Source organism: Dipodomys spectabilis, unplaced genomic scaffold (genome assembly GCF_019054845.1).
Source record: "Dipodomys spectabilis isolate Male_0828 unplaced genomic scaffold, ASM1905484v1 ptg000024l, whole genome shotgun sequence".
Lineage (NCBI taxonomy): Eukaryota > Metazoa > Chordata > Mammalia > Rodentia > Heteromyidae > Dipodomys > Dipodomys spectabilis.
The window spans coordinates 33,018,290-33,155,113 of record NW_024870701.1 but is presented as its reverse complement, the minus strand read 5'-3'; the positions used below and the strand labels follow the sequence as shown (position 1 = coordinate 33,155,113).

The following is a 136,824-nucleotide window of genomic DNA, read 5'->3' as shown; positions in this document are numbered from 1 at the left end:
CCATTAAGCCACATTCTCAGCCACTTGCTGTTAATTTTCTAGTGAAAGTTTTCAAGCAGTAGAAAAGGAGAGTTGAGTAATGCTTTCAAGAGAAGACATTGACACACACAGCGCATGCCCAGAGATAGTACCATCTTATCCTGTCTATTTAAGGAAATTTATTTGAGTGTGAGTATTATGACAAGACTAATACCAGGCTTTATGATACAAGTGGCATTATGATAAGAAATGTCTTGAGTCACATGTAATTTATTACTTTGAAAGGAAATTGTGCAGAAACTCACACATAAATTACTTTGGGAGACACATTTCAGCTGCAGGCAGGAGTTACAATTGAGGTTTTCTTTCTCATGGAAATGAGACACTGTTGGGATTTTCAGCAGAGTAACCATCACATTAATTCGTACAACAGGTTTTTGGATTTGTGACAAGAACTTGACAATCGGTGGATTTGATATCTACAATGGGACCTGCACACAATCTCACCAGATGACAATGGATGACTGCATGTTTAGTCACTTTTGTGTTTAACTCTAGTCATAGAATGTCAGCCCTAAAAGAACACCTTAGTCCATCTACCTCAGCATCTGTAGAGGAGTTTTTCTTCCTCTTCTTTAATCTCTACCACAATGGTTTTCAAAGAATGGCCCTAGACCACATGTCAGCATCATGGCAGAGTTTGTTAGAAAGATATTTTCAGACCTGAACTTAGACTGAATGGGAACACCTGGGCAAGGGTCTGATACTAGGTAGTTTTGCCAGACCCACAGTGGATTCGGTCCATGCTATTGAGAGCGGCTCCTCCATGCTTCAGTTTCAAAATATCTTGGGTCACTAACTTCTCTTAGATGGTGCTCAGCCACATAGAGATGACTTCCTGCTTTATGTCTATATTTATCCCCCCAAGGCTTAGAGAGGTGGAGCACACAGTCTTCAGAAGTATAGACACTGCTTAAGCAGCCCTGGGGAGGGGGGGTGTCTCAGGGGAAAGAGCAGCAAGAGAAAGGTATAGACAGAGCTGGTACTGGGCTGGGGAAAGCCAAGGCTCATCTTTGCCTTTCTCCCTTAACTATCATGTGATGTCCAGATGATCCAAGATCCACTGCAAATAGCAGTACAATAGAGCCTGGTACTTGGCTTGGGTTGTTATGACTAATAACCAGACTCATAGGTTTATGGGGTAGGGAAACACTTGGGACTATAGAGTGGACATAATGAAAGTCTTATAGAATAGCCAACATTATTCCCGAAGTAGTATGAATAAAACAGAAAAAATACAGAGCAGGGTGCAAGCCTCCAGGAACATGGGTGGACAAGGAAAAAACATAGGCCCAGACAATTGTGACTTAGAATACAATGTTTATTTCAGGGATTTAGCCAAGTTCATGCTATCCTCTTGTTACTTCCCTTCCTCTCTGTGCTCATTTTTTTTTTCATTTCTGGGGTTTCTCAAGGCCTTATGCTTGCTAGGCAGTCCTGTACCACTTGAGTCACATTTCCAGCCCATTATTTCTTTAGCTATTTTTCAGATAGGGTCTTCAATTTTGCTCCTGTTTATCCCTGTTGAGTAGCTGGGGATGACAGGCACTATCACTTTGCTCAGCTTATCAATTGAAATGGAGTCTCACTGAATTTGGCTTGACTGACCTCTAAGTATGATCCTCCCAAACCTTCCCTCTGAGTAGCAAAGATTACAGGCCTCACCATCATGGACATCACAATGCCTTATTACTTTTATTTATAACTTAGCATTTACTTAAGTTCCTTATTAGCCACAATCTATTACATTTATTTACCTATTTAATTAGCTAACTGATTATTTATTTATTTTTGTGCCAGTCCTTGGGCTTGAACTGAGGATCTGGGCACTGTCCCTGAGCTAGTGCTCTACCACTTGAGCCATTAGCTGTACTTACAGTTTTGGGGTGCTTAATTGGAGATAAAAGTATCACAGATGTTTCTTCCCAGGCTGGCTTCCAACCACCATCCCCAGATCTCAGCCTCCAAGTAGCTAGGATTTCAGGCTGGAGCTACTAGCATCTGGCTCTGTTCTTTTTTTCTCTCTCTTAATGAAAATAGTATTGTATGCTATACAAATCTCTAATGCATGGTCAGTGTGTGTGTGTGTGTGTGTGTGTGTGTGTGTGTGTGTGTTGGTCCTAGGGCTTGAAATCAGGGCTTGAGTATTGTCCCTAAGCTTTTGTTCTCAAGGTTAGCTAGAACTCTAAACTTGAGTCATAGCTTCATTTCCAACTTTTTTTTTTTTTGATGGTTAACTGGAGATAAAAGTCTCACAGACTTTCCTGCCTGGGATGGCTTTGAACCGCAATGCTCCAATCTCAGCTTTCTGAGTAGTTAGGATTATAGGCATGCGCCACCCATACCCAGCTGCACGGTCATCTGTAACATCAGTTTGACAACAGTAAATCAGTTTAATTGTTATCTGTCTCTGAGCTCTATAATGGGTATGTCCTAATGCTGATGACTTAATATTAAGTTTTAAGTGGCTTCTCCTAAATCAAATGCTTCAAAACTGTTTGCTTCAAAAAGACATTTATTTGAAAACAAAACTGTCCTTAGAATAAGGAGCAAAGACCAAAGCATAGAAAGCTTAAGTGCCTTAATCCTGTGATTAGGTATAGATGAGCAGATTTGCACTGTGCTAATCTATACAAAATGCAATAATGTATACTTTGATCTTTGGCTGAAAACTTTTGGTTTCACCCTGTTGTGTTTCCTCCCTTTGTGGTTAGCCGCCTGGGAGGGGATTTCCGGAGGTGCTCACTCTTCAGTTTGTTTCCCAAAATATTTTGCATTGTTTAGGGTAAGAAATGGTATTGCCTACCCTGTGGTACCTAGATCTCATGGTCATTGTCACATGCCCAACTTTAAAAATCAGTTTTACATTGTGGTAAAGTATAAATAACATAAAATTTACCATTTTAAGTGTATAATTCACTGGCATTAAGTTGACAGTGTTCTATAACCATCACATTCCTAATACTTTTTTTTTCTTATCTCAGCAACTGTGTACTACCATTAATCAGTAGCTTTTCATCACTCCTTTGCCCAGTTTTGGCATCCATCATTCTCTTTCCTCTTTCTATGAATTTTATAACAGTAGGTATCTCACATACATGAAGTTGTAGAACATTTAACCTTTTGTGCTTATATTTTTCACTTAGCACAATGCATTAAAGGTTCATCCTTGTTGCAGCCTCCTTTTTAAGGCTGAATAATATCCCATTATATACAGGTATGCACACATACACCACACTGTATATATGTATGCATGTATGTATGTATGTATTGTGCCAGAACCTTGAACTTGGAACCCTGCTCTCTTGCTTGGCTGGCTTCTCACAGCTGGTGCTGCCCCACTTGAACCACACCTCCAGTTTGACTTTTTTCTCATTAATTGGAGATGGAGTCTCAAAGACTTATCTAATTAGTCAGGCTTTGAGCCTTAATCTTCAGGTCCTAGCCTTTTGACTGTTAAGTTTACAGACGTAAGTCACTGGCACCCAGCCAAAATGATCTTTCTGACATTCAGATCTCACCATATCTGCAACAGAAATATATATACATATATATGTATACATATAGGTTAGGATGGCATACACACACACATGTAATCCATATATTTCCATCTCCTGTATTTAATTCTTGCAGTTTTATCATTCAAACATATTTAGATTCATGATCTATTTTGAGTGGATTTTGAGGCCAGGATCCAGGTACAGTCTTTTGTTTCTGTTTGGTTTCTTTTGTATATGGATGTCCAATTATTGAAAAGACAACCCCTTTTCTTGTAAATTACCTTGGTACCTATATAGATGATAGCTCTATATGATAGAGCACCAGTAGTAGACTATGTTAGTTACTATTACTTTGTAATGCCTTTTAAAATAAGGTAGTATAAGTATAACTGTAAGTGTAGTATTAGAACTTTGTTCTTTTTCATAATTATTTGGCTAATTCCACTGCATTTCATCAATACTACCAAAAATCATGATGGATTTTGATAGAGATTGTATTGAATACTAGATCAATTTGAGGAAAACTTACCACCATGAAGATACTCTAATATAGAAACATTTATTTAATCTTTTCAATATTGATAGCTTTTAAGTCAGTCACTGGTGGCTCATACCTGTAATCCTAGCTACTCAGGAAGTTAGATCTGAGGATTGTGGTTTGAAACCAGCCTATGAGACTCTTATTTCCAATGAACCACCAAAAAGCTGAAGTGGAGCTGTAGCTCAAGTGCTAGAGTGCTAACCTTGAGCAAAAGAAGCTCAAGGACAATACCCAGGCCCTGAGTGCCAGCCTCAGAACTCGCACAAAAAAACCCAAAATAAAGCCCCCAATATTTATAGTTTTTAGTACCCAAGTCTTCATTGTTAAATTTATTTCTATTTATTTTTTTATGCTATTGCAAATAAAATTGTTTTCTTAATTATTATTGTGACAGATGCTAGTATATAAAAATATAATTGATTTATATATGTATATTGATTTACATAAGAATCTGACTTTCTGTCCTTATTTATTAGTTCTAATGGCTTGTCTTTCCATTCCTGGGGATTTACTACGTAAAGGGTGATGTTATATGTGAATGAAGACATTTTTGTTTTTCCAATCTGGAAGCTTTAATTTCCCCCCCCCCTCCTGTACAATAGTGAATGAATGTAGCAAGATGGGACATGGTTACTTTGTTCCAGAAACTAGAGAAATAATAATTTGGTCTTTCACTATTGAGTAGAATATTATCTGTGGTTTTGTTGTTGTTGTTTTGTGGTAGAATCTTGTTATGTTTCCCAAGCTGACCTCAAACTTGTGGTCCTCCTACTTCAGCTTCCTGGGTAGCTTGGATGATAGGCATTTAGCACTTTGCCAGATTGTTAAGTGTTTAATCCTGAATGGCTATTGGATTTTACAATGCTTTTTTTGCCTTTACAGAGCTAAGCATGCAATTTTGTGTTTTATTCTAGTAATAATGTATTATGTCAATAAACTTTCAGGTATTAAACCATCCTTGCATTCCTAGAATCAATCCAGTAAACCGGGGGTATAATCTTTCTCATATGTTACTAGATTCAATTTGGTAATGTTTTGTTAAGGATTTTTACATTTATATTTCTGAAACATATTAATCTTTAATATTATTTTCTTACAATTACCTTTGGTTTGAAGAGCAAGTAATATTGAGAAACAGTTTTTACTAATTGTATTTTTTTCTTACTAAGAGTATACTTTCTATTTTGTTGTCAAAAACTTGGCTTTTTAGATAATATATTGTGGTAACTCCAGATTATTCTGTTCTTCCCAAATGTTGTTGCTGTTGAGTTTGTTTGTTTATTAACTTTATTGGGATAAAGCTATGAAATGTTTCTTATTCAAAGTACTTAGATAAGAATATTTGTGCTCAGATTTTGCTTTTGTTTTTTATTTAAAATGACTCTTTTTGTTTGTTTTGTTTTGATGTTTTTTATTTAAAATGACTCTTTTTGTTTGTTTTGTTTTGATGTTTTTTATTTAAAATGACTCTTTTTGTTTGTTTTGTTTTGTTCTGTGAGATGCAACTTCTTTATTGTCTTGAACTACTTGAATCAAATGATACTCTTGACTCAGCTTCCTGAATGCTGTGACTATAGGCATGTACCACTGTACCTGATTCAATTCTTTCTGTTTTTTGTTTTTGTTTTTATTTTTAAGAATGACTTCCTGCCCCTGTGCCTAAATAGTTTAATGGACAAATAATGATGGGACAAAGACTGGCTTACTACTTTAAGCTATGAAAGATTTCTTCTTCTGCCCGTGGATTAGTACATAGAGAGGGGAGTACATCCAGGTTTCTACCATTTTCAAATTTACCCTGAAGTTTTATTTCTGCTGGCCTCTGCCTTGACTCCTTTGTGAAAACTGAGGATACGTACACAGTTGGATCCTCTGTGGTCTGTATTGTGCATGTATATAGCTGTAGCCACTCTGATGTTTGCTGCAATCCCATTCCCATGCTTTAGCAGGTATAGCTGGTGGCCTTTTCTACTTACCTACTGTCAACATCATATCCATCAATAGCACTGGTGACCACAGGCTTTGTCTGCTGTTCCAAACCAGTGAGCTCTTCAACATTAGCAGTGAACATTCCCATGTGCAACATCTTTCCTGGAATTCAGGTAGGAATTCCAGATCTATGCTTCCCTTAGATAATTGACCTTTTATTTCCCCTGATTGTTGTCCTGGATGGTTTGCTTTTCTATTCCTCATCTGGTTTGCTTTGCTCACATATAACACTTTTGTTGGGTTTGATTCCATACAACTTTTATGGTTTTGGCCTATATAAGCTTTGTGCTAGCTACATTTGGGGCTGCTAGTCTTTGAGATAAGAGTCTACCAGCAGTCCTCCAGCTCTCCAATTAAGACACATAATTTGGCCTCTTAAGTGGTGGCTTCTCTTTCTCGTGACTGAGTTTCCTTACAACAGAAGAACCCCTGTGGTACAGAGTGAGGTGGTGAATAGCAAGAGTTCCACAGAGATTCATTGTTTTAACCCCACTTGAGACTGTTTTTTGTTGTTTCTTTTAAACAATAAATTCTTCTCAAATTGTTGGGTATCTTTGGTTGATTTCCACAGCACTATTTGTCTGTCTTTTCTTCTTTGAGACTGAATCATGGTATGTAGTCCAGGGAGGTCTGGAACTCATTACATAGCCTAACCTGGCCTCAAATTCAGGATCCTCTTGCCTTAGCCTTTGGAGTGGTGGTATTAGAGGCATGTGCCCTCATGCATCATGCTGGGTGCTATCTTGTTCTTCTATTAGCTGCTTTTCTCGTGTGTGTGTGTGTGTGTGTGTGTGTGTGTGTGTGTGTGTGTGTGTGTGTGTGTATTGAAGTTTAAACTCAGAGCTTTTTGCTGGCTTAGCTTGCTTGCTTGGCTACCCCTGTACCACTTGAGCTATACTTTGATGATTATTTCAGAGATAGAGTTGCATAGAGTTTACTATATAGGCTGTTCTTAAACTGCGATACTCTAGATCTCAGCTTCTTGAGAAACTAAGATTGAAGGTATGAACCATTAGTGTGCAACTACTGGTGTGTTTTAGGCAGACTCATTATGTTATAACTGAGTCTTAACTCCCATTCAATTTTGTTCTTTATTTTTTTAAACAATAACTGGAGTTTGAACTCAGGGCCTTGTGCTTGTTAGGCAGGCAGTATACCACTGAGCCAGACCTCTAGACTTGTTTTACTCTAGTCCTGGGGCTTGAACTCTGGACCTGGGCACTGTCTCTGAGCCTCTTTTGCTCAAGGTTAGCACTCTTCTACTTGAGCCATAGCACCATGTCTGGCTTTCTCTGTTTATGTGGTACTGAGAATCAAACACAGGACTTCCTGCATGCTAGGCAAGCACTCTACCACGAAGCCACACTCCCAGCCCTGCTCTAGTCATTTTTAAGATAGGTTCTTGTGTTCTGACTAGGAAGCGTGTGCCTGGATCATGATCCACCTGTTTTAGGCTTCCCTTAGTGGCTGAGATGACAAGCACATATCAGCATATCCAGCTTTTTTCCACTGAGATGGAGTCTAACAGTTTTGCCTAGGCTGGCCTTGAACCATGATTTTCTCATTCTTAGCCTCCTAAGTAGCTAAGATTATAGGCATAAGTCATTAGTGTACAGCTTAATTCTACTTGTACTGGGGGAAAATGCAAGGTTATCACAAGTCCTATTATGCCCATGTTAAGCTCTTAGTGACAAAAAGGTCTGTATAATAACAAGGAATATGTCTGTATAATAGCAGGGATATTTGAGAGCCTTACATATCTAGTTTAAGGAGAAAGGCAAAAGTAGATGGAGTATTTTATTTTATTTTTATTTTTTGCTAGTTGTGGGGCTTGAACTCAGGGCCTGAGCACTGTCCTTGAGCTTCTTTTGCTCAAGGCCAGCACTCTACTAATTGAGCCACAATGCCATTTCTGGCCTTTTCTATGTGTGTGGTACTAAGGAGTCAAACCTAGGTTTTCATGCATGCTAGGCAAGTACTCTTATCACTAAGCCACACTTCTCAATTGAGTATTTTAGAACAGACAAAGTACTATGAAAAAGTGGGATATGGGCTTAATGTGGTGCCTCACACCTTTAACCCCAGCTATTCCTGGGTTGAAATTGGGAGGACCAAGCAGCCCAAGCAAAAAGTTCTTGAAACCCTCATCTCAATCAAGAAAGCTGAGTGTAATGTGTAGATTTGTCATCCCAGCTAGGTGGCAAGTATAAATAGGATGGCTGGGGTCCAGGTTGACATAATAAAAAACTCCTATATGAAGAAATACCTAAAGCAAAAAGGGCTGGAGGCATGACAAAACACATTCAAGGACCTGAGTTCATAAACTAGTAAATGGGAGAAAGTTTTGATTTGAGCCTAGCTTTACTGTCTGTACCTCATAGCAAGATGAAATAGTGGAGAAGTTCATAAAGGGACAAGGACTTTATAAACAAAGAAAGAAACTACAAAAAGAGCTCCAGTGTTTATATTATTATATTAAGAACACACACAACATAGAATTTACCATTGTGGCCATTTAAAAATATATGTCCCAGAAGTGTGAAGTGTATTCACATTGTTGTGAAACAGATCTCCAGAAGTTTTTCTTTTGCAAGCTGGATGAAGGTTGTAAACCCATGTATCAGGTCCTGTCCACTGTGGACCCGGTCTGGGTGAATTGTTAAGAGAGGGAGCAGAGCCCCAGGAGAGTTCTAGACAAACATTGTCAGCACTGCTGCAGGAATGACCTGCACATTTCCAGCTTAGCCAGAGGAACCCTGGCAGAAACTGATCTGACATGTGATTGGTACTAAGCTTCAGCCAAGAATGTGCCCAGCTGGGAAGGGAATGACATCACTTGTGCCATTCTACACCAGTATTCGCGGTCTTTCAGTGCCAGGAGGACTAAAATGAGCAGATAAACCCCTCACGTACCCATCCTAACCCAAGTTAGGACAGCAAAGAACAGCCCAAGAATCTAATTAATTGACTTTAAGTCTTTGGAATCGTGGTGGATTGACTAGATCCCTGTCCTGCCTCCACAAGCCCTGGGGTCCATGGCCAGAGGGACAGCCATTCATTCATGAAACCAAGAAAACAACCCATGGAATTTTGGAAAGCCCCAAAGGGCTTTTAGAGAGAGAATTTTAAAAAAGTCTGCCATAAAAATACACTTTTACCTCTAATTCTTAGAAGGAAAATCTTCTCCCCAAATAGAGGATTTTTCCTCCTTCTGTAGCTTTAGAAAAATAGATAATTTAAATTTTTGCTGTTGTTGCAATACTGGAGTTTGAACTCAGGACTTTGGCACTTGCCAGGCAGGCACTCCACCGCTTGAGCCACATCCCCAGCCCTAAACATAGATTCTCACACTCCATAGTACTTTTCTTTGGAATGATAACTATTTTCATCTCTTTGTTTTTAATCGCAAACTCATGTGTTTTAGTTAAACACCACAAAAGTGCATCAGCATGTTCCTTCCTTTTTCTCTTCAGCATATTACCCCTTCCATCCCTCCTTGCAGGAATCACAAAAAATTCAGAGCAAGTGTCCTGGCTTGGATCTAATTCCAAGATTTCTGCTTCAGATTTTCTTCTATTCTTGCTCCCTCAACCTACAATTAAAATAAAATTAACTGCAAGCTAAGGAGATGAATAATAAAACAGCCGAATCTATTATACATGTACGAACATATATGTCTATATATCTGCCATACATATCTCTATCTGTATGTATATGTATCTATCCCATCTGTATATCTATCTGTCTGCCTATCTATCTATCTATCTATCTGTGTATCTCTATATATCTGCTCTTCTGTTTATTAGGAGATGAATACTAGAGATTGAAGAAATCAGTCCTAAGACAAAATTGAGCTTCCTAGAGTGAGTTTTAACTTTTCCCTTTAAGAATGGCTGGGCTGGGAAGGTGGCTCAGTGGTAGAGCGCATGCCTTGCATGCCGAGGCCCTGGGTTCCTCAGCACCACATAAGCAAAAAAGAAAAAAGCCAGAAGTGGCGCTGTGGCTCAAGTGGTAGAGCGCTAGCCTTGAGCTGAAAAGCTGAGGGACAGCGCCCAGGCCTTGAGTTCAATCCCTACAACCAGCACTGAAAAACAACAACAAAACAGCAAAAACCCCAGGCAATTCATCTACTGCTTTGTGGCATTTGCGTACTCTTGGCTTTAACTTCTGCTATGTGTGACAATATTTGTTTATCATCACTCCTTTTCCACCTTCAAGCTATTTCACCATGATCTGAGAAGATTTCAACTTTATGCAAAACAACCAATCCCCACAGTCACAAAGTCATGATCATTTCTGAGTTCTTGTGCATTTCTTAGGTGTGTTGCCAAAGAGGCCATTATTATTTTAAAGCCACTCAGCGTTCAATAGCTTTCTTCTCATTTGAAGATAAAACTGGAAAACAATACCCAATCAACTTTTGATTGAATCATTTTAGATGTTTTTTTTTCTTTTTTGACTTGTGAAAATGTCATTCTGTCAAGGCATGGTGATGCAGACACACAGCTCTGTAAACTATTTTGCTTTTGAGGATTGCAGTGCATGTCGCAGAGTAAAAACCTACCTTATGTCCTTCTCAAAGTCGCCTACTTGGAGCTGCTAATTTTAGTATCTCTGTGTCTTGCTAGCGGTTTCCCTCTAAGCTGTCAATTTCCAGGTATCTCGCATTAAAATAGTTTTGTAGTGAGGCAAAGCAGCCACATAAGGATGCTTCTGGATAACCCATATTCTTTCTTGGACCTGGGAAAAATTCAATTTAAAAAATGCCCACATTATACATTTACCTTGCCAACAGGAACAATTCTTGACAATTTGGAGGATTCTCTGGACTTCTTTTATCTTTGCTCATTCTCTTATTTCTTCTGACTGCAGTCAAAATAAGAAGTGTGTGTGTGTGTGTGTGTGTGTGTGTGTGTGTGTGTGTGTGTGTGTAAGAGAGAGACAGGAGAAAGAGACAGAGAGAGAGGAGGTTAGAGCTCTGGTGTTTTGCCTTGCTTCTACGGCTTCTGCTCAGTGAACTTTAGAGGGCAATTGTAGTGCCATGTGTAAATGAACAACACATGACTCTTCTTTTCACCTCCACTTCACCTTCCCTGAAAGTTTCTAATGTGAACTTCAAATACCTGATCCCTTCAGCCTTTCTGAAAACCGGTCATGTTACTCCAGCCCTTTTACTTTCTTAAGAGGGTAGCAATTAAGCCTGAGATTCTGCATGGACTTTGCAAAGAGCTGTCCAGTCTCCCCAGCTGCAGTCAGTGACAGCTCGTCTGGGTTTCATCAGCTCACTGGGGCTGCCCTTTGCCAGGGCCTCTCTGGCGACATCAACAAGTGTTGCACCTCCTGCAGAAACGGCCCTCAAATTTCATCACAGTGATGCTAAAAAATATTCTCCAGCTTCAGCAAATGACCTAGTATACCCAAGGGCAGAGGGGAAAAAATGCTCTTCTAGAACTTGCCTGGGCCTGGACTTTTCCCTCTTAGGAAGACATGAAACTTGCTGGGAACAGACCCAACTCCGCTTTGACCTGTTGATAGAAACGACCTGTGTTTGAATCCCTGTCCTGGGGACAGAGACACCCAAACAATGCCTCACACACAGCCTGTTGAGCCCACCATCAAACCAACCCTCCACTAATGACTCTTGGACAGACAGTACTGAAAAGTAAGTATTGGAGATTTGTGACTTTTATATAGGAATAGCTATGCTATAGATATGTACCATTTACAGTTTTCTAGAGTAAAGAACAAAGCAGAATGAAGAACAACAGGATCAAGTGGAGGCTGCATGGAATATTGGGGGAGAATCAGGGTTTAACATGGCCAAATGCTCATGGTCTTAAATAGTTTAAGTCCACTTTGACCTTTTCTTGAAAACGATAATGATTTTTAAATGTTTATGTTATCTTGACAATAATGAAAACAGTGTCTTTTACATCATGTCTGCTTTAACAACTAGAAACAAACATAGAGGAAGACTCAAAGCAGTGCTTTGTAAAGCAATTTGCAAACATGAAAATTCAAGACAGGGAATTCAGGTAACTTCAGCCTTAGACATTTCTGCTGAAATACTTGGGTGTTTTCATTAGAAGTTAAGTCCTTTCTCTTGGATTGTCTTCTGACTGAAAGTCTCCCCTGTCTTGCAGACACAACAGATCTTGTCTGATACAGGTAGTGCGAGTTACTGAAAAGTTATCAGGCATATAGTAATTGCTCATACAAAACATTCACTGAATCCATAAATAGAAGGGAAAAAAAGTCAAAAAGTCAGCCAAAACTAAGACACTAAGGATTCTTACATTCTTATATTCTTATATTTTAGTGAGCACATCTAAACTTCAGAACTACAGTTAAAGGTGTCAGTTACAGACATCTGACAACCATTTAAAAATAGATAAAAGCAAGAACAGCATTTAGAGCTACTTCTGCTGGAATAATTTACACAACTTTTCTTTGTGGAAAAGTAACCTTCATTTAAGCAAGACTGGTTAAGATCAATTAACCAAGTATTGGTGAGACAATTGCTCTGAAGTTATTTGTGATTTGACTGTAATAGCATGCCAGCTAAGGGGAAATGCAGCAAACTTGTTTGTTGTAAGCATTCTGAATTGAAACCAAGGATGTTATGAGCTTACCTTCTGAACCAACAACTTGACACAGCCTGAATTAAAAGGTACTGATGGCCAATAATCAAAGGGCCCTACTCTTTTGAAGTTTTTACAAAACATTGTACCATAATTTGGAGATGTTTTTAGGGTAGGTAGAATTCCTGTTTACATCACCTGCGAAAGTTTCTTCACACCCATGAACATTTCTGTAGCTCTCAGCCTAAGCAAGAATTCACTTGTGAGCCTCCTAATCTAGATAGCACTGGGGAAAGGAGGGGTCTTCAAGAAGAAAGCCCAGGCTGTGAAGCGGGATTTGGAATTGCTCTAGACTCCAGCCCAGTTGTTTGAAGGGTCTGAATCCCAGTTTTCTTTTCTGTAAAACAGAGATAACAACATCCTCTATCATTGATAAGAATTGATAAATGTCCTCTTTAAACAGGATCAGATGAGTATAGATATAATATTTTATGTATATAATATATTATATAAATGTAACACATTATGTATAATTATTATATAGATTATGTTATATATATTAAAAGTATCTATTGCATTGTAGTTTTTCAAAGTTATTCACTTTCATTCATTTTAAAGCTTCTCTCTTTTTCTCTCCTCCCACCCCCACTCAGGCTTCAGGATATGATCATGAAATTAACCATATAAAGTAGCAGAAACTAAAACTATACCTTATTGACATTAATGTAATGACTAAAAAAAAAAACCCAGAAAATTAGATTAGGAAAATTCTGTTCTTAGAAACAATAGATTTGAAAGGAAAGCTTAAAAATAGAATTGTATTTTGGAATTTATCATAAATGAATTTTTAAAACTGATAATAGTTGTTAGTATGTTTAGTTTCTTTTAAAAAAGGAGGTAAGCTAGGCATCGGTGGCTCACACCTTTAATCCTAGCTGCTCAGGAGGCTGAGATCTGAGGATCACAGTTCAAAGCCAGCCCAGGTAGGAAAGTCTATGAGACTCTTATCTCCAATAAACTACTAGAAAACTGGAAGTGGTGCTGTGGCTCAAGCGGTAGAGTGCTCGCCTTAAGCTGAAGAGTGCAGGGACAGCACCCAAGCCCAGAGTTCAAGCCCCAGGACCGACCAAAAAAACAACAAAAAAAAAGAAGTAAAGATTTATCAGCATCATCTAAAATACTGTGTGTTTGTGTATGGGTGTGACTATGTGAGTTTGTGTATATGTGTGTGTGTGTGTGTATACCCGTGCTGGGGCTTAAACTCAGGGCCTGGATGCTGTCCCTAAGCTTTTGTACTCAAGTAGTGCTCTACAACTTGAGCCACAGCTCCACTTCTGGCTTTTTCAGTGGTTAATTGGAGATAAGAGTCTCATGTACTTTCCTGCCTGGGCTGGCTTTGTACTGTGATCCTCAGACTTCAGCCTCCTGAGTAGCTAGGATTATAGGTGTGAGCTACTCAGAACTCTTTTAGTACCCATGAGTAGCACATAAATATGAGCATTTGGGAACCCATTGGCATGGAAGTGTTACAAGTTGTTCTCAAACTTACAAGTATACCAGAATCTAGAGAGCTTGGGCTTGTAAAAACACCAGTTACTGAGCTCCATCCCTAGGGATGCTGATTCTGAGGGTTCTGGTAATTTGCATTTCTTCTGTGCTTCCAAGCCATGCTGATGGTATGAGGTAGGGAGCTATCATCACTAAAGAAAACTCATTTGCATTTGTTTTCAGTCACTGATCTTACCTTCTCAGAGATAGCCAGGCCAGGGCCACAGTGGGAGAGTACTGAGTATAGCCAGGCCAGGGCCACAGTGGGAGAGTACTGAGTATAACCAGGCCAGGGCCACAGTGGGAGAGTACTGAGTATAGCCAGGCCAGGGCCACAGTGGGAGAGTACTGAGTATAGCCAGGCCAGGGCCACAGTGGGAGAGTACTGAGTATAGCCAGGCCAGGGCCACAGTGGGAGAGTACTGAGTATAGCCAGGCCAGGGCCACAGTGGGAGAGTACTGAGTATAGCCAGGCCAGGGCCACAGTGGGAGAGTACTGAGTATAGCCAGGCCAGGGCCACAGTGGGAGAGTACTGAGTATTGAGGAGGACACAGAAGATAAACTACTCAGCCGTGCCCACATGCAGGCAGGCAGTTCAATCTGGGGGATCCTGCGCTTGGGGAGCACATAGTGAGTAAAGCTGTCCATCACTTGGGGTAGCTCTTTGTGTGTGTGTGTGTGTGTGAGTGTGTGATGTTATAGCTGAGAATATCAGGTGAGCCTTCAAAGGAAGCAAGTATTTGAGCTTAGGCATTCGAAAACTGGTGGGATTTGAATGTTCTCTGTATATAGGAAGCAAGAAAATCTAAACAGGTGCAGAAAGAGATGGAATAACATGGAAATCAGAAATAGTTTGGTTGAGCTAGGCTTTCCACAGTTCTCCTCAGAACTGTCTTGGGGAAGCAATCTGTAATTAAGCCATGTAATTTTAAATCCATTACTCCTGTCAGTAACATGGCCCTAACATGGCCCTACAGGTCTCTATGTTCAACATAGAGACCTGTAGTGCAGAGCCAATGGTAGAAATTTCATGGGGTCGGAGGCGTGGCTCAGTCAGTAGAGTGCTAGCCAATAAGCCAAAGCATCAGGTAGTAAAGTTGCATCCTGGTCTCACACCTGACAAAAAAAAGAGAACAGAAATGTCAGGAACCATGCGCAGAAGGGTGTCATCTAGAAGTAACTGAAAATTCAACTCAAACTAAATTAACATGGGAATTTATTGCTCACACAGTGGAAAAGTCCAAGAGGTTGGTTAGGACCTGGCTCTGTATCTCTGCATTTCTGGAGACTCAGCTTCTCTGTGTTTTTGGTTTCAACCTCAAGTCAGTTTTCACATAGTTTCATGACAGCTCTCTCTCTCTCTCTCTCTCTCTCTCTCTCTCTCTCTCTCTCTCTCTCTCTCTCTCTCTCTCTTTCTCGCTTTCTTGTATCCTGTGCACTTTATTTTTCCTGTTGAGATTAAGTGAAAGACCTGAGCTTTGCACTGATTGGCTCATCTCCTGAACTGCTTTATGGACAGTGCCATAGACCTTGGCTTAGACTTTGGTTATAGAATACCCTGATAACTCAAGCCACAGAAGGCAGCTGAGTGACAGAAGACATGGAAGACTTAGGAGGACACGTGAACAGCCACTTTAGGAATTTTTAAATATTTTGGAGAAAGGTCTCTAAAGTCATAATGAGGTAAACCATGGACAGCATTCATTTTTTTAAAGCTTTAGAATGGCTTAAATTTCAGCCCAGAAAACAGTGTTTTCCCAGTGAATAACTCTACCTCTTTTACTTTTTATTTTTTGCCAGTCTTGGGGCTTTAACTCTGGGTACAGTCTCTGACCTTCTTTTGCTTAAGGCTAGTGCTCTACCACTAGAGCCTCAGCACCATTTCCAGCCTTTTCTTAGTAGTTTATTGAAGATAAGAATCTCCCAGACTTTCCTGCCTGGGTTGGCTTTGAATTGTGATTCTCAGATCTCAGCCTCCTGAGTAGCTAGGATTAAAGACTTGAGCCATGGGTACTCGGCTCTTCTTTTTTAAAATTGAGTGTCATCTCCTAATCCCTAGGGCACATTTAAATTATGAAAACAATAAAAAATGGTTATTAAAAAACATTCAAAAAACAAGGCAAGTGGAATAGTTTTCTCCCTAATACTCTAACAGGGGGCTGAAGGAGTGTATTAGAAGAGGTATACCAATGTGTTACGCTATTGTTTCCCGTTCCTTCTTCCCTTCATTCATAGCAGATGATGCATGCTAGGCAAGTGCTCTACCACTAAGCTACATTCCCAGCCCCAGATGATGTACTTTGAATCCAGCTACTGAGAGATGGTTAGTTCTGCATAATAGATCTGGGCTGAGTGCATCACCCCTGGAGTCTAGATGATTCTTGTGCACAGGACAGGGAGTGAGAAAAGACATAAGATTTCCCTCCTAAATTTCTCTCCTAAATTGTCTGATGGCTGAGATTCCACAGTATTTCACTTCTTGGTCCCAATAAAATAAACTTTCTCCAAAGAAGAGAAACCCTGAGTTGCCTTGGGTGTCTGTTGTAGCAGGATTGGGCTAAAGGACACAGGGAAGCTGACAGTGTGGAGGACCGGGGGCAGCATTTCTCTACTGTACAGTTCTTTTTATGGTATGTTCCCAGATGTTCACAACTGGCAGCCCATGGCGTTCAGCTTCAAAGTCAAACAACACTAACCAGGAAAGTTGGTTTCATTGCAGTATTGCTGTGCAACACCTCTATAGCATCTTACACTGTCCACACTTCCATGTTTTCACTCTGAGGAAGAAATATGTAGGTATGTATATTGTTTGAATACAAAATCTGAATCAAGAAACCTGAACTCCCACTAACAAGCTGTGTGAGCATGGAAAAGTCACCAAACTTGTCTGTGTTTCAGGTGCAGTTTTCAATTTTAAAATTAGGGACAGTACTAAGCTCCCACACAGGTTTCACTTAACCTTGAGCTTTTTCTTCTTTCTTTCTTTCTTTCTTTCTTTCTTTCTTTCTTTCTTTCTTTCTTTCTTTCTTTCTTTCTTTTTATCTTTTTTTCCTTCTTTCCTTCCTTCCTTCCTTCCTTCTTTCTTTCTTTCTTTCTTTTGCTTTTTCCTTAAGAATTGGAAGTTGGTTGGTACCAGTTTTAAATAGCAGAGGACAGGAGAATAAAGGAAAACTCTATTCCATGAGATAGATAGATAGATAGATAGATCATGTGTGTGTGTGTGTGTGTGTGTGTGTGTGTGTGTGTGCATGTGCATGTGTGCATGTGTGCACATACTCATGTGCCAGTCCTGGGGCTTGAACTCAGGTGCTTCCTGAGGTTTGTTTGTTTTTTTTTTGTTCAAGGCTAGTGCTCTATCACTTGAGCCACAGGTCTATTTCTGGCCGTTTCAGTGGTTAATTAGAGATAAAATTGTCATAGACTTCTTTGCCCCAGTTGACTTTGAACTGTGAACCTCAGCACCTGGCTCTTGATTTTTTTTTAATTTAAAGAAACTTCCAAACAAATCCAGAGCAAGCAGTAATTACAGCTCTGCGTTCACCCTGACTATGTGACACATGTGCCCCCAGACAGCTGGGTACCTGGAAGAGCTCACTATTAATATTTAAAAATTAAATTTTGTTTACCAGGTAAGATGCAAATAATCTGTCCTTAAGTGATATTCTCATTTCCCTGCAGACATTCAGGCCCCCTCCTAAGGGTAACCAGGCTACCACTTTCTTGTGCAATTCTAATCATTATATTCTCATACTTTTTTTCTTACACAGATGATAGCATTGTCTGTACTTCTGTATTTTTATTTCAGTTAATAACATACCTCTGGGATTGTTCTGTATCTGTGCATACAGTACCACCTTATTCTTTCTTAATGCCCATTGCTCTTAAAAGCACTCCATTATTTAGATATTTAGATATGCTGTAGTCACTTTGTCACTAGTGGGCATCCAGTTGCTTATAATCTTTTACTACAGCAAGCAGGGCTGTAATGAATATAGTAGTGCTCATTAAGTGTTTGTCTCCTTGTCATTTAAAAAATTTTTGACTTATTTGAACATATTTTGCATCTCACACAATACATTCAAGTGTTCAGTGCAGTGATTTTTTAAAGTAAACTTACCAGTGTACAGCCATCATCATTGATCAGATTGAAAAACATTTTTGTCCCTAGCAAAAGACTCCTCCAGCACATTTATTGTTACTGTGTCTCCAGTATTTCTTTTGGACAGTTCATATGAATGGACTCTTAGAGGTCAATCACTTGCATCTGGCTTCTTTCATTGAGTATACTGAGAATGAGTATACTGAGAATTTATCCGGGTCATACGACATATATATCCTTTGCATATTATTGCTCAGTTGTATGACTAGGCCTCAGTTTGTCTGTTCACTAGTTGAAAATTTAGTCTGTCAATTCCCTAGTTGAAAATTTTGGTTATTTCCAGTGGATACTCAGATTGTTTCTAAACGGTGACTGTTCTGAATAATCCTGCAAAGAATATGTGAAGTCTTTGGTAAAGTAAATGTTTTCATGGTTTTTTCCATCTAGGAGTGGGAGTGCCAGGTCAGTTGGTAAAGTTACATTGAACTTTTTTAGGAAACTTCTAAACTGTTTTGCAAAATGTCTATACTATTTGTATATCTCCACCAGGGATATATGGGGTTGCTGTTCTTTTCCACATCCTTACTTGTTTATCTACTTTTTGTAGCCATTGTAGTGAGTATGTAGTAGGATCCACTGTGGTTTGAGTTTGCATTTCCATAATGACTGATGATGTTGAGCATCTTTTCATGAATTTATTGTCTTGTGCCTGTTTCTTATATACAACCTTAACATCATATCCAAGGAAAAGGACACTTGAGCTGGGGGCCAGTATCTCATGCCTGTAATCATAGCTATACAGCAGGCTGAGATGTCCAGGCTTTTAGTTTGAAGCCTGCTGGGGCAGAAAGTTCTATTAGACTCCATCTCTAAAATAAACTAGCAAAAAGCAGATTTGGAGGTATGGCTCCAGTGGTAGAGCACTAACAGGATAAGCAAACCATTCAAGCATGAGGCCCTGAGTTCAAACCCTACTACCACTTCCTCACCCAAAAAAGGAAAGAAAAGGCATATTTGAGTTCCAACAAGCCTAAGTTCATACCTCTGCCACTTGTGGACCATGAGAAATTAGACTTGTTACAGCAAGCCTTTGAAGTTACTTATGCCAGCTATTGTGGCACACATCTGTAATTCTAGCACTTGGGTGGCTGAGACAGAAGGATTGAGAGTTTGAAGAGAGTCTGGACCACATCAGGAGACCCTGTTCTTAAAAATAATTAGAAAAATGATAGTTATATAAACTCGCAAGTCCTTACCTGTGATGTAGGATAAAACAACTTGAAAGGTCTGTGAGCATTAAATGTGGTCATGTTTGTGAAGTGCTCATTCCCTGTGTGGCCTCTCTCAACCCTCTCCACCCACTTTGGGGAGGGTACTTACCCTAACTTAACATGGAACTGAGTATTAAGTGACAGTGAGCATGGTGTCAAAATGTACAGCAACTCAGAAGGCGAACTCAGGAACACAGTTGCTATCGGATCAGACTGGATAATCAGAATTAAACCTGCCTGTCCCGCAAGAGAAGGCACTGTGATGGCTGGCTCTCAGGCCAGCTGTGGAGGGCTGGTTCTACATGCTCTGCCTGTAGGTGAGCCCTCTTCCCATATCCCCTCCTGACAACAGCCATACTATGCTACTATCCGTATGGGGACAGAGTAGCCAAAATCAAAACTTGGCATACTTGAGTGTTTGAAGTGTTCCAAGAACTCACCGACCACCTCTTACTTGCTCTCCACCAATCTGAAAGGCATTGTTTTTGTAACTTTGCTGATACGAAACCTAAAGCCACTGATAACAGCCCACACTGACGTAATGCTCACTAGATTATCCAGAAGACCTCGACACAGACAGACCCACTTAATTTTCACAGCAGCCAAATCAGTAGATACTAGTGTTATCTTCTTTTCATAGATGAAACCGAGGCAATGGAAAATAGGCTAGAATGGCAGAGCTAAGATTTGAAGCCAAGCAGCATGGCACAAGCATCTGTGCCCTCTGTCACGACATCACTCTAGTCCACTAAGGTTGCCTCTAAAGGTAGCATAGGAAAACACTTCCTTCTAACAGTGCTGTTTCTAGGTATGTAGTAAAGAGAACCATGTACATGGTACAAGGAAATTAGGATGCTCATTGAGATACATCTACACGCATATATCTGAAAAACTACAGCCAAACCCAACATCATTATTAACAAGAATAGATGGATGATGAACATGAGGTTGCCATATTGGAGATATGTATATCACTTGGCGGCTTTTAAAAGGATGGAGCCTGGGCTAGGAATGTGTCTTACTGGTAGAGTGCTTGGCTAGCATGCATGAAGCCCTACATTTGATTCCTTGGTCCAATATAAACAAAAAATAAATAAGACTAATTTTTTAAAAAGTAGATTCAAAACTACTAGAATAAAAAAAAAAAATAAGTGGCCAGGTGCCGGTGTCTCACGCCTGTAATCCTAGCTATTCAGGAGGCTGAGATCTGAGAATTGCAGTTCAAAGCCAGCCAGGGCAGGAAAGTCTTTGAGACTTTTTTTTTTTTTTGGTCGGCAGTGGGGCTTGAACTCTGGGCGTGGGCTCTGTCCCTGTGCTCTTCAGCTCAGTGTGAGTGTTCTACCACTTGGGCCATAGCACCACTTTTGGTTTTCTAGTATTTATTGGAGATAAGAGTCTCACAGATTTTCCTGCCCGGGCTGGCTTTGAACCGTGATCCTCAGATCTCAGCCTCCTGAGTAGCTAGGATTACAGGCATGAGCCACCAGCGCCTGGCTTCTTTGAGACTCTTATCTCCAATTAATCACTAGGAAACGGGGAAGTGGCACTGTGGCTCAAGTGGTAGAACACTAGCCTTGAGCTGAAGAGCTGAGGGACAGAGCCCAGGCTTAAAGTTCAAGCCCCATGACTGACAAAAACATTAAAAAAAAAAGTAAAAAAATACCCTTTAGGGATTGTATTGATATCGAAAAACTCCCATACTTTATTATAAAGTAAAACAAGCCAAGGTGAGCATATACAACTTATTATAAACTATTAAAATTATAAAATATGAATTTATTAGATAAAATTTATGTATATATGCATATATGGCTACCTATGTAATGAATAGAAAAATGCCTGAAAGAGTATCAAATCCTTTCCTGTTAAGAGTTCACTGAGATGGGGCTGGGAATGTGGCTCAGTGGTAGAGTGCTTGCCCCGCATGCATGAGGCCCTGGGTTTGATTCCTCAGCACCACATAAGCAGAAAAAAGCCAGAAGTGGCGTTGTGGCTCAAGTGGTAGGGTGCTAGCATTGAGCTAAAGAGCTGAGGGACAGAGCCCAGGCCCAGAGTTCAGTCCCCACAACTGACTAAAAAAAATAAATAAAGAGTTCACTAAGATATAAGGATGGTACTCTGGGGGAGGAGAAACATTCTATTTATTTACTTATTATTACTTTGTCTTTTGCTTTGTTTTTGTGCTGGGACTAAGCACTTGAACTTATGGTCGTCTTGTGCTTTTACTTTTTACTTTACTTTTGCTCATATTCTACCATGTGAGCCATGCATCCAGTCTGGCATTTTGCTGGTTCACTGAAGGTTTCTGCCCAGGCTGACTCTGAACTGTGATCCTCAGCTATCAGCTGCCTGAACACCTAGGATATAGGCAAGAACTACTGGCAGCTGGCAAAAATTTAAGAACACAAATGTAAATGATCTGTACAATTAAAGGTATATACACTTTTTTTTTTAAAAGAAAGCAACTTACCCTAAAAATAGCCCACCCCCCCCAAAAAAAAAAAAAAACAGAAAAAAAAGACAGATCTTGTGTGCTTTCCAGTTCACACATCATTTCTCTGAAGTTGTCTGTGGAGCTCTCCCTGGGCCCCTCTGCTAATACCAATAATTCAGTATTGATTTGTCATCTCTAGCCCAGAATGATAAATTTGCCATCAAGCAGTCTCACCTTCAGAGAAGCCATGAAATATGAACCACAGCCTGTCTTAACTGTTCTTTCCTTTCCAGAGAACAGACAGTGCCCTAAAGTGGGGACACGTGGGGACTACACTGACGGTGAGTCAAACGGTGTGTGTGTGTGTGTGTGTGTGTGTGTGTGTCAGTGTTTTCACACGTGGGACACCCAGGAGGAAGTGCTCACCCGGGCAGGCATCGCACGCGAGCAGACACCCAGGGTCCTCACCACCTGCCAGCCCCATGACAGCTCGGTGTGCCTTTTCTTTCCTGTCCATCCAGAGCAGTGGTCCCAGGAGGCACTCCCTGGAAAAGAAGGCTCTCAGGAAGGAGCATGACTCCAGGAGACATGTTTACCTCTTAATTGTACCTCATTTTTGAAAAAGAAATCACTGCGGTAACCCACAGCAGAAAGGAAACTCATACAACAAGCAAAATCTTTCCTTAAAGTCTCCTGATTACTAGTATGCAAACTGATTATGTAACAGATTCTTAAAAGGCAATTGACATACATTCTTCTAATGTTTGGAGTATTATCATTACAGATGAGGAAGTAGGCTCAACAAGTTGCCCAGGTTAGTGGCAGAGCTAGATGTAGAGTTGTCCCTACTCTTGGTCCACAGTTATGCACTGCCTCAGCTCAGGAGAGTGTTTTCCTTCCATGCTGGTACTCCCCCCCCTCCCCCCCCCCCCCCCCCCCACACACACACAATTGTTGGGTAAGTCTCTAGAAATGTGGAGAGTTCGCCTTCTGCCCAGAAGTTGCTCCCAGGAAGAACTGTGGGATGGTCAAAAAGGAGATTGAAATACATCAGTACACTTGATCTCAAAGGAAAAAAAAAATCATATTTATTTTCTCTACATACACACCCGTTTTCCTCACAGGGAAACATGCTTCTTTTTTTCCAGGGCAGTATGGGGAATATACTTTGGAGTGTGTGTGTGTGTGTGTGTGTGTGTGTGTGTACGCATGCACCCATCCTGGGGTTTGAACTCAGGGTCTGGGCACTGTCCCTGAGCCTCTTCTGCCTGGGCTGGCTTCCAATTGCAATCCTCAGATCTCAGCCTCCTGAGTAGCTAGGATTACGGAAATGAGTCACTGTCATCCAGCTGCTGAGCTTTTTTTTTTTTTTTTGGTTTAAGATTAACATTCTACCATGTAAGCCACAGCTCTGACTTTTCTGGGATTAATTTCCTGCCTGGGCTGGCTTTGAACTTTAATTCAGACCTCGACCTCCTGAGTTAATAGGATTAAAGGCATAAACCACCAGTGCATTTTGAAGACAATTGACCTTTTTCCCCACTGACTCTGTTTTTGGTGAAGGGCACTGCTACTGTCCTAGGTTCCAAATAGGAGTTGTCTGTTCCCTCTCTCACCCCTTCTCCCTGCTAATCACTGGAAGGAAGTCTGTACCTTCCCCTCCTCCATACACTACCCAGGGTGGCACTAAGGGCAGCTATAAGGTTCATGGATGACCCTTAACAGCATTATGCCAAGTAAAAGAGACTTTTTATATGAAATGTCCAGAAGAGACAAATCTACAGACACAAAAACAGACTAGTGGTGACCTAGGGATGTGTATGTGTTGGGATAGGGTATGGAAATGGGGAACTAGGGAGATACAGGGCTGCTTTTTTAAAAAAGTAATGAGAAGCCAGACCTCAGTGGCTCACATCTGTAATCCTACTACTCAGAAGACGGAGACCTGAGAATCATTTTTTGAAGCCAGCATGGGCAGGAAAGTCCCTGAGACTCTTATCTCTAATTAAGCAACAAGTCAGAAGTGGAGTTGAGGCTCTAGTGGTAGAGCAGTAGCTCTGAGCAAAAAAGCTCAAGGTCGGCACCCAGACCCTGAGTTCAAACCCCAGGGTTAGCACACAAAAATAGTGAGAAATTCTAAAATTTACTACAGTGATGGTTGCAGACCCCAATTACAATGGAAGCCATTGTGCTGTAGACTTTCCTAAGCAGACGAATTGTATGGCATGTGAATTGTCTCTGTGGAGGTGTTTTTTATTTTTATTTATTTATTATTATTATTTTTTTGGGGGAGGGTCTGGTTGTGGGGCCTGAACTCTGGGCCTGGGCGCTGTCCCTCAGCTCTTCAGCTCAAGGCTAGCACTCTACCACTTGAGCCACAGTACCACTTCCGCCTTTTTTCTTTTTGCTTATGTGGTGCTGAGGAATCGAACCCAGGGCCTCAGGCACGCAAGGCAAGCGCTCTATCACTGAGCCACCTTCCCAGCCCCAAGAGCTGTTTTTTAAAAAGAGACACGTGAAAGATACCAGCAGAGTCAACAAACCACAGGAGTTGACATTTCCCACAAGTATCGCAATGAGCCTCATGCACTTCACTCAGAGAATTGTCTAACAACTGTTTACATTACTTTGCATTCTGCCAAATGTTATTTAAAAAGGTAATCTAGAAATGATTTAAAGCATGACAGAGGATGTGCATAGGTTAGAGCCAAGTATGATGTTATTTCGTGTGAATGACTGGAGCAGCATACCCTTTTGATACAGAGGAACACTTGTTATAGTTAGTTACTAAATCCAGGCTTTTATATCAATTGAAACAAATTCCTCAGCTACCAAACATGTTTGTAAGATAATCTGGAATGGAGGCACCTATCCTTGATGTCATAGAAGAATTTGCTTCCAATTCTGTGTAACTAATTTGCCATCTACATTACAAAGAGCTCAGCCAACTCCTTTTGTTGTTGCTGTTGTGGGACTTGAACTCTGGGCCTGGGTACTGTCCTTCAGCTCTTTAGCTCAAGGCAAGCGCTCTACCACTTGAGCCACAGCACCACTTTTGGTTTTCTGGTGGCTTTATTGGAGATAAGAGTCTCATGGACTTCCCTGCCTGGGGCTAGCTTTGAACAATGATCCTCAGAATCTCAGCCTCCAGAGTAGCTAGGATTACAGTCATGAGCCACTGCGCCTGGCTCAGCCAACTCTTAAATAGAATGGGTATGCTTCAATCAGAGGCCCCATGTGATCCAGGCTCTATAGAAATTCTAGAACAATAAATAATTGGAAATCCAATTCAAGCCTTTCTTAATGAATATCAAAAGGCCCCAGTTCACAACTATAAAACAAAATTCCGTGAAACCTTCTTCTCTCTGTCTTTCTCTCTCTTTCCTTCTCTCCCTCTCTCTCTCTCTCTCTCTCTCTCTCTCTCTCTCCCCCCCCTCCTCCCCCTCCTCCCCTCCTTAGGCTTGTCAATCTTGTCTTCAAACTTCTCTCATCTAATTTCTCTTCCAGCCCAAGAGTCCATGCATACCCCAGCACTTTTCTTGCTTTTTCATGCTAACCTGTAAATTCTTGAACTTTGCAGTCCTGGTTACCCATCAGGTGAGTCAGTTAAGCCTCGGGTCTAAGCACAGGGTTCTTTTTGCGCATGCCCTGAGGAGGGAAGGTAGTGAGTTCTCTTAAATTTAGTACAACCTTATCAGAGAGGGTGGGGATGCCACAACAAGGGAGGTGATTTGGGAATGCATTTTGTTTCCAAGAACTTGCCTTGTTCTAAACCTGATGGTAGGAGGAAGGAATCATTGTGAACTTTAGCAGCAATAGAGGAGGCCTTCAAGGGGCACCGTCAGGCTTTTGTTATTGGCAGAATGCTCCAAGTGTAGTGTTCACTAGTAAGAGCTGGCCCAGGACTCCGGGTCTCTGCGCCCGGTCTGGAAGGACCTGACCCTGCTCTTTTGTTGTCACCATCATAAAACCCCTCACCCCACTTGAACAAGGAATAATTCCTTCTCCTCTTGAAGTAGGCCCGGTAAATCAGGTGGCTGAAGCCAGCTGCTAAGGTGAAGGGCCTTAAACATCGTCCACCCCTCTACCACTACGCATATTGATCATCACAGTTGTTTGTTTGTGTTTAGAACCAGGATTTGAAGTCAGCACTTTATATGTTTGCTAGGCAGGTACTCTACTGTTAAAACTCTACTGTTTTGCTGGGCAGGTACTCTACGGGTGAAATGATTGTTCTGGTTGTGTTTGAGATGGGGTCTTGTGTTCTGTCTGGGCCAGGCGGGACCATTATCTTCCTATCTGTGCTTTCCATTGTAAATGGGATGACAGGAAAGTGCCACATGCCGGCTGTTGATTGAGATGGAATTTACACACCTTTCTTCCTCAGCAGGCTTTGGACTTCAGGCCTCCCACTCTCCACCCCCTGAGTAGCTGGGATTGAACGCATGAGCCACCAGCATCCTCAACAGAGGACGTTTAGGTGTTGGTGAAACTTAACTGCCCTTGGCTACAGTCTCTCTGAGTATCAGACAACCTGGAGAAGTAAGCAGAAAGAGGTAGGGAAGGGTGTAAACGTTAAGCAGGTGTTGCCAAAGCCACATGGAATGGGCCTTCCCCTCCTGCAGCACACTTGTGTCCTTTAGATCAGCTTTTCCTGCAATTAGCTTAGTTCAAGCTTCTCTTGGGGGCCCCCTAGCATCCCCACATTCATTTATAGTTTCTACCCGCCTCTTCTCTATTCTTGGTGACCACAGTGTGGTTCTTTCTTCTCTCTGAGGGCTGCAAAGGGAAGTGGGGTGATCCATTCTGGAGTCAGCCAGATGTGATGCTCCAGCTCAGGGTGGCATAGAGTATAAACGTGGCTAATCTGTATCAGTAGGTAGAATGAGTGGGAAGGGAGCCTGTGTTCTCAGACCTGCGTTAGATCTGCTGTCCCTGCGCACCTCTGCCAGCCCCTATGTGCTAAGGGAATCCCATCGCACGGTTGTGAAGGCAGCTTCAGGGTGGCAGCCATTTTGGGCTGTGTGATCTTCAGGCAGCTGATGAACCTCTCTGAGTCTTAGTGTAGTCATACCATGTGGTTTCTGGAATTCCTGGGGAAGCCAGATCAATCACAGAAGACATGGTGATGTTGAACACTTTTCTGTTTCAGATCACGTGGCATGAAAGGATGACAGACTCGGACAGGCCCCAGAGGCATAAGCTGTGTTTTTTATCCACGTTGCTTTCCCAAAAGGTCCTGGAGAGGTCTGACGCTGTCCTTCGCTGCATCATAGCTGGTAACCATTTCTAGAGGAGCTATCCTCCCCTCCCCAAACCCCCTCCCCTACTCCCCAGCACCTTTCTACAGACCAGGTTTCTTGGCTCATAAAGACGTAATGAAATAATGACTTCTTGGACACTGATCATCCTCATTTCATGCTGTAGTTCTTGGTTAGGTAACTCCCACGCTGGTTAATTTCTCACACAATCCACTCTCTACTTCCTGTGGCCCCCAAGGAATAGTGTGAGTCACTTTACTTCAGAAAGTCTACTGTGAGCTCTTCTGTTACCCTTTAACTGATGTGCCCAGTTAGCTAAGTTCACTTCCTATTGCTTGCTAGTAAGTGAACAGGTTAAAACTGAGGCAAAGGGTGTTTAGTTCGGGAAAAGCCAAGGACAGGAACTTCTCCTAGATTGGAGAATTAGTCAGATTTGATTGGTATCGCCAGCGGCAAACACAATTACTTGCTTGCCCATTCAAAGAAAATTAGAGGCAGCAATTCAACAAAGAACTGGTATCCTGTTTCTGGTAGGTGGTTCTTTTTTGTTTCTTAAATTCTGTATCTATCCTTAGGAACATAAGGGAAATAGAAATCTTTTTTCTCCTTGATTCTCCTTTCCTAAATCTAGAGAGAGAAGTGTCCACCTTGGAAATGGCTGCCTTTTCCTAACAGAAGTTGTAAGAAAACCATGTCTTCAGTCTGGATGAGGGAGTCGCCAACCGTGTGCTCAGCAAAGTTTGCTTCCTTTGTGCTCACAATATCATTTAGATAGGTGGAGAGACACAGGTTGACCTGCATCTTTCAAGAGTCTCCATGAGTTCAGACAGGACCCAAACTTGGCTTCAGGTCACTGCACACATTTGTCAGATTGTTCTGAAATGTTCAAGTGGCTGTCAATATGTGACTCACAGAGGGTGGAGAAACATGAAGAGGAGCGGGTGTAACTCCGTGGTAGAGGGCTTGCCTAACATGCTCAAAGCCCTGTGTTTCCATCCCCAGCATCTTTAGATAAAATGAATAAGTTAAAAGAAAGCTTAAAGAGAGGATTTAGACTGGGGTATCATTCAAGTGGTAGAGCAGTTGCCCAGCAAGCTCAAGGCCCCTGAGTTCCATCCCCACTACCACGAAAACAACTTAAAGGGTAAGGAAGGGAGGATTTTCAGTTGAGATTTCCAGCACAAAAGGGAGAAAAGAGAACCACCCACAAGGTACAAGATACCACTTCTCATTTCTCACTGATGATTTAGGCCTAAAGGGAAATACCCACGAAGCCATTAGGAAACTGGAGGAAATCATTCAGTCCTGATCAGTGTGAATAAACAGAGGGCTGTGGGGGGAGCTTTCCCTGGACCACCTCCCATACACAGGGTTTTGTGTTTTTTTTCCTACCATTCTTGAGGCCTGAACTCAGAGGTTGAGCATTGTTCCTGAGCTGTGTTGCTCAAGGCTAGAACTCTACCACTTAAGACACCAACTCTACTTCTGACCCTGTTGGTGCTTAACTGGAGTGTCACAGATTTTCCTAGCCAGGCAGGATTTGCAATCCTCAGATTTTAGCCTCCTGAGTAGCTAAGGAGCTAGATTACAGACATGAGCCACCTGCGTCCAGCTCATACACAGTATATATACTTCAAAAGTATGCATGCACTCAAAAGGAACAATTAGATAGATCCTAAACAAGAGCCTAACAAAACTGGGAGATACAGGGCAAAAATGAATTCTATTCAGTAAGCTTTATGATAATTCAAGGAAGCTCATTTTGGGAGGTTTCATCATTTGCCTGTCAGAGACCCAGGCAAGCCCCTGCTTGTCTTGCATCTAGGCCTCTGGGCTCCTAGCATTCAGGGCAGCTGTTCAGGCACCCACTTGAAGGAGGAGGCAAGGAGGAACAACCCACAGCTGCCAGAAAGCACAGTAATGGCACTGCTCAGAGGGGAAGGGAGGCTCTCAGTATCCTCAGATCCCACACACGGCACAGGCTTCTCTCACTTCTGTTACCTTCCTGGCCTCTTTACGCTTGCCCCTTGCTATGGTCTTAGAAGAATAAAGTGTTCATGGCTATTGTGTTGTGATACCTGTTTGCAATCTCAGCACCTAGGAGATAGCGGGAGAAAGATCATGTGTTTGAAGTCAGCTTAGACTGTAAAGTGAGACCCTGCCTCAAAAGCAGAACAGAAAAAAGAGGAGAAGGAGGAAGAAGAGGAGGAAGAGAGAGAGAAAATAAAAGAAAGAAAGAGAAAGTGAGAAAGGAAGGAAGACAGAAAGAAAGACAGAAAAAGGAAAAAGAATGGAAGGAAGGAAGGAAGAAAGAAAGAAAGAAAATAGGGTATTCTTACTCATCTGTATGATCTCTGGGGAATATAATAAATAAGACAACAGTACCCAGGCCCTGAGTTCAAACCCCATGACTGACCAAAATAAATAACTAACTAAATAAGACAAAACAGATGAATATGCAGAGTAGTGGATTGTTTTCAAATACTGGACTTTCCTTCATGGCTATGTGGTACATTCTCAGTGACATGGATATCCTTGGGATATCCTGAAGACAAGAGAGGGAAAAGTCCCAGGAGGGTGACATTCCTGGTTTATTTTTTAAAGCACACTTAGCCTAACATCAGACTTGATCACCAGGAAGTATGAAACCCTCTGAGGAAAGCACAGGCCAATTTCTGTGACAACATCATTCATGTATGCATTATCCCCACCTGCAAAGAATCCATGCCCAACTCCTTCCTCTTCAGGAAAAAAAATAGCAGTTTTATTCTTCTCATCCACTTTGTTCTTCTCTTCTTGTACTATAATGCACAGTGGACTTTGAGCACTGTTAAAGTATAATTTTTCAAAAAAGTAAAGTGATTTCTAAGCAAATATGAAATTAATGTTTCAAAGGCTTCATTCAACTCTGGAAGCAAGGTATTTATAGGTGAGTTAATAATGTTAGGATAAAATGAAGTTGTGTGTTTAATGTCCTTAGGACATTATCATTTCTGCTGAATGGAAATTTACATCTGTGGTTAGATTAAAAAGCTACAAGTTAATATCTGCCTCCACTGAATCTAGCAGTGTTAGTCAGTAATAACCACTGAGTGAAACAATGTATGTCCCCTAAGAGCTTTACTGGATGGGACTTTGTCCTCATATGACATTGAGGAAAGACACCATTCATATCTTTGCCTATTGAGCAATTTTTTCTTAACAGCTCTTATGATTGGGGATAGTACTTCCCATTTTGCACCCTCCTTCCCTTACTTCCAGCACAGTGCCAACTGAGGCATATAACATGTCTGTAGCCTTACTCAATCACTTGTACCAAGGAGAGGAAGCTTTCCATCCTCTGTGCTCACTCCTATTACTCATTGTCCATTCTTGTTCATAGCATTATGACTTTTTCTTCTAAAACTACTTACAGTAATGAGAATAATTTTCCCCCTTGTCATCAGGCCAGCCCAAGCCGGAGGTAACTTGGTATAAGAATGGTCAAGCCATAGAGGAATGTGGTATCATTTCCAGCTATGAGTTTTTTGAGGATCAATATATTCATTTGCTACAACTCTCTTGGTAAGTGACTTTGCCTGTGTGGATTGTTTAGTAACATCCTGTATTCTGTCATGGTCTGGTTACTGTGCTGGCTCATGTTTGCTTCTGAAGGCCTAGTTTTAAATGAGCTATTGGTAGCCATTAGTCAAAGTATCAACCAGGGGCCACGTTTGTTCCTTGGGTTCATGCTATAGATTCAACTAACTGTGAATGGAAAATATTCAAACAAATAAATTACATCTGTACTAAACATGTATAGGCTTTTTTCCTTGCTTTTATCCCCCAAACAATTCCATGTAACAACTATTTGCATAGCATTCACACTGTATTTGGAGTTGAAGATAACCTAGAAATGATCCAAAGTATAAAGAAGGATGAGTGTAGGTTATATATACACACTATTTTATGTAAGAGACTAGCATCTGTGGGAATGAGATAATGTCCTGGAACAATCTCCCTTGGATATTGAGGAACAATTCCATTTGCTAAATTCAGCGACTAATTACATTTCTGTAACTTGCTGCCGTTAGTGGAGTTAAGCTTAATCTAGAGTTTTATTCAAGCAGTCTAGCCATTTTCCTACATTAAATGAGCCTTTCACTTAATGCTATTTTCTCTGGAGAATTAAGAAAGCATTGTAAGGGGCTGGGAAGGCGGCTCAGTGGTAGAGTGATTGCCTTGCATGCATGAGGCCCTGGGTTCTATTCCTCAGCACCACATAAGCTGAAAGGCCGGGAGTGGTGCTGTGGTTCAAGTGGTAGAGCACTAGCCTTGAGCTGAAGAGTTGAGGGACAGTGCCCAGACCCAGTGCCCAGAGTTCAGGCCCCATGACCAAAAAAAAAAAAAAGAAAAAGAAGAAAGCATGGTAGGATCTCAGCCCAGTCATTTAGCCTTCCATGCATAAGGAGGAAGGAGAAATGACTGGCCTGATCTCACTGAAAACTGGTGATGGAATTAAGACTAGAAACCATTCGTAGGGCTTCATTTTAGGAAGCAGTTGTAGTCCAGAATAATGGGATTTTTTTTTTCATTCTTCCAGGAACTGTTTGTTTCGATGAAGTCAGGGTATTAATATGTAGAGAAAATGAAAACTTTTCTGGTTGAAGCTGTGTAGGGAGTCTGTGCCCTTGGTCCCCAATAGTACTGCATTGGCCACAGTGCCTTTGTGTGAGTCTGAGGAGCTAGTAGCCCTGCAGAACATGGTATAAAGGTGACTGGCAGATGTAAACATGTCCCCATAGCCCTGGGTCCGAGAATAATAAGACTTGGATTTGAATTCCAGCTGTGCCATTTTCTTACTATGTGACTTTGACCAAATATCTAACCATGTTGTTTATCTGTCCAACAAAAGAGCCCCTTGGCGAAAGGCTCACACCTATAATCTTAGCAACAGAGTTCAAGAGGATCAATGACAGCCAGGCAAAAAGTCCTCAAAACCTCATTTCAGTCAGTAGCTGGACACAGTGTCCAGAGCTTGTCATCTGACTAGGAACGTGTTATGCAAATGCCTTTCAAAGACACCAAGCTAAGGTGTTAGTTATAACGTTAGTCTCACATTGTCCCCCCACTATCAACACACTGTCAACCAGTGGATTTGCTCATGGCTCTAAGAAAAGCACTTTTATCTGACTGGGACTTTGGGTCATTAACTCTGAGCTCTTTGATTTCTGGAGGCTTCTGATTCTCTGTTTCTGGAGGGCATTTGGGATCTAACAAATGTGATCTGCCGTTCTTCTTCGAGGTGAAGAGCCTGCTGCTGTATTTACCACTTTTTCTTTCCCCTCCTTCCTGTATCCAGTGGCACTCTTCCCCATCCTCCTTGTGTCCTCCTCCTCAGACCACTCTTAGCTGAGCCACACGATGCTGCTGTGATCCACATGTGTCCATTGGACAAGGGACTCAGGAGGAAGGAGAGAGGGAAAGCCTAGAAAGTTCTAGAAGGGAGGGAAACATCAATCATATAACATTGGGGTCTGTCGTGTGGCTTGAAAAAGAATTTTAAAAAAAATTCAAAAGATGTAGGAGTTGGGAGGAGGGGAGGAAAATGCAGAGATGTTTCCTACATCGTGATGCAATCATGTAGTACTGACGTGTGTGTGACAATAGGTAGGCTCTTATGGACACAATTTAAAGAAAGACAGAAAAGCAACAGATAAAAATCTGTCCTGGAACCCATACCTAGAGAAGCAGACCCTACTCGGCAGCCAGGTGGCCTTTTTGAAGATCACAGTTACTTCCGTTGTGCTGAGAGAAAGCACAGATTACAAGTGTTGTGTATGAAGAAGGGCCCCCCTCGTCTGTGAGCATCTGGTCAGAGAGAAGCAAAGTAGATCCCCTGGTGTGCACAAGACCCTCAGAGTCTGAGTGAGGACAATGGCCAGGAGAACTGCAGTGTCACTATACACTAGTGTGCTCATGGAGCGCGTATACAGGAGTAGTAGCCCCTCAAGTCCACATCCACCTGGAACCTCAGAGTGTGATCTTGTATGAAAATAGGATCCTTAGAGGAAGAATTAGTTGAGTTTGCACTGGGCCTGGGCCTTAATCCCAGGACACAGAGAAGCAAGAGACGTACATGGAGGGTATATCTGCCTATATCTCCCCGCAGCCAGCAAAGATGGAGGTAGAAGTTAAAGTAAAGCAGCTGTAAACCAAGAAATGCCAATGACTGCTGGCAATGACCAGGAAGGACAAGGAAAGTTTCTTCACTAGAGCTTTCCAAGAGAACATGGACTTATAGCCTCCAGGTACATAAAGGACCAGATTTCTATTGTTGTTTTTTTTTTGCCATTCAGTTTGTGGGAGTTTATTTCAGCTGTCTTAGGTCACTTACACCTGGTGTATTTGAGCAGTCCAGTAAGAAAAGTACTGTCCTTTGCCTACCTTCACACAGGCTGGCTGCATGATTTCATAGCATAGAGCTGGCTCCATGGGTCACCTGGGAGGAATCGACAGGTCAAGGGGCAAAGAATATCTCCTAACTGTCCCAGACTGGGTACTGTGCTAGCCACCTTCCCATCAGTATAACAAATACCTGAGCCAACCAATTTACAATGAGAGAAGGTTTTCTGGACTCACAGTTTTGGAAGTTGTAGCCCATGAGTGCCCAGTCCTCTTTACTTATGGCTGTAAGGTGAGCAGCCCATCCTGGCGGGAGCACATGCTGGATCAGAACTATTTGCCCCATCGCCAAAGAGAGGTTCTGGGTTCCCACAACCCACTTTAAGGGCATGATCCCTAATAACCTAAAGACTTCTCATCAGACCTCACCTCTGGAAGGCTCCACCACCTCCCGGTAGTTCACTCATGCTCATTCAGTGCCATTTGTATCAAGTGGCACTGGAGGATTGGTTGGGCTGGTAGCTCCAAAATGGCTTCACCAGTGGCAGCTGAGGTTGCGGTTGGCTGGGCCACCCCAGCTCCTCTTCCACTGGGCTGTTCTCCTCCGGGGAGGGGGGCTGGCAGTCTTGCGTGGTATTCCATGGTAAGGAAGCTGCAGGGCCTCTGGAGGCCACCTCAGGACCAAGGCTGCCACTTCCCTTGGTCAAAACAAGCCACAGGCAGGAAAGTAGACTCCACCTCTTAAAGAAGGGAGGAGCAAAACACAGCAGCAAGGGGGCACATAGATGGGAGAATTAAGGGTCCACATTTTTTAATAATCTCCATTCCATCTATTGGACATCTATTGGATCTTTTAGATCACATATATCTAAATGTCTTTGTCCTGCTTAAAAACAACCCTCCCTACTACCATGTGTGTGCCTGTGGAATGATTTTATTCATTCTTAGTCCACTCATTTTTTTTAGCAAGCAATAAGAGCACTTAATATCCTTTAAATGATCTCACAGTATATTAGGGAAAGCAGACAGATAAATAGAAGTGGTTATTTTTTAGGCGTGTATAGCCTAGTCACAAGGCTTAAGCTGCTTTTGTCTCACAGGTTTATACTAGCAACTATAAATGGTGTTTATGACAGTTGAAATGTCTCAATCTGCTGGATTATTCCATACATCCGGGTGGCCAGGAGACTAGGAGTTTTGGGGCACAGTGTCACTTTCCTTAAGCTATTCTGGTGTAAGAGTTGGTTATTTTCTATGCCTGAGGCTTTATCTAGCCTTCTCTACTGGATCATTCTGTTATATGACCCTTCTGCCAGGCATCTGAAAATCCTGAGTTGGTAACTGTGGCCAAGGTTGGGTAGATGATGATCTGTGGCTCCAGTCAAGATATCCTCATTCCTGGGGAAAAAAATAGCTCAAAGCACAGATCTTGCTAATGGCACAATTGTCATCATCAACTTCACTGACGGTGTTCTTTTCCACATTGGGAGAAGAATCTGAAGCCAGGGTTGATCTGGATTTAAATCCTAGACCATAAACTCTGTCATCCTAGGCAAGTTATTTGATCTCTCTGTACCTGAGTTTCCTCATCTGTAAGGGGGGATAGCTATAGTATCTGCTTTCTAGGGTTGTTGAAGAATTTCAGTCAACACATCCAAAGAATTTAGAAGAACTCTGTAATAATAATAGGAAGACCCTGGGCTGGGAAGGTGGTCAGTGGTAGAGCACTTGCCTTGCATACATGAGGCCCTGGGTTCCTCAGCACCACATAAGCAAAAAGAAAAGCCGGAAGTGGCGCTGTGGCTCAAGTGGTAGAATGCTAGCCTTGAGTTGAAGAGCTGAGGGATAGCGCCCAGGCCCAGAGTTTAGGCCCCAGGACCGGACCCAAAAACAAAAACAAAAACAATAATAATAGAAAGAATAACAATAGTAATTTTGAAACTAGCCCCCAAATGAGCCCGAACTTCTGGACTTCTACATGTTAAGTACACCCAGTTGCACCCATGTGCCAAATAAAGAGATATGGGGAAGGTCAGCGTATGACTTATTACATGGCACACATGCCATGGGAAGACAGGGAACTTCAGCCCAGATTCAGCCATGTTTGGGATCTAGACATGAGCTACAGGTTTAAACAAAGAACTAGGAATAGAAGGAGAGAGGCATGCATAAGGTTAAACATTTCCAGACCCAGGTTGGCCTGATGGATCATTACTTTAATCTTCGTCTTTGGAGGGGCTTCTGGAGAAGTTGTTAGCGTTTTATCACTTGAGCTGAGAAGGAACAAGGTGTGTCACTGTTGTTTGGCAGGTGGTCGTGTTGAACTGTTCACTTTTCTTTTGGGGGCCAGGTTGTGCCTTTTGTCACACAATGATTAAAAAGGCTTTGCCTCACTTTCCTCTCTTTCCTGGAACCCAAGGTGACTGCAGAAGGGAATAGCTCAGACATGGATACAAATAAAGGGTGGGGTGCCTGGCTTGTATCCTGCTTTTAACTGATTCATGGGTCCAAGGAAGGAGTGTGTTTCCCCACAGATGCAGCTGTTAAGTTACCTGTTTCAATTTCATTGAATACGTGCTTTAAATATGTGTGACGCATCAAACTATAATTCTGGAGTTGTCAAGTGGGTGGTACATACCTATGATCTTAGCACTTAGGAGGTCAAGGCAGGAAGATCATGAGTTTGAGGCCAGTCTAGGCTACATAGTGAGTTTGAGGCCAGCCTGGAACTTGAGCTTATTTAAAATAATAATAATAATTGGGACTTGATTAAAATAAGACAGTTTGGAGGTAAGCAAGATTCTGAGAGTGGCAACATTTTTCCCTCTCTGCTCTCCTTCCTGAGAAGTTAAATGTAATTAACGTATTTGCTTAAGGACTCATTGGGTGAAAATAAAGATGACTGACTGAATCTTGCTATGTCTTGGCTAAGCAGCGATGCTCTTCATCCAAGTCTGGAAAGCATTCTGTGGAGTTCATGTTCTGTGAGCTTAAGTAGGTGTAACAAGTCTTAAGGATGACTAGGCGAACTTTCCGGCACCTGGAAGGTCTCTGTGTTCCCAGCACAGAGCTGTGGCGGGCTTTTATGCCATTCTTCATGAATGTACTCAACAGGCATGCATGGTGGCAATTACTCACATGACCCCAGAGCCCTTATTGAACGGGTTCTGAGAGTCTGACGAGAAATGCCCATTTAGTCCCTTCCAGAACCTATTGCCCATCATCACAGTCCAGTTGTGACCTCGTTAATGCGTGTCTCAGAGAAGTGTGGTGGGAGGACAGGCATGGGACACTTACCTTTTCTTTCGGACAGGGGTTTGGTGGCTGCTTCCACAGTGGTACTCACCGTTCAGGGCAAACCCTGCTCAGAGCAGGTAATGGACCAACTGTTTTAAGAGCTCCTTCCTGTGACCTTGGGGCATCCAAGGAGCAGTGTACCCAACACTGAGATTAGACACATATTGACTATCTCTCAAAATATCCCTTTCATGGACATCTTCTGGAGCCTGAGAGCAGCCCAGGAGCACTGGGGAAGTTGCTGGTCCTCTGGAATCTCAGGCACAATCAGATGCTTTTGAGAACTGAAAAGATGGGGCATCTCCCTGACACAGAGGCCACAGCATTCTAGCACTCAAGAGTCTTTGGCTGACACCTGTCCAGGCACTTGACAGGGTGGATGACACTGGACCAAATCAGGCCTGTGAGTTGACAGGAAGGGCTTTGCCACAGTTCTAGTTCCCTTGTCTCCACATCTTACAACACTGGTCAGTCCTATACCAGTCAGTCCTGTACCTCCTGTACCACAGCTCTTAAAATAGCAGTCAGACACAGTGCCTCAGCTAGACTCTCATTCACATGGAAGCAAAGGCCCGCACTGAACCCTCTCCAGATCTCATCCTACTCGGAGCTAATAACGGTGTGGCCTGTGAGAGGGGTTAGGATTTGGGTGCCCTGATTCCATCTGTCTCAGTTAGCTTGGGCTGCCCTTACAAAGCCCCTTAGACTGAATGTTCTGAACAGCAAAGCTGTATTCCTTACCATTCTGGATGGTGGGAAGTCCTAGATCAAGCCAGGGTGCAATATGGTCAGATTCTGGTGAGGGTCTCTATCCTGGTTTGCAGAAGCCACCTTACTGGGGAAGAGAGGGGGTTGGGAGAAATGAGAGCTGTTTGTAAGGGCACTGGCCTGTCATGAGGCTACTACCATTTGAACCCAATCGCTTCCCCCAAATCTCATCCCCAGATACCATTGCATTGGGGGTTACAGCTTCAGCATATGAATTTCCCAAACATGGAAGGCACAGGAATTGGACGGGGGCCCATTGGTTCAGAATTAGAGATTTGCAGTGCTCTGTGGAGTCAGATGTGGATGCTTCCAGGGTTCAGTTCTGAATCAGACTGCCTAGGTTTTCAGGTCTTGGCACTATGTCTTACTAGGGCAGGCTACTTAACCTCTGCCTGCCTCCATTTTCCTACATATCAGCTGAAAACACTATTAGTATCTACCTTGCAGGCTGGGTGAAGATTGACTGAGGTATCACAGTTAAGGAAGGCTTTTTACACAGTGCCCAGTGTTTTATCAAGGGCTAATAAATAACTCTTTATCCTGAGTTCCACTGTGTATTGGTGGATACATTCAGTCATTCTTGGACATGACAGTATGAAACTGGAATCAGGATACTTGGTGGAAGTGTTTTAGAGAAGATGGAGTCAAAATACATCTCTGTATTCTTGATGGGAATCTTAGGACTGACTCTAGAGAAGGTGAGGTATGACTTCCTTCTGCAGGTGTAAAGAAGGCAGGTATAGGCCAGGGATATGGATGTGGCAGGACAGATTCAAAGATAGATGACATATAGGTCTTCAGACAATCATGTCATTCAAAACTTGAGGCATGAACTCAGTTCTGAACCAATACAAATTCAGAGATGCAAATCAGGTCTAATAACATGATTTCCATGGATGCACTCTCCCCAGGGCTGGCTCTCTCACATGCTTCAGGCTTCTGTACAATATCACTAGTCTCTGGCTAGCCATCTAAAGTAGGGTTGCCTGTCCCCAGCATCCCCTACCTTCCCTGGATTGCTTGCTATTTTACTTAACACATAGCATGATGTTAAGTGAGATATACATGTTGTGTACACTATAGATATGCATGGGTATGTTACGATGTAATAGACCACATTATATTTAACGTATTCAGCTTGATAATCATCAACACATGTTTATATCCAATGGAATCCTCACAGCAAATAAGATTACAAATACATCTAGTATCCTCAAAAGATTTCTCATAGACTGTAGTGGTGCTCATCTATAATCCCAGCTGCTCAAGAGCCTGAGATAATAGAATTGTGGTTTGAAGTTAGCCCAGACCTTATCTGAAAAACAAAAGAAAAAGTTCTTGCAAGGGGCTTAGTGGTAGATAGAGCCCTAACAAATGTGAGATCCCAAGTTTATACCCTAGAAGGAAAAATACAATCTCATATCCCTTAATAATCCCATCTTTCGGGCTGGGAAGTTGGCTCAGTGGTAGAGCGCTTGCCTTGCATGCCTGAGGCCCTGGGTTCAATTCCTCAGCACCACATAAGCAAAAAGAAAAAAGCTGGAAGTGGCGCTGTGGCTCAAATGGTAGAGTGCTAGCCTTGAGCTGAAGAGCTGAGGGACAGCGCCCAGGCCCAGAGTTCAGGCCCATGACCAAACCCCCCCCCCCAAAAAAAATCCCATCTTTCCTGTCCTCCTCAGGTGGCATCTAAATATAGATCTACTTTCAGTGCCAATAGCCTTATATTTGCTAGAATTTTCTATCAGTGAGACCATAGACTGTGTTTCTTCTTCTCTATATAATTAAAGGAATATCATCTATGTTGTTTGGTACATTGATAAATCATTCCTTTTACAGTTCAGTTGTGTTTTGGTATTTCAGTACTTGGATCTACTAAACTTGGTTATTCTTTTCACCTGTTGATAGACACAGGTAATGTTCCTAGTCATGCTGTGCATTAATCTCTACCTTTGTTTATTGTGAGTCTTTGCCAATTGGCATGGAACGCATATGGAATGGGAGAGGAGGGGCTGGGTCTGAGTCTTAGACCTGTGGCACTAAGATCAGTATCTGTCTCTTAGCTAGCATTCTGGAAAGATTTGTGGAGTGCGTTACAGAGGAATCCAGTGCTGTTGTTCCATTCTTCAGAGCCGTGCCTGAGGGGAGGGAAAGAACCATTCCGTGGGCAGCCACCTGAGCGCTGCTGTTCAAGGGCATTTCAAAGGCATTTAAAGGCTTCCCGCTGTTGATGTGGGAGGAGGGCACCATGTTGGCTGCTCATGTCATCATTTGAGCTGCAGAGTGTCTGAGCTTCTGGTCATTTGTGGTAATACCTTTTGTCCTTGTCAACCTCTATTTGCTGGGCTGCTGTCCCAGCAGGAAGAGGTTTTTCCTGTAGTTAGAGTTGGTGGCTAGGGGATCCCTAATTAGCTTCCCGACAAAGAGCTTCCCTCTTGCCGCATCACACCCTCCTGCCCTTCCCTTGGCTGGCCAATTTCTGCTTGCCCAGTGGACATTAAGGATGACAGTGTGGCAGAGGCACAATGAGGTGTCTCTTAGGAAGACAAAGACGGTCACCACAGGCCTATGGACAGAGCAGCAGGGAGGGAGAGGAAATTAAATTGTGACAGTTTTTTTTTCCTGACAGCAGATCTCAGGGCCAGCAATTTATTTATTGGCAGCCCTGGGGATAGAATTTGGGATCTCCTGCATCTGGTGAGCCAGATTTTGAGACAGTTCTTCCCTCTGATTTAGCTCCTTCCCTCCCCGGCCTATTTTTGTTTCTAAAAGTGAAAAGGAACCCAACAGCCAGTTGCCTGAGAGGTAACTTGCAGATACCGCCTGGGAACTCAGCCTACACTGGGCAGCAAGTCAAGTGACAGCTGAGTCTTTAATAAGAGGACTCTCGCCTTTCCTCGGCTCATTGGTGTCACAGGGTTGGAAGGGCCTCTGCCTTTTCTGCTTAATTTGTGGCTATCTGCATCAGCTTCCCCTGGGAGCTTGTTACAGTGGCAGAACCCCGGACAATCCAAGCACTTTAACGAGATCCCAGGTGACTCATGTTCATGGTTAAGTACAAGAAGCTCAGATCTAAGATTTAGCTCACTCTAGGCCCAGGAGCTCAAATACATACTGATGCTCAGATATCCCCCCCTCCCCAAAGAAATAGTTTTTGTTGGTCAAATCCAATTGGTCTTGTCTAGTAGCTGCACTTACAGGTTGGACACTCAAGGTCCACAGAGATCAAGAAAATAACAGAGATCATTCAAAGTAACATACCTGATCAGGGGCTAAGCAAGCTAGAGTTGTAACACAAGCACTAAGCTTTCCAGAACCCCCAGGGTTATTACATGGCTCTCTGCTGCTCATCTATCAACCAAGTCTCCTAATTCAAAAGGAGTAGTCACAGGTCTTTGTTCAGAAGTGAGGGTCTAGTGGCTCACAGCTGGAATTCAAGGTACGTGGGAGGCTGAAAACAGGAGGATCACAGTTTGTGGCCAATCAGGCAGAAAAGTTCACAAGACTGTTTCTCAACCCATAGCTAGGCAAAGCGGTACATTATCGTCATCCCAAGCTACATGGGAGGTTGAGAATGGGAAGATCATGGTGCCAGGTCAGCCGAGGCAGAAATGTCCATGAGACTCCATCTCAACCAAGAGAAGCCACATACTGTAGTGCATGCCTGGCCTCCCAATGACAAGAAGTGGATCTAGTCCAAATGCATGCTCATCAGAAAGCAAGACTGTAGCAAAAATTAACAGCGAAAAACAGGGAGGATCTGAAATGGTTGCCTAGCAAAACAGAAGACCCCCCCCCCCCTCCCCCGCCCAGTACCATCAAGAAAAAAGGTGAGGATTGAGGATTACTTGGTAAGGGAAGAAGTCTGGAAGTGGCTGAGTTCAAGGGGTGAGAAGAAGGAGAGATGTTGTCAGTCAGGAAACTGGATCAGGACTTGGAGGTTGCTTTGAATGAGAGGGGGACACACTAGGCAGAGTCATGATATCTTCTGGCTTCATATTGAGTGTGAGACTCTTGCCATATCTACAGAGAAACGAGCAGACCCTCAAGCAGTGACACAGGAATCTAGATGAAATGTTGGTAGCTCTGGCCAGGAGGGTCCTGGACAAGGTGGCCAGAAGCAATCAAGTGTTGGCTGTGTGTGACAGGGGTTGCTGTCCCACTGGATGTGGAAGGGGATAGAAGTCAGGCTCCAGGGTTAGGAGCAGACTGGCTGGGAAGGGAAGCAGAGTAGGAGTACTGCAGTCTGGTTAGAGGCTTGCTGAGATCTTGATGAACCAGCAGTCTGTCCTTCAGAAAGATGCTACCTGGCTTTCTAAAGCAGGCTGGGCCCTTGGCTAGGGACAGTCATGTTACCGCACATTGGGACCACCTGCTGTGACATAGCCTTCCCAATCCAGTTCTCCGCTTCTGGGTCTTTTCTAGCCTGGAATCACAGACCAGAGGTTTTGTGTCTTCACAATGCTCCTTGAGACCAACCTAAGTTGATTGTCTATTAGGTGCTGATGGTGAGATTGTTTCTAAATACTTTGAGGGTTTTTTGGTTGTTTTGTTTTGGTTTGGTTTTGCTAAGCGGGGTTAGACTCTAGTCACCCTGGCTGCTTATCTGTCCCTTAACCATGATGCCACATTGAACTCACAAGCTGTGCAGAAGATTACACACAGGTGAAGAAGCAAAGTAAGCCAGCCTGTCAGCTCACTTCCGTGTGATGTTCTGAGCCTTTCTTGGTGCCTTCTGCTCAGAAGCTCCTGCCAACCCACCTCTCTTGTCCACAGGTCCTCTCCCTCCACCCTAGCTCTACCTTCTGAACTCCTATACCAGCCCATTGCTTTACTGACCCCACCCCCCACCTGACCTGCTTATTCCAGCTCCATTACATCCGCCTGGAATGCCCTCCTCCCCCTTAGCCAAAGTTTAATCCTTCCCTGCTGGGTTCAAGTTTCCTGCTGGCCTGGTTCTCTGGAGATCCAGGCCACCCTGACCTCTTCCCTCCTAACCACCACGAGCACTCACTGCCTCAGTTTGCCTTTTAGGGTTTGATGACACTCAAGTTTGCAAACCACACACAGTACCCTAGTTAACACCTGAAAGCCTGTCTCAGCAATGTTAACAGATCTCCAGGGCAGGATGTTAGTCCAAACTAACGTCTTGCTAACCTTCATAAGTCCTATGCCAGGTGCCAGGAATCTATAGTTGTTAATGTGGCATAATGGAGTCTTCCTGCTCAATCAAAGCCACAGAAATGAAGACCAATAGCCTTCCCTCCTCACCCTTGGCCCACAGTGTAAATGGTAGGGAACGCCTTCCAAATCATCTTCCATTCTACTTTGCAGTGAACTAGAGCCTCACTTCTTCTAACCCCCTCAGTATGGGTTGAGAAACATTTCCCTGCCTGGGTTCTGCCACCTCCCAGCCCATGACCATACCTCCTGGTTCACCTGGCTCAGCCTCAGTTTCCCTGTCTGTTGTCTTGGAGTATGAAGAATGTCACTTTTCATTGCCAAGTATCCTGGTTAAACAGTAAATCATGGAGTTGTGCTGTCTCTCCCTCACATTCCAAATTAAAGGGCCTGGAGTTTGCCTAGCTCCTCCTACTTTTTTTTTTTTTTGGCTCTTCCTTCTGCCCAGGGCCTCCCCTACCCCAGGTGCAGATCACTTTTCTTGCTCAAATCATTCCATGTATGTCCTACACATGCTTCAGGTGCTAAGTTCCCCAAGAAACTTCCCTCCCTGTCTTGCCCTCCATCCACAGTCTCTATAATTGCCATGGTTTTTAATGGTACTTGGCAGATAGGGTCCTATATTGTAGCAATTTTACTACCATTGTTGTATTGGAAGCTCTTGATGAAAAGGCCTCTGAAAGAAACATCTTCATCTTCTATAGAATGGCCAACACAATCCTGATCATTTCTTAACATATTTTTAGCTGGGTAACAAGTCACATTTTTCTCTGCTTCAGACCCAACATCAGTTTAAAAAAATACATCATGTCTGTATCCATTAGGAAGACAAAGACTCTTTTCAAGGATGTAGTACAGAATTACACAAATGATTGAGCCAAGCAGTTAACAGGGAGATCACCCAGAGATTATCATCAGAAGGTAGGCTTAATCTCCTGGGATATAGAGACAAAGAGAGAAGAATGACTAGCATTCTCCGGTTGCAGGTCAGAGGCTAAGGGCTGAGCCCTGATGATTGTTCTATGCAAATTTGGGCTGCCAAAGGTGTATTCTTATTCCCTGGGAAAGCCACCTGGGCCTGGCTTTTCCATTCTTCCCACCTTCAAATCTCCTCGATTTCTTTGGTCAAACTCAACCGGAAGTTGGAGGCCATGGAAACCAAGGAGTTGCAGCTTTCAGCAGCCAGCCTTGGCAATATAAAAGAGAACAGTGGCAGGATCAAAGTACAAGACAGGCAAATAGGCCTAGGCATATTCTGAGGTTCCTGTCATTTTCAAATGTATGGGTCAACCATCATTGAATAAATTACTGGATAAACTGGTAAATATATAAGGGACCTACTTGTCTTGAAATGTATCTAGTGCTTGTAGGAAATATGATCGAGAAATTTTGTTCTTTTGTTTTCTTTTTAAAAATTCTTTCATTTAAATGGTAAACAGACCTATTGGGGTTTGCAAAAAAACCAAAAAACTCAGAGTCTTGATACAGCCTTGTGGTGCATGGTGCTTAGCATGCCTGATGCCCTGGGTTGGACTGCCAGCACAAAAACAAAAATCACCAAAGCTTCTCCTATTTCTTCAATTTTTCTAAATAATGCCATTAAGGTCAGGCAGGCAGGTGATAAAAATAGACACTAAGCCCAGGAGAGTGTTATGATCTTAACCTGGTGCTATGAAGCAGAAAAGGACACAAATGTGAGCATGTAGTTATTTCTGGCATCCTCTTCCCCTCCCTGCCGCATGGAAAGGCAAGCTGGGACAGTTCACAGCCATTGGAGGCTTCAGTAGCCTCCTCACATTGGCATTCCTGGCTGCAGGGATGAAGACCCTGGGGGAGGGATCCTTGACATACACTTCTTTTCCCTTTGAAAACTGTAGATTAAGTCATCTGCCTCAGAGGGTGCAAGAATGGTCGAGTGGTGCTATATAGCCCCTCCTTCAGATGAAGGTCCCTCCAAGGCCCAACAGCCTGTGCTGGGCTGTGGGAAGTGCTATTGTTCCAGCTTTTCTTGGCTAGTAGCTTCAGTCAGAGGTTCTCTGTGTTCCATGGACCTCTGGTGGTTCCTATAGGCCTTTTGGGAAGATGTATTAGGTCAAAAGCATTGTCATAAAAAGTACTCAGATATAACTGGGTGCTGGTGGCTCATACCTAAAATTCTAACAGTTCAAGAGGCTGAGATTTGAGACTCTTGGTTTGAAGCCAGCCTAGGCAGAGAAATCTGTCAGACTCTTATCTCCAATTGACCAGCAAAAAGCTGGAAGTAGAAGTGGGGCTCATTTGGTAGAGTGCTAGCCAGCCAGAAGCAGAAAAGCCAAGGGGGCACTTGAGGACCTGGGTTAAGCCTCAGTATTAGAACACACACACACACACACACACACACACACACTCTCTCTCTCTCTCTCTCTCTCACACACACACACACACACACACACACCACCTCCAAATATGATTTTCTTTATTTACTGTGTTGACAGATGTACTGGTGGCAATTAGCAGTGGGGGGTGGGGGAGATTGAGTCCTTATGTGAATCAAAACAGCAGTCTCTCACTGTATTAACAGAATTCTTCACTGCCATACAGCTAAAAACAATGAGTTTTACTTAAAAATGCCAATGACACACCAGTAAAAGTGGCTCATTTACTAAACCTTGGTAACTCAATAGAGGTCCCTTTTATACCTGTGACTGAACAGGGGAGCTATGCAAGGCATACTCTAGACTGGAATTCCTTGAGGTGAGGAATTATTATTCTTGCAAGCAGAACTGGCTGCTTTTCTCACAGAGTCGGTTTTACTTGAAAGACCAATGGGCAAATGATGGTTATCCAGTCTTGGGTATTTGGGAGATATTTTCCCCAAGGTGAGCAAAGTAAGCCTGGCACTTCAAGGAGAACTAAAAGTATCAGTTGCTGGTGATGAAATCTAAAATTTCCAACTATTATTTAGTCCCTTTTCTTAACTAAGGCCTTTCTCTCTCTCTCTCTCTCTCCTCTCTCTTTCTTTTTTCCTTTCTTTCTTTCTTGTTGGTCGTGGGACTTGAACTCTAGGCCTGGGCACTGTCTCTCAGCTCTTCAGCTCAAAGCTAGCGCTCTACCACTTGAGCCATAGCACTATTTCCAGCCTTTTCTGCTTATGTAGCAAGCACTCTACCACTGAGCCATCTTCCTAGCCCTGCATTTTCTTTTCTTTTTTGGGGGGAGGGGGGCCCGGTTGTGGGCCTGAACTCTGAGCCTGGGCGCTGCCCCTCAGCTCTTCAGCTCAAGGCTAGCGCTCTACCACTTGAGCCACAGTGCCACTTCCGTCTTTTTTTTTTTGCTTATGGGTGCTGAGGAATCGAACCCAGAGCCTCAAGCATGCAAGGCAAGCGCTCTTCCACTGAGCCACCTTCCCAGCCCCCCTGCATTTTCTTTCTATATTTCTGTGTGAGGCCAGATTTGCTTTAACTAAAATGTCAAGTGCAGAAATAGATATAAACCCACCATTCTTCTATTAAGCTTCATACAAAAGATAATCTGAAAAACTATCAAGCAATACCACTCACGACATTTTGCTATACTATAGTTATTTTTCATAAATATGCTATTTGTGCTAGTGCATAATGAATTTACTTTTAAATTGTTATTATAAAGGAGATGTACAGAGGGCATGAATTTATTTTTAATGTTATGAATTAATATGTTTTTAATTTTTTCTTTTAATTTTAATATGGTAAGTATATCTTAGTTTTTAGGTTTTTTTTTTTTTTTTTTTTTTTGCCAGTCCTGGGGCTTGAACTCTGGGCCTGGGCACTGTCCCTAAGCTTCTTTTGCTCAAGGCTATTACTCTACCACTTGAGCCATAGCGCCAATTGTAGCCTTTCTGTGTATGTGGTACTAAGGAATCGAACCCAGAGCTTCATGCATGCGAGGCAAGCACTCTACTACTAACCCACCTTGCTAGCCCTTTATCTTAAATTTAAGCCACATAAATGTCCCTTGGAATGTTTCAACTGCTTAGATAGTTTAATTAGTTGGATGGTTCTAGGACTTCATCTCAGGGCCTTACTTGCTCATCTTTCTTGCTCACTGATGGTGTTCTACCATTTTAGCCACATTTCTAGCCCAGCATTTGCTAGTTAATTAGAGATGAGTCTCTCAGACTTCTGCCCAGGTTGACTTTAAACTTTGATCATCCAGGTGAGAATTATAAGCATGATCCATCAGAACCCAGGTTTTTGTTTTTGATTTTGTTTTTTTCTGCGGGGGCGGGGGGGCGCGTGGTGGCTGGTTGCAATATTAGGATCAAATATTTTTCTTAGTATAAAACAGTGCTGATGCCAAAATGCTCTCAGAACCTTTAGGTTAGACTGACTGTGGAGATTTCGAATCAGAAGATGCTCTGCCAATTACAATAACACGAACCTCGATTACTTTAATAAGGAAAATGATAAATTAAGAAAGAACCTGGAGAATTCAATCAAGACTTTCCAGGCAGGGTGGAGGAATGTGTCTGCTTCCCCCTGCCAAAAGATATGCAAGGAGGGAACTCAATGAATGGTTCAGGGAATTTCTTCTGGATGTTTTTGCATTCCTGTGAAATCACTATGGGGCACACAGGTCTCTCTGCCAGCATCTTGGGAAGATTCTACACCTCTACTGGCTTCACATCATTTTAGCTGTGGTGGTTGGAAGTCCCTTCTGTGAGCTGCCTTTCTCCTGCCAGTGTGCACAGTACAGCTTAGCCAAGAGCTGATCTATGGTTGCCCTCTTGAGAAGTTTGTGCCACCCATCATCCTCTGCTTTTACCATAATGCTAGTCACCAGCATATACCCTCCGCATGCTTGCCAACTGACTCATCAAGAGGAAGACAGAAACACTTGATTTGCACAATGGTGTCTGTATCCTGTTTCTCTTCTCGGCATGTCGTTTTTCGAACAGCATGCACTAAGCTAGGCTTCAGTGTTCCAAACTCTTTTCATTCATCTCAGCTCTGCCGCTTCCTAGCTTTGACATTTTAGGGAGATTACTGACCAACTTTGAGCCTGAGTTTTTGTAATTGTTGATGGTGTGAGTGTGTGTGTGTGTGTGTGTGTGTGTGTGTGTGTGTGTGTGTGTGTGTTGAGAGGGCACTGCCAGGCCTTAAACTCAGTGCCTTGGACTCTCACTTGACTACTCAGCTTGATTGCTGGGTGATCTACCACTTTGGTCCATGCATCCAGTCCATAATTTTGTTGGTTAGTTGGAGATAGGGCCTTGTAGACTTTTCTGCTAGGGCTGAATTCAAACCAAGATCCTTAGATGTCAGCCTCTTGAGTAGCTACGATTGCAAGCATGAGCCGCCAGCACCCAGCTGAACTCAGTTTTGTACATGGAGAACAGCTAGATATTTAACCTAGAAAGCATTCAACAGATGCTGGGTTCTTTGCCTAATTTTCTCCCCTTCCTCTGTACGATGCTTAGAGATAATTATGTGCCAACCACTAACGATAACTCACAGACACTCATTAACCAGCGAGAAGTTAATTGGACCTAATCCAGCCCCTTTACACTTTACTTAGTGTACTTAGAATGGATTGTAAATCTTCTATCAACTAAAATGCATGTGCTGTGAGATTACACATCATTAAATCATGACAATCTCCCATCTGTGTAGTCATTAAACATATTTGACCCAATTATTTTCTCTGTATTTTCCGGAAGTTCTTTTTGTCTTCTCCTTGAACCTTGAGAATCATCTGTAACCGTCATTGGGTATCTGGCCAGGAAACTCAGGAAAATCTGAAGTACTACGGATTTTTTCCAGACTCCATAGTGTTCTTTTATGTCCTTTAGAAAACTCTTAAATGAATCTAAATCTCCCAAAGAGGTTCACGAGGGGAGTGATGTGTCATGTGGAACTGCAGACAATGCCTCTTCAGTTGCAGATTCGTTTCTTAAGGAGACCACAGCCTAACTAACGAGAATGAGAACAGGTTGTCCCCAGGTGTTGTGAGTGGGCAGCTGGTGTTGGAGTGGGGCAGGATCTTTAGAAACATTCTCAGTTCAGACCTTTGCACGTGATGGAATGTGCTCTGCTGCTTGAATCACACCTCTGGCTCTCTCTGCTTTGGCTTATTTTGCTTTGGGTTATTTTGTCCAAGCAAGTCTGGATCATGATTCCCTATTTCTGCTTTCTGCACAGTGGGATGACAGGCCTATGCTCCCACATCCATTTTTCTGTTGACATAAGGTCTCAACAGAAGGCCTCTAACTATGATTCTCCTCATCTCTAGCTCTGAAATAACTAGGATTACAGGCATGAACCATGGGATTCTGACAGGTGTGTGTGTGTGTGTGTGCGCGCGCGCACGTGCACACACACACACACGTGCATGGTAGTGCTAGGACTTGAACTCAAGATGCAGGAACTATCCCTTAGCTTTTTCATTCATGGAAGATGCTCTACCACAACTTTTTAAAACTAGTTAATTGAAGGTAAGAGTCATGGAATTTTCTGCCTGGACTAGCTTTGAACTGTGATCCTCAGATCTCATCCTCCTGAGTAGCTAGGATTATTGGTGTGAGCATTTGGTACCTGGCTGACCTTGAATTTTAAGTGGAGATCTCTAATGGTTCTTCTGCTTGCATCTTGAGACCAGAGGTTACTTGGTCTTGGCACTTTCACGACCTTGGAGAAAACATATGGCATAGATTTTATGCTTTTATGAAACCCCTTCACACTTGTTTTCTCACTGGAATCAGAATAGGTTTGTGAAATGGAGAGGGATGGCTACTGTTTTCACCAGAAAGTTGCCTTAAATGTCAGTTTCCTGGTGTCAGTGGCTGGAGACAGAGCCTGATCACAGCTGTGGATCATAGCTAAGCTTGAGCCACAGTGGCTTCTAAGGAGGCAGGTCACCAATGAAACAAGACATTATAAAAACTGGAATGAGTCTCTGACATCTGAAAACGAGGCCTGTATGTGCAAGTACCAATGGCCGAAGGCTTGTGAGCACATATGGACTTGAAGAAGCAAAGGGTTTCTTCAATGAGGAGAGAGAAGACAAGGAGGACAGTAGCTGTCTAATACGCACCCCTCCCCAGTTCAGTAGCTGGGTGTATTTTACACAAGGGACAGTCAAAGATAGCAAACACCTGAGCATTGCTTCTAAGTCCGAGCCAGACCCATGCATGGCTCCTGCCTGTTGACCTCTGGCAGATCATCAGTATCACAAAGAGGTCAAATGGGATAAATAACTTACACAAAGGTAACAAGCTTTTATTGGGAGTGAGGAAAGGTCTTTACAGGAAATGAGTCAGTGAAGCAGGGCAGGGGCCAGGCTTCATGTGGCTCCAGTTAGAAAAGGGAGGAACCAAGGAGTGTTATCCCTCCTAGAACAGGGAATGCAGGCTCAGTCTGATCCAGAATTCTGTTCCTTCCAAGCCAAACACCTGGCTTGATCTATGTTAGTCAGGATGACATGTGGATGTGGGTTTCCAGCTAATAGGGTTCATGGCTGTGATTTAGATCTTTTTGTGACATTAAATCAAGAAGAAAGTGACACTGGCCTTCAACCACATAATCCTATTATGGTTTTTATAGTCTCTTGGCAAGAAACACATTTCTTCACACTGTCTTAAAAAGAGCTGCTGCTGACACATCCACCATGCAACAGAACGCTTTAGTTATTTGTGTTCAATGTCTCACTCCAGAAAGATAATGCTCTTTCAAATTCCCACAACATAAAAATGACTTTGAAAGACAAGAAGATATTAGAATCTCCAATATCTCCTCCATTCATCTAAGAAATCCATAGCATTTCCACTTCAGGGTCAGATTGTGGAAAGCTGCTGGGGAAAATTCTGAGAGTCTCAGGGTTTCAGCACTGGGGGTGCAGCTAGAGTCCGGGGACAGCTGCTTCTGACTACAGCAGTCCATTTCCAGAGACCGCCCCAGAGCTTCCCAAGCATGTCAGATGGTCGCCATTCCTTACAGGCTATCACGTGAGCAATGCTGCTATTCAGGTGCAGACTTACCTGTACGTTCTCTTTATCCTAGCTGTGCCCAGAGCGATGCTGCTGTGTATCAAGTGTCAGCCAGAAACGACCTGGGAATGGTCTGCTGCTCTGCTTCCCTGGAGGTGGAATCTGCACCAGAAATCCCACACGTTTCTCCTGCCCTGGGAGGTGGGGGGGCCGTGGGACAGACACGTGAGGGAGACACCGATGAGGAAGAACACACAAGGCAAACCCATGAGAAAGAACAGCCTTGTAAGGAAGGAGAGAGTGTCTCCCCGGAGACTCTCACGTCACCTGATTCCTCCCCTGTCAAATTCAACCTCTTCCACTCACCCCAGGTATTGGCCAATTATGACATTTGCTCCCCCGGCTCTGAAAATCTCCACCACATTAAAGGAATGAGGCTAGCTGCAGAGGTTTATGATCCAAGTAACACAGAAGAAACTTCCCTGCCTTCAAATAATACTCCCGAACATTGTGACGTATATCACCACCGGACGGTGCATTCCACAGAAGATGGCCTGAGCGATGACAGCCCTAATGGGGAGGCCTTCACCCCTAGTCATCAAAACCCCAAAGCACAGAAATACATCAGCTTCAGCCTCCCACTGTCAGAGGCAACTGCAGGCATTTACCCAGATACCAACTGCACCTCGGGCAACAGGGAGTTCCACCCCCAAGTCTCCAGCGAAGACTCGGACAGCAGCGACTATGAACTTTGCCCAGAGATAACCTTAACCTGCACAGAGGAGTTTTCAGACGATGACCTGGAGTATCTGGAATGTTCCGATGTTATGACGGATTACTCTAATGCAGTTTGGCAAGGGAGCCTGCAAAGGACTGGGCATGCTTTTTTATTAGAAAGCGATGACGAAGAGATGGAATTCAGCGAGTGTGGCCTGGGTGGGCGTGAGCATTTCCTCAGTGAAATGGGTTGTGGGCCTCAGGTGTCGGGTGACAAGGAGCCTATGGATGCTACCACTGGCTTCTGTGCTTCTCACTCGCAGTCCTCAGAAGTGGGGATCAGGAGCAGCACAGCCTCCAAGCACAGTCCCTCCTCCCCACCAGGAGGGACGAGACTCACTCTGGGCCCTCACCAGGATGGAACAGTGACTGCTTTCCCCACTGCTTCTGGGATTGCTGAAAATGATTGTCCAGGAATTCAAGGAGAAGCCAGAGACTGCCACCAAGCAGGAGAGGAATTCACCAGTGACAACCTGCTAACCATGGATGAGGCAGCGACAGAGGCAGAGATGAAGCCCTTGTCTCGGGGGACAGACAAGTCAGAGATGAAGCAGGGTTCAGAGAGCGGTGCTGAGGACAGATGGGAGAAGCATGCAGGCAGCAGGACGGGCACCCAGAGACCCACCAAAGGAGGGTGCCCCAGAGTGAAGGGAAATGCCAAGAAGCTAATCTGGAAGGAAATCTCCCCAGAGGGAACCTTAAACCCCCCTTCCCAGGAACCCACTAGTCACCCTCTGACCCAGAACGATCCAAGACAGACTCTGCACACCAAAGCTAGACCTCCTCGCCGGAATTCCCACTTCCACATCCGACCATGTGCTACGTCACCTCCAACAGAGCAAGGCTCACTCAACAAGGAAGGGTACCCAAGTTTCAAGGGAGAAGGGGTGCAGGTTTATGACTTATTTGAGACACACTGGGTTCCAGACCACAGTGATCATCTTCAGGTAAGTCTCCTTTTGCAAAATTATGAGAGAAGGCGGTGTGGTGTGGTGGTAGTGGTGGTGGTAGGGTGCATGCATGCATGCATGCATATGTGTGTATGTGTGTCTTCATAATCATGATTTCTGTATCATAATGTACATCAAAATAAGTCTCCCAGGACCATCAAGGTACTTGCAAGTGACAGCTGCTATAGCTCCTGCTAGGAAGGAAATCTGGTTTTGAAAAAGGCCCAGATAAACCCTGAGTCCTCCTAATTATAGCAAAAGACCGATAGAAGTGAGAGGCACTCATGGGACTCTGGACAGCTGGAAAAAGAAACCTGATATTTCATCTACTGCATGTGTTTTACTAGGCAATGTTTGCTATTCAGAAAGTTTCTCGAGCAAATGTTTTGGGCATAGCCTTTAAAGGAGAAAAACATTTGTTGGGGTCATTCTTCAGATACACTTTGAAAGCAGTAGGTTGTGGCTTTATCAGAACTGATAACTCAAAGGAAAAGGGGTGTCAGTGAGTCTAATTGACTTGCAGGGTTCACTTTGTGATTCTGGAAGAAGCAGATAAAGCTGGCTGCTGGGCTGGTAATGTGTTTTTGATTAGTGTTTGCTTTATTTTCCTTTCTGAGATCACAAAGTCTCAAAGAGGGCAGGAAAATACTGCCAGGCAGAAACTATATTCTTTCTTCACTGACTTGGGGTGTTTTTAATACTCATTTTAAAGAGATGAAATTACATTTATCAGAATAATTAATGCACAAAAATGCTTTGACACACTGTTTTTATTTATCTTTTATATTCAAGTATTCCAAATGAGCTTTGGACCAATGCTATACTATGGCCCAGATTTGCTTTTTTCAGAAATACATGATCTAAATGTTATTTATGAATCTTTTTTTTTTTTTTTTTTTACCATTCTTCATGTTCCCTTTCCTCCAGTTTTGTAGTTGTAATCCAATATTACTTTTAGAGAAGATTTTCTGGGAAATGTTCCCCAGTGCAAAATTATTGATCACTCTCTGTGAAAACAGAAGAAACTGAAGCACTGATTTCTAAAGACTGTCATAAGACAGCGAAGCTACAAATCTCCAGGGCCAAGGTAGCTCTTGACAGAGTAAGTTATTCTCTTCTGTTGTTCAAATTAATCAGATAAATACTTTGTTGTTGTTGTTTTTTTCCTAGGGAGGCCAGTTTTACCCCTATTTAGTTCTTTAAACATATCACTTAGTGCACACACAGGTAACCTCAGATATGTTCTGAAAGTATGTTTAGTAGGTGGTTTGGCCAAATACTGACATAAAATAAAGTGGCAGTTTTAATTTTTTTCCTATTGATAAATATAGTATTTCCTCTTTTATTCTTTTCCTTGGAAAATGAAGTGCCTTTTCACAGTTATTTTATCCACTTGGAAAGGGTTTCATTGGAAGAATTATTTTTATTATTAGAGACTGGAGGATGAGGTAAAGTAAGCAGTCTCATCATTTATTGGTAATGGAGTTAATAAAATGAGCAGTCCTTAGACCACGCTCAACTACTCTGTGTAAATCTGAGATCCTGTGGAACTCTTTTGCTTATGTTCTCACATCTCATTCTTGAATACAAACCTGCCCCACCTTGACCTCAGGCTTTGTGTCATGACTAGAACGATTCTTGCAGAACTATGAACATTCCTGTCCAGAAAGCCAAGCAGAGAGCTGGCATTTTCTGTAGGGAGCAGGACTATGTCTCACCTTGCAGGTCAGAAATGACCTCTCACTCAAGGGACAGCCAGAAACTTCAACGGAAGCATGGCTTTCAAGAGCAGTTCTCTGCAGCCTATAACTGGAAATGGGATCTTTATATATATATCTGTACTATTTACTTCCTTGGGACTAGAGCAGAAAAAAATTGCCACAGGGATTGGCAGAGTTGAAAATGCAGTTTTTCTTTAATCTGTGCAAAAAGTTACTCTATGATTGTTGGAGATGTCTGTATTATACACTATAAAATGTGATTAAAGAAATAGCAAATGACTAATGGTTGTTGCAAATTTGATATAGAAATGGGAAGAGGGTAGCATTGGGAATTAAAGGAAACTTTTTGTGATTTGGGGGAGGAAGGAAGGAGGGACGAGAAGGAGGGGGAGGGATAAAAGAAGGGGGAGGAAGAGACAAAGAGAGAAAAGGACAGAGGGAGGAAGGGAGGAAGGAAAGAAAGGAGGAAGGAAGGCGCATCTTATCATCACTAAGTCCAACAAAAAGCATTTATTCTCAGATCTAAAGATTTATCATGGTTAAAGATCTTAATTATGGGTAATGTTAAAAAAAATTATCCACTCTTGAGTCTTGCCTGACTCACTTACCTTGGGCTGTCTTTTTGTAGAAAATGGCCAGCAGTTTATCTTTTAATAGTTTGTCTTCAATCTGCATATTGCTTTTAGCTTTCTGAGAAGAAAATCCATATTCTAATTTTCTGCTTCTCAACAAAGACTGTCTTATTGAATATCTATGTCTCTAGGTATACCTATCCCCTGCCTTCCCCAGTCTCTTTTACAATGCAAAGCCATCTTGTTACAATTTGTCCTGAAATAGTACTTACCCAACCTACTGTTGGAAAGCCCCCAGTTTCTCTACATTTATGGAAGATTCCAAAGCTAATTCCAGTTTGGGAGTGGAAAACAGAAAGGGTACCCCAGGCTAACTTGAATCCTCTTCAAGAGTCACACCGCCAACTCTTCACCTTAGTTTTGAGCTCACTTTCTTGATCCAACTCAGAGGCAAGGCCTGACAATCCACCCATCTTAAATTTCTTTCCCTTAGCCACACTGGGGTAAGATCATCTTTACTCTTAAGTCAGAAGTGCTGTCTCTGTCTTTTTGCATAGCTGCTCAGCTTCATCCCAAAGAAATTTGCATTTCTGTTTGGGATCATAGATGGTAAGTGTACAGTATGGGGATGTGTTCTCAGGTTCTGGGAGTTAAGGATCTTCCTGGCCAAGCATTATCACTAATCATAGAGAATGAATTTATTACATGGCTATGACACTGATGAAATCCTAATAACTGGAAGAATGCCTGCTGCACAATAGACATTGGGTTATTGAATAAGTGGTTGTAAAATAGTGACAATATGCCTACTTCAGTATGTTTCTAATGATCATTGATCATAGCCACTTTGTAGTCTTCATTTTCCTGGTTTTCTTTACATATAAGATGCTGTTGCCAACTCTCCACAGATACAACGTGCTTCCTTTGACTCTTTTGGCACTTTTGGCCCTTATTCTAAACCACGGATACTTGTGAATGTTTGCAATTCACATACAACCTTGGTTTTATTGATGCCTTATTCTAATCTTACAAAATGCTGCTGAGATCCAAGAAGGTCTTATCACATCTATCCACTCACAACCTTCCACCATTTTGCCTTTTATCTACCTCTGAGAAGCAAAACAGGTATACATGTTAGTTTCCTCATCTGAAAAGTGAACCATCTCAGGTGCATGGTAGACAATGGCCATGTTCTTGTCTATTACTAGCTCTCCAGGTGCATCAAGGCCAAGGTACTACAGGGAGCTTCAGACTGCTTTTCTCATCCCTAACTGCGATTTCTACATGCAGAGAAACCCATTGCCTTCTTGTCTGCATTCTTCATTCCATTATCCCTTCCATCTTATCTGCAGTTTTGCTTTCTATCGTTTTGGAAATAAACAATTTGTAAGTTTTAAAATTTGCTCAGTAGTGTGATGAAATCTCATGCCATTTGATTTCATCTCAGGTGGCAAACAAAATCTATCTCCTCCAAAATGACAACTGTTAAAAAACAATCACTCCAGAGGGCTGAGAAGCCAGCCCTCTGCAATGATCATAATGCTGGCAGGTAGGGCCCAGGCTTACTGGCTCATCTCTCTTAGCACGTGGCAGTCCAGCCTCCTGTCAGCACCACTCCATGGCTGACCCAGAGGTAACACAAACATTTGTTTTGTGTTTAATCACAAAGCCTACTGTGTCACTTCTGTCAAATGCCATTAACCACCCTAGGTAGGCAAGGTTGGTTAATGTCTAGGCTCACTGTGGTCATGTTACTTGGTTGGCATTAAATAATTGAGTAAAAAAATCATTAGATGTTAAATAACCAAGTAAAAGTCATTAGAGTCTCAAGCCATGTAACCTGCTGTGAAATCTACAGACCAACTAGTTAAAAGAGTGAGCTCTCCAGCCCTGTACCAGCTGTACTGGGTCAGAATCTGCATTCGGACCATTTTCTTAGGTGATTTCAATGTTCACTGAACTTTCAGCCCTATTCTACAGAATGCAAGATCTTCCTCGGATTAGAACAGGTCCTAAGAGGGATGGCATGTAGCTCATTGGCAAAACATGTGCTGAGCATGTGTGAGGCCCTGGACTGGACCTCAGCTCTGTAAAATAAACAACAAGCACAATAAAACAACGCAAGCTTAGGCATTGGTCTGATTCCTCACTACAACTGGGACCACCTGGAAGCTGCTTGATTCCAGATGCCTCCATGATCAAATCTGTGTGGCTTGAGCCCTGAGCATTTCACAAGCTCCCAAGTTATTCTCTCTACCTCCTAGGCTGATGGTCTTGAGTGTGCTTCAGAACCAAGTGTGGTGCCTTCTAAATATACACACGACCATTGCCTGCCCTGATGTCAGCGTGGTAGTTCTAGAGCAGGCCACAGGATGTATGCCTTAGTGAAAGTTTTGTTCTGTCCCAGCAGATCTGAAGTACAGCTTGGTAAGAGTTTGGAGTTCGTATAGAGTGGAGTCATCCTGAGGACTCTAAATTCCACCATATGACCCAGCCTGCAGAGACCTAAAGGCTTCACACATCTTGAGGGGCTTTCTGAGGGATCCTGTATCCCTTCTCCCACAATTTTAGCCAAGGGACAAAACATCCGATGATTCAATACTACTTCCCTAACAATGGCAATGGGTATTCTTTGCATTTAAAAAGAAATTCCTATCCTAGTGAGGTACATATTCCTGAAACTCCTCGCATGCTGGAAATTCATACACTCAACATACAAGGGGCTTTAAGGAAAAATCTCACTCCTTGCAGGCCCTTTAGGAAATACATCATTTTAAAACTAGAGAAGAATAAAAGCAACGAATGTGCTGAGGAACATCCTTGAGCAGCTCAGGTTGGCAGGAAGCTGCCTGGGAGGATTTAAAAATATACCATGAGTGTAAATGCCAGCAAGAGCAAGGCAAAGAGTGCTGAGACTGTGAAAACCAAAGTGAATCTCTGATCCGTTGTTGGGATGGGCCTGGAAAGCCACGCACCTGTCCTTAGACACTTGGTCCTGCTGCTTAGAAGCCATCTTTACGTAGTATCCTGGGTGCTGGGAATGAGGTGGGAGAATGACTCTATTTTGAAGTGTTTGGAGTTTACATCTTGAAAGGATCCCAACTGCCAAAACAAAATTGAGTTAAAAGATTTTTTTTAATCTTCCAACTTGAGATTCTATAATTTATTTCAGCTATTCAGGATCCCTTTCTAGGAAAACACTGCATAGGAACCAATATAGCAACCAACAACACAGTTTCAGTGTTAGTGCCTAGAAGAAACGCTTTATTTCCTTATAGATGAATTTCACTGTATCCGTTCCCTTTTGATATTCTCCAGCCCCCAATTCATTACAGTAGTGTGCATTCCAGCAAAGACACTGCTCTGAGGGCCCAAGGCCATCTTCTGTTCCGTGAATCAGAAGGTCCTATTATGCTTTGAGTCTTCACAGCAGTTTAAAGTGAATGCCTGGATTCGTTCTATCCAGATCTCCAGATGAGATAGACCTCTAAGTTTTATTCCAGACTTGCTGAACCTGTATCAAGATGATGATGATGATGATGATGATATTGGTGATGATGGTGATGATGGACTTGAGCTCAGGACCTTACTCTTGCTAGGTAGACAGTTACCACATGAACCATGCCCCTAGCCCTTTCTGCTTCTGTTATTTTTCCATTTGTGTCTCTCTTTTTGCCAAGGCTGGCGTGGACTTCAGTCCTCCTATTTACACTTCCTGCATAGCTAAGTTGATAGGCACATACTACTGCACCAAGATTTCTTTTTTTTTTTAACATTTTCTTTTTTTTTAATATTTTATTTTATTTGTGAACATACTGTACAGAGGGGTTACAATTACATGGGCAGGATAATGCTGCACCAAGATTTCTATTGGTTGGGATGGGGTCTTTCAAACTTTTTTGCCCTGACTGGCATCCAACCTTGATCCTTCCACTTGGCCTCATGAATACCTAGGATTATGTGTGTGAAACACCTTGCCCAGCTTGGACCTGCAGTTTCAGTAAGCTCTCTCAGTGACTTTCTGGGTAATAAAGTTTAGAAACCATGTGCTTAAGTACTTACACCTGAAGTGAGTACTCCAACTCAAGATGGATCTGTAAAGAATTGGATGAGTTTGGACCCAACAGGATGTTTAGAGCAGTATAAATGGCATCTTTAACCCTAAGAGGGAAAATACCCTGCCCTAATCTGTACATTTCTCTGCTTTCTGGTTGGCTTGCCATAAATGCAGCCTGTTCTTCACCTGTCCATGCAACTGAAATAAACATGGGCCTGATTTATTGTAACTAATCCAGAACAGGTGTGCCATTTGCAGCTGAGTTTTATTTTGAGGACTAGTGCAGTGACAGGAATTTGGGTGGCAGAAGGGGAGGCTGGGGAGAGGAGGGTCAGTTGGCTGTGAGAGTGGGCTGTGACCCTATTACAAATCTCTCATCACTACCTTCAGCTGGCACGAGGTGACACAGACATGCTTTGTTGGCCTTTCTTTTTCTATGCAGCAAGATGAATTTGCATGTTTAATATAGGAGGGGAAAAAAACATCAAATGAAGCAACTTCTGTTGAGACAAAGGATAACAGAACAGTCATCAAAACAGTGTGGTTGTAGTCTCCATCAGATAAACAGATAAACCAAACTGAATGGAGACTGCAGAATCAAAGGGATGACATTGATCAAGATGCATTATACTCACAAATGGACAAGTTGAATTGAAACTCCTTTGTACAATGGCTTAAAGATAATGAAAAAAAAATAAGTCCACTACTGGAACTAGGATAATGGTAAAACTGGACTTCCAACATTTAGGAAAGGCTACCATCTTCAATACTGATACAATCGGCTGCTATGGAGAAAATACTGTCCTTTGATTTCTGAGGCAATAGCTCGTCCATGAAAGAGATACTATGCTGAGTTTCTAGGGATCTAAAATGTAAATAGCATTGTAAAACATGGAGCCAATGGATATGGATAAAAATATACTTATTGCTACTTTTTTAGAGCAACATGCAATTAGACTGAAGTGTATGAGATGCCTTGGGCTCTCACCTCACTAGAGTGAAAGTTGACTACTAAGAATGGTGTTTGGACTGAATGTATGTGCCAGCTAAGATTTCCTCTGTTGAAACCCTAACAATGAGTGTGGTAGGAAGACGAGGAGGGATTTTTGGAGGGTGATTATGGTTCAATGAGGTTATGAAGGTGGGGCCCTGTGGGGAGATTAGTGCCCTTATTATAAGAGACCCTGGACAGCTTGTTCCTCTCAGCTGGGCATCTAAAGCCAGGGAAGAGGCCATTCTGGGAGTAATTCAGCTAATACCTTGATGTTGGACTTCTTGGCTTCCAGAATGATGAGAAATAAATGTGTTTTTTAAGCCCCCAACTGACGGCATTTAGTGATAGCAGCTTGAGTTGACCAAAAAAGTAAAATTACATTCAGAACTGCAAGAAATTTGGCAACCATTTGGTGCAAGAATGTAGTAAACTGTGAGTGGATCTCCCTGTAGTCTCAGTTACCTTATGAATCTAGTTTATAGTGGAGGTTAATATGTTCTCTAGGAGACTCTTACGTTTTTATGAAATACAATGTTGATGTTTTTTTTTTGTGCTCATGGAATAATACTGTTGATGAGGCATTTTTCTGACTAAGCAATAAGTCACAAATCCTATTGGTCCGCTGCATAGTTCAAAGCCCAATGATGATACAGTCTTGGAGGTACATTTTCAGATTGCATTTCAACTTTAGTACTTGGTCATAATTTGCACCGATAGTGGAAGAAAGAGGTGTTATTATCATTCACAATATTCATTGACTGTTGTATGATCCTTGTCCTGTACCAAGGCCCAGCATTTGATATTGCTTGTAATTCATAAAACTGTGAGCTGCCAACAAGGATTAAGTAGGTTAATGATCATGCCCAAGGCCCATCTGTTTTAACTAAGGAGCAAAACATAAAATATAAGTGCCAAAAATTTATATTCCATAAGGAAATCAGATTGTCACAGCACAAATGAAAGCTGGTCAAGATTATGACAGCACTGAATTTTGGCTGAGAGTAAAGTCAGAATCACTCATGTAAAAGAACCCTTGACTGGTCCCAACCTTCAGCCCATTTATGAAGTTACCTGATTGCTTCTGAGGTGGTAGCATGCCTCATATTTCCTAGGTTCACCTATGAGTTTTCAGCACCTGACAGCTCCTGCTGTCCGAGAACTCTCCTCATGTCCTTCTCCAGCTGTGTGCCACCCTCAGCCAGGCATCTAAAAGCTAAGAATACTCTTAACCAATGTGAGTAGAAGTTGGTAGACAAATCTCATCCTGCTGTAATTCTCATGGAATGATTCTAAGGCATGTGTCATAAAGTTCTTTAGAGAGTCCCTGTGATCAGGTCACATTCATTTACGCATGTACCAGGAACTGGCTGTTGACTTGCTCTGTCTTGCATTTCCCATCTCTTCCCATGTTTCCTGGAACTACTTCCCAAACAAACTTAACTGCATCCAAGTTCTTGTCTCAGGGTTTGTTGGGGAGATGCGAACTAAGACAACTTCCTTCAGTATCCAGTGAAGGTTAGATTGTGCATGCCCAAGAACATCAAGGATATTTCTTGTGTAAGTCTGAAGGCCCACACTTCAAATGTTTTTATTTCATAGCATTTTGGGGGATTAAAAAAATCTCCCAAATGACCATACAGTCCTGATTCATGCCCTCCTTCCTAGGTCTATAGCTCTTTATTTTACTGATGTCTGAACCTTCCCTGTAAATCTCCCTGGATGCGACTGACAGTACTGGTTTGTCTCCTCGCTAGACTGTAAATTCCTTATGGGTCAACACTTGGCTTTATTGAGCACAGCCAGTACCTGACAATGATAAGAGCTCAATAAATGTTGAGTTGAAGACCAGCATGCAGTGCGCTGGGTCCACCTGGTAGAAGAGATTTAGACTCAGCAGGTGTGACAGAAACATAGTAAACAATCATCACTACCAAAATAAGTATCTGAATCATATTGTTTTCAGTTACAAAGGTATAAATATGGGGTAGTTGTTTTTATAAACCCTTTAGTGACTGTCCTAGACCCACTGAGAATTAGCATCTAGAAAGACAGATTGAGAAAATCCTCCAACACTAGAATGAGAAAAAAAAGCTCCGTTGTTTTTCTCCTGTAATGAAGGTGGAAGAGTGTGGCTATAGGACCCCTCCTCCACCGTTGCCATGCTCCCAACTGTATGATAGACAGAACAATACCCCCATCAAAGACATCTATATCCAGCCCTCAGAATGTCACTACACTAAATATGAGGAATGAGATCAAGCTTATCAACCTTGAGAAAAGAAGACTATTTGGGGTTATTTTGAATTATGTGGGTATAATTATGTGATCACATAACAAAACTTGTGATTTACATGATTACAAGAGAAGATAAAGGAAGAAGAGAGTTAAAGTCAGAGAGACTTGAAGATGCTTCTGTGCTAGATTTGAAGGAATGTTGGCTTTCTCTGAAGGCTGGAGAGAAGATGGGGGGGATTATTTTTCCCAAGAGCCTCTAGAAGGAACACAGCCCTACTGCTACCTGGATGTAAGCTCAGAGAGATTTGTGTTGGTTTTCTGACCTCTAGGATGATCAGATAATAAGCTGATGTACTTTTAAGACACTAGATTTATAGTAATTTGTTATAGTAGCCATCAGAAACTAATATAGACAATTTGAAAACAACATAGTTCCAAGATAATCAAGCTATCCTTCTTTGGGTTTTAGTTCAGACATCAGAGAAAGATCTTGTTTATGAAACAGTTTTTGAAAATTCCAATTGTCTTTGGCCTAGAAACTCTGATGTAAAAGCGAAAACAAGAAAAATGACAATCTGGGATAGGGCCAACTTAACGTAAGCTTAATATTGGAGGGTTTCAGGAAGTCCAGATAATAAGGCCAAAATCAATGTTTCCTCAGCTAATTATTCTTACAACTCCTGGCCCTTGACATGACACTAATTAGACTGTCCCTACATCTAGAGAGTTGCTCTTGTCCTGGGAAGCCCCAAACATCAGGATGCCTGTATATAATTCTTGGGTTCCAAGAGACTGACTTAGCCAGGAAGTGGTACTATGGCTCAAGCGGTAGAGCACTTACCTTGAGCTGAAGAGCACAGGGACAGTGCCCAGGCCAAGTTCAAGCCCCACCACTGACCAGAAAGAAGTGACCAGGAGACTGACTTAGCCAAAGGCCATGCCTATAATCTGAGCCCAGGGAAGAAAATGGAGATGGTGGAAAGGAGGGAAAGGATGGGACAGGAACTTCTGAGCCGCCTTCCACCAACCGTTCTCAACCTCCACACCACTGATAACAATAGTTGGATAGCTCTTTGTTCTGGGCAGCTGTGCTGTGCACTGTAGGAAGCTTGCTAGCACCCACCCTTGGTCGGTAACAATCTACCCTGACCCAGTGACAACTATCAAAAATGTCTCCAAACATTGCCAAATGTCCCCTGGGGCACAGGAGGTAGAAATCAACCTTAGTGGTGTAGCTTGGCTAAATTCTGTAAAGCCTTATCAATAACTAGGAAGTAAAACAGCTTTTCCACTCTAATCAGCTCTGCCCAATCAAAATGAATGCAAGTCGCATACTTAATTTTGTGGCAAGTTATGTAACCATGACCACTACTGAGTTCCAGAACAGTTTCATCAAAGAACTCCTTGCTCATGGGTATGAGTTAGAATCATCTCCAGTCCCTTTTCTCCTTTCTGTCTCTGCAGATTCTCCTATTTTGGACATTTTTGTGTGTGTGTGGCTTTTGGGTGTGTGTGGTTTCTAAGGGTCCTCTATGTGGCAGTGTCCATCAGTACTCCTTTTCATGGCTGAATAATATGTGTGTGAATCCACCATGTTTGTTTTTGGTCATGTGTCTATCCGTGAATATTTGGGTTTTTCTACTCTGTGGCCATGATGAATAATGATGCTGTTGAATATTCACATACTAGCTTTTATGGACATGTATTTTTCAGTAGTCTTGGGCAATTACTTCAAAATGGAATTGCTGAGTGACTATGTAACCTTTTTCAAAGTTGCTGTACACTTACATTTCCACCAGCAGTAACCAAAGGCAAAATACATATGTAGCTCGATGGGCTTTGGAAGTTGTTTTTGTAAAGTTCAAACACAACAGTTGAAATAACTTTTAATCCTCTCTAACAAAAATATTATTTCAACATGGCACCTCAGATTGGCTAAAATGTGGTGAATCTGCACATTATCTATTAGTGGAGAAGAGTGAAATTACATCATTTGCTGGAAAACACGTGGAGCTGGAACTAATCATAAGCCATGCTGGACACCAGTGGCTCATGCCTATAATCCTAGTTACTTACGAGGCTGACATCTGAGGATCACAGATCAAAGCTAACTTAGGCAGGAAAGTCTCTGAGACTTTTATCTCCAATTAACAACCATGTCCTGAATTCAAGCTCCAGAACCAGCAAAAATCACCCCCCCAAAAAAATCCCTAACTTAAATCAAGTTCAGAAAGGCAAACATTACATGTTTTTACTAATGTGTGAGTATAAATCTAAAAAGTATCAAAACATGATATGATTGTAAAAAGGGTACTGTTTGTGATACAAGATAGGAGAGGGGAAAAGGCAACTTTTTTGTCACTAAAGAAACTCTGGTGTTTGTTTTATACTTACAGCATATCTCATTTTGATCTCTAGCTATTTATTGGAAATACTTAAATGGTATTGAATACTCATGCAATTACCATTTGATGGTGTAGATTCATTTGTGTGTGTGTTTGTGTCGGTACTGGAATCTTGAACTCAGGGTCTCAAGCTCTCAGATTTTTCTGTTCATGCTGACACATGACCGCTTGAGCCACACTTCCTGCTCCAACAGATTCATATGCCAAATTATCACAAACTTGAAAATGTCCCAAACAGAATTATACATAGTAGTGTTCTATATTTATATGTTAATTGAAATTAAATAAAATTTAAAATTTAGTTACATAAGAACATTTTAAGTACTTGTTAAGTGCTTGTTGATTACATCTGGCTAGTGGAGCTGGGTCATGAAGCTCAGATGTACTTCATTTCTATTGTCATTGTAGTTTTTAAAAAGCATACTTCCCAGGCTAGGATGGTGGCTCCGTGGTAGAGTACATGCCTTGCATGCATGAGGCCCTGGGTTCAATTCCTCAGCAACACATAAGCAGAAAAAGCTGGAAGTGGTGCTGTGGCTCAAATGGGAGAACGTTAGCCTTGGGCTAAAGAGCTGAGGGACAGTGCCCAGGCCCAGAGGTCAGGCCCCACGACCAACAAAAAACGAACAAACAAACAAACCCAAAAACATACTGTCGCAGCAGGCCAAAACTTTGATTTTCTTTTTTCTTTTCCAGTGGACTAGTACAATTCTCCTATTCTCTCTCTCTCTCTCTCTCTCTCTCTCTCTGGCTCTGTCTCTCTCTGTCTCTGTCTCTCTGTCTCTGTCTCTTTCTCTCTCTGTCTCTGTCTCTGTTTCTCTCTCTCTCTCTCTCTCTCTCTCTCTCTCTCCCTCTCTCCCTCTCTCCCTGTCCCCCACCCCCCCTCTCTCTTTTGCTGGTCATGAGGCTTGAACTCTGAGCCTGGGCACAGTCTCTGAGTTATTTTTGCTCAAGGCTAACGCTCTTCCATTTTGAGCCACAGCACCACTTCTGGTTTTCTGGTGGTTAATTGGAGACAACAGTGTCCTGGACTTTCCTGCCCAGGCTGGCTTTGAACTGTGATCCTCAGATCTCAGCTTCCTGAGTAACTAGGCATGAGCTACCAGCATCCGTTGTTCTTTTTGTTTTGTTTTGTTTGTTGTTGTTTGTTTTAAATAAACTTTCCTTAGGGCAGGAGCTGTGGCGAATTGATAGAGCACCTGACTAGCGATTATGAGGCCTTGAATTCAAACCTCAGTACTGGCAAAAGAAGTAAAAGTAGACTTTATTTTTTTCAGAGCGGAACTGAGCAGAAAGGACAGGAAGTTCCCTTATTTCACTGGGCTCAGGCCCAGACTCCCTCATGGCTATAGCCACTCAAGGCTCACTCTTTGGTGTTATGCCTTCTGTGGGTTTGGACAAGCGTGCGATACCATGCATCTGCTGTATTCAACAGTATGTAATTCTGTTCTAAAGAAAAGGGCATGCCAGTGGCTCATACCTGTCATCCTAGCTACTCAGGAAGCTGAGATCTAAGGATCAGGGTTCAACACTAGCCTGGGCAGAAAAACTCCAAGAAACTTTTCTCTGTAACTAACCAGCAAAGCACTTTCTATCTACCAAATATTCCTTGCCTTACTCTCAGGCCTCTCAGCGCTCAACGCTCACAGACCTAATTTCTCATGACCAGGTCTGGCGCAGGTAGTCACTGCTGCCAGGGTTTAGGCATCCCAGTTGGCATTCTGGCAGCCCTGTGGCTTGTTGGGCAGGCTCCACGGTGTCTCACATATCACTTTAAAAACAACATGCCATACTGCCCCAGGTCTATCAGATTACCTGCAAGCTACAGGACAAAAGAGGACACATTCTATCCCTCCTGGAGGTCACAGGTTATTGGGCTTGGGAAATCAAACATGGCTGAGCAGGGCAGACTTGGGTGAGGATAGCTTTTTGTCATGGGCTTTCATCATGCCAAGGCCCAGGGCTCCTGTTCACAGGTAGAGAAAGCAGCACAGGTGCCCCAGGGGCTGGAATCACTCAGGCTGATCCTCCTGGGGTTTGTCATCACATGGCTTCTGACTCAGCAGACACAGGAGGCCTGGGATCCCTCGTTTCTAACCAACTCCCAGGGATTTCCAGGGCCTACACTTGGAGTAGCGAGGGATTAGGGTTTCCCCAGAGAGTATTGAACGTGTACCTCATTCCGGCCCAGCTTCCTCCACCATGCTCAGTTGCCTAATCACTAACCAGAGCTGACACGTACTGAGTGCAAATATGTGCCCGGGACTGTGCTAAGCTCTCTGCTTGGGTTAGCTCATTTCATTATCTCAGTCACCCCATGAGCTAAACCCTGCTTTTATCCAGGCTCTGGGATGGGAAGTGGTGACGCCTTGGAGCAGAGTCTGCCTGACTCCAGGCCCTTAACTGTACCCTCCACATGCAGGGGCTCCATTTTAGGTAAGGTTTCCTTGATTCTCTTTGGAACTAAAATAAACTTGTCAATACCTGTGAAAGAGACAGAAACAGAGTTCAGGGGTAGGAAGGACACACGTCTTTGTCCCTATTTACCGTTTCCCTGGGTACTTTGTGAGGTTTGTACTCTGTACTCTGTGTGTATTACTCATTTGAAAAAAAATTATATTTAGTTGAGGACTTGAACTCAGGGCAGTCTACCACTTGAGCTACTATCCAGCCTTTATTTGAATAAATTAGTGAAAGATCTAAAAAACCTTCATAGTTACAACCATAAACCAATTAACTGGATTGTTTTCAGGGTAGGTGTGTAGGACATCACCTTCCATGTTGGTAATTCAGCATCACTGCAAAGGTTAAAGGAGGTTCTCAGGACCCTGGCCTCATAGCTCACATACTTTGGAAATGTACAGATAAGGCTGATCTGCAACTTCCTGCCAGATGGTAGTGACACATTTACCCCCCTGATAATAGACTTTTCCAGACTAGGTAGACTATAAAGTTACAGTATGATGAGTGGATGATATTGGTTAAAAAAAAATGGTGCCATTCAAAATCAGATGTGAGAATTCCTTCTTTTTAGGGAGCTTGACATTGGTCTAATTGCAGTGTTCTTTTAAAAGCTTATCTTTAAGTAGTTATACAAAGGAGTTGCTCTTTAACAAAGCAATTTATGAAGATAATGCATCTTGATCAATGTCATCCCTTTCAACATTCTTACCCATCCCTCCCAATCCAACCTTTCCCCTACTTTTCTTAATTTTGTAGGATATACATTGAATTCTTTCTTTCTTTCTTTCTTTCTTTTTTATTATTGGTCATGGGGCTTGAACTCTGGGCCTGGGCACTGTACCTCAGCTCTTCAGCTCAAGGCCAGCACTCTACCACTTGAGCCACAGAGCCATTTTCATTTTCAGCCCGGGCCTTTCCTGCCCGGGCTGGCTTTGAACCATGATCCTCAGATCTCAGCTTCCTGAGTAGCTAGGATTACAGGCAAGAGCCACCGGTGCCTGGCTTACATTGAATTCTTGATGGCATTTCCCTCTCATCTTTATTCATCTACCCCTCCCCCCTTTTAAAGTGCCTGTTTGAATCGCAATATTCTAATCTTTTATGATATCACATAAGAGGAGAAAATACTGCAACTAAAAAAATGTTTGGACGTAACCATTGTGGGTACCCCAATACGATTCTACCATCAATACCATTTGTAAACCTAAGCTAACTTCTGTGGTTATAAATGTCTGAATCAGAACAAATATCCCAAAGGGATGCAGGGATGTTTATTAGATAGCAAGTGAATCTAACTGCTAAGAAGAATTTTTTTTAATGATGTTCCGGTCTATCCAGTTTTCACTGTACAGATGGGTTTCCAGTGTAAGGGTATTCAGGTTAGAGTATTGTCTTAGGGGAAAGCAAGGGTCAGTGTGTTTTGAAAATTGTACATGCAGATGATAACGTTATGAAGGTTGGCACCAGAAGCTTGTAGGGCCTGGTCATCAGCCTAAGGAGTAGGAAACAACCCTGCCAAATGCCACACCAATAACATGTACTTGCTCTCTTCAAAATACTTCTTGACAACGCCCATCCAACCCTTGAGGAAACATGTTTAGAAGTCTTCGCTTGCTTCACACATTTATAACCGTGTGGTCTTTCCCTTGTCTCTTTGATCACTCTTATTTCAATGGAGGGAATAAAAGCTAGTATACATAACCACCAGATAGAAGTTACTAGAATAAAGCTCAGCCCAACACTGAAGGGAAAAAACCATTACTGTCACTCTACTGGAAGGATTATTTTGAGCCACACATTTCACAGAACACAGGAATAGTGTTTCTGAGTTTTTAGAAATCCTTGTCCCCTATTCCACAGGGTGTTCCAAGATGCTCAGAGGTGCTGTTGGTTCGTGGAGGTCGCTGCTGAGCTAGGACTGTCACCCTGATCTATGTGACCTCGGGCCTTCTTGCTCTTCTACACTTTCTGTGGTGCACCAGAACTCCGCTATCTGTACTGCACTTTGCTATGCAGTATGTCCTTTCTGGCTCTTGTTGCCTCCCAAGGGGAAGCCTCTGTAGGCAGCTATGTCCCAGCTCCTCTTCCTTCTCATGTGTCCCCAGGCTAACGACTTCTCTCTTCTAGTGAAAGTCAGACTTACTTCAAATCACTGGACAAAATGCTCCTTCCTGTTCTTTGTTCATCCAGCAAATGTTTACTGAACACTCCCTGAGTGTCAGAACTTTTTCTGCATTCCAGGGTTGGAACAATGAGCAAAGCCAAGTTTCAGCCTTCAGGCTTGCGTACTTAGTGGGAAGACCAGCCTAAGTAAGCATGTAGACATTCATGTAGCACACATCAGTGATGAGCTACACAGGCAGGAGAGGAAGTGGTCCTGGATGCTCTTTAGGAAAGCCAGCTTCTCTAAATATTCTCACTGTGCCAAATACCCTGTAAATTGCCCCTAAGTTTGTCTGAGAGCCTCAGAATCTGGACTGTAGGTTGGTTTTTCTGCCAATCTGTCCCCTGGCAATGAAGAATAATCTTTGCCTCTTCTTGAATGGAGACAACCAGAAGGAAAGCCAAGGAGAAGGATAAATATCCTTCAACAACAAGGTGATAGGAAGGAGACTGTGATGTATCACACAGGGTCTCCTGAGATTCCTCTAGCTCTAATTTCTGGGTGGTAGTTCCACGGGAGCCATCTTGCACTCAAGAGGACTCATGGGAGCATAGAACAAACGAAGACTGATAGGAAGCCAGGAGGTCTAGGGCTGCTGAGTATACTCATCTGTTACATTACATCTTTTGGAAACCCCAGAAACTCAGATGATTGTCTCAAAGAGATGTAGAATGGACTTGAATTTAGAGAGTCCACGTTTGGGGCAGCAAAAGAAACTCCATGTCCAAGAAACAGAGGCCTATCCCTGGTGCCCCAGTGTCTCTTCTCAATTACTGTCATCAAGAAGGTCAGAGGCCAGAGGAGGATGAGGAGAAACATGGAGGAAGGGTGCAAATAGTTGCTCTGGCAGCCATCCTTCTGCCTAGATTCAGATAGTCTTGACTCTCCTCCTGTTTTCTGTGGTACTTCAAAGTTCATGTTCTTTACGTATGTCATGTGCTAAGATGGCATTGTCAACCCTGGCTCATGCATGCTGAGCTGGTTAAACTAGTTAAACTCCAGGCAACATTCCTAGCATCTCTGAGCCTCTAAGAAGACAGAGCACAGAAGCCTCTTGACCTATGACTTATCCAAAGGACTGAGGTCAAAGAGACACTTGATCCTTGTGACCCCAGGTAGGATCCAAGAAAAGCAAAGGCTGAGGACATTTGTTCCACTACTAGGGTGGAACATCCTACATCTCTGGTAGCCAGCACCAACTTGGAGAAGTCACCATCTAATGATCAGGGCTGGAGGAACAGAGTTCAGGATGTGGCTTGTGGTGACAGAGAGTAGAATGAATTCTGAACATCATCACATTCCACAGTGATGGGGTACCTAGCAGGCTTCCCTAAAATCTGTCAAGCAGTCTCAGAAGAGTATATTTTCTACCTACTTGCCTTCTCCTTCCCTAGATTCCTCCAATGGAACTTTGGTACAACTTGCTAAGTTGTCTAGTAGTGGTTCCTTCCTTCTTCAAAGATGACCTTGATCTAACATGTTATTATGCACTTATTCAATGTATCAAGTACTATAGCAGGCAGGATCAGTCCTGGTTATACATCTTATGTCTAACCAGCCCCCAGCACCCTCATTCTAATTCTACCATGTTGGAATCTTCCTTTTTATAGTTGTTTCCAGGAGCTACTGTAACAAATCCCCACATGTGGAATATAGTCATAGTTCTGAGGGTTAGAAATGTAGAATCAAGGTGTTGGCAGGGTAGAAACTTGGTTCTAGGAAGCTTTGTTCCACTGCTAGGGTGGGACATTCTACATCTCTGGAAGCCAGCATCCACTCAGAAAGCTTGAGGAGAAGCCATTCTGTGTCTCTCTCCTGGCTTCTTGTGGTTGGAAGTAGCCCTTCGTGTATCTTGGCTCATAGCTAAATCATTCCAATCTCTGCTACCATCATTACATGCCCTTCTTCCTCTCTGTGTGTTCAGATTGTCTTCTTATAAAGATTCTAGTTGCCAGCATTGGTGGTTCATGCCTGTAATATTAGCTACTCAGAAGTAGCTGAGATCTGAGCATCATGGTTCAAAGCTAACCTGGGCAGGAAAGTCCATGAGACTCTTATCTCCAGTGAACTACTAAAAAGCCAGAGATAGAGCTGTAGCTCAAAGTGGTAGAGCACTAGCCTTGAGCACAAAAGTTCAGGGATAATGCCCAGGACCTGAGTTCAAGCCCAAGGACTGGCATTAAAAAATACAATAAAATAAAAAGGTATCAGACATTGAATTAGGACTCACTTTGTTCCAGTGAAATGTCATCTTGATTACATCTGCAAAACCCTGATTCCAAATAATGAGTCATATTCACAAGGATTAGAAGTTGCGACCTGATCAAATCTTTTGAGAGGGGCACAACTCGATCTACTTCGTTCTTTCATCTGGATCGTTGTGATAGCTCTTTCTATCTCACTAATGATCTTCTCTGTGGGTAGAACATGTGCTGGCTCTAAGTGCTGGCTACAGTAACCAGAATGTAAGTTCCAAGAATACAGAGACTGTGCCTGGAAGTCAAACTTTCTCCACCGCGTAGGACAAGGCCAAGAACATAGATATTTGAGAAATAAAGCAATGAAATAATTAACTACCTAGGTAGCAAATGAATCCATTCCAGAAACCAAATGGCCTTCTCCCCTTCTGTGCTATTTCCATCTCAATGTATGGTACAATCACCTTATGCCTGGCCAGGATATTATTCTATGAACTCTGAGGAGGCAGACCTTGGGGCTCATTCATCTTTGAAGATCCAGCACAAACACAGCCTCTGTTTGTGGAGCTGAAGTAAATCCAGTTAAAAAGACAAGGCAGAAACATGCCTGGCTGCTGCCATTGCTTTTGCAGAGCCGGAGTGGGGGTGGGAGGTGGGGAAGGAGGTAAAATTGCAAATTCTGTAAGTTCCCCTTTCTGCTGATGCTTGAAAAACAATCTTTCTGAGTCAGCACAGGTATTTTGATACTATCTTAAGATTTGGGGTGTGTTTTTTTTTTCTAAAGTGATGGTTTAAAAAGAAGTGCTTTCACATTTCATATTAACCTAAATTGGGGTTGGTGGGGAAATTATCATTGTGAGAACCACTTACCTCTAAGTCTTCCAGATTTCTAGTTCAGGGTTGAAATCTAACAAGCGTAAGGGAATCCAGCTCATTGCCTGTGCATGTGCAGATGGAGACCCATCTAGACCAAGCCAGCTCAGAAATAGGTTGGTCTCCATTAGGATACCTCAAAGTAGCCAGTGCTGATTACAAGGCTGCCATAGTGTCAAGGATGATGTAGACTCTTTATGGAGTGAGTTCTGAGAAGAGTCAGCCTCCCTTTAATTGACTTGCTGCTAGAATACCATTCTAGATCTTTCTATTCTCAAGTCTACACCACTCAGTCAAGTTATAAAGTTTCAATATGGAGGGAAGATGGCAAAATGGGTGGAGATTTGGAGGTTGGCAAGCTGTGGAAGGAATGGCAATGGGTTGAATAGTGTCCACCCAAAATGTATGTCCACCTGGGACTTAAAATGTGACCTTATTTAATAATAAGGTTTTTGCAGTTATAATTAGTTAAGATGATGTCATACTGGATTAAAGTGGGCCCTAATCCAGGGACTGATGTCCTTATAAGCAATTGAGAGGACACAGAGAGGAAGACAGCCATGTGAAGGCAGAGGCAGAGTTTGGTATGATGCAACTACAGTTCAGGGAACTGCAAGGGTTTCTGGGAGCTACCAGAAGCTGAAAGGGACCAAGAAAAGTTCATCTCTGGCACCTTCAGAGGAAGCATGGGCCTGGGGATGCTTTCATGTAGGCTGTTGGCCTCCAAGACTGAGAGAATAAGTGTATGGTGTCCTAAGTTATGCAGGTCATGGACATTTGTTACTGCAGCCTGAGAGAAATATACAATTGCTAACCATATTTGGAAGGAAATATTAGAAGAAAAAATTCCATTTCTCCCTCTAGGACCATCTTCCAAAGAAAGATTTTTTGCTTTTGGTTTTGTTCAGTAGGACAATAATCTTTTAAAGATTATTTAGGCTTTGTTGACAGAGTGGTTTTCTAATTCCCTTCTTTTTCAGAGCTGTGAGAGTCCTAGTACTGCACAATCAGGGAATGAGAGGAGGGTCTAGCACTTGCCTGCCCAGCAAGTGCAAGGCCCTGAGTTCAAACTCCAGTACCACCCCTCAAAAGAGTGAGAACGGGAGAGGCTCTGGACAGGTGGACGGGAATGTCTCACCTCCACCTCTAGAGAGGAAGAACTGCCTGGGACAGTCAGAGCCAGATGGGCTTTTGATATGTTAGAACAAGCTAGGAGAAAACACAAGTCCAGGAGAGTTTTCCTTACTCTGCTAGACAGCTCTCCACCTACCAAACACGTGAGGCAGCCCAGACACCCGCTTCTAGAATATCAGGGGCAAGGGAAGTGGAACTGAGGGAGTGTAAGCATCCAAGCTGTAGGATAAGAAACAGACTCACTTGGAGAGAAAACGTTGTTAGTCTTACACGTTCCCCCGTGCCCTGTGTGTGATGAGGACCCTCACCCTGAGAATACAAGGTCAGTTCCAGAAGAAAAATAAAGGATTGCATTTACTCACACCTCTGAGATATATTGTATGCCATCACATAGAAATATCATCTCAGTTTGTGTCAATGCTTTCGTAGCTCAAGCCACACCACTAAATCTCAAACATTTCTTTCCTCCTTGGCTCAAAGTGCTTCTCAACCTACTTCACCTTTAGCTTCTTTACAAATCATTATTTTTGTTTTCATCAACAAGAAGAAAGCTTAGCTAAGGGGGCGGTTCAAGCTATAGAGCACTTGCCTAGCATTTGCAAGGTAAGTGATTCAGTCCCTAGCATCAATCAATCAAGGCTAAATGCAATTTCCTTTTTAAAAAAATGGAAGGAGGTTTATTTGGATGGATCCATTAAAAGGAACTTCCCTTCATTTTTTAGTGTAATCTCTCTATGGTCCTCTCCCCTTTGTATCCTTCATCTTTAAAGAAGTGTTTGTTAAATGGTTTCACCTTAACACTTCCATGGCTCACTGCAAGTTGACAGCTCTATGCCCATAGAACACAAAGCATGGCCAACCTCAGTCCTGGTGCCAAGAGTTGGTATGGCTATGCCCGTGTCTTCTTGGTGCTGTATGTTTGAAACTTTAGCTGTTCATGGTCCTACAAAGGATGAAGAGAATACACATTTTCCTATCTTTCTACCCAAAAGAGAATATAGGCTTTGGTTTAAAGCAAACAAACAAAAAGATCAGTGAACCAGACACCAAATTATTAGTGATAAAGTGTTTTAGCTACATACTAACCCAAAGCACAAAACCCTGGACTGCCTGGTAATTTTCCAGGCAGGAATGCAGTGTCTCAGTAGGAGTAAGAAAAAGGGAGAGAGAGAAGGAGAGAGAAGAGAGAGAAAAAGGAAAGGAAGAAAAACCAACTCTGAGGACACATAGCTCTCTTGTCAATCTCCTAGAGGAGATATGTACTTTATCCACACAAACTTGTATGTTCTCTTCATCCTTTAGTAATGATCATCCACAGTATGAAATCTGCCTAATATTTATCTTTATACTAAGATTTTTCCAAGCACCAAGCATCATCATTATTGTACATGTTGAAGCCCACGCTGAGTAGGCAAAACACAAGCATAGTAACCGTGTCAAATATTTCCTGTTTCTAAACTTCACAAAAACTTGCTTTGTACAAGGTATTATTGTCAGTGCAGTACCGTAATTGCTACTACCTTGGTTTTGATTTTGCTCACAGATTCTAGAAACTGTACAGAGAAGTATTGATTTGGAAACACTCCCCTAGAACCTGATTAAGACTTAAGTTTTTCCACTTACCATCCAGTCTGAAATGTACAGTGAAGTTTCAGTCTGTGGGAAGTAAACAGTCATTCCCATCACCCCAGGCTTAGTCTACAGCATTCTGAACTCTGTGAGCTGTTAGGAAAGGATCATGGATTCAATGGAGTCTGGAGCCCCCTGAAATTAGACACTATTGTGTAGGCCAAATGAGAGTCACTGAAAAGAATCCATAACTTTCCTAAATCTCTTCAAAGCAGACTGCATCTCACCAAGGCTTAACTAAGTTAGAGGCACATGTCCACTGATCTTCTGTTATATGGAAGCGATGGTTTTCATTGTCCTGGACCAGGTCTTTGAGCCTCTGGAATGCTAAGGGTCAGTACTAGGTCCCAGATGCCAACACAGTGTAGACTACCAAAACAACAAACTCATGTACAGGGCAGGAAGATGTGGCAGGCGGAAGAGCTAGCTACAAATCCAGACACTCCTCGCCTCGTGGTCACCTCTAATCCAGCCTATCCCTCCTTAGAACTCCTCCTGGCTCATTCCCAGATTGTCTGTGTCTGGTAATGTGTTGTGTCCTTTCCCCTATCTGTTCTCACAGTTGTCAGAGGAGAGTAGGTCTAGAAGCTTTTGGGCCTAGGAAGGAAAATGCACTTCTAGACGAAGGAGGAGGCTTCAACCCCATTTTAGTGTTTGTATAGTTTGCATAGAAGTGGTCACAGAACACCAAGCTGTTGGGACCAAGAGATCTTTTTCCAATACTCTTGCTTTACAGTGGAGAAACTGACTCAGGAAGATCTAGTGACTTTCAAAGCCACTTTCAAAGTAGCAGCAGATATGAGACCAGTCCTTTTTCCATTGCCCTGGTGTACTTCCCTTTCACCTCCTCATCCAAGTTCTAGTCTCTTCAAAACAGATGAAAAACAAAACCAAAAACAACTCCTTCTCTCCTCCTTCCTGCCCTTGCCTGTCACCCCTTACGATAGACTACTTCGAAACACGGGTAGAATTCCTAGCCCTGTTATTCCTTGTGTGTGCATAGCTCTCATTACATTTTTCTGGGGAAAAAAGGGACTCTCCCCTTCTCACTTTAAGCCAATTTTCAATTTTTTTGGTATTACACTGGGGCTTGAACTTAGAGCCTTGTGTTCTTGCTTGGCTTTTTCACTCAACGCAGGATCTCTACCACTCAAACTACACATCCCACAGGTTTTGCTGGTTAATTGGATCTAAGAGTCTCCTGAATTTGGCTTTTCCAGGATGGCTTTGAACTGAGCCTCAGATTTCAGTCTCCCTAGTAGTTAGGAGTGTGAGCCACTGATGCCCAGCCCCAGCCAATTCCTAGATGCAGGATAACCGAGATCCATACAGTCAGGAAAGGAAAATGGCTATTTTCTAGATACATTGTACTGGAGAATTTGCAAGGGAAGGGTCATCTCCTGTGCTGGAATGGGAAGTGTTTGTCTCCTAAAACCCCACAACCCAAAGACCTCAAGTAATCCTATCTTTCTGTGCCATTTTATGAGCATTCACTATACAAAAGCACTTAACACAGGGGCCCACCATGTGACAAGGACTTAGTGATTGGACTACCCAGCATACATCACATAACATGCACCATCGACACAGAAGCTGATGGCTCCCACCTGGTGTTCTTCTACAAGTTAAGGATACCTCCCAACACCCAACCCACCACAGAGCCCCAGGGCCCTGGGAAAGGAACGAGTCATGGAAACCTTGTTCTCTCTCAACAAGAGGTCAAATGTATTTCACAAAGCAGGACTTTCCCAAGAAATCCAGACAGGATGTGACAGCAGTGGGCTGAAGGTTTCTTGTCTCCCAAGAGGGAATGGAATGAAGTAGAGCTGGTCAGGTGTCAACCATGTTCCGGGATTGGGGATTTTCCACCTGTGTCATGTAAGGCACCACCTACAGCTTACGTTATTTTAACTTTCAACATCTTTAGTGAAGGTTCTTTCTGGACAACCAGGCAACTCCTAAAAATAAACTCAAGTTCCTGAGATATTCCAGTTTGCCTTTAAGCGTTCTTTGGCAGGAGATGAGGCTATCTGTTTTCAGTTTTGCTGCCCCAGGTGGTATGGATTTGATCTATCGAGTGACCAGATGACGCTGTGCCTGCCATGAGGGCTCAGCAGATACTTAGGAAAGGTTATCTGTGGGCAAGGCCACGGGGAGGGGGGGGGGTGGCCCAGGGTGGGGGACAGGATGGTTGAGACCTGGAACCATCTCATTTAAACATTCCTGGAACAACAGGGGGAAATTGATGATGTGTAGACATGAAGGATAAAGTGAACCAGTCCTGAGAAGGAGGAAAAAAAATATTAAAAGAACCCCAGGCAGAAACTGGGAGGATTGAAGTTCAAAGCCAGACCAAGTAAAACAGTAAGACCTTCATCTCAATAAACCAGATGTGGTAGTCTATGTCTTTAATCCCAGGCATATGAGAGACATAGGAAGGAGCATCATGGTCGAAGGCTAGCCTTGCACAAAAATGAGAGACCCTATCTAAAAAAAAGAGCTGGGGACATGGTTTAAGTGGTAGAGCACCTTACCAAATAAGTGGAAGGCCCTGAGTTCAAACGATAGTATTGTCAAGAATTAACTAATTAAACTAATAAAATGAAGGGAGTTGAGAAGAGGCCATCGTCCTGGGTAGGACATTTGGTCTCTGGAAATATTGCCCAGCCGACACAGAGGTCCAAGTGCCTTGATTCTACTGGCCCTGGGTGGTATATTTGGCCTTTTGAGCCATGGCTTCTGTCCTTTGGTGATCTATCTTCTCATGTTTCTCATGTTTCCCCCACCCTGTCTCTACTTCAAGTTCACCTTGCTCCAGGCCCTTTTGATCCCTTGGCATTTTCACCAGGCCTACGAGCTCCCTTCTCAGGAGCCACACCTCTTGCCCTTTGTGACACTGTTCCTCTCACTAATCCCTATCAAGAACTGCCCAGCACCTCCAGAAGGCTCCAGAGTGAACCTCACAACGCGCTGTCTTCATCCCTCAGCAACAGGCCTTTCTCATCTCTGTTGGAGATTTTGATGCTGCTAACAGAATGATCAGTTCTCAGTGGCTAAAACATAAGGACCTTTGTTTATCACAAGAAGTGTGAGGTAGAAGGTTTCCTTGTCTAACATCTCAGTGAGGCCCACAAGTCCTCAGCTTATTTCACTCCAGCCACAGTCAGCTGAGGTGGCTTTTTTCTTCTTGTCTGGGTTCAGGACTGGAAGATGAAAGGAGAAGAGGCATCTGTTTCTGGTATGGTCTGAACGAGTCTTCCAAAAGTTCATGCATTAGCAATTCCCCAAATTCACCTGTTAATGGTATTTGGAAGTACATAGGGTTAGATGGCATCATAAGGATGCCGCCCACCCCAGGACATTCATAGCTCTATAAGAGGAGGACAAGAGACCTGGGTTCCCACGCTTACTCTTTCTTACCATGTGATGCCTTCTGCCATGTTCTGTCTGCTACAGCGGGAAGGCTCTCCCCAGTGCCAAGCAGAGGTCAGCACTGTGCTTTCAGACCTTCCAGACTCCAAAAATGTGGCCAGATAAGCTTATGTTCCTGATCTTAGGTGTTTTGTTATAGCAACAAAAGATGGATTAAAACAGATGTGCTTCCGCAGAAAGTTTTTCTGTATATCTGATTAACCCTGTGTATCTGATTTAGTAACACAGGCTGCTGGATGGGGGTGTAGCTGTCTCATCTTCTTATTTGGCCCTAGCAGGCAAGGGATTGGGATGCTGTGGAATTAGTCAACCAGTGGTGTGACCATACCTGCCTACTCTACTTAGTACAGAATGTTTCTAGATGCCCTGACATGTCCAGGGCATCTTATGAGTAACATAAGAGCACCCTCGTTTTGGCACTGCAGGAATATTGTCATTAGAAGAATAAAACAACCCAGAGGTGACCTGCACTCTGTCCCAGAACCATGCTGTTTGCAAGGTATCATCCATTTTATCCTTAGCAACTTGTCAAAGAACGTTATTTTTCATGCACACTTGTGTGTTCAACTGGACTTGCAAGCTATTTGAAAAGAGGGTTCTTATCCCTTCCCACCTTCTATCATTGGTGATTCAAATGAGCACTGTGATCTTAGCTGGCCCCAGTGGTCATGATGAGGAACATAATCCTGAACATTAAGGTGTGGACACACCCTCCGTGGCAGACTTACTTAAGGGGCAGAATATGGAGCGAAGGCAACAAGCAAAAACAAGGTGTTTGTGGGCAGAGTCAGAGGTGGGTTGGATAGGATTTTAGTTAGAAAATGCACTCAGGAAGGGCATAAGTTTTCAAGTTTCATGCTACCTTCAAAAAACAGGTTTGGAAGTGTTTCTCAATTTTATTTAACATTTCCTCTCCTTGTATGCATTTGTCTGTTTATTTATTCAGCAAAGCTTTTCAAGGCCCTTTTATGTGCTAGGTTTTAGGGACTCGGAAATAAGTAGGGAAAGTCTCTACCCTCAGGATCCAGGGGGAAGGAGACAGATGGGCAGATGGTCATGTTATGTGGATGAAGGATCATGGTCTCTTACACCAAAATATCCCAGTTCACAAGGTCTAGGTTTGCACTATGGGAGAGTTCATGGCCCCTCGGTAGGATGAGATTTATTCTAACATCTCTGTTTAGAAAAGTTGGGTTCAGAGGTCAGGGGATGGCTCAGTAATAGTGAACTTACCTAGCAAAGAAAAATGAAAAAAAAATGAAGCTGGGTTGAAAGGGTATTGTAGACAGATAAACGTGGCTTTAAATCCTGCCATAATGTTTACTCAGGGACCCTGGGAAATTTCTAACTCCTGAACATCACTGACTTCATGTATCAGGGCTCAGCTCTGAATCCATCTTTCAACACATATTCATGGTAACATAATTCCATCAATCCCCTTTAAAAAGAGGTTTCTGGAGCTAGGAAGGCAGCTCTGTGGTAGAGTGCTTGCCTTGCATGCATGAGGCCCTGGGTTCGATTCCTCAGCACCATATAAACAGAAAAAGCCAGAAGTGGCACTGTGGCTCAAGTGGTAGAGCGCTAGCCTTGAGCTGAAGAGCTGAGGGACAGCGCCCAGGCCCTGAACTCAAGCCGCATGACCCATAGAAATAAATAAATAAGGGGCTGGGAAGGTGGCTCAGTGGTAGAGTGCTTGCCTTGCATGCATGAGTCCCTGGGTTTGATTCCTCAGCACCACATAAGCAAAAAGAAAAAAGCTGGAAGTGGCGCTGTGGCTCAAGTGGTAGAGTGCTAGCCTTGAGCTGAAGAGCTGAGGGACAGCACCCAGGCCCAGAGTTCAAGCCCCATGACCAGACCTCCCCCCGCAAAAAAAGAAAAAGAAATAAATAAATAAAATAAAATTTAAGAAAAAAAGAAGTTTCCGGTCACCGACAGTCTGCCCAGCCCTGCATCTAGAACACAGTCCATAGGTGACCTTGCAGACCTAGCTTAGTGCTAACTTTTTTCTAGTCCACTGTATTTGGAGCATTGCCTGACATGGCTCTCCCACCCCTAAAAGCCTCCCACCTGTAGCAATACCTGGATTCCTTCCATGAGTTCCGTGTGGTCCATACATGGCTAAGGCCAGCCACACACAGAGCAGTTGCTCCCTCTGCCAGCCCCACCCCACCACACATGACTCACATAGTCTAAGGCCGTAGTCTCTGCCCCTGTCAGACTAGACTGTATGCCTATGTCCCCGGATGAGACCACCGGGTCCCTGTCTGTACATAATCACCCAGCAATTGCAGACCAGCTCTGGTCTGGCTACACCAGTGACTTGTGCAGCTACTTGGTGGTCTCATCACACCTTCTCCAAGTAGGACTGAACCCCTTCAGAGTCTATCCTCCCTTTCCTGTTACTTTCCATCAAGCAAGGTGATGGGTTTCCTTCTGTCTTGTATTACTCTTCCACCGCAGTTCCTATTCTTTACGTTAAACTTTCCCTAAGTAACCAACTGTGTGGTTTCTGTCTCCTAATAGGAGCCAGGATATTTAGTTCCTTAGTAAAGAAGAGTGGTAGCATCTTTATGTCAAATTTACTTCTTGGGTCAAATGAAGCTCTGCTCACTGGGGCTGTTCTAGTTCCTCCTTGCCTTAGCTACTATTTTCTTTTTACAGAGAACACGAGAAACTAGTGCCACTGGGTACCAGGCAATATGTCATCCACTTAACAGGAGGATGATGATGACATACACGTGGTTAGCCTTAGAGGAGAAGATAGAGACATTAGTGAAGTTACCTGGGATCATGTGTGCCACAGGAGATTCGGCTGGGCCACAGACTCAGGTTGACAGCCATAGTCTACATACTACACACAACGGTGGGCTTTCTCCTGGAGTCCCAAGTGCCCCTTCTGTTTATCTGAATGAGAACAAATTTCCTATGTAACAAACCCTTCTCTCCATTCACTCAGATGAGAGCAGCCAAGTAAGCAACAACCCAGTCTCTCAATGGCGCTCTTCCATCATGACTCAACTGAGATCTACTCTCCAAAGAAAGTTCTGACTCACTGGACAGGTGTGTCTGTGGTTACCCACTCTTAAGAGCTGACCTCTAAGTGACACATGTAGTCTCTTAGAACTAATGCTGTTAGCCTTGATGAATAGAGACTGAGCTGTTAAGGTTCCCCGTTGGTTATAATCAAATTGATGGGATTTCATACCAGCAGTGAACCAATTATACAGTTTGTTGCTTGACTCTAAAAGTCAGTCATCTTTGTGTGCTCGCTGATGCTTTCTAGGTGCTGAGAACCGCATGTGGTAGGTGCTCCCTACATGTTTGCCAAATGGCAAACAAGTTTACCTGGTCAAGGAGTTGCCGTATGTTGTTGGGACTTTACTGTGGGATTTTAATATAAGAATTTCTTTCCTTTTCTTTTTTTTAAATAAGTTTTTTTTTATTGTGAAAATACCATACAGAGGGGTTACAATTACATGGGCAAGGTAATGAGTACATTTCTTATCAAGCATTGTTGCCTCCTCTTTGTTTCTCCTTCCCATCCCTTCCCATCTCCCCCCCACCCCTCCCAACCCCCCCCCCCCCTACCCCAGCCAAAGTTGTAAAGTTCGTTTTTTCAACATAACAACTTGTACATCACATTGTTGCAATGGGTCCACCTGTATCCCTATTTAAACAATTTGTTTTTTCCCTTCCCCTCCCCAAATTATACCAACATCAAATACAGTGAAAGCAGGGGTTATACCATGGGGGACGGACATACAAAGCAACAAAGAAATACCTTATAAATATGTTAGAAACAATCGCAAGAAAAAAAAAAAAACACTTGAGTCCTTATCCTGGGCTTCATTTCGCCTAGCATCAACTTATCTGACTGTTTCTGCTTGTCTCCAGACTAGTTATTGCAAATAAGGGAAACCATGGGACCTATGTTTCTTTGGGCCTGGCTTATTTTACTTAATGTAATTTTTTCCAAGTTTTTCCATTTCCTAACAAATGGGGCAATGTCATTCTTTCTGATGGAGGCATAGAATTCCATTGTGTATATATACCACATTTTCTTGATCCATTCATCTACTGAGGGGCATCTGGGTTGGTTCCATATCTTAGCTATGGTAAATAATGCTGCAGACATTGTCGGTTGGTAGCTTTAGTATGGTCTTGTTTGTGATCATTTGGGTAAATGCCCCAAAGTGGGATTGCTGGGTCATAGGGAACCTCCATACTACTTTCCAAAGTGGTTGAACAAGTTTACACTTCCACCAACAGTGCAGTAGGGTTCCCTTCTGGCCACATCCCCTCCAGCATCTGTTGTTATTAGAGTTCTTGATTTTAGCCATTCCAACTGGAGTGAGGTGGTATCTCAATGTTGTTTTGATTTGCATTTCTTTTATGGCTAGAGAGGTTGAGCGTTTCTTCATGTGTCTATTGGCCATCCTTCTTTCCTCTTCAGAGAAGTTTCTAAGTCTCTAGCCCACTTATTTATTGGGCAGTTGTTTCTTTGAGGATTTGTTGCTGGGAGATTTAATTTTTTGAGTTCCAGGTATATTTTAGATATGAGACCCTTGTATGGCTAGTGAAGATCTTCTCCCAACCCGTGGGCTTTCTGTTGATAAGAATTTATTTTAAAAACAAGAAATGGGAGGAGTGGATATACCTCAACAGGTACGTGACTGTTTTATAGATCATGGTATGTTCTGATGCTAGTCTCATCTCAGTAGCATCGGATTACTGTTGATAGGCTAATCATCAATAATGATTATAAGAACAAAGGATCCATCTTGTTAAGTGTCATTGTAGTTTTTTAAAACAGAGCTCTTTGGAGAAAAAAATTGCCAAATACCTGGCAGAGAATTCTCCATGTGGCAGCTTTTCCATTGACACTGATGACACTGGGATGATAATGAGACCTTTAAAGGGTGTGTGTCGGGCACCAGTGGTTCACGCCTGTAATCCTAGCTACTCAGGAGGCTAAGATCTGAGGATCTCGGTTCAAAGCCAGCCCAGAAAGTCCATGAGACTCTTATCTCCAATCAACCACTAGAAAACTGGAAGTAGCACTGTGGCTCAAGTGGTAGAGCCCTTGCCTTGAGCTGAAGAGCTGAAGGACAGTGCCCAGGCCCATAGTTCAAGCTCCATGACTGACAAAAAAAAAAAAAGGGTGTGTGTGTGTGGGGGGGGGGGTGGCCAGGATACAGAGGCCTAAGAGAATGTGTGGTGTTTGGGGTGTTCTTTTTTTTTTTTTTTTGAAAAGCTCTTAACGCTCACTATAAAACACAACTAAACACCCTTCCAAGATCTTGTTTGAAGAAAATATTACCAAAAAAACCCTTATTTGTAAAATGACTCTTCATAAATGGGGTATTCTTTCTACCCATCTCAACTATGGCCAGGAAGTCACCCACACTTTGCTTAATAATTAGGCATTTTTATGCCACAGCACATTATATTAATTTTTTAAAAATCTGGCCAGATGCCAATGACTCACACCTGTAATCTTAGCAACTCAGCAGGCTGAGATCTAAGAATCAAGATTCAAAGCCAGTCTGGCCAGAAAATCCAAGACTCCTATCTCCAATGAACCAGCAACAAGCTGGAAGTGGAGATAGGGCTCAAGTGGTAGAGTACCAGCCTTGAATGAAAAAGCTAAAGCATAGCTTGAGGCCTTGAGTTCAAGCCCCAATACCAGCACACACACACACACAAAATCTAAACTGAAGTTGCAAATTAGAAGAATATTCTCTGTGTATTATGGTATTCAAGTACAGGAGGGAAATTATTTTGGGGGACAAAGATTGCCCATGACTACTTTGCAAATTCTTCATATTTCATTTGTCATCGAAGTCTTTGACACTTTAAAGGAGTCTCATTTCTTGCTTGCTAGAAATTTATCTTTCTTGTTTTCCCATTTCCATCTGAATATGCTGAGGAAGATAAAAGGATTTAGAAAAAAGAAAATACCTTTCTTTTCTTAAAATACCATGCTTTTGGCTAAAAGTCTCTCTCTCTTGAAATAAAGGCCTCATGCTTTTACTTGGATTTTTATGCTCATGGCTGGTGCTGTACCAATTGAGCTACATCTCTACGTCCTGATTTTTGCTCGTTAAATAGAGATGAGAGTCTCACAGATTTGTCTGTCCAGGCTGACTTTGAACTGCAATCCTCATATCTCAGCCTCCTGAGTAACTAGGATTACAGGTGTGAGCCATCAGTGCCTGGCATATAAGTTTGTTTGTTTTTTTTTAATAGGGCTGTCCAAGCTCAGAGAGAGACAAACAGCACATGTTTTCTCTCATATTTGGAAGCTAGATCTAAAATACATTTGTACATGATGACTTATACAAAACTCTAGGCATTCACACACAAAGATAGTCAGATTAAAGAAGGGTACTATTAAGAGAGGAACCCAACGGCATAACTCCTCTGAACATTTAAAATACCATTTACTGAAATGAATTACAGGAAATGAAAACATTTTTGTTGTTATTATTATTGTTGTTGGTGGTGGTGATGGTAGCAGTGGCATTTGATTTTGCTTTTGAGGTTTTTTAAAAAAATCTTTTTATGGGGAACAACAAGAGTAGGTACAGCTGGGCTCCGGTAGCTCATGCCTGTAATCCTATCTACTTAGGAGGCTGAGATCTGAGGATCGTAGTTCAAAGCCAGCCCAGGCAGGAAAGGCTATGAGACTCTTATCTCTATAAACCACTCAGAAAACCGGAAGTGGTGCTATGGCTCAAGTGGTAGAGCACTAGCCTTGAGCTGAAGCGCCCAGGCCCAGAGTTCAAGCCCCATGACTGACAAAAAAAAAAAACCCCAAAACAAAAAAGAGTGGGTGCAGAAATGGAGAGAGGAAGAGTGAACAGATGTAGTCATGTATTGAATATGCACTATGTAGAAAAGGAGCAGAGCAACTTGTGGGCAGGGATGGGAGGGGGGAGCTGGGGGGAAGCAAAGGAAGGGGTGACAAATGTGCTCATTGCCTGACCTATGAAATGGTAGCCCCTCTGTATAACACCTGAATAATAACAACAAAATTATATTGAGATAAAATAGGGCTTTCCCCAAATTCGGAGCAGATGAGACTCCAAACTCTTCCAGATACAGAGGCTCCACAGAATGACTTTGGGAAGGAACAATCTCTGTTACTATGCATTTCATTCATTTATTCTTTCAACAAATACTCAGCACCTGCTGTGTGCTCATCACTGTAACAAACCTTGGATACAGCAAATGCCTGTTGCATTTCTCTGTTACGCTATGTTCCCCTAGAACACATAGGTGGCATTCAGTGTTGATTGAATCAATAAATGATCCTAAGCCTTTGGGGCTTCATACTAAATTTCGTATTGTTTAGTTAGTATTCTTATGTTGGTAAAATCTGAGTTAAATAGATTTCAGGGTAGCCTCAAAGGATAAAGTGAGAGGTGAACCACTGGCAGGCAGCAAGTAGCCTAGGGAGAGTGGAGAGAGCTGTGGGCACATTATTGTATTGCTTCCTACTGAGATGAGGTTCAGGGGTTGACCGTGAGGTGAAGTACAAGAATCCATTCTCACATGGGCTCTATGGAAATTAGCCTCAGGACTTGGGAACTGCCTGTGCTGGTGAATCTTTCAGCTCTGCCTTGTTACAGGGTGGGAGAGGGGCTGTAGTCTTCCCCTCTCTAAGGCCAGTCCTCTGCCGCTGGACATCAGAATCAGTCTCTCCAAATAGGAGTCCTGGAGACAGCGACAGAGTGGCTGCTTCCTTTACCACGGAAGGGCATAATTTTGTTTTGAAATAATCAACAGGCAAAGGTTTCAAGACAAGAATGTAGTGGAAAAGATGAGGGCTTCCTTGATAATACAACATTTAGTACCTTGGGGAGTTCAGTCTTCAGACTGAGAGTTCTTTCTCCTCCTTGTCTTGCTTTCCTTTCTCCTTCCCTTCCTTCTTCCTTTACATCTCCCCTACTCACTTCATTCTTTTCTGCTTGCTTGCTTGCTTCCTTCCTTCCTTCCTTCCTTTCTTTCTTTCTTTCTTTCTTTCTTTCTTTCTTTCTTTCTTTCTTTCTTTCTTTCTTTCTTCCTTCCTTCCTCTCTTTCTTTCTTTCTTTCTTTCTTTCTTTCTTGTTTTTCTCTTCCATCCTTTCAACAACCTAAGCAATCCTGACTCCTTTACTTTTAATGAGCATGGGTGCCTATTTAAAGGCTGAAAGGGTTTCAGGATGTTTCTGGGGAAGATAAAATGAATGAAATAATGGTTGCTTCATTATTTCATTAGAGGCAGGCTCAAAGGACAAGCCTCTCTGTTATAATAACATCATTAACTGACAAGTCATCATATTTGGGGGACAAGGTTTGTTTATTGCTACCTTGTTAAATATCACATATTTCACTTGTAAATGTCATGTGAAAGTCATTTCTCTAGGAAGATGCATGCAGCTCTTACGGTGAATTATTTGATTGACATTCCCATTAATTTTTGTCTACCATTCAACAAAATCATTAAATTAATGATGAGAGTAAGGGTCTCCTGGAACGTGGATGACTGGATTTATAGTCACTAGGATATCCCTAACAACTTGAGAATGTTCAGGGATTCATGTTCCTATTTTGGTCATTTCTGCTCCTGTTCTTGTCCATTATTATGATAGTCGTGGAGAATTAGCACTTCTGAGGCTGTCCTATTGTGGCTCTCCAGGAACAACTCTATTAATACCTCTTTTTACCTTTCTAGGTGCAAATTCAGGAGAGAGATTCTTTCAGCCAGATGCCCCCTTCCTCAGATCCTCCTGAGGAAGAGTCTCCATCCACCAGGACCACAATGAATTTCTTGTCCATCTCAGAAGGGACTCACGGGGAAGAGCCACCATTGGCCCAATCCTTGCAGTTGGAAAACTGTTCTCAAGACCCACAACAGACAGAAAAACAAGACAGAAAAGGCAGTGCATCTAGCAGGTCCTGGGAAGACCTAGGACATGAGCCCAGCATCCCAGAAACCAATGATGAAAATATGTACCCAGCTGCCTCCTCACCTCCTCTCCCCCAGGAGGGCAGCAATGCCTGCAGTGAGCCTGAGGCTCTCTTTATTGCTTCCGGTGAGCCTCTAGATGCTGCCCTCCTCCTGGCAAATCCATGCAGTGAGCCAAGGGGCGGAGAAGCAGTGAACGTGGTGGAGTGTTTTGAAGATGGTGACCAAGGAACATGGTCTGATACCATGGATCCTCCTGTGGAAGCACCAGTTGATAAATATTTGCCTCAAGAGATTTGCTCCATGGACTTTGAGCGGACAGAAGGTCACAGCAAAGTATGTGATTTATGTTCTCCTAATGACAAGCCCCTGGCGGTTCTTCCTCAGGCACCAGCTTCTGAGTCGCCTCAGTCCACATGTGAGAATGCCAAGGATAGACGCTTGGCCATCAGTACCTTCACCTGGAACATGTCACAGGAGGCCAGCAGGGGTGTCACAGGGGCAAATGAGCCTGAGGTGGAGGATCGCCCCTGCATCTCAGCTTCCACAATCCAGGCCATCCAGGAGAGTTCAAATCCCTGTTTCTCAGAAGGGCTTGGGGAGCTTCATCCCCTTTCTTCTGAGAACAAGTCCTTCGTGCACCTTAACGAAGGAGGCAGTGAGACCCCCAGGACCAGTACCCCCACTACCAGGGACATACCAGCCAGGCACAGTTCAGTGATGAAGGTCCCACAAGAGAAGCCAACAGCAACAATGGCTAATTCTAAGTGTCTTCAGGTGGCCAGGGAGACTGAGGACACATCACCTGTTGTCGTTGAACCCAAGGTCCACCCAGCCAAGTATCACACTGTTTCAATTTCTGAAGACAGCCCAATAGAGGGCACTGAGGAGAGTTCACCCGAGGCGCCAGATGTAAACCACTACCAATGTCCTGCCAGTGTAGAGTCAGGCCATACTTTAACCGGATCCACAGACGAGCTCCTTTGCCTGACCTCCAGTGTTCCAGAAGTCTCTGGCCCAGAGGGAGAGGAATTTTGTAGCAATTCTCCTCTTCAGCTTGATGATCAGTCTCTGGATGAAAGCCAAATGGGGTTCAGAACAGACAACAGGAGCTTTGACAAGGATTTCCGAGAAAAAGGAAGTGAAAGGAGGCAGAGAATCCAACCAGACAGCCTGCCCTACCACGGTTCCCTTTTTGCACCTGATTTCCAAGAAAGTTTGTCCCAGTCATCGGTTACACAGGAAGACATCTTGGTGCCCTCAGAGCTCTCCCCAGAAAATTCTAGGGAAGACACAGTGTGCAGCTCAGGTGTGGAGCCCACTGTCTCCGTGGTAGCAGAAGGAACCAGGGAAGAACACATCCAGACACTGAGCAATGTTCCATCTCTCTCTGAAATCCTCCTGGGGGAGTCCCAGGCCCTGGGACTAGGCAACTGGGAAGCAGGTAACAAGGTGAAGATTATAACCCTAGAGATTCCTGATTCTGAAATTTGGCCATCAAGGCAAGTGACGGATCCTGAGTGCAAAGGGGCAGAAGCTGGATCCACGGTCTTTGGCAGGGCCTGGTCTCTGTCTGATGTTCTGAACGCAGATTCTGCTGTGGCAGAACCCGCCCCCTGGGGGATAGCAGCAGGGGCCCAAAGTCCTTGGGCTGAGATGACTCCAGTCCCCGCTAACAACAGGAAAACAGGCGAAAGTGTCACACCAGCCAGCATCATGTATTGGAGTAGTCTTTCTTCCCAGGGTATGAGCCAACCCAGGTTCCTGGAGTCATCCGTGGACCCCATGGAGAAAGAGGAATTATGTATGATAGATTCTCTATCCCAGGCTTTGCAAATGGAAAGGACAGGACTTGCTAGCAATGTGAGTCAAGAGCAGGAGGAAAATCAGCTCAAGATGGATAATTCTGCCTTATTGAACCAGTGTTTGACCTTCCCTAACATCTGGGAATCCTCTGTAGATCCTGTTGATGAGATAGGTGAGAGAGAGTGTCATAGGACTGAGAAAGTAGAACCTTCAGAACCCATACTGGGGGCCCTTGGAGAGGGGAGTGAATCCACTGATGGAAATCTGGGCCAGGAAGTGGAAGTCCAACCCGCCCTTCTGCAAGTTCCATGTTCCCAAAACAATGAGGAAACCATTCCAAATGAAAACATGATCAGCCAAGAACAAGTAGTCTGGGAGAGAGAAGAGGCCAAACCAAGTCAAAATGAAGCCAGAGGAAAACTACAGCCGGCCATTTGGCAAGCCCCCTGTTCTGAGGAGGGTTTGCAAAGAACTCCATGTGCAGGCAGCATGGACCGAGCACAAGAGGGCAATGATAGAAGTTTAGGGGAGGCAGAGCAAAGCAAAGAGGACAAGGCTGAATTTCTTTCCCCCTCGTCACCTCTTTCTAGTTGTCTTGCAGTAATGACTGATGCACCTGTTGAAGATGAGACTCACTACTCCACAGGCCAAATTTATAGTCAATTTGCAGATGAACCCAGAAACCATCAGTATGTATTTTGCAATGCGGAGGGAAGGGAAACTACTGAGACCGAGCAGGGGAAACATGTGCCCTCTTGTAGTGATCTTACGCCATGGCCTTGCAGTTCATCTCCCCAAGGAAACGCCACACACTTTTCAACAAGTCATAGCACGGAGGAACTGAAAACAGAGGAGTTTCAGATTGGGGAAACCAAAGCCCCAAGTTCATCTGACTCCCAAGCAATGACCCTGGCTTTCATTTCAGGAGAACGTGAGTCAGAGAAAGCCCCTGAGGTCCTACAGGACCTATGTCAAAAGGGCTCTATCCTGGGAAGTGGGAATAAGTTCAAGGAGAAAGAGAAGTCTAGCCACATGGCTGCCCAGACTGGCAAAGTACCAGGGGCTCGATCATCAGTGGCTAGGTCAGAGGAGATCAAGAAGAAGCAAGAAACTCCAGGAAGTGGACATCTAGCTGAGGGAGTAAAGAAGAAAATTCTGTCCAGGGTGGCAGCCCTGAGATTGAGATTGGAAGAAAAGGAAAATGTCAGAAAGAACTCAGGTCTTCCTAAAAAAATACCTAAGCTCGAAAAATCATTATTACGCACCACTGAGAAAAAAGAACCCAGAAAAGCACCTTGCAAAAGAGAAGGAAAAGGTGAGGCCCTGTTGCTTTCTATGGCTGACGCTTGGGTTTCTAAGACTAGGTGTGAAGTTCTTTTGTCCTGTTGAATCCTTTGCAATTCCCCGAGTATCCACCAGGTGGGAATGGTGCCTAACTATGGCCAAATAGGCCCACATTCCTCAAATGTGTGGAGGCTTTGGCCTTCCTGGAAGGCCTGTTAAAACTGGAATTGGAGGCCAAACATGGCAGCTCATGCCTATAGTCCTACCTGCATAGGTGACAAAGGAATGACATTTCAGTCCAAGACCACATAGGCAAAAAGTTTGAGAACTTATTGGGGGAAAACAACAACAACAACAAAACCAACTAAAGTGAAAAAAAGAAAAGGCTGCTAGGCACGGGTGGTCACGCCTGTAATCTTAGCTACTCAGGAGGCTGAGATCTAAGGATTGCGGTTCAAAGCCAGCCCAGGCAGGAAAGTCTGTGAGACACTTATCTCCTGTTAACCACCAGAAAACCAGAAGTGGTGCTGTGGCTCCTGTGGTAGAGCACTCACCTTGAGCTGAAGAGCTCAGGGATAACACCAAGGCCCAGACTTCAAGCTTCACGACTGACAGAAAAAAAGAAAGGGCTGGTGGCATGGCTCAAATAGAAGAGTACCTGCCTAGCAAGTGTGAGGCCCTCATTCAGACTCAGTACAGCCAAAATAACAGGTTACAGGGACCCACTCTTGAGCTTCTGGTGGGGGAAGGGCACCCAAGAATCTGTACTTCTACCAAGTTCCCAGGTGATCTGACAGGAGATGGGTAGCTAGAAGCAACTGATCATGGCTGCCTGTAGATAAATTTGATTGAGTGTGATGACAATACCTTTCTGTTTAATTATCTTTTAGAAAAGATAAGCAGAAACATACATCTATATAGCCAATTTGTACCACACAGGATTTATAGAAAAAAAATCTTCAGCACAGTTTAAGTTTCTCTTTTATTCCCCCCCCCCCTTTTGTTGTCAGTTGTAGGGCCTGAACCCAGGGCCTAGGTGCTGTCCCTGAGCCTCTTTGTGCTCAAGGCTAGTGCTCTACCACTTGAGCCACAGCACCATTTCCAGTGGTTAATTGGTGACAAGAGTCACCTGGACTGGCTTCAAACCACAATCCTCAGATTTCAAGCTCCTGTAGCATTACAGGCATAAGCCACCAGGGCCTAGCTTATCCCAATTTTGGTTTTTGTTTGTTTTGTTTTTGGTCAGTTGTGGGGCTTGAACTCTGGACTTGGGCGCCGTCCCTGCGCTCTTCAGCTCAAGGCGAGCGCTCTACCACTTGAGCCACAGCGCCACTTCTGGTTTTCTAGTGGTTTGTTGGAGGTAAGAGTCTCACAGACTTTCCTGCCCGGGCTGGCTTTGAACCTCAATCCTCAGATCTTAGCCTCCTGAATAGCTAGGATTACAGGCTTGAGCCACTGGCACCCACTTCCCAATTTTTTTTATTAGCATACATTTAGTTATACACAGGGAAGTCACTATGATTTCTCCCTCTTTCTACTTTCAACAAGTCTCATTGTTCTATTTTCATATCAGTGTACAAAATACTTGGACTGTATTCAACCACCCATACATTCTCCTTTCATCCTCCCCTGCCCACTGGTATCCATGATCAAACGGAACCTGTTTTCCCTTCCTCTGCATCATTGTTTTAGAGCTGCATTTGACAGCTGAGAGAGAATATACAATATTTGACTTTCTTTTTTTTATTGTGAAAATACTGTACAGAGGGGTTACAATTACATGGGCAAGATAATGAGTACATTTCTTATCAAGCATTGTAGCCTCCAATATTTGACCTTTTTAATCTGACATTTTTGCCTAACATGATGAGCTCCAGTTCTTTTAATTTTCCTGAAAATGATATAATTTCATTCTTTTTTTTTCCCCGGTCATGGGGCCTGAACTCTGGCCTGGGCGCTGTCCCTCAGCTCTTCAGCTCAAGGCTAGTGCTCTATCAGTTGAGCCACAGCGCCACTTCCGGATATTTCTGCTTATGTGGTGCTGAGGAATTGAACCCAGGGTCCCGTGCATGCAAGGCAAGCACTCTACCACTGGGCCACCTTCCCAGCCCCTATAATTTCGTTCTTTATGGCTGAATAATACTTCAACAAATGCTGACAAAGAAGTGGAGTTTAAGGACCCTTTTACACTGTTGCTGGAATGTAAACTAGTGCAACCACTAGGGAAATCAGTATGGTGTTTTCTTTGAAAACTAAAGCTCAGACTACCATATGATCTGTCTATACAATTCTTAGATGTATCTGAAGGAATGTAAGTCAGCATACAGTTGAGATACACACACATTTAGCACTATTCAAAGTAGCCAAAACATAATCAAACTAGCTACCCATCAAGAATGAATGCATAAAAAATAGAGCATAGATATATACAACAAATAAGAGTATTATTCTTTCATAAAAAAGGATTCTCTCCTTTTTCACCATTGATTTTTCAAACCTTGGTGTTTCTTCCAAATATGAGTATGAACTTTCTTTTGAACCCCCCACCTCTTCCTACTCTTAGACTTTTCTTTCTGAGGGGTTTCTGGACCAGGTTTGAGGCCCTTCAGCCTTAATGGTCCTCATGATTGTAGTTACTTCTACTTAACCTTAGGAATCCCTCCATTTCCATGCCATAGCACGAGTCTAGCCTGTCTCATTTCAGATCTCACTTTCCCTTCCCACACATCCGGGCAAAAGTCAGAGAGAGAATAACAAAGCAATCTCCAGAAACCCTGGTGTGTTGCAGAAGGCATGATGCCTGTTTGATCTGAAGGGGGGGATTTCCTCATATCTTCATCTGCATCCTCACACTAAGAGGCTGGTGTTTGTTATTCCCAGCCCACATCAAACAAGCTCTTAGTCCCTGATGCAGAAAGGATTAAAGATGAAACTGCTGCACAAAATGCCTAGAGCTGTTTAACACGTTCTTAGTCTATATGTACAAGAGTACCTAGAAACAGTAAAACAAGCTTGCTTGCTGCCATCCTTCCTTCCTTTCTTCTTTCCTTCTTTTTTTCTTTCTTTCCTTCCTTCTTTTTTTTTTTACTGAAGTTTGAACCCAGGGCCCTTGGCTTGCTGACAGGTGCATTCCCACTTAAGCCAAACTTCAGCCTTTTCTTTTTTAATTTTGTTATTTTTCAAATAAGGCCTAGAGGAGTTTTTGCTTGGATCAAGAGATCCTTGTATTTATTCTTCCAGCAAAGCTGGGAAGACAGGCCCATATCTACATGCTAGCCTGAAGCAAATTTTTTTTTCTTTTTTTAAAAAAAATATAATTTTATTGTTATTGAAGTGTTGTGCAGAGGGTTAACATTTCATTAGTCATGTAGTGGCATTCTCTTTGGCCAATGTCACCCCTTCCTTTGCTTTCCCCAAGTTTCTCCCTCCTGTCCCTGCCCATAACCTGAAGCACTTAAAAAAAAAAATCTCAAAAATGTCAATGGTTCCAGCTTAGAGGGAAACAATTTATCTGGAACTTTTCCCCACGATCATTGACGGTTACAAAAAGGTGGTCCAGAGAGCTGCTGCTGTGGAAGAGTTGGATCTAAGCTCAGTGAAACCTCCTTAAGTAGTGAATGAGTTTTCTGCTTCGCTTTGGTCTCAGCAGACACTTAGATACCAGGATGTACATTTACAGGCTAACTCTGCTCAGGAAGAGGCAGAGGGTTGGATGAGTAACAACCAGTCCCTCAGCCAGAGAGTAGCTGAGATTATCCACTTTTATAGGCTCCCAGTGCATCAAATAGGCTCTTACTCCCTGGTGCAGAACAGATTAAAGATGAAACTTGTACATATAGTCTCTGCCATGGCAGAGAGCAGAGCCTTCTGAGAAGGCCTGGTGCTTCAGCATGAAGCTAGTACCAAGGGCCCGGGACCACATCCTGAAAAGATGCCTCAGGCCGGAGACAACCAAAGAGTTTGCCAGGCCAGACCAGTCCAATGTGACAGGGAAGGACTTCCCCCATGCTCCTTGGTCTGTAGAGAGCACTCAGAGGCACAGGTGCATTGCTGAGACTTTTGTAGGCGTTTGTCTGTTTCCCCTGCATAAGGAAGTCTTAGGAACATCCTTGATGACTGACGCCACAAGGTATTGGAAAGGCCTTTAGGGAAATGGCCTGGGGGAGGGCGGGGGTGGTAGGCCTTGGTCAAAGCCTTAGACCCAGCAGTCACCTGGAGCACTGGGACCAAATGAATGGAAATGAGGTTTGCCTTCAAGCCTTTGTTGGTCTTGGTGAATTGAATGGCCCTCCATGATGCACTGAGCTCTTATAAAACTGGATAATCTTAGCTACTCTCTGGCTGAAGGACTGGTTACTCATCCAACTCTGCCTCTTTCTGAGCAGAATTAGCCTTTAAATATGGGTCCTGCTATTTAAGTGTCTGTTGAGACCAAAGAGAAGCGGGAAACTCATTCAATGCATAGATTATTTCACTGTAGTGGAATGAGCAGCAACTGAGTAAACAAAGCTTGTCTTATTAATACACTTGGCTTAGCTGAGGATAATATACTTGTGATAATGATTACTTTGTGTTACAGAAGATGTGAGGTTATGGAACTAGGTCTTAATAAATTGCAATCATGTTTCCAGTAATTTCATTTCCTAGCAATTTGTTTCAACCACTTCCCCAGATAGTACATCTTTGGCTTGTTCTAATGTCTAGGCTGCCACCCAGAGGCTGCCCTGACCAATTACACATTTGCCCTGCAGGTCAAGCTCTCACACTGACAAAAATATAAAGCAATAAACTGATGTGATGGCTAATGTTTGTAATCCCAGAAATTTGTAAAATAGAGATTAGAAGAATAAATCACAGTTTAAAACAAAAAATCAAGACCCTACCTAAAAAAATAACCTAAAAGCAAAAGGGGCTGGAATAGCTCACATGGATGACAAGGCTGAGTTTAACCCTAGTATTGCCAACCCAGGAGAATTTCTTAGGGTGCCTACTGTATTCAAGCTTCATTTGCATCTTTTGTAAATGAACTTGATGTCAAATATCAGATACCTCTACGATTCACCAGGCCCTCTTCATCAATGACAACTGTGACCAAAGTGGGAAAGATAGGTAAATATTACTTAATGAGTAATTTATTGTTTGTTTGCCTTTTCTATTTTGGGGGCATAAGCACAGTTTCCTGAATTAATCTAGATTTTATTCTGTTCCCTAATCCCGAACTCTGATTTTTATATGGACCACGTGAGTTCAAACCCCTCTGAGTTCCAACTCCCCTACTATCCGCCCCCCCCCCCCAAACCCCAATCTATCTCAAGTTCTTATCTCACTTTTAACATTACTGACCTCAACGAAGGAATTTTAAGTAATGAAAATCAGGAGTTTTCTTTTAAAATGTTTTGTTCATTTTTCCTATTATTTTATGTTAAACCAGCCACATTTTCTTGTAGACAGTTGCCCTACTTACAAATTAGAGCTATTATTCCTGTCTCTTGGAATTTTTGTAAGAATGAAATAGGATAAAATGAGAAAGTCTTTTGCCTACACTGACCTGTAAATCTTTTTATTTCTAGCTCCAATATTGTTGAAAAAGATCCAAGCTGAGATGTTTCCTGACCATTCTGGAAATGTAAAATTGAGCTGCCAGTTTGCAGAAATTCACGAAGATTCTACAATCTGGTGGACAAAAGATTCCAAGTCAATAGCTCAAGTCCAGAAAAGGTAAGATATGTATGTGTTCCTGCCTGCCTTCCACAGCTGCTTGCTGGTTCATTTCTTAGTGTCATTGTAAACAGAAAATAATCCAGTACAGGAAGTAAAAAGACAAATTGAAGCAAATACTTAGTAACCACAACATCCAAGAAGAGTAAGAATCAATACAGAGGGCTAGACAGGATGCCCACGGAGGGGTTCTCTACTTAGCTCTGCTACTTTTGAATTCTGCACTCTTAGCAAGCCACAGCACCTTTCACTAGTTTCAACGTCATGAAGTACGTCGAATAATATTCTAGTCTGAGGCTTTGTGGTCACAAGGTTAAAGGACTGTCTTCTGTAGGTTAGGTCTATAAATTCTGTTGGGTGTTGCCTCGTTCCTGAATTTCCATTCATCTCACAAAGGTCAAGGAAAGCTAAGAAGGCAAATCAACAAGATATCAGATAACACATGGGGTTTCAGAAAAGTAATAGCTATGGCAGATGGTGGGCAACTATCTTGAAGACAGGAAAGCCAGTTTATTTCTGGATCCCTGGGATATTAGAGGAGACTGAGGAAGGGGCAAGAATGAGAATCATTGCCAAGAACTCCTGAGATAAACCTGACTGATGGATCCCTAAAACCCCTTCTTGATCACTAATGCTGGTCCAAAGGAACTGGGAGACTTCGGATTCATCCAAAGCATTCTAGAAACAAGCCATCTGTCTTTGTGGAAATCAGCATCAATTAAACACCCTCCAGAAACTTATTTCTGCCAAAACAGGCCTGGTTTGGCTCCCAAATCATGGGAGGTGCCCCATCCTCTTAATCTGGTCACAAATAGATTTTTTTTCAGGTTTCTGTGGAATTAAATCAAATACATCTGCTTGGAACATTTGTGTAGAAAATATTTCCCAAATGCAACTAGGAGCTATAGTTCACTTCTATGAACATCACTCAAAAAAAATCTAAATGAATCATGATTAATACAATATCCATTTGGCCTAAAATACCACCTATTACTCTGTTGTATATATAGGCGTGAAAAGAATTATAATGAAGAAGCAGTTTGATTTTTTTCCCCATTTAATTTCTTTTTTAGTATATATTAATTTTAAAAAGGGTTGATTTTTTAAATCGTGGTGGTTCCCTAGAGTTTTGTTAAAAAGCGCTAATTATTCATTTTAATTATTTTCTGAAGCTGTCAGCCAAGAACAATTAATCCGCATTTTCATTGTTTTTCTATTAACCAGCCCTGCTCATAACTCAGAATTGGCACTTGAATTTTCTTTTGTGTTTGAGGCATATCTACAAAACCCAGCTTCACTCTAGGAAGCAGATGTTACTAGTAAGCATTCAAGGCCTTTACATCCTTAGTGATGCTTCATCGCTAAGCAATGGCTTGCTTGAACCCATATGCTTTCTGCACAGTGACACTTGAGACTGTCTAGAGTCATAACTCCTTTGTATAGTGATAGATCATTCATGTTAGGCAGATAGGTTTTCCAGTACTGGGTAAATTCTCTCACCCCTATTTCCAGCTGAGAATGTTCGTTTACATGTCCCTGTATGAACTAGCTCACCGTCTAGTGTTTGCTAGCTTTCTACTATTATAATGAAATAACCTGAGATAGCTAACTTACAAAGAGGGTTTGCTTTGGCTCACAGTTTTGGATAATCCAGTCCAAGTTCAAGCAGACTCATTGGTTTAGCTTCTAAGTGGAAGATCCCTATGCCATGTGAGAGACAAGTAGCAGAGCAAACTGCTCATCTCCCAGCCAGGAAGCAGAAATCAGAGGAGCAGCTGGAAACCCACAAGGGCATTTTCCCCAATGATCTAAGGACATGCCTCTAGGTTCTGCTTCTTATATATACCTCCCAGTAACATCCCAGAAGACATTCAACATCCAAACAGCCACACTTATCAAGGGATAATTTTCAAGGAGTTGAAATCTGTCAATATGTACACACAAAGACCTTGAACTCACTAAATAGTGAGAGAGTCAGTAATGTGGTAAAGCTGTTCCAATGAACAGTCAAAGAATAAAATTGGGGGGGGGGGGTTGTGGGGCTTGAACTCTGGACCTGAGCGCTGCCCCTCAGCTCTTCAGCTCAAGGCTGGTGCTCTACCACTTGAGCCACAGTGCCACTTCTGGCTTTCTCTTTTTATGTGGTGCTGAGGATTAGAACCCAGTGCTTCATGCATGTGAGGCAAGTACTCTACCACTGAGCCACCTTCCCAGCCCCGGAGAATAGAAATTTATATAATTGATCAGGCAAAGAAATGCAGACATAAAATTTCAAGTTGATTAAATAAAACAGTTAATATTTGACAAGTGATAAATTTGAGGATTGTCTTTCCTACAGTAAGAAAAATGTACAAGTTAATGCATGATGTAAGAACATCTGGGTGGAATTCTGGCTTTTGCAGGGGAGGGGTTTCTAGCTAGTTGCCACAGCTGCTCTCAAGCTCGTGTTCTTCCAGGCACGTGCCATTGCTGACTGGCTGGACTCTATCTAAATAGTAAACAGCAAGTTCCAGCCTAAGAACGCTCTCCTATTGCTTTGGTAACCCCCCTGGGTGAGCCTATTAAATGGTGACCTGCAGAGGGCATGGAATCTACTTCTTGCCTTTGTCTATATTTTGGATACGTCCCTTACTGGGCTATGTTTTGGAAGCGAGGTGACAGAACACTTTGTGCAAGACCAGTAGCCTCTGGGGACACCAAGAAGAACATGGTGCTCTGCGTATCTGAGTACCAGTGATCTGTCTTGGCTCCAAGAAACTCTCAAGCTGACACCTCCGTTGCTAACCACAGCCCTCTGTGCCTTTTTGGTTGCTAGGAACCCACTGTTCACTCTGGGAGGAAACCTTTTTAGGAGTGGCTGGGCTTTGGAAAGAGTCTTTGTCCATATGGGATGGTTTCACTGACCGTTGAGCAAGCCCTTAGAGCACAGGTCACATTGCTGCTGCTGCTGCTGCTGCTGCTGCTGCTGCTACTGGACAACCAGCCAATGCTGTGGACAACCAGCCAATGCTGAGCTGGCTGCTGTTAAAGGCAGACTCTCATTGGATGGCCATGGGAAGGACAAGTTGAGGATGTCTCAGCCCAGTCTGGGGAGTGTGAGGCGGGCTCTGCCAAGTCCTCTGCCTGAATGCTGTCCCCCTCTTCAGCACTGGGTATGGGTCTCTCTCCATCTAGCCAGTTTTGCTCCTGGTAGTGCTCTCTGATTGTACCCTTAGCATTGGCTTCTTTTACATTTCTCTCCACAGCTCTGTGGCGTCCCTGCCCAGCCCTCTCTGTGTTTTGCCAGGTTTTCTCCAAAAGATAAAAAGATTCCATTTCTTACAGGATAGCAGGATGTGAAACTGAGCTTCTCCCTCTTGGTTCAGAAGGCATACAGTCACCTTGTAATTTACTCAGTTACTTTGCCATTTGCTGTTTCTCCATCTCCCAGGCTAGAGAACCCACAAGGACAAAAAGACTGTGCCTTCCCCCTGTCACTGAATGCCCCGTACTAAGCATATAGCATCCTCTTGGGGACATAAAAAGGTGGTTTTCTTTCATGGGGAAAACCTACCCACACCACTGCTGCCCACACTAATAGCTTGTGAGCTCTCACAAGACAGAGCCTCTTGTAGAGAATCACATGCCTGCTGATGGGCCACTCCTCATGACACATCTAGCCTATGATATTGCTCTTTGCATTTTCACACACCAGGAATAGAGCAGTGGACTAAGTAATATTCTAAAGCTTACCAACAGATTGGAATCCAGGCCCCTCTGACCATTGATCTTTCCTCCCAGAAGGAAGCCTGACAGGAAAAGAGGGACCAAGACAGATAAAGATCTTCTGATCCAAAAGAAGGAAAGTTTCTAGGCTCAGGGAGTAACTCTTCTACTTAGTATCTTTCAAGGGATTTTGGCCATCCTTTTCCATGACAGGAAGTGCTGTGCTGGTCTGTGATCCCTGGAGGAAGACATTTCACGTCCTTCTGATAGCTCTTCTCCTGCTCTGCAGGAAATCTTAGTATTGGTCCTACTCACATTTACATTTTTAATTAAAAAATTTATTGTAAAGATGATGTACAGAGGGATTGCAGTTGCATAAGTTAGGTAAGGAGCATGTTCCTTTTTGGACAACGTCACCCTTTCCCTCACTCTCTCCCAGTTTTTTGCTCCTGTCCCCACACACAAGTTTATAGTTCATTTTCAGCATAGTGTCTATTGAGTACCACTGCTGCATTTATTCACGCACTGTCCCTCCATTTCTGTGCCTCCTTACCCTCCCAAAGACAGGTAAATGAACAAACAAGGCAAAAAGAAAAAGAAAGGAAAGCAACAACAAACAACATCTCTTGTTTCCATTTCCTAGAGTTCATTTCGATAAATAGTATTTGATATGATCAGATGCACATAGGCATTTGCGCCTTTGTGTTTCTCTCCTAAGAGTATCCTCCTTTGGTCTTACTGTGTGTGAATATCTAGAGTCTGGTATAATATATCATGTCTTGATGTATTTTATGAGAGATGACATGTGCCTTTTGTCTCTCTGAGCTCAACCTACCTCACTTAACATGATTTGTTCTAGGCCCATACATTTCCCTGCAGATGACATAATATTATTCTTTCTAATGGCTGTGCAAATTTCCACTGTGTATAGATAGGTACTACATTTTTCAGATCTACTCATCTTCACATCCACTTTTAACCTCGCATTTTGGATATATTTGGAGGCTGCATCACCGGAGGAAGTATTATGATTTAGTGAACCTTTTTTTGAAAAGGGGTACATGGGTACATTCTAGAGACTTGAAGTCTACTGAAAAACCAACTAATAGTGAACACTTTCATCAAATATTCAACTGAGATAAAATCAAGATAAGTGGAACTTTTGACCCAAAGGTATACACACACACAGGCATACACTCTTTTGTGTTTAAACAAAATTCACTATGTAAAACACCACTAGACTATTATTTGAAAGGTTTTCTTTTTGCTGAAAACTAAAAATTTTTGTTTGAAATTTTTGAATGAAGATAGACGCTCTAACCATCATAATATCTCAACTTAAGGACAGGAATCAGAATGTACTTAGGGAGACAACATAAAGAGGTCAAGATCGTTTGCTTAATCCCTTCAATTGTCTTGTTTCTTTACTGGAGGATAGAACTTGGAGTTCTCTTATTAGATTGTTCTGATGGCAACATTGAGATGATTAAGCCTGATACCTGATACCTCCCAAGGGCTCAGTGTACATTAGCTGTCGTCATCATCATCATCAATAGCAACATTATCCATTGTCACCCACCACCCTCCTTGTTAATGTATGTATTCACATCACAATCTGGAGCTTGGAACCATCAAGTTGTTGGATGGAGGGATGGGTAATACTCACTGGAGCAGTATATCATTTTTAAGCATCTGTGCAGGGTACATTGACTCATGCCTGTATTCCTACTCATTCAGTGACAGAAAGATCAGTGTTTGAGGCCAGTCTGGGCAAAACTTAGGGAGCCCTTCTTCCAGAAACAAACTGTGCCTCTTGGCAGATGTCTGTGGTTCTAGCTACTCAAGAGGTAGATGTAGGAGGAATGTACTTCAAAGTCAGACCTGGGCAAAGTTAGTGCAAATCCTATCTGAAAATCAAACCAAAAAAGCAAAAGGCCTGGCTCAAGTGGTGGAACTCTTAGTACAAGGCCTTGAGTCCAATTCCCAATACCACAAAAAGGAGGGAGGGCCTCAAAACCAGAAAGAGTGGTTCACATCTGTAGGCCCAGCTACTCAGGAAACAGAGGTAAAAGAATACATTATGTCTCAGAATTCCAGAGCAGCCTGGACAACAAAGCAAGACACCATCTAAAAAAATCATCAAAAAAGGAATAAGAACTCTCAGTTACAAATTCTTAGGTGAAGCAAAGAGCCCCTTCTCCTCTGTTCCCTTTTGTATCTGTGTTTAGACTGGGTGGAACACAATCAGCTTCCCTTACATATACAATACATGGCAGATTCTGAGCAGCTCCCCAAAGTCACAACTAGAATTCTTGGCTCTACAGAAAGCAGTCAGCCCTCAGAAATGTGTCTGTGTATTCCTGTCATATGTAGGAGTAGAGTCATTAAAGCCACATGCTGCAGCTGGCGGAGGGAATCTTGTCCCTTAGGAAGCTAAACACATCAGGGCAGGGAGACATTTGCTTCTTCCTCTTCAAGGCCTCAGGACTGTAGAATGATAATGAAACACGTACATTACTGTTACTGTCTCCCTTACAGTGCCGGAGACAACTCCAGCGTGTCCTTGGCCATCGTTCAAGCTGGGCAGAAGGACCAGGGCCTCTATTACTGCTGCATCAAGAACAGTTATGGAAATGTCAGTGCTGAGTTTAACCTCACGGCTGAAGGTAAGCCTTCACTTCTGAGCGGTGCGTGCAAACCCTGGCCTGGCCGGGCACGCAGGACCCCATGCTGACACAGGTCTCTTCTCTGTCTCCTAGTGCTCAAGCAGCTCTCAAGCCTCCCAGAGAATAGAGGTAAGCCAATGTGAGCAGAGGAAATGGGCTCCTCACAAAGCCCAAAAACAGGGGATGGTAGAGTGCTATCTCTGGGCACCAAGTGGGGGCACTCTCAGAAAGGCCTGGAGAAACGAGCAAATACCCCCTTGTCCCTGTCATAATTTCATCAAGCTGCGGATGCCCAGAAGTGACTCCCTTACGCTGTGCAGTTGTTAGGAACATGTGGAGTATGAATTTGGATTTGCTGGTTTGGGTTTTTTGTTTTTGTCTCTCTCTTTAGACATGACCCGTGTGCATTGCAGTTTTCCAGATCCTGACACACACACACAGCAGGTTTTGTTGCTTTGATTTCCTCTTCAATGTGACTTAGCTGAGCAGACAGAGCTAAGTGTTGGGAATATAGTTTGATTGCATGCCTGTGAAAGTGAAAGATGGGTTTTTATGCTTTCTTTGGGCACATCTGGCATCACTGCAGCCTAGCAGCTGTGCTTCTAAACACTGGGGCAGCCCCTGGGCCAGGTGTGGTGGGATCCATGCTGGCCACGTCTGCCCCGTTGGGGACAACTCGCTCACCTCCGCCCTGCCCTGCCTACCACCTTGTGTGCTGGGGAGGGGGAGGGGGGAGAAGACCCTGATTTTTCCATTTCTAAGGTATAAATACTCTCAGAATGAGCCATTTCAAGCTATCAGAGTGATCATAAATTATTCATCTGGGAAGAGATGCTCCCAATTAGCTCTCAGGAGCTGGAGTTAGAATGGGACTGTTGGTCACTTTTCAGAGAAGGGAAAAACTGATGATTCAATTGGGCTAGCATCTTAAAAATGTATATCTTGCCTGGAGTAGTGGCTCACGCCTGTCATCCTAGCTACTGAGGAGGCTGAGATCTGAGGATTGTGGTTTGAGGCCAGCCCAGGCAGGAAAGTCTCTGAGACTCTTTACTCCAATTAACCAACAAAAAGCCAGAAGTAGAGGTATGGCACAAGTGGTAGAGTGCTACCTTTGAGCACAAGAGCTCAGGAATAGCACCCAGACCCCAAATTTAAGCCAGAACTGATACATATACAAAAATGTATCACATGATTTCCTATCACCTGATATGTCTGTGTAAGCAGGACAATAAAGGCAATTAAGATGCTGAATACCAGTGGTTCACGCCTGTAATCCTAGCTACTCAGAAGACTGAGATCTGAGTATCATGATTCAAAGACAACCTGGGCAAAAAAGTCCCCTAGACTCTTATATCCAGTAAACTACTACTAAAAAAAAGCCAGATTTGGGCTGTGACTCAATTGGTAGAGTGCTAGCCTTGAGCAATAAAAGCTTACAGACAATGCCTAGCCCCTAGTGCTCTGTGCCCTTCATACCTGAGTTATTCTTCCCAGAGAGAAAATTGACAAGAAAAGAAAGAGGGGGGGGGGGCGGAGAGGGAGAGAGGGAAGGAGGGGAAGGGAGAGGAGAGGAAGGAAGGAAAGAAGGAAGAAAGAAAGGAAGGAAGTCAATTTAGGCTCTAAGATGACTTGCTCATTAACAGTGACATTTCAGGCATTGCTTTAAGAGATATCTTTAGACAGCAAGTTCTTTGTAAGAACAATCAGAGCAGTCCTGAAATTTCTTTACTTTTACATGGTCTCAGCCTTGTTAAACTAAAACATTTCTGTTGGAATTTACAGTCAGGATTATTAATTATACCACATAGAATATCGATGAGTGTGTGTGTGTGTGTGTGTTGCTGGGATCGAGTCCAATCCTGGTACATACTAAACAAGCACTCTTCCACATTGGCTTCTCCCTCCCTGCCCCCCACCCCCCTCACCCCACCCCCTTCATGGTACTGAATTCTGGGTCTGGGCACTGTCCCTCAGCTCTTTAGCTCAAGGCTAGCACTCTACCACTTGAGCCACAGCATCACTTCCGGCTTTTTTTCTTTCTTTATGTAATGCTGAGGAATCAAACTCAGGGGCTCATGTATGAGAGGCAAGCACTCTACCACTGAGCCAACTTCCCAGCCCCACATCAGCTGCTTCATTGCTTGAAACTCTGAAACCCTTTTGCTAAGCAGATGCATTTGAAGGTTGCATATTCTGATGCCCTCAGTCTTTTACTAGCTATTATGAAAAGATGTGGTGAATATCCTCTTCCTTCTTCCTTCTGGCAGTTTCTAATTGTTCCCAATTTTTCTATTTGAAGATCTTCCACCTCTCCCCCCACCCCTTTCTCTTTGGTGATATTGGTGATATTTGGTGATATTGATGATGGGGTTTGAACCCATATACTTTCTTTTTCTTTTCTTTTTCTTTTTTTTTTTTTGGTTGGTTGTGGGGCTTGAACTCTGGGCCTGGGCTCTGTCCCTCAGCTCTTCAGCTGAAAGCACACCGCCCCTTCTGGTTTTCTGGTGGTTCGTTGGAGATAAGAGTCTCATGGGCTTTCCTGCCTAGGCTGGCTTTGAACTGCAACCCTCAGATCTCAGCCTCCTGAGTAGATGGGATTACAGGTGTGAGCCACCGGCACCTGGCAAGGCCTTACACTTTTTAAACTGGAGTTGTACCACTTGAGCCAAACATCCTGCTCTGCTTTTTGTTGATTATTTTGGAGATAAACTCTGACTGGCCTCAAATCTTCCTTTAGATTTCACCTTTCTGAGTAGATAGAATTACAGGCATGAGCACCAGCACCCAGCTTCTTTCTGCTAACGACTAGACCTACACATTAACCAGTGCTTTTTTTTCCCATGCTAAGAAGGATTGAACACAGGCCTGTGTAATCAATAAGCCAGTGCTACACCAGTGAACTACATCGCTAGTGTCACCCAATACTCTAATGAGAGACTCAGTCTCCTTGTGCTTTAAACAGCTAGCATCAGCTCTCGGCTGCTCTTAAAACATGATATGAAACCATTTCGTATTCTGTAAACATTCTGTATAAAAACATGAAGAAGGTATTTCACATGATTTCTTTCTCCTTTTAAATATTCAGAAGGATGTTGGGGCTGGGAAGGTAGCTCAGTGGTAGAGCGCTTGCCTTGCATGCATGAAGCCCTGGGTTCGATTCCTCAGCACCACATAAGCAAAAAGAAAAAAGACGGAAGTGGCGCTGTGGCTCAAGTGGTAGAGCGCTAGCCTTGAGCTGAAGAGCTGAGGGACAGCGCCCAGGCCCAGAGTTCAAGCCCCACGACCAGACCCCCCCCCAAAAAATAAAAATAAATATTCAGAAGGATGTCATTTATCATAACCTACGAAGAGTAAAAGATGCATTTATAAACCACAATTATCTTAATACGTTGAGGATCACCTGTTCCCTTCTCTCAGCAATTGCAGGTCCTTTTTTATTTCCTTTAGCCAAAAACAATCTGTCATCCTCTGCCACAGTGCTGTGTCCACTCTGAAAAAGAGATGCTAAGAACTTGAGAAAAATCCTTCTTCTGGGTCTCTCATGGGAGTTAAGTAGGGTTTGTCCCCTGGATTGTCCAGGTCCATCTTGTCCTTGTCCTTGCGTGGCAACACAGGTTCACCAAGGATCAGGACTGGGGAACCATCTGACCAACGAAAGCTGTGCTGTGTTGTAGGATGTGAAGAGATCGAATTCAGCCAGCTCATCTTCAGAGAGGACTTCCTCCATGACAGCTACTTTGGGGACCACCTGCGTGGCCAGATCTCCACTGAGGAGTTGCACTTCGGGGAAGGGGTGCACCGCAAAGCCTTCCGCAGCACAGTGATGCAGGGCCTCATGCCGGTCTTCCAGCCGGGCCATTCCTGCGTGCTCAAGGTGCACAATGCCATCGCCCATGGGACCAGAAACAACGCTGAGCTCGTGCAGAGGAACTACAAACTCGCCGCTCAGGTGGGTTGAGGTGCCCAAAGGCATTGGTTCAGGCGTGAAATAACTCCCTTGGTAACATGGGATGAAAGTCAATCTCAGAGGTGATGGCTGTCTCTGTACAAGAGTGTTTGTCTTCTCTCTTAAGGCTGAGTGTTCACAATCCCTTTCTGGCTCATCCAGCCAGTTAGCACTCTGCTAATACCTGTAGACACCTCCCAAGTTCTCACCTGGGATGTAATCGTTGCTGTCCCTAGGAAACATATAAGGTTCCTGGGAATTTGATTCTGATTGGACAGAGGATGATAAGGGTAGTTTGGCCTTGTAAGCCATACTGGATGCTGAGATTCCTAAGGACAGAGGAAATCACACTGGCTGTTGGAGGAGATTTGGAAAGAGAGAGAAGGCTTGGGGTATTTGACTTGTTTCTTGTTTTCCTGAGTTCGGTTCAAAGTCTACCTACAAATTATAAGGAAAGATTCACCTAAGTCTCTAGCTTAGTTCCCATCTCTCTCTAAGGAGAAAGAGGAAAAGAAGGGTGGAGGGAGGAGAGTCCCCTGTCTTCTCCCTCTCTTCTTCCCTCTTCCCTGCACTTCAACGGCAGCGTTAGCTAAGATGCTGGGAGAGTCGTGTCTCTTTCACAAATGATGCTCTCTTGGAAAATTTTTAACCCATAAACTTAGTAGATGGAACTTAGATGAACCTCTCGGATACCGACAAAAAATTAACTATCCATGACTCTGTTAAATGGGGGAATGTTGTGGACAGCTTCTTCTGTGAATATGGGATTTTGCCAGTTTTGTCTGTTTCTCCTCTGCATTTACCCCTCCCCTGCCCTGCCATATCCTGCCACTTCCTCTACCCTCCCTTCCCTGGCCTTCTCTTTTCCTCCTCTTCTCTTTTCTCTTTTCTTTCACCAAGTCTTCCTTCCACTCAAGGATGACCCAGTCATGAACATTTCTCCAGCCATCCAGATTCTAGGTATAAACAGAAAGCCCTATGTTAAGGTGATCGTACTTTGCTACTCCAGCTATACATACTCTGAAGGGAATTGTGGTGGGAGATCTCACAGGACAGTCAGGTGGGCACTGAGCAAGCGCTATCGGATATCATGAGCAGGCCAATCCCCTAAATTCAGGTGTAAATTTCAGCCATGCTGGATGGGAAAATTGTATAGTTCAGGGACACTGGTCACAGAGACCCCTTGACCTTGGTCTGGTAATCTCTCAAGCACCTGCATTTTAAACATTTATATAATTTTTAAGTTGTCTTTAAGTAGTCATACAAAGGGATTTCAGCTCAACATGTCAGTTTTTGATTACAGTGTATCATGATCCTTCGATCTCCCTCCTTCTCAGAGCCATGGTACATATTGCAAGTATAAGTTGCAGTCATTTTGCTTAAGGGGTCTGGGAGTTTACCTCAATGTTGCTTTGCACACACTGGGCCCTGGGAACACTTGCCTAGCACATACTAGGCTCTGGGTTAGATCCCAAGCACCCCAAAAAAGTTTTGCTCCTGTGACTCCAACAAGAGAGACAAGTCTGAGAATTCATTGGGTTGACCTACTTGGGGGCGGGGGGGGAGGGGAATCTCCTAAATCATCTTGCTAGACCATATAGTTTGAATTCTTCTAATCACTTGACTTTCTCATTTATTTGGTGCTTACAGGAATGCTACGTTCAAAATACTGCCAGACACTATGCCAAGATCTACGCGGCTGAAGCACAGCCTCTGGAAGGCTTTGGAGAAGTGCCAGAGTAAGTGTATTGACCTGTCTTGTGACCCCTGACCTTCTGGGGCCTTGGAGGGCCTTGGAGGGCCTGGGGGGGTAGGTCAGGAAGGTAAGAAGGAGCAATACAGGTCAGGAATTGGATTTGGTCTCACACCATAAAGGTTTGCAAGTAGCTGACTGTCCTGTTCTTGTTTGGTTTCCAGAAGCACATGGAAGGACATTTAAATATTCTTTAAATAAATGTATATGTGGATTGATGAATGGATGGATGGATAGGTGGATGGTATCTACCATGTTAAATAAAAAAGGTATCCATTCTCATAGATATTTCCTATAAGCTTATACGATAAGCAAACAATTAGTCCTATGATGAAACTAATGGGGTGACAGGGAAGAATGGATTGGATGATCAGGAACATAGTATAGCACCCACTTCCTGGAATCCTACAGAGATCAAGTACACTGGTTACTTTTATCCACTCATAGCCCAAAGACTTTTGACCTTAGCATTTTAGGGGAGTTTATATATACTGGTCTGTCTGTCCAGTTGAGGTTGTATTTGCATACTAAGTGGAAAGAGAAAGGGCCTTTCCACTGTTGGAGATTCTAAGCAGAGCAGCCATTTATGTGTCAGTGAAAATTGGGAGGGGAAAGAAGAAAGGATTTCTTGATTACATGGTCCCTGTTAATTTACAACATGAGGGAAATGCTTTCGCTTAGGAGTATGTTGAGCAGACTGTGTAGAAACTCTAATACTTTCTACTCTCTGCCAAAAAAAAATCTTAATAGACTTGTTTAGTACACAAGTATTTGTCAACAGCTTTAAGAAAAACAAACTGATATAATGCAAAGAAAACACACTTCACTCTCTGTTAAAAGCAGTGGCATGAGTTAAGTTTTGTGTTGGAACTTAACTGTTAAATTTCTTGAGGCTTTTTAACAGATTCCTCTTAAGTTCCTCCTTCAGGAAGGAAAGACTGAACACATTAAGCCATTGCCCCCACACAGAGCCAACTCTGGGGGGAGGACCAAGCAGTGTTAGGAGTATGGAGATCGTCCGTAGGAACTAGGAACATACTGGTGCACCTGCTTGTACCTTCATCATCACTGAAGTAAACAGGGCCACTGCTGTGTGTATAGATAAGGACATTTTCCTGTCAAAAACTGTTTCACCCTCCTCACAACAGGAGAACTTGTGCCCTCATGAACAATTATAGAGTATGGAGGGGTAAGTAATAACTCTGTATCAGGATCTCTCTCTCTTATTTCCCTCTCATTATCCTACATCTAGATTACCAGCCTTCTCTGAAATCCCACAATGCTGCCTCCCAGGCCACCCCTAAGTTTACTTCCAGACAAAGACACAGGCCTGCTGCATTCTCTTTGATGGTGGGGTCTTACTCCATACTCCCTGCAGCTTCTGCTTTTGAATTCATGAATATCAATGGCATCACATTGTCTATGCTGTCCCACTGGGCAGAGACCAGGCTAATTAAGATAGTGAATAATGCCAGACCCTTGTTTCTGGCTCTCCCCTGTCGCCCCCTCCCCCCCCCCCCCCCCCACCGCCCTGCCTGCTCAAAGGCTTCAGAATGAATAAGAATTCAGACAAACCCTGAACCTCTTGCTTAGTGGAAAGGGTCAAACCAGAGAGGGTCTTCGGAGGGTGCCTTGAATCCTGCACAAATCGTAGTATGTGACAGATGGAGGCTTGGAGGCCAGACTGCTTTGAGGGGTATTGGACAGGAATATTGCCCCAAATTTGCCCACTCCCATCTGGCTGTGACTTGAATTTCTGGAACACCCTAGAATGAGAAAGATGCTCTGAGGTCTGAGCCTTTTCCTTTTGCTGCTTGTCCCATTCGGAATGTTCTTGCTTTAGATATCTTCAGCCCTTCCCTCCCACCCCTTTTCCTACAGGTCTCTGCTCCCTTGTGCTCACGGGACTGCTGTGACCTCCCTGAATACAGTGGCAGTCCCTCCCCATCCCGTGCCACCTACCTGCCTCCATTCCACTGCGTCAAGCACTCAACCCTGGCCATCATGCCTTCACCATTTGTCTCCTGCATTTAAATATACGATCCATGGAATGAAAGGAAATAAGGATGAGCAGATGGATGGATGGCAGTGGATAGAAGGATGGGGAGGGAGGGAGGGAAAGCAGAGAACAGAGGAAGGGAGGGAAGGAGAGAAGGCAACAGGGATTGATCCTACCACTCCCTGCAACTCAAAGGAGTGGGGGGAGAAGGCTAGAAGCTTCTCTTCCCGTGAGAGAGCCTGATGTGTGTTCATGTATGTCCTCCTTGCCAGGATCATTCCTATTTTCCTTATCCATCGGCCTGAGAACAACATCCCTTATGCAACAGTGGAAGAGGAGCTGATGGGCGAATTCGTGAAGTACTCCATTCGAGATGGGAAGGAAATCAATTTCTTGAGAAGAGAATCAGAGGCTGGGCAGAAATGCTGTACCTTCCAGCACTGGGTGTACGAGAAAACCAGCGGCTGTCTCCTGGTCACAGACATGCAGGGTAAGAAGAGCAGCGGTACACTAACTCCAGGAAGGCCGTGGGCCTGGGATGAGAAAAGAGGAAAGGAGAACAAGGAGGAGGAGGAATGAGCCCTCTGCTGGATGACTTCAGCAGCTTTTCTCAAAGAAGGTGGTACAGTGTCTCAGGAGCAAGCTTTGGCAAACAGAGCAAATAGAACACTAAAATTCATTGCAAATGGGTGTGATGCTACACACCTGTAATACCAGCTAAAGGGGAGGTAGGGGTGAGAATCCTGATCTTCAGGGACCCCAGGCTAAAACACAAGATTACCTGAAAAATAATGAAAGCAAAGAAGGCTGGGGATGTGGTTCAAGTGGTAGAACACCTGCCTAGCAAGCACTAGGTCCTGAGTTCAAACTCTAGTACTACCAGAAAAAAAAAAAAGGGCTGCTAATGCCTTCCCATTACAAAAGGTAACCAGAGATTGGCTTTGTTTTTACACCTTCACTAGGTGCAAACTTAGCCGTACATAAGAAAATCCAGAAAATATGAAAAGGCACAGTATCTGCACACAACCTGTGCACACCTTCTCACACACTTTAAATCAGCCCTATAGATTTCTTACAATGCAAATGCTCTGTAAATAGTATGTTGTATTGTTGAACAATAATGACCAAAAAGTCTGTACATTTACAAGCAAATTTTCTCTCTCCTTCTGTTTTTTGCAGCATTGGGATTTGAATTCAGGGCTCACCTTGATAGATAAATGCTTTCCACTTGAACCAACTCCTTTCTTTCCTTTAGTTATTGTTTGTGCACAGTGATCCATTTGTTTAGTTGTTTGTTTGTTTGTGGTTGTTGTTCAGGACTACAGTCTTCCTACCTTTCCCTCTTATGTAGCTGCAGTCATAAATATGACTCACTATGCCATCTTCGAGATGGAGTCTTATGAACTTTTTGTCCCAGCTGGCCTCAAACCATGCCCCTCCTCATCTCCACCTCCTGAGTAGCTGGGATTCCAGGTGTAAGCCACCACACTTGGGGTCAATTCTGAGGATTTGGAATCCACAGATTCAGAGGCAGGGTCAAATGATTGATCATTTCTGTGGGGATTCCAGGAAGCTGTGCTGGGAGGGTGGGAAAGAGCAATTGGAGGAGGGCAGGCGGCCAGCAGGGCGCCGGGGTCCACTGCCAGCGAGTGCCCCCGGCAGCTGGGGGCTCCTTTGCTGGGAGCCTGCTGGAGTGCATTTCCCAGAATGGCCCTGTCCATGCAGCTCAGGCTCCCAGGCGGTCACCCATCTGCTCCCTGGAGCCTCAGCTGCAGGCCGCTGAGGTGGGGCATTGCTGCCCCACACTGGCGCACTGACCCCTGGACAAGCTATGCTGGACAGAGCAGCGCAGAGGAAGTTCGCAGGCAAAGCAGAGCTGGTGTAGGGTGATGAGTGAGGCCCTGACAGCTGCTGCCCTAAGTGTTTCCCAGTTTCTTTTAGAAAAATCTGAGCTATGTCGTTGTCTGCCTAGCAGATGTCACACACGGTCGCAAACAAGGGCAGTCGACTCTGGCTCCAGCCTCCAGGTTTTGTTTTTGGTTCTGCCGCTTTCTAGCTGTCAGCCTTGGGGCAAACGGCTTAGCTCTTCATGCTTTAACCCTCTCTACTTGGGCTTGTCAAGACTAAAGGAGACAATAAGACATTTACTGCAACATTGCCACATAAGAAAACACTGGATTTTTTTTTAATCTCCTTAATTTGAAATAAGGGTAGACTCACACAAAAAACAACACAAAAATATACAGAGGTCCCAATGTACTGTTTATCCAGCTTTGTCTGTTGATAACATCTCACATAACTATGGCACATAATCAAGACTAGGAGGGGACCATTTGGCATACTATAATTAATAACATTACAGACTTGAATTTTTACCAGTTTTTGCATGCATTTAATGTGTGTGTGTGTGTGTGTGTGTGTGTGTGTGTGTGTGTGTGTGTGTGTTGGTACTGGTGCTTGAATTCAGGGCATGGTGCACTTTCTCACTGTTTTTTTTTTTTTTTTTTTTTTTTACTCTAGGCCCATGTTTTACCACTTGGGCCACAGCTCTACTTCTGCCTTCTTGGAGGTAATTGGAAATAAGAGTCTCATGGCCTTTCCTTCCTGAGCTGGCTTCCAATTGGGATCCTCAGATCTCAGCCTCCTTAGTAGCTAGTATTATATAGTCTTGAGCCACTAGTGTCCCATTGTCTGTTTCCTCTTTGCAGAGACTTTTTGCTATACTCTCTTTCTTCTCTCTCTCTTTTTGCTATATTCTCTCCATCTTCTCTCCCTTTCTCTTTCTCTTTCACATGTCCACACACACTAGGGCCTTTATCAGGCAGCCATTTCTTCCGTTCAGATTATGGCTGTGTGGTTGTGGTTTCCTCCATCTCCTTTCTCCATCAGTTAACTTTGCATTAAATATACTTTGTCTACTGAAGAACAGCACCTTGGAGCTTCATGCACAGCTAGTTTTGCTCCTAGGCACTGCTAAACAAGTGTAGCAGGATATTACATCTCTTGGTAAATGACGTGCATGTTTAAATGTGTTGGTGTGGGGCTTCATAACAATGTTTATTTACTCTCTGCTGCTGCAGGGAACATATTTGTTATTATTATCATCATTGTGGCATGAGATAGCACAGCCATCCTCTAAGCAATGTCTCTACTTTTTATAGTTCTTCTGAGATGTTGGAATTAAGATAAAAACAAATCTGACACTCATCCTTCACTTTTCATTCATTCATATATATATATATATATATATATATATATATGTCCCCTTTTCTGGGTGTATCTGCTTGTTGATTGGACTGTTCCAGAGACTGTGGGAAGTCTGATTTGGAGCCAGCCCTGAGGGACCATTAGCCTTTCTAAGAGCCATCCACCATCCCAAGATCCATAGACTCATTCTGGGAACTTTCTCCCAATGCTGTAAAAGTTCTTTTCTTCTATCAGAAGCAACCCATAGACCAATGTTCTCCTCAACTCTGCGGAACAGCTGTAACTACAATTCACCTGTTAGCCCCTTGCTAATATCCTTTATTGAATGACTGAGAAGTTATGAAAGCAGGACACGCAAGTGTCCTTTCCAAGTGATTTTCTATTTTTCTAAGCTGAAAAGGACAGCTGGTGATATTAGAAGCAAGGGCGAGCAACTGCCCCAGTTCAGGAATCTCTTGCCAAATAACTTGTTCTTTTTTAACATGGACTTTCATGTAGCTCAGATCTGTAATTTTCAAATATGACTTTGCATGAATCAAGCTGTCCAAAGAGGACTTTTTTGCAATTTGGAATCTTTATTTTTTAACAGCATAGCCCCTATAATAAGAGCTATGTGAAGTATTTCTACATAGATTCAAGTTGTCAACAGCTTTGAAAGAATGAGAAGAATTAGTTACCAACTGTAAAAGAGGCTTTAAAAAGGCTCACTGGCCCCTCCATGTCTACTAGCTCCCAGCGCAGTGCTCAATGCTTCTGTCTGACTGAGCCATCTGAATAACAACACGTCCTGCATTTTGGCCACGCTCCAGGTGAACACTGCTGACCAGTGTTAAGCATTCAGCTTTCTCTTCCTGGGCTTAAGGTAGAGAATTATGGAACTAGGCTGCCATCATATCTGATTGATGGTTGGCTTTTAGGGGGACCGAGTTCCATCTTCCGCAGACCAGACTGGATTCTAGGCCACTTGGCCCCTCTGTAGCCACCACACCTGCTGGTGGCAGGTGGTACTTACGGTCCAGCCCATTTAAGACCAGTCAGAGGTAAAATAGTCGTCAGGCAGCTCAGACACTGGCAGAGTGGCATTTCTGACATTATCAATGCTGTGTGGGGCAAATACCAGAGCCACTGCCTTAGAAAGACTGCTGAAGGATATGTGGTTGGGAGAAGAAGATGCTAGAAAAGCCGTGATCCCCACACTCTGGGCATCAAAGAGCTGTACTCCTTCCTGCTAGACTCTGGAGAGGTTAAGGATGCGGCTGAGGCTGGGGCAGGGGGAAAGACAGTGGCAATTTTCGAGCACAGAAGGTGGTCTTTCTCACATCAGAAGACAGACCATCCACTCTCCGTGCATCTCAGCATCCCTACTGACTCTTCTGCCTACCCTCCTGGAAGGACAGGAGCTCAGAATTCTACCGAGGCTGCCTGTGACCCTGCTGAGCTGCGTGGAACGGCTGCTGGATTGCCCTCTGGGGTTGGTTCCCAGCTCCTTACACACACACACACACACACACACACACACACACACACACACACACACACACTGTGGTCCCATGGCTAGCAGTTAGGACAAGTGACGAAGGGTTGGATCATGAGTTCTAAAGGTCAGCTCCCTGGGTCAATGGCTCAGAGTCTACCCGAAGTTCCAGAGTGTTTCTCTGGATCTGCAGGTGATCTAGAACACAGGGTGGGAAACTGTCTTCATGCAAATAAATGGGAAATCGCATATCTGAGCTGGGCTTCGAACTGAGCTAATGCCACCTTGCACTTCCTCACAGTTGATACTGACGATGAAACCCGCGCTACTTCTTCCACTGCATGAGGGGCTTTCACTCTCGGTGAGCCAGGGCAGAGCATTTTTGGGAGAGAGCTCTTGGCAAAGCAGCAGGCCTCAGCAGCATCACAGAAGAGCAGGCTCCCTCCTCCTCCCTCTCTCCTCCCTCCTTTCTCCTGGGGTGAGAAGAGCATGGCAAGTCTGGCTTCCTAAGTAGAGGCTGCACATCTGCGAGGCTGTCAGCCTCCACAGAGAAGCCTCAGGTGGACAGGTGGGGAAAGATGGCAGGAATGGTCTTAACCTACCTCTTCCCTAAGATCTTTCCCCTAAATGATCCTTCCTGAGGATTCCCCCAGTAATTCCAACTCCATCTTTGCTCTCCTCCCATAGGTGTAGGAATGAAGTTAACGGACGTTGGCATAGCAACGCTGGCTAAAGGGTGAGTAGAGAAAATGGAGTGGGTGTCATTTAACACCGGGCTTCCAGCAAATGCTGCCTTTCGGCTGATGTGGGCAACGTAGATTTCCCGTTCTTCCTGTGCAGAGCAAACGTTCTTGGGATGAATTCAGTTCACTCCTCTCCCTAGCATGAAATATTTATGGACTTTGTTCTCTCAGGGAAACACATTTGTTTCCTAACGCTGAAGCAAACAAGAGCACTTGAAAACACAATTCAAGATTAATTACTCACAGGAGAGCCATGGAAGGGGAAAAATAAAGCATGCCAGCCTTCCAGAATGCCTTTTAACTATGAAATTCCATTTTTCTACATTTAAATCATCACTATGGAAAAACTGCTTTCATTTTTTTAAAATTAAAGTTAAGAAAAAAAATTTTTTTTTGCAATTGAGAAGGATAAATGCACTTGCATTCCCCCTTTCATTTCTTTTAGCCAAAAAGTACTTCGAGCCGCTTACAGATGCCCATGATGCTATTTGCAGGGCTGTGATTACTTACTTGTTGCCAGTGGCCATTCTCTTTCTTGAATTTAGTGTAGGACGTTGATTTGTTCCGTTGACTGCTGTGACAGTGTTCTCTGGGGTTATCTTTAACACACTTCCCCTACTTACAGCTTTACCTGGCTCGCTGTGGAGAGCCAGCTCTTCGTCCTTGGTGAGAAAGAAAATGTGCTGCAGCTGCCCTTTACTTTCTCCCCAGATGTTCTTTCCCCATGGGAAGAACATCTGTAAAGAGGAGGAGACAAGGACAGAGGCTGTCCGGGGATGACTTCTTTTAAAATGTAGGTTTTTATTATTGATTCGGTATGGTCAACAAACCAGGAGACAACTTCTGTTGATGAACTCAAGGTTCCCAGCAAGAGAGGGCACGCTAGACTCCTGGGAAAAGATGCAGTCAGACAGGAAGGAGGGAAAGTGAAATGACCGTTGCAAGAAGGAATACATGGCGTACGGTAAGCAGGTGGAGGATTGGCTAGTTTGAGTCATTCAGCAGGTTCTAGGACATAAGGGCGCTCTCCCCCCCCTCCCTCTCTCTCTTTCTTCATCTGTCCTGGGGGTCTTAGGGCAGGGAGATGATGGCCCAGAATGAGAAGGCTGACAGAGGCGGTGGAGGTCTGGTGGTTTATTTGGAGGTCTGATGCTATGGACGGTAGGTCACTGAGTAGCTCCAGGAACTGCCTCGCCTGGAGATGAGCAGTGTTTCTAGGCCCAGGAAGGCCCCATATGTCAAAGCATCAGGAATACAGAAAACACAGTGTCACTAGGCCTATGTTGCCAGGCCTGGACTTGACTCATCTACATAGCCTTCTGGATGTCTCAGTCCTTCCGATCCATGATGCACTAACAAGTACTCTAGCTGTTTTCAGCCTTAAGAAACAATAGAGAAGAGTGGAGGGATTTGGAGAAGTGGAGAGGGGCCATTCCTGAACTCCAAAACTTGAAGTTCTCACTGAGGACACACAGCTTCTAACTGTGCTTTAGAACCCAATTCCCTGATGTTATTCCTTCTGAGAACTTGCCCTATAGTTTTAGTCTGGAACTACCTCCCACACCTGTCCCTAGCCTGGACTGGACCACTGATTGACCTGTGCTTCAGGGAATTTGACCGTGACCTTGGCCTTGTAAAAAGAGCACGTCAGGAGGGGGTTGTGAGGTAGTGGGAGAAGCAGAGGCTTCAGGTCCCCTCCTTCCTCCCTGGCCGGTGGTGGGGAGTAGAGGGGCTTTGCCTCTTGGTGTGTTGTATTTATTCTGATTAGTCAGGTGACCACACATCCCAGTTTCCCATGGCAGTGCCATTTTGTGGCAGCTGTCCTCGCATCCATCTGCTTTAGCATTTGTCCTGGGCAAGTGTTCTCATCTAGGAGATACATGGACCCAATTTACAAAAGACCCCAGGAATATCTCTCAAACCGAGCCTTTAAAAACCCCATGATCTCTGCGGGTTAAGGCAAAGTCCTGACATCAGCGGACCAGGTTTGAGTCTGGCTTTCCATCATGCCACCCGTGTGGACATGTGACTGGATCTTGCGGGAGTACTCGTCCACAGAATGGTGACACTGCGACTTGCCCAGTTAACCTACCTCCAGACCCGGAAGTTCAATGTAAGCGAGGTAAATCCTGGCCCCCTCTCTCACGCCTCAACCTGACACCAGGCAAATTTCATCCCATCATCTAATACCACTTTCTACCAAAGTAAGGCAGAAACCTACACAAGAAGCTCCAGAAATTAACGTGAGCTTAAGAGCATGGTGATTTAAGACTTTGTTTTTAAAGCACATCAACAGTTTCCAGGAATCCAATCTGAAAGCTTCAAATGGTGCCTCCCGCCCCCTCCTAATTTAAAAAGAAATCCAATCCCTTGGTTTCTTTCTCAGCTTTAATGTGACTTATCTGGCCTGGGACAGTTGCCCAAAGCACATTAGAAGAAGACCAGGGCCAAATGCTTTCTATAAAGTGTTACTTACTGATTGCTTTCCCACCCAAGGAGAGATGGGGGAGGGAGAGGGAGAAGATGGGAGAGAAGAGAATTCTGAAGTGTTTGAGTTTTGAAAGGGGGTACAAATTCATCTTGTCCATTTCTGAAAAAATTTTTAGAAAGTTTTAAAAAAGTTACAAAAAAAAAGCCATAGACAGCTGCCCTCCAAGAGCTGTATCTTAGCAGTTTGGTCTGCAAACCTGACATAAGGGGAAATGTCTCCTATCAGAGGGCAAGAAGTGGTTGAGAGGCTTCTTCCCAGGTTCCTTGGCGTCTCTGTGCATGGGGTGAATCCCAATGGCAGAGAAGGGGCAGGGCTAGCTACTGCTTACAAGTCTCACTGCTCGAATGAGAGAATGTAAGGCATCTGGTTAGGCCCTCCTGAGCTGAAGGGCCAGATCGCCAGTGGAGGGAGGCAACATTTGGTTGAAGAAACCCTCCAGTGAAAGCCATAGTTTGCAAAACAGAGAACAATAGCAGTAGGCTTGGAATGGAGTCAAGGTCAAAAGCACTTGTTGATAGGAGAAGAGATGTGCAAAGGGGATATCTAGGGATGGGAGAAATAAAGAGAGGAGAATGTGGCAGGTAGATGAGGAGTTCCAGAGTGTGTAAGAGAGGGGATGAACGAATAAAGATCCGTTAAACTGTTCTCTTGATCCTCAGCTACCTAGTTCATTCATAATGGACAGAAAGGAAGAGTGGTGAGTCTGTACAAGGTTTGTCCCAGTAGCCTTTGGCTATGGGAGGACACTATTGTAAGTAGTGTTTTGGGTCATTTAAAAAAATACATTCCTATGTCTCAATCTGCACTATCTAAATGTGACCTGCCTTGTTTTGTAATGAAGTCAAGAGTTGTTCTTCTGTTTCTGGAGTAACTAAGTTATTTATAGTCACATGAAAGAACATAAGGAATTGTCATGACTTACTCATTTCAATTCAACTTTATTTACTATGGTCCTCAAAACAAAAGTGTGTGCAGGGAGTGATATGATTGTGGTGTAAGTGTTGTATGCCTCAAGCTGGGCGCTGGTGGCTCCCGCCTGTAATCCTAACTACTCAGTAGGTTGAAATCTGAGGATCTTAGTTCAAAGCCAGCCCAGGTAGAAAAATCTGAGATACTCATCTCCAGGTAACCACCAAAAAGTTTTAAGTGGTGGAAGGCCAGTCTTAAATGAGCAAAATAAAAAGAAGATAAGCACAAGGTCCTGAATTCAAGCCCCACTACCAGCAAACACATACAAAAAGTATACTGCTCTTCATCTTTTTTTTTTCTGGTTGCTTATGGGGTTCGAACTTAGGGCCTGGGCATTGTCCTTGAGCTCTTTTTGCTCAAGGCTAGCATTCTACCACTAGGGCCATAGCTCTACTTCCAGTGTTTGAGTGGTTACTGGAGATAGGAGTCTGATGGGGACTTTTGTACCCAGACTGGCTTTGAACCATGATCCTCAGATCTCAACCTTCTGAGTAGTAGGATTACAAGTGTGAGCCACCAGCACCTGGCTGCCCCTTCATCCTTTAGCAACTTCAAGTACAAGATTTAAGTGATCCAGCAATCCATTTTTGTTAGTTCCACTTGGACTCTGTGTTGAGGTTGCTCAGCACTTAGAGATCTCAGAAGGAGACAAGAAAATATTATGTCTAATCTTATAACTAGAGATAGGGAAATTTCAGAGCCTTGACCTGGTCAGCTCTGCAATTATATGATGGAGTTCCTGGGAAGAAGGTGAGATTGTGGTTCAGCCACCAGGGGGCAGCAGAGCCAAGACTTTGCCCTGTAGTCTTAAAAAAAGCAGGATTCACATTGTTGAACTGCAGTAAAACAAAGAGAAGAATCCTGAGCAGACTTCTTCCAGTCAGTAAGCACTGATCCAAAATAAAATGGATTTGAATAACCACTAGGACAGTATGGCTGCCAGCCAATACTCTGTATTTGTGTTCTTGGAAGAAAAACATGATGCTTAAGGGTAAAGGACAAGTGTCAAACATCCACACGGAAAGCACATTCATAAGACCCTACAGCATTGTGAAGGGTTTGTTTTCTGCAGAGGGGCAAACATGAGGCTACAAGGACCCAGGTGTCATAGAAGACACACTTGGAAAACAGTTACCTTTATTGGTGCTGCGGCCTGCCTGCCCAGTTCTGGCCCTTCAATCCCCGAAGAAGAGGAAAGATTCAACAGATAGTCATGCAACCATGCCAAGTTTCAGAGAAAAGACTGCCCTCAACATCGAGAGAAACCCTTGATGCCCTGTGTGTCTGTGGTAAACAAAGGGGACCGTAGCCAGCTGTCCCCAGTCCAGAAGTACGTGTGGAGAGGCAGGGTGAAAGTCACTGGGAGATGGGAAGAAATGGCATCTCATCTTGAACTCAGGGCCTTGTCCTTGCTATGCAGATATACCAATACTTCAGACCCTCAGCACCTTTTGAATGTGCCTCACAGCATGACCAGTGTCTCTGTAGGGCTTGAACTCAGCCTGGGTGCTGTCACTGAGACTCCCTCCCCCTCCCTGCTCTCCCCCCCCCCCCCCCCCAGGCTAGCACTCTATCACTTGAGCCACAGTTCCACTTCCAGCTTTTCTGGTGATTAATTGGAGATAAGACTTTCCTGCCTAGGCTGGTTTTAAACTGTGACCCGCAGATCTCAGCCTCCTGAGTAGCTAGGATTATAGGCATGAGCCACCAGCACCCGGCTATGGGGCCCCAGATATTTGAGCTGTATCACCAATGCCAGTCCTCCAGCGTCAGTCGCAGGCCTAATGCACTGGAGACAGGTGCTTTGATGCCCCAAATATCTGCACGCTCATCGCCTCCCTCGCATGGTGGGATTTTAATCTGATTTTACTCTGATCAGCCATGTGTTCATAGAGCTGGTCGGCCCACTGGCTGACGTATCTGGCCCGTCCTTGTCGAGGAGGTCTGGAAACCCAGCAGAGAACAACAATCATGTCAACCATCTTGGCAAGGCTGACATTCTAGTGACATGCTGAATGCGTGGCTGAAGTCTCGGGGCCCAACAGAGCCAGAAGGACTCATCCCTCTGCTGGGCGGAAGTGTCATGGCTGTGTCCTGGCCCCTGCCCAGGTAGCAAACCAAGGACAGCTCTGTTGAAGCAGCTGGAGTAGGGGCCATGAGGTTTCTCCCACTCCTAGCCAGTCCATTCCCAAGACCCGAGGGACTCACCAATCAGCCCCTCCTCATTTGTCATCTGGCTCCAGGGGACAAGTCTGAACAGAAAGAGCATCTGGAGAGAAGCCCAAGGGGCTTGAGAGCGCCCTCTGCAGGCAGGATGGGAACAAAAGGAGGAAGACGAAAGGAAGACAGGAATGGTGGAGAGAATCAGGACAGAGCCTGAACACATGGGACCCAGTGAGGAGCTCAGAGCTGTCCATAAAATATGTTATCAGTACTTCCAGGAAGGACTCAGCCAGGTGTGGCTATGGGGAGCCAGGAAATACTCTTACCCTCCTCATTTACCTCATTTTCCTGTGGAAGAAGAAAAACGAATGTTCTTTTTCTTCCAGCTTGAATGGCTGTCAAAGAAAGTGCCAGTGATGGTTTCCATGGAGGCGGCCCAGGCTGTTGCCTATTCTGAGACTGAGAAAGGAGTCATAGGGCTGGATGAGGAGGGCAGAGAGTGGGCAGGAGCTAGAAAAAGAAGGTCTGTGAGCCCAGGGACAAGGGCCAAGAGAGAGGGACCTCACCAGTACTTGCTTGGCCACGATGTGACTTATACTTAGATAACTGTGGGAGATTACACTGTCTAAGCAAGGTAGGAAGGGAGGGACAGACACTAAAAAGCTAATAGGCTCAGGGAGAGGTGGTAGTGACCAGACTGGGTGCCTGTATCATCTGGAGTCATTGTTTGCTGAAAGTCACCTATCCGAAGAGAAGGTCACCACGTAGACACCCTCGGCGCACGGCTTGCCAGAAACACAGATGCGTCACCTTGCAGATTCCCCACTCCGAAGTCCTCTGTGACTTTCACAGAAGCATTTTTTCAAAGTGACTATGACAATAAGATGTCCATGATCATATATAGTTAGAGAGAATCCGGGCTCGAGGGTTGTCATTAGGGTGACATTTCTTTTTAAAAGCTGATGTGTGTTTTAATTGTCTGGGGGGTAGGGAGAAAGATTAATGTAGCATTTCTCATAGAATTTACACCCCCAGAAAGTCCCCCCACCCCAGCCAGACAGCAGATATAGCTCAGTAAAAGAATGCATGTCTAGTGTACCCAAAGCTCCGGGTGTGATCCCCAGTACTGGTGGGGGGTTCTTTTGAGATGTTTTATTATTGTCATAACTAGTTTCATGTCTATTCTGCAAGATGGAAAAGTCACGTGGCTCAATAAATCATTCTAGTTCCTTCTGGTTCCTTCTACAAGGCACTACCATACAGCTAGTGCCGGTCCTTGAAGGAGTGACTCAATAAGCATGAGGAAATGAAGGACATGAATAGAATTTCAAGAATCACTAGCTGTTTCCACAGTAGAATCAGTGTCTGGGGCCCCTCCCGGTATATGTACGTGACATGAAAGCCCTTTTAATGCACGTATCTTGCTCTGGCTTTATTTTACACCCATTCACACATACACACACATGCATACACGCACACACACAAACACCACTTAAGAGTCTTAAAATAATAAAGAGTTTATGGCCTCATAGTTCTGGAGGCTGGAAGCCTGAAGTCAAAGTGTTGATGGGTTTGGTTCCTGCCAGAAGGTCTGAGGAAATATATCTCATGTCTCTCTCCCAGCTTCTCCTGGTTGCCCACCATCTTTGGCTTGTAGGCACATCCCTCTAATCTCTGCCTCGGATGAAACGCAGCATTTCCCTTTCCTGTCCGTGTCTTTTCTCCTCTATTTATATAGCTACCAGTAATATTGCTTGAGGGCCTACCCTACTCCAGGATGAACTCACCTTACGTTGTTATGCCTGCCATGGCATTGTTTGCAAATAAGGGCACGTGGGGAATACTGTTCAACTCTGCATGTCTGTCTAACAGGAACTCAAGGCGAGTTTCGGCAGTGGTGTTCATATTGGAGATTGGTGGTCATCCCCAAACCTGAAGGGCACAGTTGTTGTGTGTGCTGGGCAATGTGGGTCACAAGTCGGGGGACTGTTTCTTCACTGCTTGGGAAGACCAGAGCTTAGAGAAAGTGAACTCATATCCTGTGAGTAAATCTGAGGTTAATTGACCTAGAAATATGATTCGGTTGTGCTGTTTTTAAATTCCTAGGTAAGGGCGAGGCTCACGGGAAGGATGGCCAATCTGAGGGAATAATAGATCAAAGCGAAGGCCCAATGTCCTGGCTGAGACAGAGACCACAATAGGAAAGAAGGAAGAGTCCTAATTCTGTAGGCACCTCACGAGGCAGTGGGGACCTTTCTGAGAGGCCGCAGTACACATTCCTGATTTGTCTCTGCAGAGGTGAGATGTCACACGTTCTCAGAGCCTGGCACAGGGGACCGGCGCTGTTTTCCAGGTGCTTTAGGCTGGACGCTCTCCCTGCCTTTGACATTTCCTACTTGTCTGAGATGCTGCGGCATTGGGGAGAGGCAAAGAGACCCTCCCCCTGGCCTGCCAGGCGTGGCTGTGCTGTGTGGGCCAGGGCTGAGGCAAAAGGAAAATGCAGTCAGCCTGGCACTCTGACCTTTTCTGGAGTCTCCTGCCTGGAAATATAGCGATGTAAAAATGACATGCTTAGCAGTGGAATTTTCCCTCCCCTGCTCGGTTCATTTCTTGTCTCTGGCTGACTTTTTTTCCTCCAACAAATGATCTTGGCTTTTAGAAATGGAGTCACTTTTTCACGATGAAATGGACTATGGGTTCCTGGGGGGGCAGAGCAGCTCCCTAGCAGGGAAGAGAAAAAAAAGCAGAGCTGGATTTGTGGCAAACATGGGGAAGGAGCTACTGGCTCATAATGTAGTTTCAGAAAGGGCAGGGTGTGGGGGGAGGGGGGGAGAAAAGCTTTCATTCCCTTAACAGCTTCAATACTGGAACTTGGATCCCAGGGGAGAAATGACACCCCCTCACCCTCATTCCAAGTACACTGACATTTATGATTTCTCTCAGGAAATGAAGGAAATCTGATTTCTTGAATCCCATTAGCTATTATGCCAGAACTACAGACTTCCTGTTGCCAATGCGCGCCTGGTCCTATTCATCAGAAATGGCCTGAACTCCCACACTAGCAGGGTTGGTCTCTGGGTGCGTGCCATCTGTGGAGCAGTGTGGGGTGTTTGGCTTCCTGCTTGGTTGTTTTTGTTGTGAACTTCTTAATAATTTTTGAACAAGGAGCTGTCTTTGCATTATGCACTGGGCTGCCAATGAAGTCAATGGCCCTGTCTACCAGACGCTGGTCTCAGCGTCAACTCCCTTCCAGGGAGGGACCCTGTTAGTTGCACCAGTTATCCTACGGATCCTTGTACTTATGACCTGGCCCACGTCCGCTGAAGCTTTTCTACTGGACCAAGTGGTTGCATACATCTGGTCTGCATTTTATTCACCCCATGTGGTCGGCATTCTCGGTCTTCCCATTTCACAAAAGCCTTGCGAGGGTCAGGATGCAGCCTCGCTAACCCAGCAGTCACGGGGATGATTTGCCATCTGTCTGCCCCTCTAGACCAGGAGGCCATGAACTCAGTACTTGCTTGTTCTCTACTGTCCCTGGCACCTCTAGAACAGTCCTTGTCTAGGTGTTCCATAGGGAAGGTGTGGGGAGCTGCTGTCCCTTTCTCCTGCATTTTTGTATTTTTGAGGACTCAGCACTGACCTAGATCAACACAAGAAGAGAATGCTGAACAAATGCAAAACCTCAAAGCACCATCCTCCTGGTACTGAATCCTGCTGGGTTAAGTGTCGGGCTGCAGTGATGAAGAACGGCTGATCTCTGCGCTTTGCTCAGGGCCGAGGGACAAACATCAGCAACTCTTCTGCTCACAAGGCCACGGCATGCTGCACAGACAAGGCGCTCTACCTGCAGATCTCAGTTGGGGTGTGAGAGGCTTCAGGAGGGGAGGTCAGGAAAGGCTGTCTAGAGGAAGTGAAGGAGTGGAGGATGGTCAGTAAGTGGACTGAGCGAGAGGAAGGAGTCAGGGCATCCCACGCAGGGGGAAATCAAGCTGGGAAGACTCTTCGAAGGGGCAATCATGACATCTTGTAAGGGATGAAAGGAGGTTCGGGGCTGGGAGATGCGGCCGGTGGCAGGGTTGCAGGCAGGCTGAGGGAATTTGTGTTTATTCTAACAGCAATGAAATTGTTGTTGTTGTTGTTTGTCAGTCATGGGGCCTGAACTCTGGGCCTACGTGCTGTCCCTCAGCTCTCCAACTCAAGGCTGGCGCTCTACCACTTGAGCCATAGCTCCACTTCTGGCTTCTTTCTGCTTATGTGGTGCTGAGGAATCGAACCCAGGGCCTTATGCATGCAAGGCAAACACTCTACCATGGAGCCACCTTCCCAGCCCCAGCAGTGGAGTTTTAAGTGGAGATGACATGCTTGGCTCTGCAGAGGCCACTCTGGTATCAGCGTGTGGATTGCACAGATGGGACGTGGCCAAGGGGATGCAGGTGTGGGGGGAACGTGCTTCTAACAGACTCGAGTCAAAGGTCAACCTCTCTGCCAATCAAATGAGCCTATCTGTGGTGAGGACAGCCAGGACATGCCACTCAAGGATATGCCACTCAAGGAGGGGGACAATGTGGCCCCTGTGTGCATCCTCCCTTGCTCAGCCATGCTCTGCAGAGAAGTGTCTGCAGTCAGTGCACAGGGCAGCTGGCAGACAGGCCAGGATCATTTCCCCAGTGCTACAGCGAGCAGCGGTGCTCTGCCCGGAGCCCAGGAGGCCTGAGCCCTCCACCAGCTTTCTTGATGGCTCTTTGTCATCTGCAAGTAGAGTGGGATTCTTGGGGACCTGAGCACATGTCATCCAAGAGGCCGGCTAACCCGCCACGACTGGTATGGGAACACATAGTCACTCCCAGTTTGCATACTAAATGTCTCAACCCAAAGTGATGTGTCTGAGATGGCGCCTGGGCCGGGGGAGGGGGAGGTGGGGGGGACGCGGGGAGGAGGGTGCAGATGGCCGCACCTACAGCCAACTGGAGAAGGAAGCCCACATTCCTCTCCTCCTAAGGAGGAGGGGGAGGGAGGGACTCTGTCCCGTGAGGGACACTCTAAGGATTGCCTTTCCATCTTGTCTCTTACATCACCTGTTTTCTTTCTTTCTTTTTAATATATATGTATATATATACACACACACACATACATACAGAGAGAGTAAAGATACTGTACAGAGGGGTTACAGTTACATGAGTAGGGTAATAAGTACATTTCCTATCCAGCATTGTTACTCCTCTTTGGTTTTCCCCCACCATCACTTCCCTCCCCCCCAAGTCCTCCTTTCCCCCCCCTCCCCTCCCCACCCCGGACATTGTAGAGTTCGATTTCAACAGTGTCGTGTATATCTCATCGTTACAATGGGTCAACCTGCATCCCCATTTAAGCATTCTGCTATACCCTTTCCCCCTCCCCAAATTAGAAAAATGTATATACAAGATGCAGAACACTGGAATCAAATACAGTGAAAACAGGGGTTATAGTGTGGGGGAAGAAGTTCCAAAAGAATCACATAGTGCATTATAAGAACATTAAAAACAATAGCAAGCAAGAAAAAAAAACCCTTGTGTCCTGTTTTGGGGTACATTTCGCTTAATCATCTCATGTGGTCATATGAACAGAGCTTTGGACCTTCTCTGCTTGTCCTAGACATACACTACTTATTGCAGATAAAGGAAACCATGGGACCTATGTTTCTTTGGGCCTGGCTTACTTCACCCAATATAATTTTTTCCAAGTCTTTCCATTTCCTAACAAGTAGGGCAATGTCATCAATGTCATTCTTTCTGATGGAGGCATAGAATTCCATTGTGTGTGTGTGTGTGTGTGTGTGTGTGTGTGTGTGTGTGTGTGTGTGTCACATTTTCTTGATCCATTCATCTAGTGAGGGGCATCTGGGTTGGTTCCATATCTTAGCTATGGTAAATAATGCTGCAATAAACATGACCTGACTGTTTTCTTAGGCCAGTCCTATTTCTGTCTCAATTCCTTCAACTGTAAGTTGAAAGGTCTAAACTAATTCCTTCCAGTTCCAAAGTTATAGGATTCTTTTTTTTCCTCTTTTCCCAACTTGTGCTCCTACAGGGACTTGAATTCAGGGCCTTTACTCTTAGCTTTTGCTCAAGGCTGGCTCTCTGTCTCTTGAGCCACAGCTTCACTTCTGGCTTTTCACTGGTCAATTGGAGATAAGAATCTCTTGGACTTGTCTGCCCGAGCTGGCTTTGAGCCTCGCTCCTAGATCTCAGCCTCCTGAGGAGCTAGAATTACAAGCATGAGCCACCAAGCTGGCAAGACCTTTTCATTCAGAACATTTGAGTGGCGTGGGGCTTGATTTCAGGTCATCAAAAAAATATATATCACCATCAAAACCATCCAGCACTAGTCCCTAAGACTAAGAGAAGACCTAACAAGAAGCTGAAATCTTGGAGCCAAGAGTAGAGAAGTGCTGCTGTAATCAGACTTTCTAGACTTTCATGGATGTTTTCTGGGGCGGGGGGTCGGGGGGTTTGAACTCAGGGCCTTATGCATGCTAGACAAACACTCTACCACTTGCGCTATGTCTCCAGCCCCTCTTGCTCTAACTTATTTTTTCAGAGAGGGTCTTGCAGTTTTTGGCCAAGCTGGCCTCAGACCTTGGTTCTCGTGCGTAGCTGGAATTACAAGAGTGCACCCCCACACCCAGCACCATAGGCCTCCCCCAGCCCCCCTGCCCCACTCCCAATGCTGGGGAATGGAACCCAGGGTCTCACCTCCCTAGGGAAGTACCTTACCACTGAGCTACACCCCAGCCCTGGTTATTTATTTTGTTTTGTGTGGTACTGGCTTGCAAAGTAGGTGCTCTACCACTTGAGCCATGCTGCCAGCTCCCCTCCCTTATCCCATATAGGCCTTCGGTCCATACTGTGGGTGTCAGTGGATCTTTGACGTCACTGAATTCCACCATCTTTGTTGTTGTTGTTGTTGTTGTTTTCCTCTTATTAATTGTGTTAACCACGTGGCCATTCTTGCCTAAACTACACCATCCTTTCCTCCTTCCAAATGTTGCTTTCTAACCTGGCGGTGACCTAAACGTTAAACATTGTTTCCTGTCACCTACACTTACAGGTACAAAGGATTTAAGGGCAACTGTTCCATGACGTTCATCGATCAGTTTAAGGCGCTACACCAGTGTAACAAGTATTGTCGCATGCTGGGGCTGAAATCCCTTCAAAACAGCAGCCAGAAGCCAAAGAAGCCAAGCATCGGGAAAAGCAGAGTTCAGACAAACTCCACAACCACGAAGAAGCCAGGACCTGGAAGCCCAGCGGAGAAGAAAGCCTAGTGCACGCCACCCCTGAGACCCGCGGCCACCAGCAAGCAGCACGCGAGGTGTGAGCAGACATTTATGGCCACGCGGGAGATAATGGCGCAGAGCCTGCAGAGCGTGTGTGGCATGCTTTCTGCCCAGCCAACTTTGCCCCAAGAGGCATTCACACCGTCACCTGCCATCTGCTGCCATGACCTTAGGACGGGGACTCGTGACCAGACTTGTACAGAGACTCATCCATTCTCTTCTTTGTCAGCCAGCTAGCATTTCTAGCAATTTCACATTGTGCGTCATTGGTGCATTTGCACGTGGTTTGTTGTCAAGGACTTGGTGCTGTGCGTATCTCTCTACTTCCCTAATCCTCCCCTCTCTACATGTCTAGCATGGCCAGCCATGATGTGAACAGACATCATGAATGGCAAGCTGTTGCACGAGTGTTGAGCGTCTAGTGTTGCTGGAGTCGGCTTCTGAAATGGCAGGCCACTTCCCTCCCTGACTCACATAGCCAGGGATAATGTTCCATTCGTTAAATTCATGAACAAGACGCGTAAGATGCGCATATAGTCCGAGACACCTATTCTTTCGGATCTTGTGCCATATTTCACATTCCCCCTGGATGTGGCAATTGAGCAATTTCTTAATAGGTTTACTGAAGCGCAAAATCTTTGCATGAGTGTTTGGTCTCATTCTTACATTGCTAGTAAGGTTGGGTTACTTTCTATTTCGCTCCCTATATGTGGTCTCCCTAAGCCCAGGGCTAGCCCATAGAAGATGGGTGCTAATTGTGGCACGGGTACCCCAGCTCACAAGGACTCTGCCCTTCCCTGCCCCACATGGCTCTCCTTACATATTCCTCCTTCCCTGTGCCTCCTGATATGCCACTCCCGAACAAAACAAAAAACTCTGGAGGAATGTATGGCAAAAGCTGGCCTCTATGAGCAGAAGTTGGCCTAGGAGATTCTTGGCTTCTTTAGCTTTTTTTTTTTTTTTTTTTTTGCAGTTGTAGCACTTGAACTCAGGGCCTAGGTGCTGTCCCTAAGCTCTTTTGCTCAAGGCTAGCACTCTACTACTTGACCCACAGCGTCACTTCTGGTTTTTGAGTGGCTAATTGAAGGTAAGGGTTTTATGGGGATTTTTCTGCCCAGACTGGCTTTGAACCACCATCCTCAGATCTCAGTCTCCTGAGTAGCTAGGATTACAGGTGTGAGCCATCAACACCAGGCTTCTTTAGCTTTAATAATGCTATTTTTCCTCTATATAGAGTTTTGATGAACATCTATTATCTACCTATATATCATCTATCATCGATAGGTCAGTGTAACCAGAACTTTCTTGGCAGAGTAGTGCTACTTGGCAGTAATAATCATAACAATGATATCAGTGTAAGTGTTTAATGAAGTATAAACAAGTAGAAAATGGGCCTAGAGCCCCTTCTCTAGCTGGCTTTTCTGTTTGTTTTTTTAATTAGATCCGAGTCTGGGACTTGAACTCAGTACCTGCCACTTTTGCTCAGGGGCTAGTGCTCTTTCCACTGAGTCATGCCCCAACCCTGCTACCTGGGGTTGACTCCTCACTCTGAAGGACAGGAAGGACTTTTTGTTTCCGGATTGTGCTTTGCCATCAGCCTGTGATGCTAAGCACACGTGCTTAGGCCTCTGCTTTTCAAAGTGCCTATCGTGTTTATTGTAATCTGGTTTCACCTGTTTACAAACACTTACAGCCCGAGATGAGGAGTGTAGCCACAGCTGTGTGTCTTCTTGTGGCTGTGCTGGGGTTGAGCTCAAGGCTTTTCCGTCTGAGCTGTGACTTAGCCAGGACCTGTGAGAATGGCCTTGATGTGCCTTTTGTAGCCAGCTATGCAGCCATCAAAGCCCTCTCTTCTGAAGTGCTATTTCTTGCACCATCAAGCAATAGGTAAGACATGGAGTGGACTTCCTTTTTTGGGGGGTCCGGTTGTAGGGTCTAAACTCTGGGCCTGGGCGCTGTCCTCAGCTCTTCAGCTCAAGGCTAGCGCTCTACCACTTGAGCCACAGCACCACTTCCAGCTTTTTTCTTTTTGCTTATGTGGTGCTGAGGAATCGAACCCAGGGCCTCAGGCAGGCAAGGCAGGCACTCTACCACTGAGCCACCTTTCCAGCCCTGGAGTGGACTTTCTTACCCCATGGCTGAGGTTCTGCCCAGCTTCATTATTGTGGTTGCGTAGTTTGTAATTATCCTGCTTTTGTGGATTGTCCCCGGGGGCTCCGTAAGTGTGCTGTATTAAGACAGCACCTAACAATGGACGCTTAATTAGGACTATAAATACACAGAGCTAGGGTGGCCTTGTGGGTCCAGCTGAGGCTTTTTTTCCTTCGTAATGCCTGCAGGGTGGTCACATACAGAACTGCCTCAGTTCCCTAGGGAACTTGACAATGGAGCTCTGTGATTGGAGGAGCACAAAATGGATGAAAGCTTCGTGAAAACAGCTTTGGTTCATCACTAAGACGCGCGGCGGGGCACTGAGGGCTTCCTGCCAGCGGGCGTCCTGTTCTGGAGAGGACCCATACTGGCTGGGTGGATGGCCAGCTCATATTAATGTTTCATGTCAGCTTTTGTACCAATGCTTCGTGACCATGCTTCTGCAGCCTCATAATAGCAAAAGGTTTCAAGAGAATTGTAGTATAAAGAGCACCTAAACAAGTAACAATTATTTTCTAATTATAAACTGCTCTATTATTATTTTATTATACCAGTAGTTTATTATTACCAGTATTCTTCTTTACGTAGTTTTACAAAGGAGTTTCCATTTAACAAAGCAGGTTATGAATACAATATATACAATATCTCTTGATCAATGTCACCCTTTTCAATCTTCTCACCCATTCCTTCCCTGCCCACCATAAAGTGCTCTTTAAAAAAAAAACTGTATTACATTCTGTGTGTGTGTGTGTGTGTGTGTGTGTGTGTGTGTGTGTGTGTGTGTGTGTGTGTGTGTGTGTGTGTGTGGTGGGCATATGTTCAACTGGATGCATCTTGGAAGAGCTTGTCAACAACCTGGTTTGTTCTGGCTTGTTTTCTCTGTGTCTGTTTTGCATTCCTGGACCACATGTGCCAATGAGAACAGAGCAGTCTTTCTCCCCCACTGAGGTCTGCAGATGCCACACAGGCTTCCCTAGTTAAAAAAAAAAACCAGAGGCACAGAAACCTCCTCTGTCTCTCAGTACAAGAGTTTCCGCCTCCTTGCTATAGTGCTATGAAATCTATAGCACCTGCTTGTTCTAATCTAAGACCATGTTGTAAAAGCTGGCAAGCAAGATGGTGGCCAGGTCCTTCTGTATGATGCTACAAACTAGCCTTCAGTTGATGATTTTACATGCAAATATGTGCAAGCCCTAACTGTGTCAGTGGATGAAGGTTTTTAAAAATTCTCTTCTTCATGAGAAGCCCAAGGGGTACCCACAAAAGCATCTTAGTTGTTTTTTTTTATTTTCCCAGGCACACTTTTGATCTCATATCATCAAGAAAAGCCAGGCTGTTGGCTTTCATTTTAGGGGGTGGAAGTATTGCATGCAATTCTATTGGGCTAGCCCATTTCCATCTCCCTCCCAACCTGCCTTATTTTTTCCTCTCGCTCTACACCTAGACAGAATGAAAAGGTAATGGCTTGCTGCTCTCCAGCTGTAAATTGGTCAGTTTCCTTTGGCATCTGTATTATTTCATAAGCACTGACATAATGGTGTATAACAAATGTTAAGGATGTAATCAACAGGAAGTCATTATTTCTCAGTTCTGAAGACTGGAAGTCCTGGACCATGTCGTGGTAGAGTTACCTCCCGCTAAAGAGTCCCTGCGGACCTGTTTCAGGCCCCTCTCCTGTCTGTCAGGAGTGTCTTCTCTCATGATGGCATCTCTCCAGTTGTCACAGGGAGTTCTTCCTGTGTGTGCCTCTTTGTGTAAATTCCTCTTTCATGTATGGACACCACTCATATTGGATTAGGATGCATCCCAACAGACTAAAATTTAACTTGATAAGACTGTCTCCACAATTCATATATTCCAAGGTACTGCAGATTTGGGATGTGATCCTAGATGTTGTGAGAGGGATCACTGGATCCACAACAATGTCATCTTCCACTTCCACGTCTACGTGGTTTGATCAGGCCAGACGAAATAAAGATGGTGCCTCAAGCCCCTCCTCCAGTCCTCCATCCTTGACAGCATCACGTGAGAACCTGGCCCGTAGGAATTTTCTCTGGTTATCTTGGAGTCCAGCCCTCCCTCATCACTCTTGAAGGGAGATCATCATTTGCGTGCCCAGTTCTCTCCTTCTCAAAAGCTAGAAAGGTATACTTGGTCGCTGGTAGCACATCTGACCCAAATGCCAGGGCCTAGGGCGATGGTCACTGTCTTCTCCCTGTCCCCTTCCTCCCACAGTGTGACTCCAACAGCCCAGCAGGAAATCTGTCTTCAGAGCTCTCTGACTGATCATTAAGAAAACTGGCATTAGTTTCTTTCCATTGAAATCAAAGTTAAAAGATATTGTCTTCTTAGAACCCTCCAGTAGCATGACATCTCAGAGTACGGGCTAGCTCATCTAAAAGGCCAGCAAGACCCTCTGTGATAGCCCAAACCCCTCCTCCAACTCCTCTCCCATGCCCCATCTGCTGGCTTCTCTCAGCCCCCATGAAGGCTTTCTGTCTAGAGCCTTTATCTTCATGCCACATACTATGTTTTATTTTATCTTATATTTTATTTCTGTGCCAGGGCTTTCTTTTTCTTTTTTCCTCAAGGGAGTGCTCTACTGCTTGAGCCACACTTCCACTTCTGGCTTTTTGTTTTTTATTTTGCCGGTCGTGGAGCTTGAACTCTGGGCCTCGGTGCTGTCCCTCAGCTCTTCAGCTCAAGGCTAGCACTCTACCACTTGAGACACAGCACCACTTCCAGCTTTTTCTGCTTATGTGGTGCTGAGGAATTGAACCCAGTGCCTCATGCATGCAAGGCAAGCACTCTACCACTGAGCCACCTTCTACCTTCCCTTTGGTAGTTCATTAGAGACAGGAGTCTCAGACTTTTCTGCCTCAGCTGCCTTCATCATCCTAACTGAACCTTGATCCTCAGATCTCAGCCTCCCTAGTAGCTAGGATTACAGGCTTGAGCCACCGGCACCTCCTGTATGTTTTATTTTTGTTAATTGTCTATCTCCTTTACATCAGAATATCAATTCCCTGAGGGCAGGAGTTTTTATTGTTTCTGGTTCATTTATACTGAGAGAATGCCTGGCGCATAGAAGGCCCCTTGATGAGTATTAGCTGAGTATCTCTGAGTATCCATATTGGTGTTCTTCAAAGAAGACCTCTCTTAGGTCAATTTGATGAGATGAAAATCTTAGTTTCCTTTATCCTTTGCATGGGATTGTGAAGTCCGCTTGAGCAATAAGGTATCCCAGCTCTCACCCAAGCCAATGGAGTGCCAGGCTCCAGTCTAACCTTGACCAGCTATGGGAGTTGAGACAGTTACTTAATCTCTGAATCCCACCTGCTGTATTGGATAGATAGCTGCACTAATACCTACCCTGCAGGGATGTGAGAATTAATTTATGCATAGAAAAAACAGAGAGGGCATTCCATAAATATGTTCTGGTAACTACTAAGTTTTCACGTTTTCTTGAGCTTGAAGAATACCTGGACCTATCAATATCTATATCTCATTCATCTAAAAAGATAATAAATCATTTTTACAAAATAAATCACTTTACAAGTCACTAAGGCAAGGGGAGGAGAACAATAAAAAATAACCACTTAGAATACTGTACATTATATTATGTTAAATTATATTTTTATATTATTTATATAAATTAAATACATTATTTATGTAAATTATATTAAATTCTATTTTCACTAGTGTTGAGATTTAAGCAAAAAGAAAAGAAGAAATCATACAGATTTTTGTAATGATTTTTTTTCAAGGCTTGGTTTTCAAAAATCATTCCATGCTATTCCATTGGCCCATCTGACAGATGCACTTATTAACCCCCGTCCCCCAGGCCCTAGGCAATTAAGGGTTTCATTGTTCTGCTGCATGTCTCAAAACCTCACTTGGAGCATGGAAGAGCCCAGGCTGCCTGAAGCTGATGTAGGACTTGTTGACAGGTGCATGTGCATCATCCTTGCTGTGTTTAGATAAGCATGGCTTTGATCAGTGGTCCTTGCAGCTTCCCTCTTCTCTTTCATCTTCCATCTTTCTGAAAGAGCAGAATTCGGAGCAGAGGTGACGGAGCAGCAGAGAGAAAGGAAGACACACAACAGAAGAAAGCCAGGGTTCAGAAGCAAGGATAAGAACATCTTTGGGCAATAAGCAAAAGAAAAAATTGTCTGGCCCAGAGATGTCCCTATTCTGAACATAGAGTAGGCTGGGGGACAGGCCAAGCGAGAGTGCTGAGGCTCTGAGCTCAAGCCCCAGTACTAGCAGTAGCAGGAGTCTGGGTATGTTGTGCTTAGCTGAAGCTTTGGGCACCGGTAAGCATCCAGACGGAGGTGTCGGGCATGCTGTGTCCGGAAAAGGTCAGTGGAGATGAGGATGGTCTTCCCGAACACTTTGTCCATAGCTATGTGCAACTTGGACGTGAGGGCTGTTCCTGGGCCAGAGCTCTGGCTGTGGACGCATCCAACCCATACTAATGAAAAGTCCATACAAAATCCCAATGCCTGGGTCACACCAGACCACTTCTGTCCGAATGCCTGCGGTAGACACCGTGCAAGTGCTCTCTGATGCTCCCTGTATTCTAGGACCCAGCCAAGATGAAGGTTTGGTGGGTTGAGGGGGTAAGGGGAAAGAGGAGATCCCTGAGGAATTCAAGTAGAGATCTAGAAGACAAGAGGAGAGTCAAGAACAATTTCTAGAAAAACACCAAGTGAAAGATTAAAAAAGATGAAGATGGTTATTCCAGTATTTCAGAGGGAAAATAAAGCTGTCTTATTTGCTTTTTAAATATTGTTCTTGCTAGGTGCCGGTGGCTCACGCCTGTAATCCTAGCTACTCAGGAGGCTGAGATCTGAGGATTGTTGTTCAAAGCCAGCTCAGGGCAGGAATGTTCTTGAGAGTCTCATCTCCAATTAACATCAGAAAACCAGAACTGGTGCTGTGGCTCAAGTGGTGGAGGGCTCACCTTGAGCTGAATTGCTCAGGGACAGCGCCCAGGCCCAGAGTTCAAGCCCCACGACCGACCAAAACAAATTGTTTTTTTCCTTTGGGAAATACTGACCTAAGAGCCCAAGATAATGTCCAGAATCTCACACAGAAGGGCAACTGGACCCTGAATGTGAGTCATCTATCGGGACGTTTCTAAGGAGACAGCCTCCCTTCCTCCAGGACATTTCAAGCTGGACTCCATGCAGGATGCTTTGCATGATTAAGGTCTCAGAGCGTGTCCTACTCTGTGCAGTGAGGAACCAGGGATTTGCTCTCTAGAATGTGGAATGGGGAGGACGGTGAGCAGGAAGACAGTGCTCCACTGAGTCCCTTCTCCTGTTTGGGGGAGAGGCAGTGCTCGCCCCTCATCTCCAGCCCATCCCTAGGGGAGAGGGCCTGATGTACGGGCCCCAGGCCACATCCAATTCAAACCAGACTGAGAGTTTGACTGAGAGTCTGGTATGTTGGAGGATATGTTTGATTGATTAATTTCTTGTAACACAGATGTGGAAACAGTAGGAAAGACCGTATTGATCTTCAAGACCATAGCATGAGGTGCCATGAGCAAGATGTGTAACTACAAATATAAGCCAGGATGAAGCAAGGCCACTCCCAGGGGAGCCTAGCAGGCCGAGCAAACCTAGGATGGACAGCCAAATTTCCCACGGACATTGGCTTCTGAGAAATGTCTGAGCTGCCTGCAAACACTGCTCCGCTCTTGAACTTCATCCGCCTGACCAGGGGCTCTACCACCCCAGGCAGCCTCTGCTGCCCGCTCCCCACAGCCAGCTGCTGCCCACCGCACTCTGGGAAGCCTGCTTCAAAGAATGCAGGTTCTAAGCCAGGCGCCAGGGGCTCACACCTGTAATCCTAGCCACTCAGGAGGCTGAGATCTGAGGATCATAGTTCAAAGCCAGCCTGGGCAGGAAAGTCTGTAAGACCTTTATTGCCAATTAACTACCTGTAAACTGGAAGTGGATCTGTGACTCAAAGTGGCCTTAATCTAAAAAGCTCAGGGACCATTCCCATGCCGAGTTCAAGCCCCATGACCA

At 43.9% G+C, this 136,824-nt stretch overlaps 1 protein-coding gene across 1 annotated transcript; it reads left to right on the top strand.

Annotated features, from left to right (window-relative positions):
* Positions 1 to 27,173: 27,173 nt before the first annotated feature.
* Positions 27,174 to 129,226, top strand: Alpk2 (alpha kinase 2). Its single transcript, XM_042675100.1, has 12 exons — positions 27,174 to 27,282; positions 30,711 to 30,828; positions 50,907 to 52,557; positions 87,157 to 90,511; positions 96,051 to 96,198; positions 102,442 to 102,569; positions 102,663 to 102,698; positions 106,244 to 106,518; positions 108,166 to 108,254; positions 110,540 to 110,757; positions 115,636 to 115,684; positions 128,404 to 129,226. The coding sequence occupies exons 1-12, from the start codon at positions 27,174 to 27,176 to the stop codon at positions 128,618 to 128,620; spliced, it is 6,393 nt and encodes a 2,130-aa protein (XP_042531034.1). The 3' UTR covers positions 128,621 to 129,226.
* The last annotated feature ends 7,598 nt before the right edge of the window (positions 129,227 to 136,824 follow it).

Coding starts and splice junctions, on each gene's coding strand:
- Alpk2 (XM_042675100.1), top strand. CDS start 27,174: ATGACAGACTCGGACAGGCCCCAGAGGCATAAGCTGTGTTTTTTATCC. Junction 90,512..96,050: donor TTGCAAAAGAGAAGGAAAAG/GTGAGGCCCTGT, acceptor TTTTATTTCTAG/CTCCAATATTGTTGAAAAAG. Junction 108,255..110,539: donor GGCTTTGGAGAAGTGCCAGA/GTAAGTGTATTG, acceptor CCTCCTTGCCAG/GATCATTCCTATTTTCCTTA.